At 37.7% G+C, this 128,745-nt stretch overlaps 14 protein-coding genes, 1 long non-coding RNA gene, 2 other non-coding genes and 1 pseudogene across 28 annotated transcripts; 9 read left to right on the plus strand and 9 right to left on the minus strand.

Moving 5' to 3' along the window:
• Positions 1-15,254: 15,254 nt before the first annotated feature.
• LOC121759960 (replication protein A 70 kDa DNA-binding subunit B-like) lies at positions 15,255-18,618 on the plus strand. The gene is made up of 12 exons (XM_042155545.1): positions 15,255-15,510; positions 15,796-15,942; positions 16,036-16,248; positions 16,353-16,530; positions 16,618-16,888; positions 16,975-17,077; positions 17,176-17,300; positions 17,380-17,458; positions 17,547-17,691; positions 17,793-17,953; positions 18,038-18,158; positions 18,255-18,618. The coding sequence occupies exons 1-12, from the start codon at positions 15,383-15,385 to the stop codon at positions 18,450-18,452; spliced, it is 1,869 nt and encodes a 622-aa protein (XP_042011479.1). The 5' UTR covers positions 15,255-15,382; the 3' UTR covers positions 18,453-18,618.
• Positions 18,619-18,829: 211 nt separating this feature from the next.
• LOC121762943 lies at positions 18,830-21,600 on the minus strand (annotated as a pseudogene).
• A 3,114-nt stretch (positions 21,601-24,714) lies between these two features.
• LOC121760991 lies at positions 24,715-26,009 on the minus strand. The gene is made up of 2 exons (XR_006041887.1): positions 25,871-26,009; positions 24,715-25,054 (listed from the first exon to the last, which is right to left on the minus strand). It is a non-coding gene; the product is annotated as an uncharacterized LOC121760991 (long non-coding RNA).
• A 2,269-nt stretch (positions 26,010-28,278) lies between these two features.
• Positions 28,279-30,437, minus strand: LOC121760235 (mitochondrial import inner membrane translocase subunit Tim9-like). The gene is made up of 2 exons (XM_042155880.1): positions 30,250-30,437; positions 28,279-28,700 (listed from the first exon to the last, which is right to left on the minus strand). The coding sequence occupies exons 1-2, from the start codon at positions 30,342-30,344 to the stop codon at positions 28,514-28,516; spliced, it is 282 nt and encodes a 93-aa protein (XP_042011814.1). The 5' UTR covers positions 30,345-30,437; the 3' UTR covers positions 28,279-28,513.
• A 3,969-nt stretch (positions 30,438-34,406) lies between these two features.
• LOC121761366 (transcription factor TCP17-like) lies at positions 34,407-36,087 on the plus strand. 2 transcript variants are annotated; one of them, XM_042157026.1, is made up of 2 exons: positions 34,407-34,662; positions 34,988-36,087. In XM_042157026.1, exon 2 carries the CDS (start codon positions 35,005-35,007, stop codon positions 35,854-35,856), a length of 852 nt encoding a protein of 283 aa, XP_042012960.1. In that variant the 5' UTR covers positions 34,407-34,662; positions 34,988-35,004; the 3' UTR covers positions 35,857-36,087. The 2 variants fall into 2 exon arrangements, with proteins under 2 accessions (XP_042012960.1, XP_042012959.1); XM_042157025.1 differs by having other exon boundaries at positions 34,407-34,658.
• A 2,221-nt stretch (positions 36,088-38,308) lies between these two features.
• Positions 38,309-38,380, minus strand: TRNAT-CGU. The gene has a single exon. It is a non-coding gene; the product is annotated as a tRNA-Thr (tRNA).
• A 312-nt stretch (positions 38,381-38,692) lies between these two features.
• On the minus strand, positions 38,693-42,714 carry LOC121762177 (protein LONGIFOLIA 1-like). The gene is made up of 5 exons (XM_042157979.1): positions 41,999-42,714; positions 41,845-41,906; positions 39,867-41,432; positions 39,704-39,788; positions 38,693-39,574 (listed from the first exon to the last, which is right to left on the minus strand). Exons 1-5 carry the CDS (start codon positions 42,126-42,128, stop codon positions 38,799-38,801), a joined length of 2,619 nt encoding a protein of 872 aa, XP_042013913.1. The 5' UTR covers positions 42,129-42,714; the 3' UTR covers positions 38,693-38,798.
• Positions 42,715-46,223: 3,509 nt separating this feature from the next.
• LOC121762029 (formin-like protein 3) lies at positions 46,224-52,297 on the minus strand. 5 transcript variants are annotated; one of them, XM_042157768.1, is made up of 6 exons: positions 52,109-52,297; positions 50,578-51,457; positions 50,231-50,444; positions 49,183-49,974; positions 46,782-49,104; positions 46,224-46,529 (listed from the first exon to the last, which is right to left on the minus strand). In XM_042157768.1, exon 5 carries the CDS (start codon positions 48,795-48,797, stop codon positions 47,673-47,675), a length of 1,125 nt encoding a protein of 374 aa, XP_042013702.1. In that variant the 5' UTR covers positions 48,798-49,104; positions 49,183-49,974; positions 50,231-50,444; positions 50,578-51,457; positions 52,109-52,297; the 3' UTR covers positions 46,224-46,529; positions 46,782-47,672. The 5 variants fall into 3 exon arrangements, with proteins under 5 accessions (XP_042013702.1, XP_042013705.1, XP_042013703.1 ...); XM_042157766.1 differs by having other exon boundaries at positions 50,578-51,467; XM_042157769.1 differs by having other exon boundaries at positions 46,782-49,060; positions 50,578-51,467.
• A 5,632-nt stretch (positions 52,298-57,929) lies between these two features.
• LOC121762031 (protein SPIRAL1-like 2) lies at positions 57,930-59,620 on the plus strand. 4 transcript variants are annotated; one of them, XM_042157777.1, is made up of 3 exons: positions 57,930-58,131; positions 58,639-58,938; positions 59,163-59,620. In XM_042157777.1, exons 2-3 carry the CDS (start codon positions 58,672-58,674, stop codon positions 59,178-59,180), a joined length of 285 nt encoding a protein of 94 aa, XP_042013711.1. In that variant the 5' UTR covers positions 57,930-58,131; positions 58,639-58,671; the 3' UTR covers positions 59,181-59,620. The 4 variants fall into 4 exon arrangements, with proteins under 4 accessions (XP_042013711.1, XP_042013710.1, XP_042013709.1 ...); XM_042157776.1 differs by having other exon boundaries at positions 59,222-59,620; XM_042157775.1 differs by having other exon boundaries at positions 59,256-59,620.
• Positions 59,621-59,763: 143 nt separating this feature from the next.
• On the minus strand, positions 59,764-62,128 carry LOC121762030 (psbP-like protein 1, chloroplastic). Of its 3 annotated transcripts, none has more exons than XM_042157772.1 (9): positions 61,986-62,126; positions 61,658-61,725; positions 61,478-61,571; positions 60,979-61,059; positions 60,680-60,762; positions 60,460-60,582; positions 60,297-60,368; positions 60,122-60,218; positions 59,764-60,048 (listed from the first exon to the last, which is right to left on the minus strand). In XM_042157772.1, exons 2-9 carry the CDS (start codon positions 61,715-61,717, stop codon positions 59,945-59,947), a joined length of 714 nt encoding a protein of 237 aa, XP_042013706.1. In that variant the 5' UTR covers positions 61,718-61,725; positions 61,986-62,126; the 3' UTR covers positions 59,764-59,944. The 3 variants fall into 3 exon arrangements, with proteins under 3 accessions (XP_042013706.1, XP_042013707.1, XP_042013708.1); XM_042157773.1 differs by having other exon boundaries at positions 61,658-61,719; positions 61,986-62,117; XM_042157774.1 differs by lacking the exon at positions 60,979-61,059 and having other exon boundaries at positions 61,986-62,128.
• Positions 62,129-62,175: 47 nt separating this feature from the next.
• LOC121762028 (pentatricopeptide repeat-containing protein PNM1, mitochondrial-like) lies at positions 62,176-65,348 on the plus strand. The gene is given in 4 exon segments (XM_042157765.1): positions 62,176-62,365; positions 62,368-63,453; positions 63,456-63,965; positions 64,901-65,348. Coding segments are annotated over 3 exon segments (1,593 nt in total). The 5' UTR covers positions 62,176-62,304; the 3' UTR covers positions 63,902-63,965; positions 64,901-65,348.
• A 4,016-nt stretch (positions 65,349-69,364) lies between these two features.
• Positions 69,365-74,554, plus strand: LOC121761003 (truncated transcription factor CAULIFLOWER A-like). The gene is made up of 8 exons (XM_042156587.1): positions 69,365-69,712; positions 71,209-71,284; positions 71,998-72,062; positions 72,401-72,500; positions 72,593-72,634; positions 73,753-73,794; positions 73,922-74,010; positions 74,088-74,554. Exons 1-8 carry the CDS (start codon positions 69,528-69,530, stop codon positions 74,170-74,172), a joined length of 684 nt encoding a protein of 227 aa, XP_042012521.1. The 5' UTR covers positions 69,365-69,527; the 3' UTR covers positions 74,173-74,554.
• Positions 74,555-79,286: 4,732 nt separating this feature from the next.
• On the plus strand, positions 79,287-79,850 carry LOC121762045. Its single transcript, XM_042157797.1, is given in 2 exon segments — positions 79,287-79,458; positions 79,525-79,850. Coding segments are annotated over 2 exon segments (498 nt in total).
• An 844-nt stretch (positions 79,851-80,694) lies between these two features.
• Positions 80,695-84,889, plus strand: LOC121760120 (hexosyltransferase GAUT11-like). The gene is made up of 2 exons (XM_042155734.1): positions 80,695-81,352; positions 83,300-84,889. The coding sequence occupies exons 1-2, from the start codon at positions 81,197-81,199 to the stop codon at positions 84,752-84,754; spliced, it is 1,611 nt and encodes a 536-aa protein (XP_042011668.1). The 5' UTR covers positions 80,695-81,196; the 3' UTR covers positions 84,755-84,889.
• A 786-nt stretch (positions 84,890-85,675) lies between these two features.
• On the minus strand, positions 85,676-96,466 carry LOC121762151 (uncharacterized ATP-dependent helicase YprA-like). Of its 2 annotated transcripts, none has more exons than XM_042157951.1 (27): positions 96,188-96,466; positions 95,172-95,903; positions 94,528-94,603; positions 94,300-94,403; positions 92,920-93,075; positions 92,612-92,680; positions 92,387-92,509; positions 92,148-92,297; positions 91,930-92,061; positions 91,760-91,839; positions 91,515-91,609; positions 91,364-91,431; positions 91,047-91,148; positions 90,878-90,951; positions 89,916-90,023; positions 89,757-89,832; positions 89,303-89,439; positions 89,057-89,216; positions 88,751-88,921; positions 88,493-88,609; positions 87,746-87,901; positions 86,966-87,133; positions 86,713-86,825; positions 86,434-86,557; positions 86,140-86,235; positions 85,987-86,043; positions 85,676-85,914 (listed from the first exon to the last, which is right to left on the minus strand). In XM_042157951.1, exons 1-27 carry the CDS (start codon positions 96,353-96,355, stop codon positions 85,855-85,857), a joined length of 3,672 nt encoding a protein of 1,223 aa, XP_042013885.1. In that variant the 5' UTR covers positions 96,356-96,466; the 3' UTR covers positions 85,676-85,854. The 2 variants fall into 2 exon arrangements, with proteins under 2 accessions (XP_042013885.1, XP_042013884.1); XM_042157950.1 differs by having other exon boundaries at positions 88,751-88,930.
• A 7,791-nt stretch (positions 96,467-104,257) lies between these two features.
• TRNAF-GAA lies at positions 104,258-104,330 on the plus strand. Its single transcript has one exon. It is a non-coding gene; the product is annotated as a tRNA-Phe (tRNA).
• Positions 104,331-107,943: 3,613 nt separating this feature from the next.
• On the minus strand, positions 107,944-109,218 carry LOC121762957 (dof zinc finger protein DOF5.4-like). Its single transcript, XM_042158985.1, has one exon. It carries the CDS (start codon positions 109,008-109,010, stop codon positions 108,138-108,140), a length of 873 nt encoding a protein of 290 aa, XP_042014919.1. The 5' UTR covers positions 109,011-109,218; the 3' UTR covers positions 107,944-108,137.
• A 9,179-nt stretch (positions 109,219-118,397) lies between these two features.
• Positions 118,398-122,947, plus strand: LOC121761280. Its single transcript, XM_042156925.1, has 6 exons — positions 118,398-118,765; positions 119,735-119,835; positions 120,502-120,599; positions 121,577-121,788; positions 122,216-122,267; positions 122,573-122,947. The coding sequence occupies exons 1-5, from the start codon at positions 118,432-118,434 to the stop codon at positions 122,251-122,253; spliced, it is 783 nt and encodes a 260-aa protein (XP_042012859.1). The 5' UTR covers positions 118,398-118,431; the 3' UTR covers positions 122,254-122,267; positions 122,573-122,947.
• Positions 122,948-128,745: the final 5,798 nt, after the last annotated feature.

The following is a 128,745-nucleotide window of genomic DNA, read 5'->3' on the forward strand; positions in this document are numbered from 1 at the left end:
ATACATGATGTGCAAAGGCTAACTGGATGTCTAGCCGCACTGAATAGATTCCTTTCCCAAGCAGCCGAAAAGCAAATGCCGTTCTTCAATGTGTTGAAGAAGGCACCAAAGTTTGAGTGGGGAGTCGAGCAGAAAAAGGCTTTTGACGAGCTCAAAAGTTATTTAGCCGAGCTTCCTATTCTCTCTGCTCCAACAGATGCCGAAGTGATATTCTTATACTTAGCGGCATCAGATCAAACCATTAGCGCGGTGCTTGTACGAGAAGAAGGCCTAAAGCAGCTTCCCATCTACTTTACAAGCCGAGCATTAAGAGGTCCAGAAACAAGGTATCAACCTCTGGAAAAAATTGCTCTGGCATTAGTAAATGCAGCAAGGAGACTGCGGCCATATTTCTATGCTCACAAGGTATGCGTCTTAACCGATCTTCCACTTCGGCAAGTTTTGACTAAGCCTGAAGCATCAGGCAGAATTGCCAAGTGGGCCATAGAGCTGGGAGAACACTCAATAGAATATCTACCTCGGAAAGCCATCAAGGGACAAGCCTTGGCAGATTTTCTTGCAGAGGCAAAGTTCGATCAAGCAATCCCTGTTATTGCCGAACAGAAAAATCCTGCCAATGACGAACTAACACAGCCCCAGGAATCCGAAGTAGAGCCGCCGGACTGCTGGAGTGGATTCGTAGATGGAGCTTCGAATAAGACGGGAAGTGGAGCTGGTATTCTACTTATCGCTCCCGACGGACACGAGGTAACTTATTCACTTCGGTTCTTATTCCCAACTACTAATAACGAAGCCGAATACGAAGCCCTCCTTGCCGGACTTCAATTAGCGCAAAGTCTATTTGTCAAATCTCTCAAAATCCATTGTGATTCACAAGTCATAGTGAATCACATGCTGGGTACAAGTGAAGCCCGAGATGAGAGGATGAAAAAATACTTGGACAAAGCGCAAAGCATAAGCCGAAGTTTCTCTTATTTTCGGATAATCCGCATTCCCAGAGCGGAAAACAGCCGAGCAGATACTTTAAGTAAGTTGGCCTCATATCCGAGCTCAAAGGTGGAGGAATTACTACACCGAAGCATTGATGAAGCTGAGGTACATTCAGTAACCAGCTCGCCGAACTGGATGACGCCGATCTTACAGTATCTAGATCAAGGACAACTGCCCGAGGATAAGAGAGAAGCTCGGAAAATCACATGCCGAGCACTTCGGTATGAACTTCATGAAGGAGTCCTATACAGAAAGTCCTACCTTCAACCGTTATTGCGATGTGTAGGACCAGAAGAGACGGACTACATCCTTAGAGAAGTTCATGAAGGATCTTGCGGTAGCCACATCGGAGCTAGAGCTTTAGCTAAAAAAGTTCTGAGATGGGGATATTATTGGCCAACTTTGGTACAAGAAGCAGTGCAGCTCGTCAAGACATGTACGAAGTGCCAAATCCATGCAAATATCCCAAGGATGCCGCAGACCGATCTATGTGCTATGCAAAGCCCTTGGCCTTTTATGCAATGGGGCATAGACATAGTAGGACCACTACCACAAGCTCCTCGGCAAATGAAATTCCTTATCGTTGCCGTGGATTACTTCACGAAGTGGGTGGAGGCTGAACCATTAGCTACGATAACGAGCTCGAAGGCATTGGATTTTGTCTGGAAGAACATAGTTTGCCGATTTGGCATACCCCATATCCTCATTTCGGATAATGGGACTCAGTTCACCGACAAGACATTCAAGAATTGGTGCCAAGAGCTGAATATTCAACAGCGGTTCACTTCGGTCTCTCACCCACAAGCAAACGGACAAACGGAAGTAACAAACCGTATTCTGGTGAAAGGTTTAAAAGCTCGGTTAGAACAAGCCAAAGGACAATGGGTAGAAAATCTTCCTCAAGTCCTATGGTCTTACCGAACTACACCAAAAACCTCAAACGGTGAAACTCCGTACAGTCTGGTGTACGGCACTGAAGCCGTGATTCCGGTTGAGATCGGCATACCCAGTCCCCGAACTCTTAATTTCTCAGCAGAACTGAATGAGGACGGACTGAGAGCCGAACTAGATCTTGCCGAAGAAAGAAGAGAATTGGCCTGCATAAAAGCAGCCAAGTACAAGGAGCAAGTAGCCCGGTATTATAACCAAAGGGTGAAAAAGCTGCAATTTCAAGTGGGAGATCTCGTCTTGAGAAACAATGAAGTAAGCCGAGCAGAAAAGCTGGGCAAACTCGAACCCACATGGGAAGGTCCATATCGGGTGTCAGAAGTCCTCGGCAAAGGGTCTTATAAATTGACTCACATGTCAGGAGAACAAGTACCCCGAACATGGCACATTTCCAACCTCAAGAAGTTCCATTTGTAAGAGACAGTCCGGTCAGTCAGTCTTGTGTCTAGTTCGGTCCTAGGGGTATGTGCTTTCTTTGTTTTTTACTTGTTTTTCATGCTTGTCGTTTTATAAAAGTTTAAAACCTTTTTCGTCTTTTTTATTTGTCTTTATGTGCGTTGTCTCTCTATGTGCGTGTCGTCTCTTACAAATGTTACTGAGGTATCTTGTTCTTTAAAGGCTGATCCCCTTTTTAGAACATGTATTAAAGACAATTGTGAGTCCAAGCTTCTCAGGAAGATACAAGACTCCACAATTCAGCTTAAGAAACAAGCAGTTCGTCTGAAACGAACTGCAAAAAGGGAAAGTCCGATCCGAGCGATAAAACTCGCCAAATTAGGACAAAGGGAAAGTCCGATCCGAGCGATAAAACTCGCCAAATTAGGACACAAACCAAGTCCGGTCAAAGAAGATTTTACTTCATAAGACCACTTCGGTTAACAAAGGGAAAGTCCGATCCAAGCGATAAAACTCGCCAAATTAGGACACAAACCAAGTCCGGTCAAAGAAGTTTATTTCATAAGACCGAGGACTAAGTCCGGTCAAGGAAGTTTACTTCATAAGACCAAGGACGAGTCCGGTCAAAGAAGTTCACTTCATAAGACCAAAGACGAGTCCGGTCAAAGAAGCTTACTTCATAAGACCGAGGACGAGTCCGGTCAAAGAAGTTTACTTCATAAGACCGAGGACGAGTACAATAAATGAAATAAAAAATCGCTGAACTGTAAGTACGCAGTGATAGAAGCGAAATAAAATCGCTGAACTGTAAGTACGCAGTGATAAAAGCGAAATGAAAAAAATTTCATTTATTAGGTCTTGTTCGGCATACAACTCCGCTGCCCTACGAGAAGGCGTTACGCTATTACAAAGGACTATTCTACTGTCCACGGTTGCTAAAGTTGAGCCACCTATTCAAAAAATCCTCGTGAAGCCGAGTTCGGGCGTTCCGGGCAGCTGAAGAATAAGCAGGTCGACGAGATGCTCTGATCGACCTACCGCCTCTTCCCTGAGTCCGGGAAGTTCTGGCACCTCGGCGGCGAAGAGTCTCTTCACGAAGCATTTGTTGATCTTGCTCACTCATAATCACAGCTCCTCTACGAACTTCAGTCCGTCCTTGTCTTGACGTTTCCGGTTGCTCCTGAGTCCGTTCTCGTCTTGACGTTTCCGGTTGCTCCTGAGTTCGTTGCTGATTTGGAGTAGGATTTTGAGCAAGTGGATCAGAGGTTTGAGCTGGAGTGTGAGCATCTGTTGGCGGGAAATGCCTAAGGAATCTCTCGATTGAAGGACGCCGGGAAAGAATGATGTCGTACCGAGAAGCCCAGCGCCGCAATGATTTCACAACTTGTTGGCAAGCCGAGCTCTCCAGCGCATTGTTCCTCCGGAGTACATGAAGCTCCTCCCACAGTTCATCAACTTGATTCTGAACTTCAGATATGCTCATTCCCCCGCGTCCGCAGATGAAATCCTCATATGCAGTCCTCTCAGCGACGACAATATCCAGCTCGGCCTCCAGATCCTTCTTTATGGACTCTAAGTCCTTATTGTCGGACTCCAGCTCCACTGAACGAGCCAAGAGTTCGTCATACTTCATCTGGTCCTCTATGGCTTTTTTCTCAGCTTCGTTTAAAGCCGAAGAGTATAGCCGCTTCCAGTGAGGTACCTCCAGCTCCTTAGAGTTAAAGAATACAAAGCAGCTAGGTCAGTTCGGCATTTCAGCTTACCGAGCAGGCAGTAAACCACAACAGGAGTAAAAGAGATCAAGAAAAGCCATACGAAGACACGAGTGTAGAAAGAAAATTTTTTCATTCATAAGAAAAAAAATTTTTTACACAAGGAGGGCTTCAAGGCCATTTTACAAGAAGGAAGAAAGAAACTAAACTAAGAGAAGGGAGATGAAATCATACTCCGCCAGTTTCATCTCCGGCTCCCCTCCGGGTTTCAGCTTCTCCCTCCTTGTCCACCTCGGCTTCAGCCTCAGCCTCCCTACTCCCCCCAGCCTGCTCGGCACCCCCATAGCCGATCTGCTGCACCTCCTGCTCGGCCTGCCCGTCGCCGGTCTGCCGATCCGGCTGCTCGGTCTCCTTGCCGGCCTCGTTTTCCTGCTCACCCTCTCCTTGGAAAATTGGAGCGGGTGAAACAGGTCCCAAGGAGGCAAAGATGGCCTCCATGTTCTCGTCCCGGTCAGCTCGGCAATTACGGACTCGGTCAGCAGAAAGCAGGACCGAGGAATACGCGAGCTCGTCAAGGAGCGGCAGACTCTGGAGACGAGCTGCAATTTCTCGGCCATACAGTGGCAGGACGACTTCGGGTCCCTGCTCAGCCTTATCGGTCATCAGTTTCAGCAGATCACCGACAAAGGCCGAAAATTGATTGCTCAAAAAGAGTTTCTCCGCGAAAGCACGGAGAGCCTCCCCTTGGGCAACCACGGCAGCAGCCTCCCTTTGTTTCGACTGCTCTCTCTGGATAATGAGCTCGTTTTTTGCCCGCTGTGCCTCATCCTGAGCCGAGATCCTAGCAGCCCTTGCCTTCTCAAAGTCTGCCCTAGCCTGTTCGGCCTGGTGACGAGCAGCAGTCAACTTCCTCTGCATCTCAGCATAGTCGCTGGACGCTTTAGAGAGTTCAACTGCGACGAGCTTGCTGAGCATATCGTTCCTCTGAAAATGGAAAAAGGAAAAAGTCAACCGAGGGGCCACAAAAAATACACGAAAAAAGCAAGGCCACAAAATCAAGAAGAGAATTCACCTCGGTGAAGCCCGTGGGCCATAAAAAGGGCTCACAGATATGTTCCGAAGGAGGCGCCAAGACCACGTCTTTCTCTGGCGCTCTTGGGGGCTTCTGAAGCTTCGCCTTCCCCTTTGCCGAAGTCGACTCCGGCTTCTTTGGATCCGAAGAGGTCTTTTGCCTCTTCGGATTCTTCTCGGCATCAGACGCCGAGCTGGTGGTTTTCGGCCTCTCCGGTTCCTTAGATTCGGAGGATTTGCGACCGAGCTTGTTTAGCAAGTTCACTGCCAAAAAGCAAGAAAACAAGGTTAGTTTTCGTCGTCAAGGCAGTAATGCATAAAAAAGAAATCCTCACCCTCAGTCTCGTCGTCCGAAGACGAGGAGTCGAACACGAAGTCGCCCTTGACGAGCTCAGACTCCAAGTACTGCTTCCTAATCATGGGAATCTTATTGAGCTCGGCCTCGAGCTCGTCCAACGGTTCTACCCGAGGATGAGGAATAACGGACTTCGGCCCTCTCCAGGAAAAGTCCGAAGCCGAAGTCCTATTATAAAAAAAGAAACGATTTTGCCATTTCGGCCATTTGGTTTTACAAAAGGCTCTAAAGGGCTGTAAAGGGATCAAGTAAAACCAAGATCCCTTCCTCTTAAACTGGAAGAAATTAAGGATTGCCCTCAGAGACAGATCCTTATCTAGCCTACGCAGTTCGGCAGCAAAGGCCGATAAGTGCCTCCAAGAATTCGGAGTCACCTGACCTAAAGGGAGTTGGAAAAAATCAAGAAGCTCTACAAAAGGTGGGGGAAGAGGGAAACGAAGCCCGCATTCTAAGCAGGCTTCGTAAACGGTGGCATAACCCTCCGGCGGCGAGTTAGCCCTATGATCGTCGTCGGGAATCACCACCTTCCCCCCGGGAAGAAGATATTTTCCGTGTAGGGATATCACAGTGTCCTTACTCAAGATGCTGTGAAAGTATTCTACGGTCTTCTCCCCGGACTCTTTCCGGCTAGAAGATCCCTTACCCCCTTTCCTACCGCTACCTGACTCAGAAGAAGAAGAAGAAGACATGATTCTTACTCTTTGAAAGTCTGAAGAAGTTATGAAGAAATTCTTTAAGGAGCGGAAGGAAATTTTGCGCAAAAGAGAGAGAATGCAGAAGAAACAATAGCAAAAGTGTTCCAATGATGGAAAATGGTAATATTTATCAGATTCACAGAGGCATTTCAAATCCGTAGCGCCGTTTCAAATCCCCCTTTTTCTGGATTCAACGGCCGGATTTGCTATCGCATTTAATGCAGACACGCGCATGGCACGTCCCCTGACGTCAGCCTCCCCCTTACACTCATCCAAAATGCCGAAGTGATTCACTTCGCTTTTCGGGGGGGTAGTGATGGGGTACGAACTAAACAACTAAACCCTAATGGCGAGCCCAATAGCAGTGACGGCCCATTAGCCCAAAACCCAAGAAAGAGTATCAGTTCGGCACGACCAAAGAGTTCAGTTCGGTTCGGCACAACCAAAGAGTTCGGTCGCAGCCTACAGCTCGGTAAAAGCCAACCAATCAAGCTCTACTCTCAGATCGGCAAAAGAACCAATCAAGCTCTACTCTCAGATCGGCAAAAGCTGATCGGCAAAGTTCAGCAGTTCGGTCTCAGTATTCGACCGAACAAGGAGATAGTGGACCCATGCAGGACCTCCACGACCTCCACTACACCCACGATCTATCTAGTGGTATGAAGCAGTTGTCAACCTGCAAGCCACGATCTTGGTTCAAATGTATAAATAGAACTTAGATCAGATAGACAAGGGTTAAGCTCTCTAGATATCGAATCTCATATAGCAAGTCAGTATTGTAAGCTGTAATCCAGATCAAGCAATACAAATTTGCCCTCCTTTCTTCCCGTGGACGTAGATTTACCTCAGTAAATCGAACCACGTAACTTTCTGTGTCGTGATCTATATTTATTACCTGCATTTATTACCATCAAAAATTCGCCAATCATCAATCTACATGTAGCAATCGATCATCACCAAAATTTCGTATTGTCATTTGTAATTTTCCCAAACCCTTTTAGATTTGATGTTGATTTGAATGTTACCTTTTAACTTAACCTTGAAGGCTCGAGACAATAACCCTAATTGTGTCACGAAGAACACATGGAATTAGATCGAGATCTGCAGGAAGAGAACTAAAAAAATTATTCTTTCTTCTACACTTAGGGGGGCACCAAAAATTAGGGTGAGGAGGTGGCTCGGGCACAAAAATTCATATTCCCTTGTTTTCTCTTCATCTATATTTATAAAGCATTTTTTGGGTTAGGTTAGGGATCCATGGAAGAATTGGATTGGGCTAGCCCGTTGAATATTTACTAATTAAATAAATTAACTCATGACTTAATATTATATTCAATGGAATATTATTTTGCATAGTATTGATCTCTTCTACATTATTCTCTCTCTTACTTTACTTTCCCTCCACTTTAACTATTTATTAGTATGATTTTTCCAAAACACGTGCGAAAAACGAAAGAGGTCATCTTAACTGGGACGGAGAGAGTAGTATTATAACAAAATGTGAGTGGAAAAAAGTTAATGGAATGTGGGCCTATTACCATTTATGAAATATTTCAACCGGGACTTCTAAAGTGGGACACCCAAATATGATTAACCGGGACTCCTAAAGTGGGACGGAGGGAGTAATATTCATGATATATTCTAACTATTTAATTATTATCACCCAATATATCATGAATTGAGTTATGAAAAACCCGTGCATATTGATAAATCAAAGAGGTGATAATCAAATGAACATATACAATTTTATGTATAAAAACTAGGAAATACTAAACTCTCAAGATCGTATATTTCAGTAGATAGCAATAAAGAATACTCTCTCTAGTCGGATCCGCTCGATACTATACCACACCAATGTTAGCCTTTGCTAGTGAAAACGAGCTTAGCGTACAAACACTGTAACCTTTCCAATAGGTACCAAAGTGTATCTAGGTTGTGAACTATTTTTCTTCTTGCAAGGTCAAGTCCCTACTGTGAACCCATTGGGTTCACTACTTGACTTACAATATAAAAAGTTGTAGACTCATGTATTTAATGCATCAATGTCATTAAATAAACTACTTATATTAATGTATTTATTCTCATAATAAAGGCTCGAAGTAGATGTGGAGTTTTTCGTTTACGTGCATGAGTAACTGTACAAGGACATGTATGCTCGAAGCAACTTTTAGTATATAAGCGCCAACGAAAACACCATCGGCAAAGCACAACATTGAAGAAATTCGTTCACCAATATGCAGAAATCAATGTCCATCGACGAAAAGGGATACACCTCACAAATTTTGATTGATTTATAGTGTCCGTATAACTTACAGATTTTGTCATCTTGAATTATTTTTAAAATTTGAGAAGAATGTCCGAATCGTAAGAAATGCCGTGGCAATTTTGCCTAATGAAACATAACGTAAAATTAAAAATCATAATGAGTTTTCGATGATCCACCAGTTTTAATATGATTGTTGAGTAATTGATTTTGAGGGGTTCATTCGACCTCGACCTCGACCTCGACCTCATTTTCAACAAAACGAAATCAACCCTCACTACAAGTCAGTTACAACGCAAATCTTGTACACAATAAAGAAACATCATCAACTACAAGAGATAATGAAGACCTCACCTAATTATGGCACAACCACATACATCCAAGGACACGCTCTTACAGATGAGAATAGTGACACAAGATCCCAATCCCTAGATCTGACCAGAAAACATCCGACGCTCTAAGACTCTAATTTGGTGAACACTCTTAGAGCGTCCACTATGGTTAGGCGCGGCGGTAGCCGCGCGGCGCGGCGGTGGGGCGGCGGATTATAGTGGAGAAGGTCGATAGCCGCGGGCTGGACGCGGCGAGGGGTGGGAGACGCGGCGGACGCGCGATCGCCGTGTGCGGGGCGATGTCGCGCCGAGGGGTGTATAGCCGCGCCTATAGGCGCGGCGGCTATAGTGGATTGAACCGCCGCGGCGATTTCGCAGGCAACGAGAAATTTGACGTTTTTCCACCATCCCCTCTATAAATACCACACCCCCTCTACTTATTTTTCACCATTTTCACAAAATCCATCCACTCACTATCCACACAACTACTCTCTAAAAAAATGAATCGAGGAAACGACGACTCACCCGACTCTGAGGAATCGGGATATGACACCAATCCATCACAGCCGTCGGGTTTTGCCAGATATGGCGGGACTCCGTCCCAGTATTGGAATTGGAATCAATCTCCCCCACCGTGGGCATCGAGTCCACCCCTTCCTCCATCTCAGCCGTGGAGGTCTTCTCCAACGCCGCCTCCTTTATAGCGGAATCTGAGTCGTTCCGCATTTGGGGATTACAGACCCAACCTAGACGCGCTTCACCAGCCGCGGCCGGGTTCCCCTTTCCAAGCCAGCCAATCTTCGATCACCGAAGCAGATCAAGACGCATTTGATACTATGATGGGTCTGCTCAGTTCTGGCGGCATCCCAGACACGCCGGCCGCGCGGGTGGAAACGCCCGTTCCGACCCGAGGAGGTAGCGGCAGTCGGGGCCCTGGTGGCGGTAGGGGCGGAGGCCCTAGGGGCGGAGGCGGCAGTCGTGGCACCGGCGGCAGTCGTGGACGCTCGGGCAGTTGGGCCGGCATTGCGAGTAGCTCGGGCAGTGACGCCGGCGTTAGCCGTGGCGAGGGGTCCAGCCGCGGCAAGCCATACACCAAAGCCGAGAGCATTGCCGTGGCGAAGGCGTGGGATTCTATCACTTCGGACCCCGTGGTGGGCACCGATCAGGATTCGGGGAGCTTTTGGAGGCGCGTCAGTGGGGCATACGAGGAATTCAAGCCCGACGGCGCTGAGAAGCGCGACCCAGAACAGATCCGAAAAAAGGTCGGTAGGATTCTGCGGGCTACCAAGCTGTTCGCGTCCATCTACGAGAACAACCTTCGCCACGCCGAGAGTGGCTGAAGCGCAGCTGATGTGAAGACCCTGTCGGAGGGCCAATACCGCAAGACGGGCCAGCCGAAGTTCACCTTGTGGGAGGAGTATCTTGTCCTCGCGGATTGTCCGAAATTCAGGTCGATCGTCGCGCAAGAGGTAGGCACAGCTCCTGGCCCGAAGCGCACAAGGCACAACCTTGCCGGGCAATACAGCAGTGGGAGCGGCTCGCACGAGTTCGAGCAGTCCGACGAGCAAGTAGAAGAGCCAGCCGCGACTCACATAAGGCGACGACGGCCCCCGGGACAACAAGCCTCTATCCGCAGCGCCAGAGGGGGTAGAAGTGCCTCCCACATATCGGCGGCCGCGTCCGGATCGCGCTTCCCCCAGTCTGCCCCAATCCCACTGCCCACGGTGCAACCCCACGAGGTATTGGCCAATACCATAGACGTGCAGTTGATGCAACAACTGCAAGACGTATGCAGCAAATACGCAGGGGAAACTGACCCGTACCTCAGGAACGTCTACAAGCGGCTCATCACTCGGATTGAGAGTCGACTGGGGTCTGTTGATAATGCTCCTGGGGAAACCGCGGCCGGCAGCAGCGAGAGAGAAGGAGGAGAAGGAGGAGAAGGAGAAGAAGACGACGACGAGGAAGCCGACTCCGACACCGAGTAGGCGGTGGCGGAATTTTTAGTTGTATTTTATTTTACATATTCGTTGTAACATTTTACCGGTTTGAAATACAACGAATATTCGGCCCTAATAATTACCTAGTTTTCTATTTATTTATAATGCGATTATTTTATTTATAAAATTTTGGGGCTATTGGAGGTGTCCACTATAGTGGCGGAAATAGAATTTTGGGGCTATGGACAACAAAACTGGGACTATAGACAAAAATTGGGGTGGGGCTATTGGGCGTGTCCACCTTACAGTGGACACCCTTAGACACTCACAAAGAAACCACATCTCCAGCTCCTTCTGCTTGTCATACTAGAACTATAGGTTTTGTCGGCCGAAGATCAAAGGGTAAGTACGTAGCCAAGTGTCATGGCCACAAAACTTTGTTATTGATTTAACTAAAATTTATCATAATAATACAATGTGATTCAATTTCAAAAATTGGTTAATTATCCTATTTTTATTCAACTCCGGTATTCATTGGTAAATGGACTTTTAATTTTTATGTGAAATGATTCAAAGATTCGGCATTTCATCTGTAACAAAAATAATAATAGTAATAATTTATCAAGAACAACTTCATCAAACATTCACTTCTACATAGTAAGTAAGAACTTGTATTTTGAATACATATATATGATGTTCCTTGCATCTACTGTGATGGATCGACAACATTTAACTCATCGACGACGGTGGAAGACGACGACCGAGATTTGGCAGCAGAGGCAACAGGTTTGTCGAAGCAATGGTACAATTCTACACACCCACCTTGGCATACGATTGATCCATCACAAATTTTATCGCATTCATTATAACATTCCTCACTAGTTTCGCCATTCATTGAGACAATCACCGTCATCATCATAAATAAAACAAATTCGATTTTCATTTTAGATATTCTTTTTCTGAAAAAAAAAGATGAATATATAGATAAGACGGTTTAGGTTTGTGTGTTGGATTTTCGATACAACACATATTATCTATATATAGTTGAGAAACAAATGTTAACTTTACTAAGTGTATTAATGCAATTAATGCAATGTTTATAACATCTTCGATCTTTAGTGCAGTGTTTATAACGTTTGACTCCTGCGACTTGCGAATACACAACTATTAATGCAGTATTTATAACGTTCTCGACCATTAGTTTCAACCTAATTAAATTGAGACAACCATCGTCATCATCATAAATAAAATGAAGGCGATATTCATTTTATTTTTGAAAAGGTGAATATATAAATAATTTACATGTATGTGTTAGGATTTCAGATATGCAGGTTATGTACGAAGATGTAGATATAGTTGAAAAATGAATATGTTATGTTAGTTTAATTAATTTCAACTGATCATCACCAAAAATTTCATATTATCATTATTGTAATTTTCCTAACCCCTTTTTTAGGTGTTAAATATACAATAGAGAAAATAAATTGTACATGTACATAATATCCTTAAATTTTTAAATTTAAGTGAATTTAATTAAAAATTAGTTTTGTTATTTATTGTATTGTATGTAGTCACAAGAAAGAAGTGATATAGAAATTTTATGTCGAATCATAACATGATTTTGAGCTTGATTTGAATTAATTATACAAGATTAACTAAGAAAATATTTTTTTTCTTAAATATACAAATATTTAAGTAAAAATTTAATTTTTTTTCGAACTGTTGCAAAATGATTAGTATGCAATTTATTTTAAATCAATTAATGTTTATAAACGATTTTAAATGTAAACTGTTAAAAAAAGTTCGGTTATGTACATTTATCACTACCCCATGCAATATTATAGTCCTCTCGTTTTTTTCAAAAGTAGACATGAAATACTATTGCAAATTAAAAAAAGAATATTACCCATTAAATTTAGTTTTGCTCTCTTTTTGGGCTATAAAAATGAATATTAGTACTGCAGAGGTCAAATTGACAATATTTTGGTAAGATTGGAATGTCACATTTATCATTTTATTTATACGTTTGGATGAATTTACTAGTATAATTTAGCAACACGAACAAATACTTTCTCACATAATTTATTTAAACTGGTAACCATTTATTAAAAAATCTAGTTAACATTGGTCAATCCTTAAAATTTGAAAACGAACTATATTAAATGAAGTATTTTTTAATTTTTCTCCGTTGCCGTTTACGTGTGTAAAATAACGTCTCAGTGATGTTCAAATGAACATACTTTCATTAAAATAGTGCAAAATAGTAAACTTAATTTATCAAACGAAGTAATTCATTAAAATTTTGTAATTCAATATTAATTTTAAATGCTACGCGATTAAGTAAATTTAGGAAACTGATATTATCCCTCTAAACTTTAAGATTTGACTGTCCTTTAATCATCACTTTTGCTGAATAGATCAAATTCCTCCACATGTAGCAATTAAATAGGAATGAAGTTTTCGTTAATTTAGGAGCATTTGTTTTTGCATACTAGATTAACAAGATTAATGGATTAAAGTAGCATTGACTACTTAAGTCTATAAACGTGCCGTGTAGATTAGAAGCTATCAAATTACGCCATTAGCAATATAATCCTATATCATATTTCAAATTATATCACAAATCACATTTTTAACGGCCATATCAACATCTCATTCAAAACTCATTTCGTACTCCAAATCAACATCATTTTTTTTTAATTTCACGAATGGTTACCAAACTATGATACTTATATGAAATTGATTACTAAATTTAATTTGTTTCAAAATGATTACTGAACATTATAGTACTTGATATTTACAATTTAATTCAATTTATTTAATTATTGTATTGCGCATAACAAATATACCTCGAATCCGCCCCGCCCATGCATATAATACAAACCTTGCAACTCGAGAAACTATGCACGAAGCATGATCATATGCATCAACATTTAGTTCAAAATAATTTAGCTTTGAAACAAATGACATTTTAGTAATCAATTTGATACAAGTAAGTTAAGTAACTACTAAATATTTTGGTAACGTTGAGTTTTTGACTTATTTATTTGTTCAATTGTTAAAAAGAAGGCCTGATAGTGTGAGGAATATAAATTTGAAAAATATTTAAAATAAATTGGAGTAGATATATACGTTTTCTGTATGAATTATGGGAATGTAAGAATATGTAACATCTGTATATACACTCACCAATGTGATATTAACTTTATATAATAAAATGTTTGTTATAAAATAGATTGGAATAGTTATTCAAGTAAGGTTACCATAATTATTGCTTAATATAAGTATTTTACTAAGATCATAAGCACACAAAACGAGTTGCACGATTTTTGTAAATCTGTTTAGTGTAAGTGTAAGTAGGGGTGGGAATTTGGGTATCCATGGGTATCCGACCCGAAAAAACTGGGTACCCAAACTCAAAAATCATCTAAATGCACATCCGATATGTTTTTCATGTACCAAATACCCGCCACGGGTATCCAAACCTGATGATTAGGTACCCAAATACCCAACTCTTTACATTTATTAATAATTAATAAAAAAACATAATAATAAAAATTTTATTGAATTTTTAAAGCTAAAATTCTCTTTGTTTTTGTTTTGTATGCTAATTATGTCTTTTTATAAACTTAAAAATGTCAACTGTATTGCCGAGGGAGGCATGTGACTTACCAAGAGGTGACCTAGAGAGTATCTGTAGGCGACAACGTAATAGATACAAAGACATGAAAAAGAAAGAGAGGTAATGAGAGTAGAGTAACTTTAATGGAGAGTCGGATGATTGACTTATTTATAATTGCTAGAGAAAAATAATATAATTAATTATAATTAGGTAAATAATTTATCCCATACCCAATAACCCTAAATGGCTAAACCTAATTAAAAACTCAATCCCATTTTATTGGATATCAGATATCCAATACCCGGCGGATATCGGTTTAGAATGGGTAAACCCAATACCCAATATTAATATTCTCACACATAAGTGTACGAGTAAAATTCTCTGACATAAAAATAAAAACTTTTGAGACCGTACAAATTTTAATGCACACTTAATAAAATAAGAGAGATAGAAAAAAATAGAGTATTATCAGTGTAAAATTGAGCTCACCTCATTAAAGGGAATAAAATTACCAAAAATACATTTGAATTATTTTTATGTAACGGACCAAAAAAAATCTTCATTTATATGAGACGGGAGAGTAATAGACTTATATGCAACTCAATATATTGCAATTACAAATAAATTAACATACATAAAGTTGTACCACCAAAACAGTCGAGCAACTTGTATTTGAAAGAGTAATACAGCAGTTTATATTATTGCCATTAATTATTAGTATTAGAAAAATATTTTGGTACCAAATGAAATCAATCAAAATTAATTGGCGCCATTCAGGACAAAACGACGACGCATTCATGCACTACGAAACGCAATGGCGCCAAAATCGAAACAAATTCCAAGAAAATTCAATTCCGGATTCCCGCTTCACTTGGCAAACAAATTGCGCGCCAGTTTTCGAGTTACAAAACCCTCAGTATCAGTGCTTGTTTCCCTTCATTCTCTCACGCCTCAGTCAAATTCTCACCCTTTTTATCCAGCTACAGCACCATCTCCTTTATCTTCTTCATCGCCGCTTATATTCTTTGACTGTAAGGTATAGTGAGAGTGAGGAGAAGATGACTAGAACTGTAACCCCAGATGCAATTTCTGTTATTCTAGCAAACCCATGCCTGGATTCCTCTTCCGATTTGCCGGAAATCGTTGTACAAGTGGTCGATCTCAAGCCCACCGGCAACAAATACATGTATGTATTTAGCTTTTATTTTATCTTTTTATGTGGTACTATGAGTTATGTGAGAAGTGTACAAGTATGGGTAACCCTTGATTTGATCTCATATTTTGTCAAATGTTGTTTATGTCAAGCAGATAACTGGATCTCGCGTGTGTTATTGTGGTGAAGATTTTCGATTTCTAGAAATTACTAGATTTAACCCTTTGATGTTATTGCTTAGATCTTGTTCATCAATTAGGTTAAAATTAGGAATGATTTACTTTTGGATCTGATTCATATGGTGTGGAATTGTTGTAGGTTCATGGCGAGTGATGGCAAAATGATGGTGAGGGCTCTGTTGCAGTCGACTCTAGCGTCTCAAGTGACATCTGGGAACATCCAGAATTTGGGGCTTATTCGCGTGCTTGACTACACTCTCAATGACATCCCAACCAAGAATGAAAAGTAAAATTTCTTTGCTTGTTGCTGTGATTTGCTTAGATTCCGTTCTCTTTGTTGTGTGAAGTTAATGTAAAAATTGCTTGTGCTTTGTTATAGGTTCTTGATTGTGTCCAAGTGTGAGGTTGTGTCATCTGCGCTTGAGGCTGAGTATAAGGCTGATGTTAAGGTTGAGGATAGTGGGAATTCTTTGAAACAGAACCAGGAAATGGATGCTGATGTGAAAACTGAGTCTCCTGGTATAGTGTTCAAGCCAAAACAAGAAGTTGTGACTAAATCTGCTGCTCAAATTGTTCATGACCAGCATGGAAAGTAAGATATGTTTTATTTGTTTTGGTTTTGTTTGTTAATTTACAAGTATATGGAATATCTTTAAGGGGATTTGTATCTTATGAGTAGAATGTGATTAATGGCAGTACGGCACCAGCTGCCCGAATGGCGATGACACGGCGAGTCCATCCACTTGTTTCTTTGAATCCTTATCAAGGAAACTGGACAATTAAAGTCCGGGTCACGAGCAAGGGAAACATGCGGACTTACAGGAATGCTAGAGGAGAAGGCTGTGTATTTAATGTAGAGTTGACAGATGAAGATGTAAGTAAAGAATTAAATTACATTAAAAGGTTAAGATGTTAATTGTGTTGGTGCTGTAGTAACCGGGTCTGATTGTCAAATTTTCAGGGCACTCAAATACAAGCAACCATGTTTAATGATGCTGCGAAGAAATTCTTTGACAAGTTTCAGATGGGGAAGGTTTACTACATATCAAAGGGAACCTTGAAAGTGGCAAACAAGCAATTTAAAACTGTGCAAAATGATTATGAGATGACCTTAAATGAAAATTCAGAAGTGGAAGAAGCCAGCAATGAGGCAACCTTTATTCCCGAAACAAAATTCAGTTTCACTCCAATTGATGAGTTGGGTCCATTTGTCAATGGAAGGGAACTTGTTGGTAAGTGGCCACATTAAATCTACTGACTGCTTGTTGATCTAATTTTAAGCATTGTAATGTATGTTTTCATCTGTTGGCTGTTGCAGATGTTATTGGCGTGGTTCAGAGCGTGTCTCCTACAATGAGCATTAGAAGGAAGAGCAACAATGAAACTATCCCAAAGCGTGATATAGTTATTGCTGATGAGACGTAAGTGCTTACTCCATGATATTGATCGTGTTTATGCAGTTTAATAATGTAATTGTATGTATATTTAAACTAATAGCACCTTTTAATTTTGATTCCAGGAAGAAAACTGTGGTGGTGTCTCTATGGAAAGATCTTGCCACAAGTGTTGGGCAAGAACTTCTTGATATGGCTGATAAATCTCCTGTAGTTGCTATAAAATCTCTCAAAGTTGGTGAATTTCAAGGTATTGGAATTAATGATCACACTCGGTTCATTATTATGTAGATAAGGCAATCTGACAAAGCTTCTCTTTTATTATTCAGGTGTATCACTATCGGCACTGAGTAAAAGTATTGTATTAGTTGACCCTGACACACCAGAAGCCAAAAAGCTGAGATCTTGGTAAGCAAGAGTAATGTATCGATCTGAAAACTTTCTTCTGTATCACAAGTCAGCATATCTAAACATATTGTGATCTTTTGGTGCACAGGTATGATTCTGAAGGCAAAGACACTTCTTTGGCTGCTATTGGTAATGACTCAAGCCTGTCCAACAGAAATGGAGCTCGCTCCATGTACACTGACAGAGTTACCTTATCTCATATCACCAGTAACCTTTCCTTGGGAGAGGACAAGGTATCTATCTAGCGTCTCTGATATTTAAATATGTTGCCTCAATTGATCATATCAATTATTGCTTATCACCCTAACATGGTTTATTTGTTTCTTCTTTATAGCCTGTATACTTCTCCATCAAAGCATATGTTAGCACCATCAAACCTGATCAAGCAATGTGGTATCGTGCTTGCAAGACCTGCTCCAAGAAGGTTACTGAAGCCGTGGGATCTGGCTACTGGTGTGAAGGGTGCCAGAAAAATGAAGACGGCTGCAGTTTGAGGTATGGCTGTTGAATTCATTTCATCATGTTACCAGTCCACCTGCCAAATTTGTTAACACACAATCAATTTGTTGCTTGTTGCAGATACATAATGGCATTGAAGGTCTCTGATGCAAGTGGTGAAGCGTTTGTTTCAGTTTTCAATGAGCAAGCGGAGAAAATGATTGGATGCACAGCTGATGAGCTGAATGAGATAAAACTTCATGTTAGCATCCCACCAATTTAGAAAAACCATTCATATCTGTGCTTGATTGCAGTAATAACGTCTGATAACTTTGTTTGTTGATGCATATGGTTTCAGGATGGAGAGGCTACTTATCAGAAGAAACTGAAGGAGGCAACATGGGTTCCTCACCTTTTCCGTGTCAGCGTCGCTCAAAATGAGTACAACAATGAGAAGAGACAGAGGATAACCGTCAGAGCTGTTGCCCCAATTGATTATGCAGCTGAATCCAAGTATCTGATTGAAGAAATGACAAAGATCAAAGTATCTAACTAGTTGCATAATGAATAATCTGCTTAATTGATGAATTGTCTGCCTCTGTTTATTTTGTTTATTAAGCCTGAGGCTTTGTTTAGGAATCCAACTATCTTGTTAGGAATTATTGTAATATAATGCTAATATTGTTTTTTGAGCAGCAAGATCTGTTTGGGAATGATCTTCACATTTTGTAGAAATTTAATTTAGCTTTAGCAGCTTGCTCATTTTATATCAGTTCATCCTTAAGCTGTTCATGCCAAATTTGGATAAGTTCATGTCAAGTTTGGATTCAATTTAGGGATGTTGAGCTCAAACTTTAATTTATTATTGAGTTTTAATTTTGAATATCATATAGTGAACATCTTTAAGGTCCACAAACTTAAAACAGAAATGGATAGTCCAAAGACCAAAGTGATGAAAATTCATTAGGGCAATGCCAAATCATTACAAATACACATACACATACACATACACATACACATACATACACTGTCTTGTCTCTAGGAGAGCAATTTTTATCTGGCAATGACAAATTCTGCTTCATAAGTTTCTGAAGGAATCAGAGAAGCAGTTGATTCTGTCAAAAACTAGAACAGATAAATCTACGAAGAATGATACACTATGGTCTATGGGAGTCTAAAGCTGGTGATCATAGCTACGATTTTATTGAGCAGGTTGTATGCATCTTCTTCTACTGAGAGGGACTTGTCCACTGCTGGTAGTGATGGAGGCTCTCTGGGAAGTCTGTAAAGAATCCGTCAACCCCAACCTCGTTTATCCAGAATGCATATTCTTTATACGGGTCTTGGCTGAAGTTGAAGTGCAGATCCGGATACTCATTCCGGAAGGTGTATGGATGTACCTGATCAACAGTACAGCAACAAAGTTAAAGCAAATTATGGGGCCAACATCATCTAACTTAAGAGATCACAACTCTTTCTCGGATAAGTGCAAAAAATACAAGGCTACCTGAAGGTTATGAGCATGAGCTCTGGCTACAAGATCGGTTGGAGTTTGCAAGTAATTATTTGCTACAGGAATAATGGTATCCTTCGATGGACCGATTCCCACAACATATTCACTGATATACTCGAGATATTTATCCGAAGTGATCTCCCAGTATGACTGCAATCCAGCAACAATTTTAGTAAACAGTACTGAAAGCCTTGGTATACTGTGAGTACAGACCTGATTTGTGTCTTCAGTTGGATCTGTCGTCTCACCAATAAGAAATATCTTGGGCAGGTCAGTCAGTTTCGATAGATAGGTAAGAGAGGTGGGAGCAAACGACTGAATAAAGGCCGGTTGTTTCATCCACTGCTTGGATAGATAAGTGCCTTTGTATCCATGCTTTATGAGCGTCTCAACAAAAACATCCTCAAACTTCTTACCACCTGGCCATTTCACCTATTGAGCCATTCTCATCAAAAATATTGGGTAAAGAAATATTTTTGAAAATCAGGTATGCAGCAAGAGGAAGGTAGCTCACATGTTGATTGACGAAAACTGGATTCTTTATCTCCGGATATATTCCAACAACCCTGGGTGCATCGAGAGCAATTTGAATATATTCTTCAAATGTGATGATAGAAAACATTCCTGCATTATAAAAGAAAATTGAGGCTTGATCAGATATCACATTTAAAGAAAACAATCCTTCATTAGTATACATTGTGATTGCACAGTTTTTGGCTAATCATGAATGTCAAGCACGAACCGTTGTACTGAGGATCACGGTACTTAAATCTCTGATTCACTCGCAACGTCTTTAACTCTCTTAGAGTGAAATCAACTGTGTTATCATCGATATAGATAGTCAGAAAATTAAAGTGAGGTGATACAAAAACATGTAGACGAATATCATCACTATTTTCATTCACCTGTAAAAAAGCCTTTCATATTGGTCCCTTGAACCTCATAGGTCCTTTTCCGTCTGGCGAACTCTGTGTGCTTAGCTACATCAGTCGTGTTATCGAGCTTCATGTCATGGAAGCATATAAGAGCACCATCTTTGGAGGCTAAGATATCCGCCTCTATGAAATCAGCACCGTCTTCAATAGCTCTCTGCAAAGTTTATCAAGCAATCAACATTCACTACTATTTTAAGAAACACATTATATTCCAACAAGCAATAGGAACTATTGAAATTTTGAAACATATTTGTGGATACTACTGAAAAGCATACGGTGTAGGCGGCAGCGGTTTCTTCAGGAATTACTCCATTGGAGCCACGATGTGCAACGTTATATGCACGAAACGTTTGTAATGGCTGCTTATATCCATCATTTCCCCTGCTCGGGAGCGGGTAAGGAGCTCTAGCAGAGCACCCAACAATCAGTAGTAGAAAAACAAAAGGAACCAGGCCTGCAAAGCATAGGCAAAACTAATATCACATTTAAGCATTAAAAACATGGAGTCCAAAACAATCTTATGTGAATTAGCAAATTAATAACATGTAATGTGATTTTTTCTTGGAAAAACCTCATACCTCATTCACAATTATAAACAGCAATCAGTACCTGGCTTAAACAAAAGCCCAACTCTCTTTTCTAGAAAAAAAATAAGAAAATAGCTAGAAACCGCTCATCCTATATTTAAAGCTCACTAATTCTCTCCATCTCGTTGGTAAAAATCAGAGGGAATTTCCTTCATATATCCTTACATCTATGCTAAGAAAGTAACATGGAATAAATGTTTTCACTTTACAGCCATTTGCTATAAAACAGCAACACATGCACATGAAACATGCCCAAAACAACCACATTACATTATCCACACCATTTCATAACAAAAACAAAAAAATGAAGTAAAAATCTGATCTTTTTAGAAAATTCTAAAAAAACCAAAGAAGCAGCAAATCTATAAAAAACCTCATAGAACACAAATGACAAAGAGGTTGATGAGGAAAACAGAAAAAGAGAATGTTGATGAGATACAACTCACGGGATGAAGCCATTGGAGTGAACAGTTTCATCTTCAAACACCACAGACTTTAACTGAATCATTATAAATCGTGGTTGAAGGCGAGGAATTAAACGTGGCGATTCGAATATTCGATAATCCACCGACGCCATTTGCAATTGCTCATTGGGTTTCAACAGCTCTGATTGACTGTCGAGTTTTTCAGGGACCAATGATTCTGCAGTGTTTGATTTTTATGAGGATTGTGTGGCCACTGCCATATCTATCAACTTATACAATGAATGGCTAAGATTCTACTTTTTCGCTGTCGATGTATAAGAGCATCCACCTCCGTGCTCTTGCCAACGAGCATGGATATGAGCTCGGATCCATTTTTACTCTCTGTCATTAGGCAAGAGCACAACACCCACATCCGTGCTCTTCCGCAAGGACAAGCTTTCCACCATTCTATTATTCAATTTAAATAAAAATATTTCCACAATATTAAAATGCATTAAAATTACCCGGAATACTATTACAATTTTTTTAAAAAAATTACATAATTAAAATTCTAAAAACTAAAAATTACATAATTAAACTCCTAAAAAATAAAAATTACATAATTAAATCCTAAAAAATAAAAATTACATAATTAAAGGCTAAAAATACCCCGTGGAAGACTATTCATCTAGCTCTACCCCCAATGTTCTTTGGAGACCCCGTATCATTGTCACATACGATTGAAGTTGCTCGGGGGTCATAGTTGACCTATCGGCCAAATTGAGTTGGACCAAAACCCCCCACAACGAGTTGGTGGGGGGGTTGAGGTGGCACAAAAGGAGCGGGAGCGGGATCGGGGGCGGATGGAGTCGCGGCGCGACGACGGTTGGCCGTCGACTCCTTCCTTCCTTGCGGCCTGCGTTGGGAACTACTTGGGCTGGCGTCAGGGCTACCAAAGTTAGCTCTGACGAGCTGGGTTGACACCTAATCGGAGCCGGCGTCGGATAGGGATACCGACCTCGACCGTGTTCCGGAGGAGCTAGAGGAGGATGATACGCCTCCCCTATACTTCGGATGCACACGCACCTTCTGCCAAACATTGAGGTACTTGAACGGTTTGTAGTGTTGGGATTGGTAAGGTCGCCAACACGACACTGATGATGTCGACCTCGCTTCTGCCGCTCCCCGCCGACCGCTTTTCCTGGAGGTAATACCCCAGAAACTTTTGGATTTATTCGTTGGCTCTGTATATGGCATTGAGCACCATACTCTCGTTGCGCTCGATTGTTCCAGCCGGTCGATTTTGATTGTACCGGCGACAGATGCGCCACCAAAAATGGTCCCCGGATTGGTTCGTGCCAATCTCCGGATCTTCGGAGATAGACAAAAACGCTTTGAATAATTGATCAATCTTCCCCGGAGTGTACGAGGTGCGGACACCACGAGTAGGAACATGAGGAGTTTGAGAGCCGCCGCTCCCTCCCCCTCTAGGTACGGGTGGTTCAGGTGCCCACCCGTATTGCCCCTCAGGGGGCATATTGGTCGTCCACCGGGTAAGGCTGATAGCCACCCAGAGCTTGCGAACTTTGGGTTTGAGGAGGGGCCGAAAATTCCGTTTCCGGACTAGGAAATGGTTGCGAGCCGAACTATTCGTGGTTCCAACCGTGGGAGTCGGAGGGGTGATCGCCGGAGTCGGACATTTTTTTGTTGTAAGAGTGAAAGAAAGATTGAGAATTGTAAGAATGGAAATGAGAGAATTTAGATGAGAATTGTATAGTGTGGTGTGAAATTTTTTGTGTGGAAGTGGGGGTATTTATAGATGAAAATGTGAATTTTTGGGGAAAGAAAATTGAAAAATAAATCAAAAGTGGGGAGAAAACGGATATAATTTTTGAAAAGTGAGAATATATTTTTTTTATTTTAATCGAATTTTTTAATTAAAATACGATTTTAAAAAAAATAAGAAAATTACCAACAGTATTGCCATTGGCCAATCAGAGAAGGACACGTCAGGTGCTCGCAGGCACGGACGTGCTCGATGCATCGAGCAGCGTCGTGCCAGCGGCGAGAGCGCAGCGGCGGACAACCACTGGCGGAGGCAACATAGAACAGTTGTGCCCCCAGTTATTGTGTATGTAGTATAGTATTGATATTAGGATTACAAAAGCCATTGGTGGTCCGGTGGTTGGCGTGTAGAGACCTGAGTTCGATACCTCCTTAGCTCACCTGTTTTTTCCATTTGTAGTTTATAATTCTATGTTCCTTCTTTTATATACTTATTTACTTTTTCTATTTTCCTCAGCTGTTTTCTATTTATAATTCTATGTTCCCTACTTTTGTATACTTATTTACCTCACTTGTTTTTCCATTTATAGTTTATAATTATATGTTCCCTACTTTTGTATACTTATTTACCTTTTCTATATTGTATACTAATTATGTTAACTTTGAATATTAAGTTTTTTTATGTTCGTTCTTTTTAATATTTTGTGGTATTTCATATATACATGTATATAATTTATTTTACCTTGTTTATATTTTAAAATATTATTTTTTTATATGTGGTATGCTTATTTAACATCTGATTTGTACCCCCAATTTAAAATGTCTGGATCCGCTACTGCGGACAGTGGGTGCCGTGCCACTGGCACGGACGGACGGACGGACGCCGTACTTTTAACCACTGCGGATGCTCTAATAATGCATACTTAATTAATGATTAATTTTTTGTTATAATTCTGCTGTCATAAATTTTGAAATCGACTACTCCTGTTTTGACTTTTGAGCATGCCAGCCACTTCCAACATACTCATACTGCATGCCTTATGTGTATAAAACGCATTTTCAACTTACTTTTTTTTTAAATCATAATTATCATTTATATTACAGTTTTCATTGATTTCTATTTAATTTTATAACTATTGAAATTAGAATATTTCAATATAAAATCATACGTTTTCAATTTTTTAAAATTATCCTGCGATAATTATAATCAAAACTAATGTGACAATAAAATCATTTTGTTTCAGATTAACAAATTTTTTTTAATTAACACTTAAAAACTAAATGACGTCGTTTATCCAAAACAACGTAGTTTTGTTGTAACATCATAGTATTTGATTTTTTTATACATTAATTTAATTTTTGACCATTGTAGGACAATAACAAAAAATTGAAATATTATAATTTTATATTTAGATTTCAAAAATTATGAAATTAACCAAAATAAAAAAAATACTATTACACTAACTAAACGCTTATATGGTTTGTTGTTTTATTGGTGTTTATATTGGCAATATCTACAAACAGATGAAAATTCAAAACTAGAGACTCAATTATAAACACCAACAAAACCAATAAATTTGCCCAAGATAGTTCGTACCAGAATATCAACTCATCTTTAGTCACCAAAGAGTTCATCATAATATGACTTGTTATATAACAAAAAATGCATTGATGTAAATAAAACCCCAATTCTATCACTGCGATCTAAATGTTACAGATGAAGTACTTCGATTCCACGAATTCAGACGATTAATTCAAAGATCGTAAATAGAGGGGCACGTAAGGATCAAGCAAGCAAGCAAGCATCCAACTAATCCATCCTATCAACAAGAAGCTCAAACTCCTTGCAAAATCTCTCAAATGCCCATCATATCACCATACTGGCGCATCAACACAATAGATCCAGCAAAAATGCCTGCGGCTCGAACTAATTTCTGCAATTTGTAATACAAAAGCACAAGGAATGAAACAGCATTGCCCAAATAGAGAAAGACTAACAAGAGCGCAATTCAAACCAGCAAGATGTTCTGCAACCAATGAACTAAGCTACAGAAAGGCCCTTGGACTCGAAGAAGAGCAATATCAACTTGCTAACCACAAAATGCCATAGACATATTCACTTGACCTCCCACATTCGCATATTCACAGGATAATCAAAATACTCTAATCACAGAAAACTATATATTCCCATTACTCTCAGACTCTAAAACTCATACCACAGAAAATGAAACCTTCTCAACATTCTACGAAAACTCACACATAAAACACTGTATCCACAGAAAATTATATCTTCCCATCATTTCCAAACTCTAAAACTACATGATTCATTCATCTAAATAGAGCAAAGACTAAGATGTTTTATTCTAAATCCAGATTGTATTTCTAACTTCAACTCCCCCATAAGCCAGCTAGCTAATGAGATGACATCTCAAATCCAATATCAATTCGGCAAACAAAGAAAATCAAGCCCCATGTCACGACAGAATCGTTGAAATGTCAAATAAAATTTCTCAAACAAGAAAAATGAATCTTGAATCCTGATCGACATATACTACATTCAAAGAATTAAATTCAGCAATTCACTCTATTTCTCTACCTAACGCATATCGGAGGAACAAAATTGAAAAAAATAAAAGAATTAAAAAATGAAATCTAAAGTGAATTAAAGCAAAACACCAACAGAGTTAAAGATTAATAATTTAAAAACAAAACAAAAAAGGAACAATATATGAGAAAACAGATAAAATTACCACATTGTGATCCCATTTATCAGGATTGTGAACCTGGGAGTTCCAAAAGGCCTTGATACTGTCCAGAGAAATCGCTTTGTCCGCCATTAAATCTTCTTCTTCTTAAGCGGAAAGACGAGTGAGTTTAATTAGGGGCTAGGGTTTTTGTATTTTTGTGTATGAGGGGTGTGCTGCTGCGAGTGGCGTAGTTTCGGGAAAATAGTTTTTTTAGTTCAGAACAGATTAATAATTATTTTATATATATATATATATATAGGGATGTATTCATTTCCTTTTCCTATATTTCCTTCTTTTTCCTTCTTAATATCAGCCATTAGATTAGAGAAATGGACGGTCAAGATCAACATTTAGTAATTAATCCCGTGTTGCATTATTTGTCATATTTTGTGCATTATGAGGGTACAATAGTAATCTAATAATGGCTGGAAACCGCTACGAATAATGCACCACATGGTCACGAGTAATGCATATAATTGCCTATATAATGCACAATATGTGAACTGCAATGCATACGAACAAGATGTGCTGTGTTATGATGTTTGACACACGTTTCTTGTTTCCCCTAAGGGTTTAATAAGCTTAGGGGCTAGGGTATAGTACATAGACATGTATGTAATCTTCACATGGTAACGAGTAATGGATATAATTGACTATATAATGCACAATTTGTGAACTGCAATGCATACGAACAAGATGTGCTGTGTTATGATGTTTGACACACGTTTCTTGTTTCCCCTAAGGCTTTAATAAGCTTAGGGGCTAGGGTATAGTACGTACGCATTAATAATAAATTATAAAACGATACGAATAATTCACCAAATTGTCACGAGTAATGGATGTTATTAACTATATAATGCACAATATGTGAACTGCAATGCATACGAATAAGATGTACCATGTTATGATGTTTGACACACGTTTCTTGTTTCCCCTAAGGGTTTAATAAGCTTAGGGGCTAGGGTATAGTACGTAGGCATTACTAAATGCACGTATGTAATCTTCAATCCGTTGATTAACCCATATACACAATACCTCTAATAATGCATAATATACTGAGATAATGACAATTAACAGCTACATAATGCACTACCTAAACCAAATAATGCACATACGTATATTCCAATAACAACAATTTGTTAGTAATGTCTACGTACTATACCCTAGCCCCTAAGCTTATTAAACCCTTAGGGGAAACAAGAAACGTGTGTCAAACATCATAACATGGTACATCTTATTCGTATGCATTGCAGTTCATATATTGTGCATTATATAGTTAATAACATCCATTACTCGTGATAATTTGGTGAATTATTCGTATCGTTTTATAATTTGTTATTAATGCGTACGTACTATACCCTAGCCTCTAAGCTTATTATTCTTTGGGGAAACAAGAAACGTGTGTCAAACATCATAACACAGCACATCTTGTTCGTATGCATTGCAGTTCACAAATTGTGCATTATATAGTCAATTATATCCATTACTCGTTACCATGTGAAGATTACATACGTGTCTACGTACTATACCCTAGCCCCTAAGCTTATTAAACCCTTAGGGGAAACAAAAAACGTGTGTCCAAACATCATAACATGGTACATCTTATTCGTATGCATTGCAGTTCACATATTGTGCATTATATAGTCAATTATATGCATTACTCGTGACCATGTGGTGCATTATTCGCAGATACCAAAATGTGGCAGTTACTTTTCCGTCAAATGTCAATAATAACCCTGTAATGCATACAACCACCTTCTATAATGCAACACGGAACCAGTTTTATAGAATCAATCTGATCCGTTGATGCCTTAGATCTAACGCATAATATTAAGAAGGAAAAAGGATCTAAGATGTGAAAAGGAGAATAACGTTCCCCTATATATATATATATATATATATGAAATTCAACGAGATATAGTAGTAATACAGCTTATTACTACTGCTAATATCAGCAATAATGATTAGTATTTTTACTCAGTTTTCATTTATATAAAGTATACAGTTTATTTTCAAACTAATAATTTTAAAGAGCTCATGTTTTCAAGAGGAAAACTATTTGAAAATGTGATATGTATATGTTTTCGTAAAAACTGATGGATTTTTTTATATAGCAAATAAATTTATACTCTATTTAACTATACGATCATTTGTTATGATTTATTCAAATTAAATGGTGGATAAAAAATTTGCACGAGTACATTGAGTTGGTTTGTTTATTTTCACTCCCGTAAACATGTGAACGAGCAATTAATACCTAAAAAATTAACAACGATGCTTCAATATGTATACTACTACTATGAGAACTAAATACCGAAAAACTGCTCTCCAACTCATGGATTGATAGTTCGAGTTATCAAATAATCGTGAAACTGAGTGGTGTCAATTGTAACTCAAAAAAAATATATATATGATGCCAAAAACCAAAAGATAATTTAGTATAAGAATATTTGACATAACAAAAGTTGAAAAGAATATGCTGCGGGAGTGTGTAACAGCCTCATTAATGTTAACGGAAATGATACCTTATGTTATTGCGTCCAAACAAAGTAGCAACAGTAGCAAGTCCTAACAAAAAACAAATCTTCAAAAACTAAAGTAAGGGAATCCTCTCGACTTCAGAGGAAATGGGCTGCGAGGGCCATCTTAGTCTTGTGTGGCAGCACCTTGGTTCAGCTCTGCGAATCTCATGCCAACGCGCATCGAGTGCTTCAAAAACTTCTCTGCACATCTGCGAACGCAAGTCTCTTCTTGCTTATCAAGAGTTTTGCGCCGGAATGTGTCTACACAATCGGTGAAACATCTCTCCACCAGTGTATTGTACATCCTTAAACTGCATGAGAAATTACAAAGAGTTATTATCGCATATTGATCCACAAATAACCCGATTATTCAGTACAAACATGCTCTTCTAACCAACTAGCAGCTCCAGTTGTGCTAAGAAGAGTTTAAATTGGGTTGCTAAACCAAAATTACAATCTTAAAATAAATTTTCTAGACCATAATAATCTTAGGGGACACCTAACATTTGAAGTTTGTCAAACCCTAGCACATGAAAGTGTTCCAATATATGACTGGACACTGGTTGAGAGATGAGATTTAGGCATAAACCTTTTGTGTGATCTAGTTATGACATCATTTGAGTGAACACCTCAACTAAAAGCTTAAGCTGGTAGGGAGGAGTATCATTGTAACATTCAGTTAGTATCTTTAATAACAGATTAGCACAAATCATCAAGATATACGGACACTGTTCACAGTACATTTAAAGCATTAACATCGACTGATATATCTTACAGCATGCTATCACTCATCAAGAAAATCTGCAAGACCATTATGATTTTCCTAGTCATTTTAGCATGATTCATAAAAAAACTTGCCATTTCTTTCAGAGTTGAATTCTACAAAGAACAAGAGCAACACCCAAACATCTCCTACTTCATGAACTGTTAAAAAACCATAAAAATGTCGAATGTCCAAGTTGAAATAATGACAGAAATCAAATAAAAAGTTATTTTAAACCTAGATCTTTGGAAGAGTATGTGGATCAGTGCTTCCTACAGCTAACTGAATGAAATTAAAAAATTGGATGCCCTGTTCCCTAAAACAGCTTCTCTAAAGAAGTAAGGGCTATATATCTCTATAACGGAAGGGAAAGAAAATGGGCTTCTTATAACATCAAATCCCGGACAAATAAGGGACGCCAGGCATAATACCATGGTGAAATGGGGATTACAAATGGATTTTGCGATACTCGTTGAAATGGTTATGGAGTAATATGTTTGACAGGTCAAATAAGACTTTCACACTTGACAACAACTCTCACCCATCCAACCATATCAACTTATTACCATTTCCATTCCAATTAGAGTCAAAACTTATACAGCTAATACATTAGCACCCATCTAAAGCAAAAATTAGCATTTCTTAGATTAATGCTGCATAAAAAGATGCAATAAATTCGAAGAAACTATAATCAACCCCCCAAATTCATAATCCAGTAGAACAGTTTATTTGCAAATGTCAAGAGTAAATTCACCAAAATTATCCAAGGACAATTTCCATTATTTGCAAAAGTTAACAGCTGAACAAGCCACTTCCTTAGTTTGACTCGTAATTTCCTGAAGCATTAATCAACAAATCAACTAACTAATCATTTCCATATCAACATAAAGCTTGCAACACGCCCAATAAAAAACAATCAACACAAATCCCTTCACACCACGCATTACAAATATCGCATAAACTTCGATCCTGACGAGCTGTTAACAGTTTAGCTAGCGTATGCTGAAAGATCGTATACATCGAATCAAATGCCTCGAAATTCGTCGTCCATTTCCGAAACATTTCATAAAACCGAAAATCGTGCACATATAAATTACCTGTCGCGGATTTGGAGCTGGTCGATCATGGAAGACATTCGCAGCTTGTCTGCCTCAGGAAGAGCGTCCAAATCTCCAAGCATACTTTTGTCCATTGTTGATAAATTTCTTGAACGTACAACCGAAGAGCAACAGGGTACAACTTAGCTTGGGTTTGGAGACTAATGCTTCTAAAGTCTAAACCCTAGAAACACTGTATAAAAACAGAGCTCGTCCCATGCTTATTTTTCTTGCTTCCGAAATGACCAAATTACCCTTCACCAACATTTTCTTACAAATATCCCGAAAAAGTTTATACTAACCGTTATACTAAATAAAAAAAATTATGTATTTAATCCCGATAATCAAGTAATTACAGCGAAAAGAATTAATGAAAAAATATTACTGGGCACCTGCATCAAAATACACTAAGTTTCTATATTAATTAATGTTAAACTTATAACATATGGCCTATGTTCAATTATTGGCACCATAAATGACTTAATTCATGAACAGAGTTCCGTAACCAAAAATAAAATCAAATTCAATAACAGAGTGATGATATTCTTAATTTTTTAGGCCCAAACAGGAACGCATTGAATAGACATGATTGGGCCTTTTCTAGTTTTATTTAATTTGAGGGAAACTGGGCCCATTTGGCCCAAACTGTATTGTCTGTTTTCACATTTTAAGACCTTTTCAATTAGTATAACTTAAACATAGAATATGGAAGTATGAAACACTATTCAGATGATAAGATATTTTTACTCCAACACTCCAACTAATAGATTCGGAGTTTAAGTTACCATGGGAATAGAGAGAGGAAACCATTGTTGATACGTTAACTTCAAAAATCTCAATCAATTTAGAATTACAAAAGTCTAAATCATTTCGTTGATGGAATTGATACCTGTGAAAAATACCAATTTAGATAGAGAATGATAGTATTAATTAGTAAACAAATTTTTGCTATTTCAGGGACTTAGATATCACTAATAAATGGACATGGGATGGGAGGAGTTTGTTGCATTATTTAGCAATTAAATAAGCAGCGAAAAGGACTCCATGAATACTTATACTATTTATTATACTCCAAATAAAATGTTATTTGCATTATTGGAAGCACAAGCATTAACTGTAGCTACTAATTATTTCTGATTCACTTCTGTCTATTTTAAAGAGGTATAAAAAATAGCTGCTGCAGCAGATAATGACTTATCATTCAAATTGCAGAATTTTTATTTCTGCATATGCAATAATTTACTGCAACAACTAGTAGTAGACTAGTAGTAGTGGCATTGTTCTGATTTGTTTTCTTACTCCAAATTTGTCATTGTCATTGTCATTAATTTCTTCCCCTGCAAAGAATATGGAGAGAGAGATGATGGCCACACACATAGTAAAGATGATGAGTGGATGATTGGTGAGGGCCAATTGATGACGAAGTGTGATACAGACAAGTGTATTATTTTTCATATATTAAATACTAGGTAAAAGAAATTAGTAGAGCGCAGTACTTATAGTTATAGTCGACGAAGTTGAAAAAGTCACAAGACTTGCGAAATGGGACAGGGATCGAATCGAACGCAACAATCTGTTTTGATGCATCATGGATTTTGACCATCATAGATTGTTTAAAAGACGATAACACGATTTTAATGTTTTTTAGATTTTATTTTATGATTAGTTATATGGGGTTAGGTATGACTAATTATCTTATGATTATGCATCTAGGATTGAGTTGAGGAACTAAATCTCATGAACCAAACACACTATTAATTTAATCCAGTATACAATCTTACAAACCGAACACCCCTAAGAGACGCAGGTTATGGATGTTATTATATACAGTTAGACGAAGCATCTATTGTTTTCTTCCTCTTTCTTAGACAAAATTCATAAAGTCAGTACTGTACTTGTGGTCCCAAATTTTGTTCACATTAGAATTTCTTCTAAAATCCCAATCAAACACTGTGTGGGGGGTTCTGCATTTTCTTTGTTATTTTAGATCTTTTGTTTGAATGTGATTAAAAGACTTGTCTTTGGTTGATCCAATGGAAAAATTCATTGACATACAGAAAGCAGCAGTTATAGAAATGGGCAAGAATTCTATACTGATTATGATGCTCATGACTGTCAAGAAAGGGTAGAAATGTTTGGCTTTCCAAGTCCAGAAGTCACAAGTTTTGGATGACTAGTTTGGGTTTTTTGATGAAAAGAAAATAAAGTTCTTACTACAATAGTAGAAAAGAATGATGTAAAATGATGACAGAATATGCTTTAGGAGGCATTTCTTACTCTGATCAATAGCAGCATGATGGTTACACATAACATATTATGCACCACTTTAAAAAGAGGTCAATTGGGGTAATCCGGTTTGGTCTCATATAATCAAAGTCTCTTAAATTTTTTGATTTGAAATCTAAATAGTTGAATAAAATCCAGCTTCTTCTTTGTCAATAATCTTTGAAGCTTCAACTTAATCCTTGGTCCCGTAGTAATTAATGCTTATGTCATACTAACATTGTCTTCGTATTTTTAATTCGGCCATTCTGAGTGGTGGCTGAGTGCATTATCAAAATTCAAATTTTCACATGGAATAAAAACTTCATTTAGTTACAGTTTTAGAAAAAAATAAATACAATAATTTAGTATAATGATTTTAGTGATTTGAATTAGTTCTAACATGTTAACCCACTCATGCAAATATTAAAGTAGTCTACTTGCATCCGCTAATTACAAAAATAATTTGAACAATGTGTACTTTTGTTTTTGCAGTTGTAGCCAAATATGAGGTACCCCTCATGCAAAAACTAAAGTAGTCTAAAATGAAATAAGTTTCATATGAATAATGTGACGATAAATAACAGTGTGACTATTTAACAGCAAATAATACTTTGAAAGTACAGAAGGCTTGTACTAAAATCGAATGAAAGCAACGAGATTTTCCATTGTCATCAGCACTCATAACATATACTGATATACGTGCGTTTGTTTTATATTTATTCTTAATTTTTAATTTAATTCTGACAGTCTAATCAATTTGTCGACTACACGTTGTTAATAACATTTTAATATAGAAATAATTTATTAAATAATTTATCTGTAGATAAATTTGCGATAAACAATATTCAATATCTTGGCCCTAATTAATATTATCCTAATTTTGCGATAAACAATATTCAATATATTCTGGTTAACTGATTAACCACGCATGGCTTATGTAGTTATATTATGAGTTTATATTTGCAGAATAATATACGATTATAACGCATGCTTGTACTAAATTCGTAGATCATCCTAAAATCAACGATCCAGATCGTTTTTTAGTTACTAGAAGGAGAAAAATGTAAACATGGTTGCCAAAATATTGGAGTGGTCCTCAGCAATAAGCAGAATAGCTTTAAAGAAGCTGCATACATCATTGGTCCCTCATCTATTTATAACTACTTCAATTATCGCCTAATTCAACCTCCATATACACGTTTTAATTAAATTGCTAATTGCCATATATATATATATATATATATATATATATATATATATATATGGATGTGGATGTATTCATTTCCTTTTTGTATCTTTTGTTCTTTGTTCTTTATAATCTCAGCCCCACGATCTTGTCATCCGACGGTTAGATTGGTGCCACGTGTCATTTAATAATGCAGATTTTCAGTTGAATAATGCACACCGACTAATAATGCACCATTATAGTGTAATAATGCAGATTTTCAGTTAAATAATGCACACCGACTAATAATGCACCATTATAGTGTAATAATGCAGATCATCTGGATCGTTGATGAATGAGATCTAACGGCCCATATTAAGAAGAATAAAGGATCTAAGGGATGAATACGAGAATAACGCTCCCCTATATATATATATATATCATTTTGTAAATCTGATTAATTTTTTCTTGCACTACACTGTTTGCTTATACACTTTTAAGTACTAGGAACCACACAATATACAATAAATTTATTTCTCATTAATTAACATAAACGAAAGCTACCTCTCTCTCTCTCTCTCTCTAGGGTTGAAGCATGTGGCATGCCTTTGAATTGTTGTGCTAATAAAGCTAGCTAGCTATTTGTAGTTGTCAATAAAGGAGTAGTTACCCTTCTTTTATAGCATGCAAGAAGTATTGGTCCCATGCATTGAAGAACATAAAAAAAGTCTCTCAAAATAATCACAATTACATTACCATTTCTGCAGCTAGCTCATTCAATTCTGCCGACTATATGCTTCAACAATTAGTTATATGATATATCAGCCAAATAGATCTCCTCTCTTATTATAATAGTCATACACAACTTTTCATTTCCTCTTCTTTTTCTTACTTTCCTTTCCTTTCTTACATAACATTCATCTTGTCCAGAACCAACATAGCTTTCTGCAGACAAAGATTGTTTATTACTAGTCACAAAGTTGGTATTTTATTCTTTCCCCTTGTGAGCATATATTAGTATACATATTAATTTGTGTTCATTCAAATCACTACAAAGATTCCATTTTTGTTAAAAAACATTTCTTATTTCTTGATCTAGCTAGCCAATTTTGTTTCATATATTCAGGAATTTTAATTTCTCTGACAAATCATGAAGGTGTTAATGTTTTGGACCAGCTGATCACACCTTATCCTAGACCTATCTATATATGGGGTTTTCCCAAATCCCTAAATTGAAATTCCCTTAACTATTTAATTCATGAATCAAATTCAAGAATGAATCAAAGATTGTATTTTTTGTGAATGCAGAAAGTGGTGAAGCAACCATGACAATGAATCCAAGAGAGAGAGATTTGGGAGGAAAGAAAGAAGAGGAGGAAGAATACAGCAAATTCCCCAAAATGACCTCCTCCTCCCCTTCATCAAGGCAGTGGTCATCAACCTTGAAGAACCCTAGAATCGTGAGAGTGGCACCCGGCTTCGGAGGCAAGGACAGGCACAGCAAGGTGTGCACAGTGAAAGGGTTGAGAGACAGGAGGATTAGGCTCTCAGTCCCTACTGCAATACAGCTCTATGATCTTCAAGAACGGCTCGGCCTCAGCCAGCCTAGCAAGGTCATCGATTGGCTGATCGATGCAACTAAATTAGACATTGATAAACTCCCTCCTCTCCCAACCATTCCCACAAACTTCCTCCAATTTCACCAGCCACCATCAATATTGCCTAATCATCTTGATCATCAGCCTTATGCTTCTGAGTTTCTCTCTCCAAATCTGTTCAGGGAGAGAGAGAGGTGGAGTGATGATCAAGAGGGTTTTGGTGGATTTGTGGCACAGAACTTCTTCCCACTAAACAGTACTCTATTTGCAAACCCTAACTACTTCCAATTGGAGCCTCCAGATTTGTCATTGTCTCAATTTGGGGGATTAGGGTTTGGCTTCTCGAACCGTCATCATCATGAAGACAACTCCAACTGCAGCCTCTCGTCTTCGTCTCAAGCTTCGAGCTCTCAGATTTACATGTCTCCATCTGCTGCGCATTTTCAGCCCTACTTCGCAGCGACTTCTTTGGAGAATGATCAGTTTAGGGATTTGCAGTTGCAGAATTCATCAATGAGATCTTTCAGTTTGAATGCATCCCTTCACTCAAGTGAGAATGATAAAGACAACGAGACTTAGTTCATATCATATATAGCTATGTTATAACGTTAATTTCGTTGAAGAAGTGAGGTGCTGATCACATTGGTGCATTGGTAAGTTATTCTACTTATATAGAGTTTGTTTCTATAGTTTTAATTCTTGTGAGAAACATATATATCATACTTAGTAATATTGTTAAACTAGTAATATTGCACTATATATTGCTTCTTTTGTACTGATTTATACTCATAACTTAATTAATTTCCTTGATTTTGCGGAATATAGAATGTGTATAACTGTGGATTGATTGAGAGAACTTTTTGAAAAAGGAGATGTGTATGTAGAGGCATGCATTGTATATAATCTCTTATGTGTAGATAAGGCAATTAATAATCTGCAGGTAAATTTATTACTTTTCATGCAATGATTTATTTTCAGAGCATAACTTGAGATACGTCAATTGACGTATTTATATAATTTTAAGAAATTTAACTTTATTGTGATGTTGTAGATGATAAATTCATGCCTCCTTGGATGGTATTTGAATACTAATATTTCAGTTTTAAGTAATAAAGTTGGAAGATCTTCATATGGGAATTACCAATAAGTTTTTAAGTGATTAGACATTTAAGTTCCTTTTAGGACAGAGATAAATACTACTAGTAGTATATATTTTCAAATGTTTTAAGGGCTTTTTTATTTCAAAATATTGTAAACGTTATATATATATATATATATATTACCATCGTCCTTTGAGGTTTGTGTTAGTCCGCAATTAGTTCTCCGAAATGTAATACAGTATATAATTGTTAGTAATTTATTTTGTTAGTAAAAGAAATCTAGCTAACTAAGACTGCAAAATATGTCTGTGTGTAGGCATGCTCATTTTAAAAGCATCTAATGGAATCACATGCATACGTTATAAAGTGTTGAATTTGAAAATATTTGCAGATGCTTTAAATGCATATAATTTGGACTCTGTTACTATTCCATAATAAGGTGATATAGTAATATTTTAAGAAATATACACTTGGCAAGATTGCACAAAACCCAATGATATGAATAATTCGAAATGACAGTCGGAATATTTGATGACTCAGTGATATGCATAGATATGTTCAAGATTAGGTAGGTATATACTTAGCAAATATATCCATATATTATTTGGTAATTATTTTTACTGCATTACCGCGCGAGTTAATAGAAATGTTTTCTGAAAAATTGACAAGCCGCAAAATAACCAAAAAAGAGATACTACTGTATGTGTTAGCTTGGATATAAGAGGAACAAGAGGAGGCAAATTAAAATAAGTTAGGATATACATAATTTTATGAATGTAAAATTAATTGTGACCCCAATTTGGAAGAACTAAACCAATAAGTAATGTAGATGCATGTGAAACCCTAATCTTGAATGCGAAAACCTAATTTTATGCATATCCATACTTGTTGAATATAGTATATACATGCATACTAGCTAGGTGTATATTAATATTTGATGAAGAAAAGTTTGCACACTAATTACTTCACCTGTCCCATTATTCATGACATATTTTACCAGGACGTCCCATATAAAATATGACATGTTTTCCTTTCGAAACCTATCTTTAAAGAATACTCCGTATATTTCCCACACCACTTTGCAATTCTTCTAAATACATGTGCTCAAAATTAGAAATGTGTCATAAATAAAGCGGCTAAGAGGGTAATATTTTTACTATTATTAATTAATAAATGGTATAGCTGATCTATACCTCCAACCTAATTAATTAGTTGTATTGATATAATTAATCTGTTCCCACATTTTTGCGTACTACAAATTAACCATGAATGTTCCAGTTGATAAACAAAAAGATGATTAATTAATTTAAGGGCTCTTATCTCTCTGGTGACACTAACCCCACATAAAAGCAAGCTAAAAAAACCCTAAAAAGAGCATAACGGCCAAGAAGAAGAATATGATGGAAGAGAGTGAAAAAATTAAAGTGAAGTCGAAAATTCTGTTTGCTGGATATGAATGAGACTGTAACATCACACATCACCACCCACACATAATGGCTAATGCATGAGAGATGAAGCAATAGTACTAAACCAACAAATAAAGCAGAATAAAAAAAGGATTTGAAGTTTTAGTACTAGCTTGGTCCTCTCTTACCAATGTAGTAGGGCTCAAGCAACAAAGGGGACCATCACATGTCAATTCAATTTACTTGTACAAATTTATTATTGCATGTCAAGAACTGAAATTATAAATTATGTCAATCTGAAGTAAACCCTAGTCCGAAGGTTTGGGGCGGAGCTGCCGCACACTGTGAGTGACACTCAAAAGGCCGACTTTAATAGAGTTTTTCGATTCTCATGAGATCGATCAACCCCGACCCATCCGGATCAGCCATTGAAACAAATACTGAAAAAGCCATACAACAATTAAGAAAATTAAAAATAAAATAAAAAGAGAGAAAAGTAAAAGTGTAATAAAAAAATGTAAAATAAGCTCTCAGCGAGAATTGAACTCGCGACCTTTGGCTTACGAAGCGAACGCAATACCACTCTGCTATGGAAGCCTTTGTTGACAACTTTTACCAATTAAAGTTTAAAATGACAAATATTTATCTAATAATCTAAATCTAACATTTTCTAGCAAAACACAGTAAAGAACATAGCAATTCTCTAAACTAGATGTTATATGGGGTGATTTTGTGATGTAGGATTATTTCATTTCATATAATAGCAGAATACTTTGTATGTTTATTTATTTAATTAATATTTTCCAGTATATAGGCAGTTAGTTCAATGATATGAACATGAATTATAGTATTAACAGTGACAGTATAAGCATATATATATGTGCATTTTCGTTATGACTAAAGCTAAACTTGTGAAAAGTCACATTAATGCTATTGTATATATAGATACCTCACTAAAAATTATTTTAAATCAAGTGAAGAAATGACAAATTGGAACAACAAATGCAACTGCAAACTAGTTGGCAATGGGTCTCCTTCTACCTACTGGTTTGATTTTCAAACCAGTAGTAGAAGCACAAGCAGCAGCCTCTCCGATCACAATCTCGTTAACCAAATCCTTAAATATGGAGCGTTCGATGTCAAGAACAGCGCACGATATCTCATCATCGAACCCCATCCAGCCATGATTCATAACATCTCTGCACACCACTCCCTTCCATCTCTCCTCGTCCTCTCCCGAGCCCCTGCTGCTGCATTGCACTTTCCCTCCTTGCAACCTCTCAATCTCTGAGCACAGCTCTCTGAGGAGCTTCTGCGCGTTTGTGGCCGTCCTAGTCAGCTCCAGCCGTCTCAGCCAGGGATCGGCTGGTGCCAGTTTCCTGCCAAGAATCTCATTCACAGTGTCAAACACGAGCTTCCTCTTCTCCGGGGTTGTATGGAGCACGCTGCCTGCCTTTGTCTGCTCCAGGACCAGGAACAGCTCCGGGTTGATGGGATGGCCTGATGGATGGAACTGGAAGTCCGTCAGGTCTCTGAGGAGGAGCCCTGAGGCTAATAGGATCTCGGATATATATCTGTGGTCTGGATCAGTGTTTGCACACAGTGAGGCTATGTAGTCCGTGCCTGCCTCGTCGTGGCTGGAGTTGACGCGCCTCAGCTTCTGAACTAAGTTTTCGATGCTTTGGAGCTTGTTTTGGTTAATCTCTGATGTGAAACCGTATTCCCTCCAACTCGGAATGCTGTTGTCTGCAGAGCTTCCTCGAACGATGTTTGAGTCCTTCTCTTTCTCCACTTTAAAGAAATTGAAATGTGAAGACATTAATTGGAAAAGAATCCCATCAACTTTTGCACATACAATGTGATTGCTATATCATTTTAGATATATGCTTTTATATGATCATGATGAATAAAAGAGTTCACCTTTGTATGTGAGTGAAGAAGGTGAATCTTTTGAGTGAACTCTGTTGTCAAGAACCGATACAGGGCTTGAGTGCTCAGTGTGAATCTGGAGAAAATCATAACACAAGTTAACATATTGATAGATGAAATGAATTGAATATACTATCACATAAGCATTACAGACCTGCTCTACTGAGGAGTCAGTTAGCATAGATTCCGACGCTTCCCTTGATGAACTGCTCGTGCGAGGAACTGAAGCACTCAAACGAACCATATTCTCATTTACTTCACTCAGTTTTGGTCTTCGTCTTCCTCCTGGGGAATTGGACTCGCCTAGCTGCTTGCTCGGTTGTTTTCTGAGCTTGGTTGAATCAGGGGGAGTGGGCGGTCGAGCTCTTTTTTCCAGATCGAGTTTCTTCTGTAGTAATCTAGGACTGATTGACCCTGAGCTCTTCCCCAAGCCATCTTTCACTGAGTGTTGTGATCTTGTTGAAACATGTGTTGCCTTTAGGGTCGTGTCGTTTTTCACTGACGCATCGCGCTGGACGGATTTATAGCTCGGATCTTTAGCAGGTTTCATGATCACTATTGGAGGCTCGGAATGCCTTGGTGCCCTCTTCGTGGAAGCAAGAGGTTCCTCGTGTTTTGGTCTCAACTGTTTTTCCTCATGCTCTTGTTTTGGGGTTTGCAGCAGCTTCTTAGACTGCATTGCTTCCAAAATCTGTTTGAGTGCTCTGAGATCCTTTCCAGACTGTGTGAACTCGAGATCCTTCAATCGCTTCTCTATCTCACTGTAAACAGAGGGGAACGTAGCTTCTGCCTTTGCTGCACCTCTCGTAGCTTTAGGCCGTGGTTTCTGAGAACTCCTCTTCCCCTCCGTGTGTTTCCATGGCGCTGGCTCAAGTGGAAACCGCGACAGAGGCTTCATAGAAGAATCGGGACTCCTCCAACGTGGTGAGCTAGGCTCTCTCCGCACTTTGCTTGCCTCTGCCTCTGCAAATGGCCTTGACTTATCAATCAAGTCTTTATCTTGAGAGCTCTTTGATACACCAGAGTTGGTGTCAACGGAACGAGGCAGTGTCTCGAGGCCCATCAGCTTCGCCACGACACTAGGTGGCCGGGCAGATTGAGTCTTTCCATCACAGTCAACACCACTATCCTGCTGCACAGAGCTCCTCACTGGACCGGCCTTACTAGCATCTAGCGAAAGCCGGGGGAGGTCTTTGATCTTGAGGATGGATTTGGAGGCATCTCTTGAATCCAACGTGAACCGATTTGCTTCCCTTCCGTCATAGGAAAACCGGGGGGCGTCTCTAGCGGTCAGAGACGGATACTCGTCTCTTGAGTGATAGGATAACGACCTCATGAGGCGTCTGCCTTCGCTATGACGCTTAGGTGCTTCTTGAAGTTGAGGTGCAGCAGCTATAACAGATTCTTTCACATCATCATTCACCAGTTCAGAATGCTGCAGCCTTGGCGAGCCTCGGTTCTTGATGGCAGGGTCCCTGTACATGGAGTCCTTCACCAGATCACGAATGTGTCGGCTAAACTGAGGGGACGAAGCAGCAGGGTCCCTTGAAGGGGTCTCAGGGAAGATGATTCTTTCATAGGATGCAGCTTCTGACTGAGTAACTCTGCTGCATTCGAGTGACGAGGAGGAGGATGAACGTGACAATGAGGACAAAGAAGCCCGGGGTGATGCATTCGAGATTCTTTGCCTCTCTTGGACATTCTTGACTGGGATCTTCTCCTAATAATGCCATGAACATAAATGTTAGTATTTCTCTATGGAAAAGAATTGCAAACTAATCTCATCTTTTCTGTTAAATGACTATTGGAGCAGACAAACACCAGCAAGCTAACAGGATAGCAAAGAAAGCACATTTCTATATTGAAGCCTGAATAATACGGAGTAGTAATTATCAACTTATGATTCATTCTTAGATACAATTAGGCATTCTCTGCCAATAAAAAGAGCCCTTCTTGGTATGATGGAATGGAACGAGGATTGAATGAAATGACAATCCCTTTGCATTTCTATTACATTCCCTCTCTCATTCCATCATACCGAGTAAAGGAGTGAAATCAAAGAAGGAATCATCATCCCATTCCCTCCTACATTCCGTCATTCCATCATACCAAAAAGGGCCGAAGAGACTTACGGTTGATGCAGATCTACCGTGCTCGTCCCCTTCCGGAGTAGCAGCATTGTAGTCTGAGATTCCTGCAATGGCACAGGCAAACAAGGAAAGGAACTAAGCCTCTATGACACTTGCAAAAAGAAGAGTTACAACACTTGTAGCTATGAATTAGTACCATGTTTGTGCCTGCCACCAGTGAGGACATGGTGGCGATCAAAGAGCTGAAAAAGGCCATTCATACATCCTATTTGCTTCTGCAACTCAATGTTGTCATCTGTCAAAGAATGTAGCAGTTTTGCAGCCATGTTTACTCCCTTTCCTCCAACACTCCCCCAATCCAAAATATCTCCCCCTTTTATCCAACAAAGCCTACCTACACTACACAGTGCCCTAGTCTATGGAAAATCAGATACTATTTCTCAAGAATCAACACCATATCAATTCATATCTTCAAGAATCATAAAAATCAAGAAAACAAAGGAAGCCCCAATTCCCAAAATCAAATCTTTAAGGGAGGGAAGTGAACAAACTTAAAGGATTGAATGAATGAAGAAACAGATAAGCATTATGCAGGGAATGATTGAAATAGGGAATTGTAAAAAAAAACAAGGAAATGAAGACAGCCCACAATGAGGGATAGTTGTTGGATGGAAGCATGGTCCATACATCCATGTGTAAATCCAGGACTGCAATGCTGGCATAAACATTATCATTATCATAACTAAATTCTTGTTTTCAATAATAGGTTAATTTTGAGATGAGCATGTGGGATGGGGAATATCGGTGGGTCTGAAATTGTCTGCTTCAACATGTGATTTTTGTCAGTGGATTAAGCGGGAGAGAGATGATGAGATCATTTCATTTCAGATGTTTTCCTTTTCAGTTTTTGCTTCACCACACACAACCCCTCTCTTTCTCTCTCTCTCTCTCGATTTTATCTTTATACTACTATTATTATTGTAAAAATACTTTTTTCTTAACAATTTTTAAAATATCTTTATAAAAGTATCACCTAAAAAGTTGTCAGATTCTCTACTAGCTTACAAATTTAGAGGTCGTTAACTAGGTAGAGTTCTCTTTTAATTAAAGCAGCTCTTATTAGAATTGTTATTAATATATAGTACTCCATTTATTAACTAAAATTAAGCAAATGTAAGACATGAGAAAAAACTTAGTTGTGATGTATGGGTAGTACATGTATGCATGATTGTTGCTCGGATTTTTCTTTCCGACCAAGAAAAATAGTTGAAAATTTGAACATTGCATGAGATTGGTTGGATTATCTCCTATTGTGAAACTTGCTTCCTTCTTGCGTGTGTTATTCGATGTGATTTATAGATGCTGCTTTCGGTTGTATCTTAGTTGGGATACCCCTCGCTTAATTTGGTTTCTTTTATTTTTTTTGTGTTACTCACTTGCTCTGCTAATTACTTTATATGACTGGAGGCATTTTTTTATATAAAAAAAGTAGAAATATTTCTGAATCGGATGCATACATATAACGTTTTTACCGATTTAAGCATTGCAAGTCAAGTTAAATGTCTAAGTCAATTATAGTGGAAAAATAAGAATTAATAGTAATGTGTCTATCTATAGTTTCTTCAAGAATAAACCCATTTATAACAAGCATGTAGAATTAGTTGAAAATTACTTTAAGCCTTGAAGGGATTAAACTTAAGTAGCTAATTCAGTGTTGGCTTAATATATAATGACGAATAAACAGTGCATATACGTGCGTGACTCTCTAGTCGTGTGATAATACTACAATGCAAGGAGAATTAATTACGAAATTTAAAAATGAAATATAATAAAATGAAAGATGGAATTTTATTTCATGATAAACAATTTGAATTCGCTTGAGGGAATATTACCAACTCAAGCATGATTGATAATTAAGGACAATGGTGATTAAATAGAAATTAAAGAGAGATCATGCAAGGATACCCATATCTTGGAAAATCTCAACTGCTTCTGTTTGTAATCAATTAAAGTTAATTGTCATGCTTTGAACACATTACCACTAATTGAAGTTAACTGTCGAGATTATTCAGTAATTAGTTTTAAATTTTTTATGGGTTTGTCAATGATTTAATATAATTAACTTTATAAGAAAAATTAAGAGTACTAATCAAGAACAGGTGTAAGCGATCGAGTACTTCAATAGTACTATGATTTTTCGTTACTTGTATATTATATGGTGTCTATACAGATTTTTGTTATTATTTGTTCGGTGTTTAATTAATTATTTTCAATAGAGTGTTTGTTTTTATCAATACGTGTTATGAAATGAAGCAAAATAAATAAGGTAAAAGTATGGTAATTATTTTAACTTGTGCATTTGCAGTGGAAAATTCAACGATAGATTATGATCAAATTAAATGCTACATCATTATATATAATTATGTCAAACAATAGTTCATGTGCAGTCACATGGAACTCAATAATAGTAGTTTTAACTTATGCCATCAATAATATCGCCTAAACTATTCTTAAATGCAAAATTAATCAAGAAATAAGAGAGAGTCAATCAAGCTAGTATACACATGTGCATATATAATAATTTTGTGTCATTTACATTAATCCAGTTTTATTCATACTCTACTCCCTTTTGATTCATCTAATGATTGTTTACTTGAAATATACTAACTAAAAAGATTCCGTGATTTACTATGTATTAATTTACTTCTTGCCAATTTAAATATATTCTTGATATAACAGAATTGGACACGAGAGGTTAAAAGTATAGAACTTGTAGAAAAGAGAATTATTTTCTAAAATCAATTCAGAGAAAATTCAATTCTCGCCAATGAATTACGAGATTTGGGTTTTTTTAGCATAAAATATCCACTAAAAAAAAATTTAATATTTTAAAGCATTTTTCTCATGACTAAAATTCAAGTTGAGTCCTATCAAAATATAGGGTATAGAAGAAAGAAAAACAAAGTATTATCACATGCATAAAGTTGAGATAGAAACCACCATGTGATGTGCTACAACTCTATTAGGGCATTAATCCGTGTTAGTTACTAGTAACAACCAAAAACAATAAGTGCATCAATTAAATTTGTGTTGACATACTAATATCATCGTGTTGACATTTTTAATATATGAGTTAATAAATTAACAATTTTAAAAAAGTTACCATTATAACACACATCTCATGAATTATACTTATAATTATTAGTATGTTCATGCCACACGACAACTTAGTACGTAACACTATCATTTCAGATAGACATATATCCAAAGTCAGTGGTTAAACAATCATTTTCGATTGTACTAAGATAATAATTTTGCTAAAGACTGAAGAGTGAGGTGGACTTTTATAATTTTAGCTAATAGATGGAACCATATAGTATTTAATTTGAAAAGTTCAAATTTCGAATTTCTTGAAGTGTTTCAAGCATTAAAACTTAGTTATGACTGCTTGAACTGTATCTAAGATGTATACTGTCATCTGCAATATCAGATGTATATCTTTATCATTACCAATTTAGTTACCATTTGCCAATAATAAGATCTTGTAAGTAACAAACAATCCAACAATTAATTACACATCCTCTTATTAGACAAGCAGCAAAATATTAAGTTAAATAGTTTGACAATATGAAAATTATACACAGGAAACAAAGGAAAAGTCTTGAAAGGTTCTAGCAGTTGAAAGATAAATTAGTAAATACCTCATACTGTATTCATTAGGTAACAACAGAAAAAAAAAAACTAAGAAAACAACATGAATTCCCGTATACTGCAAAATAGCTCTGATAAAAAGTGTCTGAGGTTTAAATGGGTAGAGCCAAATATGATGTACTAAAACCGAATTTATACCATCAAATTGGATATAACATTCTACCTTCAAACCTAAGAAATTCGATTCAGTAATTGCACCTCAAATCTACAGAGGGACACTCTTCAAACTGTCCACATCATATACCTAGCCTGGAGAAGTGCACATTATCAAAGCTCTACGTTGCTAAAGTATAAAATTAATAGGAATTCAAGATCGAGACATGTTTTATCCAAAATTGCCTCGTAATACCAAACTAGTGGTCTGGCACTCGCCCCTGTAAGTGCCTCAAGCCTCGAGTATAGCAGCAAAGCCTGCAGTTTATACCACACCGGTAGTAAGTAGTCCCTGCAGTGGTCGCGGCGTGCTTCACAGGGGACATGCCTGGATATAAACATATGCCAACAGAGGCAATTTAAGGTTAAGAACCTCCTGCCCTTCACAAGGAACACAATATCTTGGTAGAGAACCAGGTGTGAACACCACTGGTGAATAGAGTAAATAAGAAAATGGATGACAATGGGACGGCTAGAGCAACATGGGAGGGGGCATGCTACAAGTTATAAAATTTTGAAAAGAGACTTTGTATTAGACAATATATATACATTGCACAAGCAAGAAAACTAAACAATAATATATCAAGAAAACTAAACAATAATACAGCATTCTGACATTGGCAGTAGGCTTTACTTGAGAATTGTTGGAGATGTTTGATTTAATTAACCAAAACAAAACAATCCATCTAGCCTACTATTATTCTGAAAGCGACCAGCTCTCCTTTTGGACAATGCAATTAAAAGGCCTACTCCTCTTAATCCTGCAAATCCGAAGCATGATCTAAAAGTCAAGGCAGACAATTCCAATCTTTTATGCAGGCTCCAGTCAGATCTTACGCTTTAACATATCTGTCAACATATCCCTGCAAGGAAATCATAGGAAGAATAGTCAAAGAAAACCAATTGATAAGAAATAGTTAACAATGCACCAAATGGAGCATAATAGAGAAAGTGGAATAACTTCAATGCAAGCACGTAGAGACAAGAATATCATATATGTGTATCATAGAAAGATTCATCCACCACATTTCAGAAAATGCAATAGTTTCATATAATTGAATGCTGCAACATGCAAACATCACTCCAGAAGCCAATTGGTTTCAAAGATGGCATACCATGACAAGCTTTGTTAATTTCCCTCTTGAAGAATCAATATAGTGATTTATTTTTTCCTGGGATTTAGGTACTTGATGACTCTTCATAGCTCCAGATACTTTATCAATGGTTTTCTTGACAATGGTCTTAAATGCCTCCTTGCTCATATTACCCTGCTGCCATGATGGCTTTAGAACATCCTTCACAAAAGCAGCAATCGAAATCTTAAAATGTTTCGTACACTTCTCCTTGCTTTCTTGTTTTTTACTGAAGTCTTAACCTGATCAATCTCAAACACTCCTACATCCATGTCAGGTGCTTCATTAGGATTACTTGGGCTGATATTCAGGACAGGTCCCATGGCCAAGTCAGCTGTCTCCCCACATTCTTCTTTTTCTAAAGAATCATCGGCTGATACAGCTGTTTCCACTTCCTGCTTTATAGCTCCCATATTTTCCAACCTTCTGGATCCATGAAACCTCAGAACATCATCAGAATCACCAGTAATTTCATGTTTTAGATGATCAGCTTCACTAAATGATTTTGAATTTTGTTCAATGCTATCAAATAGTGGATCATACTGATTGCTGGTTGGTCTTGAAACACACTCAGGTGGCAATACCGAACTCAAAGAAATCAAATTTTTTGAGCCAACATTTTGAATTCTATGTGGATCACCTGGGGTGCCATATGTAGTTTCGGTGGCTGCATCATTTTCCCGTCCAAAAGTGCTTGAACTGAGTTTGGAGCTCAGTGGAAGATCAAAAGTTGATGCATAAGGATTGAAATGATTTGAAATTTTTGACCCAACAAAGCCATGCACATAAGAGCGGTTCCTCTCAAGAAAATCTTGAGTGATTCTAGAAGCAGAGAAACTCCTCATCCCAGGCTCAGAGAATTTTGATGGGACATCACCACCAGCAGAATATTGCATGCCATAAGAAACCTGCTGGAGCCTGGAAATAAGGGTGACCATGAGAAGAATTACTGTCAGAAGAAAGACCTGCACCCAGAGAACTTTGGATTCCCTTAAATGGTGACTGCCTCAATGAGGGATCAGTTAGAGCCTGAGTAATTGATTTTGAGGAATTAATTCCTTGTGCTAGATCTCCAGGTAAATGACCTTCACTCATCATGCATGGACCACCCTCCCTACTTATTAAATTGCTCACATGCAAACTATTTGATCCAGAACCATCAGTTCTATGTACCATTTGATCAGGTTCTTGGGAAAAGCGGCATGCCTGGTACTCACCAATCTGAGGTCGATTAGGCATTTCAGTTTGATGGTTTCTAACAGATGGATAAGAGTACAGACCATTCCAAGGAGGCAGTAAAGACTGCTGGGCATGTTTTGAAAGAGTGGTATGTTCTACAGATACTGGTGGTCGTAGTAGCGGTGGGGGTGGAGGTGGAAGAAGCAAGCTTGATACAGGTTTTAATGGACCAGGAAAATGAGAATGTTGGTAATTTACTGGTGCTTCATAAGAGGAGTAATTTTCAGGAGTCAAATGATTCTGTGAAGTAGGTGGATCTGAGTTGTAATTTTGCAATATAGGTGGAACAAATGAAGCACTCACAGGCTGAGATGTTGAAGGCACAGGAATGGATAATTGAGAAGGATGATTGGCAATAGGTGGATTAAAGGACCGGGATGGGACTTCTTGATTGGAATAAAGTTTTGCCAAATGACTTTCAGCATAACACAGTTGACTAGTAGGGTCCTGTCCATCAGCTGGATGATGGGTTGGTGCACCGGCTAATAATTGTGCAAGTGAAGAATCAGAGGGGAAACTATCATCTGTCCTTTTACCTTGTTGATCAACAATTTGAGGGATCTTATCAGAGTACTTTGCAGCAGATTCGGGAATCAGATAATTATGTTTACCTGAGGGTGTGTCATGAGCAGGGTAACCTAAAAGGTTCCCTATTTTATCGGGAGACTGAGTATTAGAAAAAACTGGCAGTCTTTTTGCATCTTTTACTTCCCACAAATCAGGCATATCTAGAGAAAGTTTCCTACCCTTATCATTCATTTGTTTTTCAGACAAAACATTGCTCTCCTCGTGAAAATCAGGACTTGCTATAGTATGTGGAGTATCCCAATTACGATGTTTTCCACAATTGTACCTTGATCTCTCACCCTTGTCTGATTCATGGTGTGAATACCGACAAGCCGCTCCACGGTAACACTTGCCTTGGAGAAAGTCAAAGCACTCTGGAAGTTGGCCCTTCTCGTCTTATTTTATCATACCTTAAAACAGGTGACTGACTCCTATTTCTTCTCCTTGGAGACAAACTGGGAATAGACACCAAGGATACAAAACTTTCATCACGTAAAGTCTGTATATAAACAAAGAATGGCATTAAACAAACATGTCAATAAAGTGTGTAAAAAATTCAAACACTCTTAACACTAACCTGCGAGAGCGGCCACGTCTCTCTGTTCTCCTCCATGGACTTCTCCTCCTCCTCCTCCTCCTATCATGAGGTGACCGACTTCTGCTTTGACTTGGACTCCTTTTTCTGGTTCTTCTTGCATGCCTCCGCGCATGACGTGGTGAGTCACTCATGTCGCTGTCACTAACATCTTCCCTAATTTATCTACCAAATTCATCTACCTTCGGTTTATAAGTTTTCATATTTGCCTTGTGTGCATTGCTCTCCTCAAGACCAACTCTTTCATCATAATTCGTCGAATGATCTTTTGATAGACGTGCAGTATAAGTGCCATCACTGCTTACAGGTTTTTGACCTCTATCAGAAAATTCCGCTTCAACCCCAGTTTGAACATCCAATTTATCAGATTGCGTCGCATTTCTTGGTGATCCAGTCACTGACTCAGAGAGCAAGCGCCCAACACCATGCTGCTTATCAGCATCATATTTTGTAGTTGCATCGCTTGTAGATGGGAAACTGATATCTTCAAGATTTTCCTCCTCATTTGTGGAAGTACTGTTGGAAGAATATAACCCTGTAATATTTTAGAAGGATTTGAGCATTTCACGAGCTGACAAGGAAGTTCCCCGTAACCAGGTTCTGGATGGACAACTGGTCCCCCGGATTGTCCAGAATATTTATCCAAGGAAGGCGACTCGTTTATGCTAGCATCCAAGGAGATCTCATTTTGTCCATAATCTGTCTTGGCTGACTCACCTCTAGGAAATACCTTCATGGTCATGGGGAAGTTACAATTAAATGCGACTTCAGAGCCTGCAGACAAATCTTAGATGAAATGAGTCAAAATAAACAATAATTTAAGATACAGAAAATAAAGGCCAATTAGCAGAATAGATTGCCAGGAATTTCAAGAAATAAGTAGTGCATGACAAGCACCAGCTTTAAAAGATTGATGAAATGACCAAGAAGGCATGTGCAGTTTTTGTGATTGTGCAAAGAAGGAAATTAGGTGACAATGTCACGAAGATTCAGTCATCAGGGCCATTAAGAACAGCAGGATTAGATATACCTCCTTCTTTAGCTTGTGCTACTGAGACTTCAGTCACGTTCACTGGGCGATACATTTCCACATGCTGAAATTGTAGAGAGTCCATGTCCCCCAGTTTGATGCAGAGATTGTAGTTTCGATGTTGTATAATCTTCAAGGGGCATCGAACCAATCTCATCATTTGAATTAACATATCAGCAATTCTTTTTCTCCTCATCAGGGTAAGTGATATCATCTAAAAGGTAATATAGAAAGTAAAAATTACTGCATAGACCATTTCAGTTCATACAAGACTTCTTCACATTACTGCATGAGCAATTTATCGAGCAGCATGGCATATCAAACATCCAGCAGAACATTAAGCTAACCTTCCATGTCCATATTGGAATCGGTGGGGGAATGAGCAGCCTCAGCATCCACTGATCCCACTTTGAGTCCACTTTCAGTCTGTTGAAACTGGACCTGCTCATGTATACGTTGATCACCCATGGGCTTCCCAGGAGGTGAACATTCTAACTTTAAATTTTCCGCATCTGGTAGTCCCTTCCAGCTATGATTTCCTTCTTTCTTTGATATAATATCCGATGATGGTGGAATAGGTGGGACTCTAGGTGGGGAAGGGGGAAGAGGTGGAGGTGGAGGGGGAGTCAGCACTGGTGCAATTGATTGTTGATAGGAATGTTCCCGCATTGGGATCACAGAGGACCCACATGGATCAGACCTCAAAACATTAGAACTAGATGGGTAAGGTGGCGGCGGGGGTAGGAGAGCATGAGAAGAATGTCCTCTTTCAAGAGTATGCTCTTGTGAAGAAGGCAATTGATAGGCACTCTGGCCTTGAAGAGATGGTGGAGGAGGAGGAGGACGTTGATGTATATTTTGATTCCAGGGTGTAGGCTGTTGCTCATTAATTGGATATGAATGAGAAATTTGGCTGCTTATATGAGGAGGTCTTGGATGATGTACGTAAGATTGAGCAGCACTCATTCCACCTGACATAACTGGGGCAGGTCGACCATGGTGTAGAACATTTGTCATGACATGCTGATATGCCACAGCACCAGGCCTTGGATGAAAAGATGGGTGACCGTGTTGAATAAGTTCAGGTTGTGGAGGTGGAGGGAGAGGGAGTGGGCCATATTGGGACGTAGGCGGAGCAGTGGCTACAGGATGTTGCTGAAATGCAGGCGGTCGTCCATAAGGATCTTGCCCAGCCTGAGTATTGTAATTCCCTTGACCATGCATCCCCTGCACCACACTAAACCAGTAATCAAAGAATTTAAGTTCACACCACCATCCACATCATGTTCAGTGTTCGATATGCTTCTCAAGAATAACTCCGAAATACAAACAGGTAAAAAGCTCTCAATTTGAAAAAAAATTCTCAGTTGTCACTAAATTAGTTGAGATAACAAGATTGGAGAAAAACGTGGCAATGATGAGCATAACATGCTTTCTCCAAAAGTATCAAATTTAGCTCAAATACATCATTCCTCAGACTGAGCCTACTTCTGGAAGCATACATTGCTAGCACCGTATTCTTAAAAGAGCAAAGAACAAAAATGAAAACAATCAACTAGAGTGAGTATCCGAAATCAATTATGTCTTCTTAGAGAGAGATAAATAAGCAGAAATCATCCGTGATTACACCAAATGTCAATAAAAAAATCAAAATTGTTGCATTCTCTGCTCCGTTTCAAAGCAATGGGGATAAGCAACAGATTCAGGATTCAATTGAGTACAATCCCACACAACGACAGGCCCAGAAACCAGGGTCTCCAGCAATCACGCAACTAAAATCTTACAAAAAAAAACGGCACGGGTCTGATTCTCATCAATTTCCATCTCAGAAACAAGTAAAAATCGAACAATTCAACCAGGAAAAGCTCAAAGCCTTACGAGTTATTGAGGAGGCAAACTCGCTGAAATTCTAAGAGAAGAAAAGTCGAAATATCAATGGAGAATCCGATTCAATGAAGCAAAAGGGGATAGCAGAAAACCCTAATTGAAGTAGTTTGTCTATCTATTGCGTTTTCAGTTAATTTTGATTCATTTCATTCTCTATTTTACCCCTTTTTTTTGGTTTCTAGATTGTTTTTCGTATGTGCAACAATTTCTCTTTTTGAATACTCCTTATAATTAACGAGCACAATATCTTTTATTTACTAAAAAACATTTAGGGCATCCGCAAGTGGGGCCCTTGTGCAAGAGACGTCTCGTCTCGGCAGACGAGACTGCGTCGAGTCGCTGTTGTGATCGTCCCGGCGGACGAGACCACGGCTCCTTCTGATGAGCTGACGCACCACCAACACATGGCACGTCTTGGAGTAAGCGATCCTGCAAGTGGCAGTTGTTTTTTATCGCTTTTTTTATTTGGAACAATTCGAAAGAACTCACAAAAAATTCCAAATTTTTTCCCACTTTCCAAAATACTACAGTTTTTTCACTTTTTAAATTATTTTTTCATTTATTTTATCCTCTAATTCATCTATTAATACCTCTTCATCGTCCATTTTTTTCAAATAAAAAAGACTATCTCTCGATCATTCTTCTCTCTTTTTCTCTATAAATTTTTTTTTGCATTCTTAATTGATGTAAGTCTAGGAGGGGGGGGGGGCGAGACGAATGAAACCAAACGACCCCCAAACTTCACAACTCTTTTATTGGGAATGTTGTTCGCCGCTGTAATGACCAACACTTTCGGTATGATGCAGTCAGAACGAGCGACACATTAACAAACAATTGCGCTCCCCATGCCTCGTTTGAACATGCCGCCGCCACTACCTCCGGAAGTAGTAACTTTTTATGGTTCGTTATTTTTAGGATTTTAATTATGTAATTTTTAAAATGGCAAATGGCCTGTAAAGTCATAAACTTTCAAAATAGTTTGGTTTTTCCTGTGAATTTTAAATGTTGCATGAAAAGTCATGAACTTTACCACGCTGTGTATATTTCCAACCCGACCTGATAAATTTCCAACACAAACTTATCCTACGTGGCGCGGTGGAGGCCTGACTTGACAAATGACAACTTTATGGTTCAATTCGAATTGTGTAATTAATACTACTTATATGTTCAATTCGATTTGTATGTTTGTGATAAGCGGGGGTCAAAGATTGCAGAGATAAAAGAGAAACATTCAGAATTAGTGGAGTTGCCAAATAACGCCTCCGGCGCGCCATGTAGAATAAGTTTTTGTTGGAAATCTCTCGGGTAGGGTCGGATTAGAAATTTACGCAGTCAGGTAAAGTTCATGACTTTTCATGCAACCTTTAAAGTTCAAGGGAAAAAACAAACTATTTTTAAAGTCCATAACTTTACATGCAATTTGGCCTTTTTAAAATCTAAACTAGGCGGTTTAAAAATTTTCGAATTTAAATCATGTAAGTTAAGGGATGAGGTGGATTATTGTAGATGCTATCTCTTAATTAAGAGACATAATAAAAAATAAGTAGTTAAAAGTGGTGCGAGACTCGTGAATAGTTAAGAGATAAGATGAAATTTGGGTCTTAATGTCCACTATTTTAATCTACTGCCTAATCTACAAGACTTACCTCGTCTCACCTTCCGGCATATTTCTTCCAAAACTCTGTTGCTTTTTGTTGGTTCGCCGATATTCACATAAACTTGAAAGTTCTCCATGATTACCTCCGTGGTATGCAAAGCTCGTATATCATGTGCAGGAATCTCCGTACCTTTAGAAGTTGGATGTTTTCGAGTATGTGGGGAGAAGTCGAGCCTTGGAAGGAAGATAATGAGTGTAATGGTAGGAAAGACATTCCAAGTGAGGATAGATTATTTGAATTGTATCTTTTGTGTCATTGCGAAACTACTCCCTCCGTTCCATAATAGATGACATACTCGGGAAATGACACGAGATTTTTGGAGATGTTATTTTGTACCGTTAAGTGCAGAGAGAAAATAATATATTTATATTAATGTGAAAGATAGTTTTTTTTTCAAAAAAAGAAATGTGACATCTTTTGTGGGGCAAACTAAAAAGAAAAGTGTGACATTTATTATGGAACGAATGGAGTACTATAATTCCACGTATTGCATTTTTAGAAAAAAATTCAAAGAATTTGGAAATAATAGAAGAATCTAGAAGAAAAATGAGAAGTAGTAAATATGATTTCGAGTATGAATGAAGTAAGAGGTTTGTTGGAAGGATTCTCTGTCGTGGTTTAACCACAGCATCCCACGCTGTGCCACAAAACGCAAAAATATCGTATTGAAACGGCAGCAAACATTTAATATTCAATTCATCCGCCCCCCCACCCCCATCCCCCTACCCCAACCCCACGTTTTCTATTAAATCATTTACAAATGTTTGGATGTAGCAAATATTTGATATATACATTTCATCTCCCACAACAAGTTAATAAAAAATTCTTTTATTCTCTACTTAACTTTATTCTTTTAATTCATTTATTTTTTAGGTAACAATTCTATTGAATTCTTTTCATAATTATAATATTTGTAGTTATATGTCTTATTGAATTTATTCACACTAATTTATTTTTTTGTTACATTAAAAATGCCATTGAATTCTTTGCAATCACTTTCTTAATATTTCGTATTTATTAATTATTTTTGTAAATTGACTATACTATGATTGAGTTTCACTAACATGCATTTAATTTAAAAGTAAGTAACTTTATGGCTAGCCATTTTAATTTTCTCATTTTGATAATTAAATTTAAGGTGATTTTTACTAAATAGACAAATAAAAGTATACCATAAAAAAGAATAAAAATATTAAGGAAAAGAAGTAAATTTCTGTTAAACCACAACATACACTTTTTTTTCTTTTAATATTGATATGGAACATCTTTTATATTTTTAATAACAAAATCTGATTTCAATATCAAAAGACATAACTATAAAAAAAACAGATATATACTAGTATAACTGTATAACAAAGAAATGCTAATAAATAATGAAAGAATTTAGTAACACACACAAGTATATATCCAAACAAATTGTAAATGAATAAAAGAAAACGTGGAGTTTGGGAATAGGAGTACTAGAGTATTAAAAGTTTACTGGCGTTTTATTAGAGCATCTGCAGCGGCGGGCGTCCCGGCGGATGTCGGACCGGCGTGCCAGACATCCGCCATTAGGCGTAAACCCAGTGGATGTGGACGTCGCTTGTGGACACCGGAGTTCCGCGGCTTTCCGACGACGTCCGCCATTGCGGTGCCACGACGGACGCCCCAACGAACGTCCCGATTTTTATTTTTTTATAAAAAACTCTATATATACGGCTCATTGAACTTCATTTCATTCGCACCACTTGTTTTAACGAGTTTCTCTCTCTCTACGTTTCTTTTATATCCAAAATGGCTAGTGGTAGTGGTGCGGGTGTTGATGACTTACGCCGGTGAATTAAAGAAGAGGTACGGGCCGTTAAGTCCAAGGAGATAAATCGCTTGATACAAGCGGCCCTGCAGCAGCAGCAGCCGGCGGTACCTCGACCCATCCATCGTCGAGCTATAGTACTCCGGGACCACATTGCTGCACACCGTCGGTTGTATGAGAACTACTTTGCTCCGGAGCCGCGGTTTGGGGAGAACATGTTCCGACGACATTTTTGGATGCGTCGTCCGTTATTTCTGCATATCGTGGGCGCTTTAGAGCGTCGATACGAGTATTTCAGGATGAGGGAGGATGCGGTTGGTAAACACGGCCACACGCCCATACAGAAGTGCACTGCCGCAATCAGGCAGCTGGCATATGGAGGTGCGGCCGACATATTCGATGAGTACCTCTACATCGGCGAGACGACTGCCCGCGAATGTCTGCAGTATTTTTGTGAGGTCGTTAGGGAGATATTCGGGGATAGGTATCTTCGGAAGCCTACCCCCGAAGATTGCCAGGCTTTGATGGATATGCACGGGAGTCAGCACGGGTTTCCGGGAATGTTGGGCAGCATAGATTGTATGCATTGGGAGTGGAAGAACTGCCCCGCCGCCTGGAAAGGGCTGTACACTACCGGTTTCAAGGGCAAGAATCCCACGATGATCCTTGAAGCGGTAGCTGACTACCGGCTGTGGATTTGGCATGCGTATTTTGGAGTAGCCGGGTCGAACAACGACATCAACGTCCTCCAGTCGTTGCCCCTTTTCAACGAGCAGTGCATGGGCGTTGGTCCGGCCGTCAGTTTCGTCGCCAACGGCAACCAGCACAATATGTGCTATTATTTAGCGGATGGGATATACCCTATGTGGCCCGTCTTTGTGAAGACGATCAGATGCGCAACAGAAGAAAAGAAGATATATTTTGCGGGTCGTCAGGAGGCAGCGTGCAAGGATGTGGAGCGGGCATTTGGTGTGCTTCAAGCTCGATGGGCGGTAGTGAAGGGTACATCACGGATGAGGTATATTAACAGCATCGCTGATGTCATGTACGCATGTATTATCATGCACAACTTGATTGTCGAAGATGAAGGTCCAACACTGACTGATTGGGCCAATGATGATGATGATGCTGTCGGTCCAAGCCACAGCGTGGCCACCGCCAATGTACGTATGGGGATACGCCGATCGAGTCAGTGCATTTGTCGACATGCGCCAACGACGAGCTCATATTCGACTCCAGAATGATATAATTGAAGAGTTATGGACGCGGGGGGTCGTCGTTTATATTTATAATGTAATTTGTTTAGTATTTTTTTTATTGAAATGTACTTTTTATTTTTTTTTATTTAATGAAATTATCATTGCACTTTCTTCGTCTGTATTCGTGTCGAAATTTTAATTCCGTAAATTGTTTAATTCTCTAAATTGTTTAATTTGGTGAATTTATGAATTTTTATTATTGTGGATGTCCGTCATTGTGCAGTTGGATGTCCTTATAACATGACAGTGCAGTAGGAGGTTCTTATGACATGACAAGAGGTGTTTTTGGGAAGTCCGTCGGAATGTCTGCCGAGACATCCGTCCAAATGCGGATACTCTTAGAAAATTTCTGCGTATTATGGCACAACATAGCCACATAGGGTGTTGTGGTTTTAACCACATCATATATTTGCTAATGACGTTATTACTCTATTCAGAAAAGAATCAATAATATTACAACTTGAACACGAAAAATAAAAAGAAACAACGAAGGCAAAACAATTTACAATTTCGCCATAAAAATTTGAAATGAAATAGATTAATAACAATTAAATCATTGAGCTTAAGCTCGACTCCATTTGCCGAGAACGTTGTGTTTAGCTCTTGCGTGCCATATTAACATGTCATGTATCCAACGGGGATCGAACTCCTCATTATTGAAGCTACGGGGATCGAACTCCTCATTATTGAAGCTCTTTAATGAGCATGAGTTTTAAGAAAAATAAAGAATAATGGATTGAAAAAGTTAGTGAAATATGAAACTCACATTTTTATATTGGTATTATAATCAAATGTGAGTGAAGAAAGTTAGTGGAATGTTGGACCTACTTACCATTTATTGTAAAAATGAAAAGTGTGGTTTTTATTGTGGAATTGACTAAAATGATAAAGTGTGACTCTTATTATGGGACGCCTAAAATGACAAAATGTGACTCTTATTGTGGGGCGGAGGAGTATATTATTGAATTAAGTTAATCAAGCTCTGTTTTGCATTGTAACTTTGAGTTGTCAATGTCCTTTGCTATCTACTGATGTTCCTATAAACACACAGTACCAGTAATTAACTTTTCAAAAAAAACATCTAATCACTTAACCGATCACGTAAAAAAAAAAAACGATCACGTAAATCACAATGTAGTAGTAGTAATATTTCCATTTTCCAGCTAACAAATTCTCTTTTCAAATTCAGACGTCATTAATTTTGCTTCGAATGTGTGTATACATTACAGTGACGGCAGTAACCTTCACTCCCCCACTTGCTATCTTCTCTCCGCAGATCAGATCTGATCCCTCACAACACAGGTAACCCCCCTCCCCGTCGCTCACATATTTTTGATTTAATGCCGTTGCTTTGAGTAGTAATGCAGAATTGTGATTATTTCCGTTGTTTTTTATTCAGATCCATCGTTTTTGTTGTAGAAATTTATTGTTCATGCTACTGGGAAACTGATGTCGACATCGGTCTATATTTTTCATTTCCATTTCGATCATCTATGCCGTTTTCTAATTGTCTGTCTGTTGCGATCAGTTACTGGATGTTTCTTATGTAATTCTGAATTAATTCTGTTTTTATGATGTGTACCAATTTAATCGGATGCTGGGGAAAATTGTGTAGTTTAGTGGAGAATGGAGTTTGGAGTGTGTGCGTTAAACTTTAAATAGCACTGAAGAAGATAAGCCCCATAGTTTTGCTCATCCAATTATGCTGAATTTATGAAACCACATACTCTTTTGGTGTAATCTAATAAGAAAATATTTTCATCACATTCATCTATCTGGTTTGATCTCTAAGACTAAATCTGGTTGTAGTTGAGGAGTTGAATTCCCATCTTCACAAAGTAAATGGGTCGTGGAGTTAGCAGTAGCGGAGGGCAGAGTTCTCTGGGCTACCTTTTTGGAAGAGGGGAAGCTCCTGCTCCAAAACCTGCCATGAACAATGTGCAGGCACCTGTTGAGAAGCCAGCCCCAGTGACTCGTGTTACACCAGAGAAGCAGCCTTCTGCCGCACCATCTGGTGATGGTATAAAGCAGATTCCTGCTGGTATCCATGGAAACCAGAAGAATAACTATTACCGTGCTGATGGCCAGAACACTGGGAACTTCCTCACGGTATGCATGACCCCGTTTGTCAATATATAAGTAGCTGCTTCTTCATACTATGTTCCTAATAGTGGTATCTTTGAGTATCTGTCCTTGTAGATCAAATCCTTACTATGTGCAGGCTTTACTGAAATGTCTGTGTAATGTTCAAGGTCATAATTGTTTTTAGTTTGTAGAAAACTTTAGTTGCAATATTTCCCCATGCTTAGTCAGTCACCATGCCTCTCGTATAGTTGCTCAATGATCGATGACATTTTGTTACCATCGATAGCATTGGGACTGAATGCTTCAGGATCGACCTTCTACTAAAGTCCATGCTGCCCCAGGTGGTGGGTCTTCCCTGGGATACCTTTTCGGAGGTGGGAGTAACTAGTGGCTTTGGCACATCATATTCAACAATGAGATTGCCGTCTACTCTGTCTAGGCCACATTCAAAATGTGGTCTAACAATATGTTCATCTCTTGAGACACTGTGAATTAGAGTATGGTTTACATTTCTTGTGTCGTAAATTCGTAATGCATTTATTGCTGAAGTCACATACCTTAGATGATGTTTGAGCTGCTGTTGAAGCTATGTCCAATAGTTTGTGATGTCCCTCATATCAATCAGTATCAGATATGGTGATAGATCATTTGTGGTTGTTAATAGCACTCTCATTTTGTTTGGTTTATATCTCGATTTATTCTCAAATTGCTATGACCCTATCATTATTCTGCATATACTTATTGTGGTTATACTTTTCTATTTGGTTCAATCCAGCTTATCAACTTTCGTTTGGGATAATTGATTTCTTAGAAATTAGATTTTTGGAGAGAATAATCAAACAGAATCGATAATATGACAAGATATATATACCATAGTTGATGCATATCTTTGGAGAGATATAACAGAGTGTGCAGAGACTAGTAGTTGTTGAGAGAAAATTGCTCATATCTACAGCGAGTGAATAGCCTCTAGTTTATGTTGTAAATGAGACGCAGCACGCACACACACATACACACGGACATCCAACCTTCAGACATTGAAAATCTGGAATGAATCTACCACAGTTTTCAGTCTCTCTTTCATCTTATCCCATCTCCTCTCGTTCGCTCCCGTTGTCACTGTGTAGAACCTCCCTGCAAAGAATTTATAGCTCAAGCTCCTCAGTTTATGTATGAACCGAACTACGAGCAAGAAGAATGAACATACCATTGCCAATGCAGACTGTAGTCAAAGCATGACGGGTGTAGTTTGGAGCTTGTGCAAGGAACTCGAATGTGTAATATGCTTTCCCCTCCACGTCGTGCTGTTAGACGACCATGAAGAGTTATCCATAACATTTGTATTCATAACTTCCCATAATTGGTAAAAGAGAAAAAATTACCTCTGATGCCTCAATCAGCTTTGTTTTTTGAGTAGGAGAAGCCAAGACCTTCCGAATTAGAGTTTCGCCAACCTAGAAGAACGATGTTCGAATGAAAAATCCACAATCATACAAAGTTGTCCGAAGCTCATACGAAAATTTAGCAGCATGATTATTTGCAAACCTCCTGTGGGGGGCCAAAGTCACGAATGTCTTGTTTGGCTGTGGGGATTATATTTACACTGACGCTTTCAAGAGGCTCGATAACATCTTTGAAGACCTTGTCTTGTCCTTCAACAACAACCTCCTGGTCCAGACAACACGATGAAAAAATAAACTCGAATGGGGCATACATTGGATGATGAAACGTGATGAAGAACAAAAGAGGTTATGGTGTAGCACACCTGCCACCCGAAGGGATACACGAAAGTATATCCGTCTTTCTTATCAGTGACGGGGAGAAATCCCTTCTTTGTTTCTGCAGCAACTGAGCCACATCAACAGTATACTCTCTTAGCACATCAGTCATAAAGCTCAAAGAATGTATACCAGTTACTAAAATGCTTATCATAATAACCCCACTCCGCATACACGAACACCAATGATGATTGATGATGATAAGAACAATGATACAGAGACTATATCGATGTTTAAAACTGGAACTTACTTCTAATAAGTAAGTACACAGTAAGAAATTACATACATGTTGCTGCCTGCTGAGACAGGAATAACCAAGGGGCAACTGTCACCCCCAAGGCCAGGAGTTCCCGTCTTCCAGATCTATCTGTCGTGAGCATTACATTAGTAAATTTCAACTCAGGAAAGTCTAAAAACTGACTCTCTGACTAGAACAACAACTGCAGACTACATGCATTATGCATACACTTGACCAAATAACAAAGTCTGTGTACTGCCAATGTAGTAGTAGTATATATGCATCGTGGATGGGTATGGTCGTATTGATTGATGGACTTTACCGTGAATTTCTTGATTTGAATTATGCAATTAGACACAGATTACCACTGAAGAGAGGAAGATTTCTGGACTGTTGCTTCCTCAAGCCATTCAGAATATTTTTCTATATCTTCTAAGAAGAGATAACAACTGATTTTTTGTTCATTTCAAGCTTGATGGTGGCCATCTAATCTTAACGAACTGAAGGGGACATTCTGCTTAAAAAAGAGAATAGGCGAACAGGGTACCTTCGCATGGAGGAGCTGAAGTCGAAGGCAAATGAGCAGACCTCACAACGAAGGAAATACTCCTTCGAAACGGACCGTGCCTATACAGACCTAGCTGATGCATAAATATACATAAGAATATAAGAACAGAAAAGAAGTTTGCAACAAGCGATGAAATGAAGAGTGATTTAAGACTTGAACCTGAGAGGATGAACTAGGCCACACATGATTGGTTGAAGGCAATGTTAGCAGAGACACCATATCTGCTTCTAAGGAGGGGAAAAACTATCTCAACAAGGCATCAATGAAGATATGGAACTAATGTAAAATAGTTCGGGATATAATAAAATGAAAAACTACTCCAAATTCTACCATTCTCCATATGAAATGCACAAGCTTGAATTGGTTGAACTCTCATTTCTTCAAATAATTTTTTCAGCAGTTGAACAATTTTCTCCCAAAATTTTATTCAAGAATGTGATACTGATATTCCTAAAGGGAACTATGAAGGGTGATAGCACTCAGTTACCGTTCAGCAGAGCTCCGTCGTGGGGCCACCGGAGTTGAGAGTTTTCCGGCGAGGTAGTGGTCTCTGCCACGTGTCAACTGGGAACAAAACCTCTGCTTATCTGAAGGCAATTTCTACATCACCCAAATCTCCATCCTTCTATATCTATATCTTGCTCATATCCACCAGTTTTCAGCTGTGGAAAGACATAAAACACCTTTTCACTCAAAAATGAAATTAATTCCAATGTAAAATGAAATTGATAAAATAAAAATACCCTACCCCCCAAAACCCCAGAAAACCTTGTTCTCTTTCACACGCACCGCTCTAAGTAAAAAAAATGCGGAAGCTCTCGCCTTTACACCTGCGCAAACTGCTCCTCCGCTGCTTCTCCACCTCCCCAATCTCCTCACCCGCCACCCCCTCCCGGCCCCTCGATGTCCGCCTCCGGAATTTGTCCCTTCAAACGCCTTCTCCGCCGGCCGACGCCACTGGTTTTTTCCCATCAGAAATTTCTCCTCACAAACAGGAAACCCATCCGCAACCGCAAATTCTGTCAATCTAAACCCTGAAAAATCCGAAAGCGATGAAGACGCAGTCGCTAAATTGTTTTCCGACGAGCTCCAGAAAAACCCAGATTCAGAACCCCTCCCTCTTCAAAAAAGACTTGATCTTTCATTCTCCCACGTCCGGATTAGCCCTGCAATGCTCCTCTCCACACTCAATTTGTCCCCTGACGCGGGCCGTATGGCGCTAGATTTCCTCAAATGGGCGAAATCAAGGCCAGGATTTGAGCCTAGTGATGAGGTTTACTCTCATTTCGTTGCGTATTTTGGGAGGAGAAAGGATTTCAAAGCTACCCACGAAGTTCTTGTGGATGGCCTTGGAGTCGCTGGGGTTAAGTCTCTTGAAGCCCTAATTGATCGAATGGTTCGTGCAGGTATGCCCTCCCAAACCGTTGCATTGTTTGAGAGGATGGAGAAAGACTATGGGTTTGTGAGGGATATGGATTCATTGAAGCTGATTGTGTCTGGTCTCTGCAACCATGGCTACGCTAGCTATGCCGAAAAATTGGTTAAGGGTTTGGCAAATGAGTTCTTTCCCGATGAGTATATATGCGATGCATTGATCGAAGGCTGGTGCGTGGATGGGAAGCTGGATGAAGCCAAGAGATTGCTCGGTGAGATGCAGAGGGGCGGATTCGAGATAGGTACTTACGCTTACAATGCGATTTTAGAATGTGTTTGCACGCTTTGTAGGAAGAAGGATCCTTTTAGGCTCGATAGCGAGTCAAGAAACGTGCTGGTTGAGATGGAGAGGAACGGTGTTCCTTGCGATGTGGAGACGTTTAATGTTCTTATTACTAATTACTGCAAGATTAGGAAGACCTCAGTTGCATTAGAACTGTTCTCTAGTATGGGGATGCGGGGGTGTTACCCTAATGAGGCTACGTTCCTTGTGTTGATCAAGGGCTTGTATCAGGCTGCCAGATTGGGGAAGGGGATGAGATGATTGATAGGATGAAGTCCGCTGGGTTTGGGGATGCTCTGGATACCAAGGCTTATTACGAGTTCTTGAAGATTCTATGTGGGATCGAGAGGGTTGATCATGCTATGAATGTTTTTGCAATGATGAAGGAGGATGGACGCAAGCCGGGTATTAAGAGTTACGACTTGTTGATGGGGAAGCTGTGTGCTCATGGACGTCTTGATAAGGCTAATGCTCTTTATAAGGAAGCTGAGAGCAGCGGGCTGGCTGTGCAGCCAAAGGCATACAAGGTTGATCCGAGATTTGTGAAGAAGAAGGATACTGCGGTGAAGAAGGAAAAGAAGAGGGAGACACTTCCTGAGAAGATGGCAAGGAAGAGGAGACGGCTTAAACAGATTAGATTGAGTTTTGTGAAGAAGCCAAAGAAGATGAGGCGGCGTGCTTGTTAAGCTCCTACCCTTTTCTTTGTGGAACATCAGAATTTCGGGAGAGATTGGTGTTGAACTCCTACATGCCATTTAATGTTTACTGATCTTGATTATGATCTGTTTTAGAATTTTATTCATGTGTAGTATTATCCTTGAGTTAATTTGTTGCATTAAACTTGAAAACTACCATGAAATAATGAGAAAAACCCTTCCCCAATAATTGCATTGCTTCAATCAAAGGGTCCATTTGTTCATTTTCTCTATAACTTCATATAAATGTATAAAAAGACAAATTGAGCTTTTATTGTTGGTAATTTTGCATTGTAAGATTGATGATGTCAATAACAAGTAGTATTAGAATCAAAGTGGTAGAGAGGTTAATGCAGCACTCAGGTTCGAGTCCTCCATGGTGCGACCTTTAAATTTAAAGTTATTTAACCATCCAAAAAAAGGAATCAAAGTGAATTTATGAAACAAAATAAATAATGTCAACGTGGACTAGACGAGGAACTAGCCCTGTATGGTGCTCACAATATGACGCATGGCATTCTCTCTCCCGATGTTGTGCAGTGAATATGGATAACCCAAACATATATTTTTGCAGATGAATCACCCAAACATGTACATGTATCCATGTCCCACAAAGATGATAACAATACTGAATACTACTCCATTTGTTATGTTTTGTTGACCCCCATCTTTACTTTACTGAGTAGGAGCAGTTTTTAGTTTTTGGACCTCATTGCTCCATTCTTATCGTTGCAGCTAGTAATTTTTCCTCGCTCTGATAGTATCTGAATCTTCTCTTCTTATTTCTTATGGTTTGTATGTTGGCATCACCACCTTTCAATGAATCAATCTGTCCCAGCTGCTTTTAAAAGTCCTTAGTTTATCTTTATTACTAAAACAATGTATTCATTTATAAATCTATTTATATGTATTGCTTTTCTCCTTGGACATTACTACTATCTTTTGACAGGTAGTAGTAGTAGTAATAGTTTGTCTGCATCTATTTCACAGGCTTCATCAAAGATTACATGGGAAACTGCTGTGCGCTATGCCACCAAATTCTTTCAAGAACCTGGTAGCGTTTACTCTATCTATATCAAGGATTGTTTCCCATGTTGCAAATATAGAAACGGTTACTGCTGCACGATGTTGGATCATTCCGGGATTGTTTTCTTTCTTGAATCTTGCGATAGTTGACAGGGATCGTCAATGCTGTATTTTCTGCAGGTTTTCTGCAGTTAAGTTTAGTTGTTACCTTTTTGTTAGTATTTGTGTCGAGGAATCTAGTTCTTTTTTTTGGTGGGTAAATAAATAGGTAGGGAGTATCAAAACAGTGAAAGAAAAAAAAACAAAGTCGTAGAATAGGGAGTACTACTTACTAGTAGCTTTTATTGTGTTAAACTTTTATTACAAAACTCATGAATAGTAGTGTCTATAAAATATCTAGAATGTTTTGGGATTTTGAATGCCCTTACAAAACTTATCCTTTCATTAAACAGCTTGAAATGGTCAAAGAAAGACAGATTTTAAAACTTGTGTAGTGTTTTCACTTATCACTATAGCCAGTTATAACTAAAGAATGAACTGATGTTTAGCCAATAAATTATCGTTTAGCCACAACGCTTAATCTCTTACTAAACAACACTAAAATGTGAAAATTCTCGCACTAAGAAAACAAATTTTAAACAAAATGCAACATGCCACATAAATAAAACCTTCGATGATTTAATATACTAAATCTCATATCTCAGTAGAAAGTAAGATTACAGAAGCGTATTTTCATTAATAAGACGTCCATCTCTGGTCATAAAATTAAAAGTTTGAGTTAAATAAATAAATGAAGAATTATTATTGATCATCTGGTTCAAATTTGAAAAATAATAGAAAGTGAGAGTCCAACCAAGCAATTCAACTTAAACAAAAAAAATAGTTTAAATAACACAAGCATTTTGAGCATCCACAGCTGTTGAAATCCGCCGTCCGTCCGTCCGTCCTTGCCAACGGCTCGGCAACCGCTGCTCGGCGCTGCGCTCTTGCCGCTGGCACGCGCTGCTCGATGTATCGAGCACGTCCGTGCCAGCGAGCAGCCTACGTGTCAGCCTGTGATTGGCCAACGGCAATGCCGTTGGCAATTTGTTTTTTTGTTTTTTTTTAAATCGGATTTTAATTAAAAATCAATTAAAAATAAAAAAATATTTTCCCACTTCCCAAAAAATTATATCCGTTTTCTACCCACTTTTAATTTATTTTTCAATTTTTCCCCAAAAATACACATTTTCATCTATAAATACCCTCACTTCCACACCAAAAAATTCACATCACACTACACAATTCTCATCTAAATTCTCTTATTTATATTCTTACAATTCTCACACAATTCTCATCTAAATTCTCTTATTTCTATTCTTACAATTCTCAATCTTTCTTTCACTCACAACAAAAAAATATCCGGCTCCGGCGATCACCCCTCCGGCTCCCACGGTTGGAACCCCGATTGGTTCGGTTCACAACCATTTCCTAGTCCGGAAACGGAATATTCGGCCCCTCCTCAAACCCAAGGTTCACAAGTTCCGGGTGGCTACCGGACTTACCCGATCGACGACCAAGATGCCCCCGAAGGGCAATACAGGTGGACACCCGAACCACCCGTACCTAGAGTGGGAGGGAGTGACCCCTCTCAAACTCCTCCTCTTCCTACTCGTGGTGTCCGCACCACGTACACTCCGGGGGAGATGGAGCAATTATTCAAAGCGTACTTGTCAATCTCTGAAGATTCGGAGGTTGGCACGAACCAATCCGGTGACCATTATTGGTGGCGCACCTGTCGCCAGTACAATCAAAATTGGCCGAGTGGAACAATCGAGCGCAACGAGAGTATGGTGCGCATTGCCATATACAGAGCCAACGAAGAAATCCAAAAGTTCCAGGGGTATTACCTCCAGGAAGAGCGGTCTGCGTGGTGCTGCCGGAGCGAGCTTGACATCATCAGTTCCGCCTTGGCGACCTACCAATCCATGAACTACAAGCCGTCAAGTACCTCAACATTTGGCAGGAGACGCGGGCGCATCCGAAGTATAGGGGAGGCGTATCATCCTCCTCCAAACGGTTGAGGTCGGTATCCCTATCCAACACCGGCTCCGACGATGTGGCTAGCCAACTTGCCGGAGCTAACTTGGGTAGCCCCGACGCCGGCCTGAGCAGTTCTCAACGCCGGCCGCAAGGAAGGAAGAAGGCGGCGGCCAACCGCCGTCGCGTCGCGACTCCATCCGCCCCCTCCCCCGCCCCCGCTCCCTCTCCCTATGTGCCATCTCAACCCCCCACCAACTCGTTGTGGGGGATTTTGGCTCAACTCAATTTGGCCAATAGGTCAACTATGACCCCCGAGAAACTTTGATCGCATGTGGCAATGATACGGGGTCTCCAAAGAACATTGGGGGTAGAACAGGATAAATAGTCTTCCACGGGGGTATTTTTAGCCTTAATTATGTATTTTTTTTGGAGCTTAATTATGTAAAATTTATTTTTTAGGAGTTTAATTATGTAATTTTTAATTTTTAGGATTTTAATTATGTAATTTCTAGTTTTTATTATTTTAATTATGTAATTTTTATTTTTTTTATAATTTGTAATATTATTTCGGGTAATTTTAATGCATTTTAATTTTGTGGAAATGTTTTTATTTAAATTGAATAATAGAATGGTGGGACTTTTGAGCTTGTCCTTGCGGAAGAGCACGGATGTGAATGTTGTGCTTTTACCTAAGAGCAGGGAGTAAAAGTGGGACCGGACCCACATCCATGCTCGTTAGCAAGAGCACGGATGTGGATGCTCTGAACACCATTATCATTTAGATGACGTCGAAGTGCTGGTAAAACATTTATTTTATTATCCAAAATGTGATGGTACGAGTCACTATAGAAGTAATGAAAATATTTAAAAATAAAATGTGAGATTAATGCGAGTGTGGTACAATATGTTGGAATCTAGGCCCAGTCACATGCTATTTAATTTTTTGAAATTAAATAAAATAGAATTAATATACATTCCGAGCAGACGAGGGTAGTATATTCATTTTCTCTTAGATCAATATTCAACGAGAGAAAAATAATGGATTGAAGTTTATCACAATAATAAAGTTATAAGATTAAATTATAAGTATGTGTGTTAATTAATCTCACATTGGTTTTAGAGCTTTCATTAAACTTCTATTTAAGCAGCAAAATTATTACATGTAACAGTTAATGTGCACAAAAAAGGGTTGTAAAGCCCACATGTGTGCGTCGATCGCCTCCCATTAGTGTTTGGACTTGGGGCTTGAGCTTTCGAGCTAAGCATAATCTTTTTAGACCACTTAAATGTACCAAATTAACTACATTTGGATAATCCAAATATGTCTTGTGAACGAACCTAGGCGTGAGGCGTGTCCAGGTCCAGGTCCAGCTCCAGCTCCAACACGCGTCCATGAGTGGAGTGGCGCTTATAAGAGCATCTCTAGTGGTCGGCGAGCGAGCGGCTCGCCGAACTATTGCAGCCGGCGAGCGCCAAATCGGCGAGGGCACGCCGATTCCCGGGCGCTCGCCGATCGGCTCGCCGCTATTGCAGCCTCCCGATCGGCGAGGAACCGGCGAACCAATTTTTTTTTTAACTTTTCGAAACACTATATATACGCGATTTGCACGACATTTTCATTCGCACCACTTGTTTTAACGAGTACTCTCTCTATCTTAATTTCTGTACAAGATCAACAACGCGAAATGTATCTCAACAACGAGCCAACTTCAGGGTCGAGCGGGTCTCAAACTCCCGCGGTCCCCGTGGGAGGTGGATGGAATCAGATGCCCGGGTACTACAGCAACATGTATCCTTGGCAGCAGATGATGCCCGGGATGGCATCTGGTGGTGGTATGCCGGGATGGCAGGGGATGCCGGGGGGTCAGGGGGGACCGGGGATGCATCCCGGAATATAATATTTTTTAATTAATGTATTTTTAAAAATTTAATATTATTAGAGAATTTTCCCGTATATGTGTCGTAAATTTAATTCCATTTTTTGTATGATTGTTTAATTATTTGTTTTTAGTGCTGATGATGTGGCAAGGCTATGACTGAGCTATTGTTTGTCGAGTTGCTTGTCCAGTTAATGTGACAGGAGGAATTTAGTGCTGCTGATGTGGCATAGCTGGACTATGACTGTGCTATTGCTTGTCCGCCGACCACTGGAGATGCTCTAACATCTATAATCCACTTTAGTTAAAAGTTTGAGTTATCACAGGAATAAATGAAGAGTCATTATTTAAACAAAACTAGCATTGTGAGTGAAGTAGTACAATATGAATATGCATGGTTCACGAGACCTAAAAAAGAAAAGGAAGATAAAGTGAAGAGAAGCAACAGTTGTTTTTTCAGTAAAACAAAGAAAGAAAGGGAAATATTCGTCCTTGTAGTCCCACTATTTACGTCCACCAATCAAACGTAGAAAACTCATCACACACCGGATGCGCCCTGCTTTTTCCATTCCTTCACTTTCTCTCTCTATAAATACACACACACAATGCGTGCCTCCGCCGCGCGTGTATACCCCTGCATCCGTACCAAAAATGGCCACCCCTAGCTAGATCTCATCTCGAGATACACAGAGATGGGGAGGGGGAAAGTGGAGCTCAAGAGAATCGAGAACAAGGTGAACCAGCAGGTCACTTTTTCCAAGAGGCGATCCGGTCTACTGAAGAAAGCTAACGAGATTTCCGTGCTCTGCGACGCCGATGTCGGATTGATGATCTTCTCCTCCAAAGGAAAGCTTTCCGAATACGCTACTGATTCCTGGTAACCTATTGCTATTAACTCACCCTTCACTTTCTCTCTCTTCTTCCTCTCTCTTCTGGTTCGCATTACGTGAGGTTGACTCAACGGATTTTTCTCTCCTTTTACTTTTTTGGATTAAATTAATCCTACTGGCTTTTTTCCCCCAAAACTTTTCTTGTGCGAAAACTGATTTCATTCCAAATTCGGTGAATTTTTGTTTCGCCATTTTTGAAAGTAAATCAAATAGCTATAAATAGCTAATGAAAATTGTCGCTACGGATATACGACCGATTCCTCAGATTTTTGTGGTTTTTTACCACTTAACTTTATTGGATCTGAAACTCATACTGCTTCTCATCATATTCAAAGTATTCATCCCCTTTCCCCACTTTTATGGATATATTATTCAGGAAAAAATAAATATCTCTTCTGTTTATGTACCTTATAGTAAAATAACTCAAAATATCTTCAATTTTGGCAAATGGATATTCAATTACACCATTTAACTCAAACTTGAACTGAAGTTATATTTCCTCATTAGTTATTTTTTAAAATCATATATGTATATTTTATAGTATCAATTACACATTAACCCTACAATACTTTAAACCAATAATATCATAATGAAATTTGATTATTAGTATATTTATGTATTTAATATTATTATTTACTGAAAATATATACACAGCTTTAATAATGAAAATATACTCTTAAACATATCATAACAAAATTAAAATTAATTTAAATTAAAGCTATGGCTGCTTCATACTATTTTTAAAAGTAAATGATTTTCATATGTAAGGACTAAGGACAATGATTATCATTCACTTATTTTTCAAGAAAATGTACATGTACATTTGACTCTATTGTTTGCTTTCAGTACAGTAATTTTGTCCTCATATTTAGTGAAATGCAATGATTTATATATGATCGAGTCAAATAATTAAATCCATTATCCAAACCAATTAATTAATTTAGTGCCCCAAATTTGGGCTAATTAATCAAACCTATTGCTTATATATTACGCACAAGCCCAGGTGAGGTCATGCCCATTTTAATCCAAATAAATATACTCTCATAACTCTTAAACCACACACAAACTCAGGGCCATTCACTTCTTTTCATCTTCCCCATTATATTTAACATGAGAATTGAAAATGACACATAAATACGAATTACACATGCATAAATTTAATAAATTACATGTACAAGAAATTCAAGAATGATTTGCCATAATGAGATTTGAACCTATGTACTTATTGTGAATTTTTTGTACATGATTTTTTTATATCAAACATTTTTAATTTCTGTATAAATATTTTGTTTCCATATCTTCTATCTTTGACACAATCATGCAAACTCATATTCTCAGAAAATCTAGCTTATAGTTTTATAAACGAGTGAGATCATCTTATTGTAAACTTGATTTCACCTTTTATTTTTATTTTTATTTCTAAACATATTGTTTGAAGTATTTGTTTTGATGTTTTGTCTTAAATACGTTGGTTGATTGGCAGCATGGAAAGAATCCTCGACCGTTATAAAAGATGTTCGTCTGCTGATGAGCGGAAGCCACCTGATCTTCAATCTCCTGTACGTATTATCAATAGCAGACTAGTAGTAGTACATATTATTATTACAGCTTTATTGTAAAAAATAATCCAATATTTATCTGACTTTGTCACATATTTGAGTCACATATATATAAAGTCAAACAGTGTTCTTCAATTCCAAAGTAACCTTATTGAGTCTCATATTTGACATATACTGAATATTAGTACTCCATATGCCAAGTAATAGGAGTATTAATTAGACGCAAATATGAGATTATTTGGATCTAGAATCTTTTGATAAAGTACATAAAATATTTAACTATACACATTTAGCTTAATATGAGAAAAATTTGAACTGAATATCCTTTAAATATGAAACTTTGTGTGGTAAATGATAAGAATAAATATTAAATAAGGTTACTAGCCCTAAAATTGCAAACTTTGACCTAATTTGGTATTTCTCATTAACCTAAAATTTAGTTGCAAAAATCATGAACTTAGGTCTTGTAGTAAATTTCCATTGAAGAAAACACTAAATTCGTGAGAAATTCACTACAAATCCTAAGTTGATGATTTTGCGACCAAATTATAAGTTTGTGAGAAATATCAAATTCCGGTCAAAGATTGTTGTTATAAGGACCAATACTATGTAGTATATATTTATAAAGATGGTATTAACCTTGTATTCAGTGTTATTGCAAATATGGATATAAACCCTATTGAGTTTTGACTTAGACAAGTAATATTGAGCAGGGAAGCTGGAATGTAGAACTTGGTAAGCTTAAGACTAGAGTGGAGGTCTTGCAAAAGAATAACAGGTATATATATGATAATCAAGTTAGTGTTTGTTCTTATTTTGCAGTATCTCTCACTATAGATAATTACCACATGCCAATAAATTTGAAAGCTACCAAATTTTGGCTATAGAAATCCACAAAAATGATTAGTACTGTATTATTTGAATGTACTGAAAAATGAAAATTTTCCATTAACAAACAAATACTTCTATGTCTCTTAACATGTGGTGAATCTGGTATCATTCATAAATGTGATAGGAGATATTGCACAATGATGTAATAGATGACTTCAGTCTGGTTTTGATTTGTCTTCAAGTCTTCAACACAAGAATATAATGACATTTAGTGTGATTAAGTAGGAATTTATCAGGAGACAACTTGGAATGTCTGAGTATGAAGGAGTTGCAGAACTTTGAGCATCAACTTGATGCTTCTTTGAAAAAACTTAGGTCTCAAAAGGTAATTAAGCTCTTGTAATCTATGTCCACTCGAATTTCTAATGAACATAATTCTTTTTTATGTATTTATTATTGGGAATTTCTTTCTGGCAGAACCATCTCATGAATGAGTCCATTTCACTGATGCATAAGAAGGTGAGGGCTTAATCAATAATCTTTTGAATATTCTATGCTTTGTGTCTAAAATAATAGATATAGCTTCTTCATATGTAGTACTGTAGCATTTTTATTCATGATATGTATGATCATTATTGGCATTTCCATATTTGATCATTGATAGGTTAGTGAACTACATATTCGTTGGTTATCTGAACTTTTATGGGCATAGAAACTAAAGCATTAGAAAACTAAACATGGAAAATATTACATGAAAAATGTGTGTGTGGAGAGAGAGATAATACTGTGTATTCATGAATGTAATTCCCAAAAATCCAAAAGTAACTTAGAAGTTTATAAGAAATATGTAGAAATGTGTGCACTACTTGGATTCTTGAAAGGTTAGACTTCTGCATAAATTTGCACTTGTATGTACAAAAGTTTGATAGAAGTTTTATAGAAATTGCAAATATAAATGAAAAGGATTTGCTATTGTTATACTTTTTGTGTTGGTGTTGGAGATTTTGAAATTAAAATACTACTCCTTTACTTTGATATATGGTGTTGGTGTTGGTGTTGGTGTTGGTGTTGGTGTTGGAGAATGTATATCATTAGCAATTAATCTAATGGGCAAATTGAAAAAATTACTAAGTTTAGTTAAATTTTGGTCAATCTCTTAACTTCAAATAGATAGTGTCAACTGCAATATATCATAATTTTTTACTTTTTTTCTCAATTGTCCCATTTATATGTGTTTGGAGGAAATTGTGTATATGTAGAAGCCGAAATCGATAATTCTTTTGCAAATTTGTATATCACTCACATAGTCATTGATTTTAGTATAAAAAGTATACTCCGGTAAAATATAAGATTAGTCTTAGACTAAAGTATTTTGGCTTCTAAATATTTTTCCTCCAAATCTGATTAATGGAACAAATGTCAAAATTGTGATATATTGGCAATTTTTTTAGAGTTACGAGATTAACCAAACTTCATAGTACTAGTTTCTATGGCAACTTACCCTAATATAAAGACCTTATATTTATATATAGTATATATCCATATAAATTCAATATGAAAATCAAGACTCAAGAGCTAAAGCAACTGCATATATATCACTTTCGATGATTGCTCACATCCACAAAAAATTGTGTCAGGACAAGGCATTGCAGGAGCAAAACAACTTGCTTTCAGCAAAGGTAATTTTTGCCAAACTTTCTACACCCTAATGCAATAATATTTGTTGAAAATTAACCATTCTTTTTTTTCTCAGCTGAAAACTTGAAAATTATATTGATGCATTTGTTGTATTGATGGTGTAAGCAGATGAAGGAGAAGGCGAAAGAATCAAATCCACCATTTGAAGCTCAAGATCACTACAGGATTACGCTGTGTCTTGACTCTTTAAACACCAGGTTAATTGATTAATTCCTTGTATTTTATTTCTTCATTTTCTTACTATTAATAGTATTTAACTATAATGTGTGTGCAGTGAATTGTACGAGAACGAGGACGACGTTGGTCAAAGTGAACCTTGTCACCACATCCACATGCAAGGGCAAAACGGACAGATCTAACTATATATATACGATGACGGATCTAGATGGGGTCGGGAGCCCATGAGGCCAGAAATCTCCAATAACTTCAGCTTTTGGAGCTTCCGCTGACTCTAGGGTATGACATCTCTGTCCCAACTCTTTGGGGTTGGGGTTCATATCTGTATCGAACCCCACGAGTTTTCTTTCATAGATCCGTCATTATATACACATGTATGTATGCATATATAATATTGACTTGAGTGTATATAGCTAATATATGCATATATTGTGTAGTTAGATATTATAAAGAACATTTGTATTTTGGAGAGGAGAGAGAAGTGAACATAGTTTTGCTGCATGAATAAATTAGTATCACGTGATGAATATTGCTCATATATGGTAATATATGTGTTTTTGGAAACTAATGTGTGTACCTTATTAAGGAATGATAATGGAGTTCTCTCTTTAACCATATATATGGACTATAATATAGATATCTTGTTATTTACATTTTTGTATGTGTTGGTGCAATTGATATAGAGTATCGTGACTATTGTCCGTATTGATATAGAAGAATTTTAAAATTGCTACATAGGATGGTGGTTTTTTTAGTATTACATTCATCAACTTAAAGATGTTATGAGCTTTTCTTCTCTACCGTTTGAACTTTGAAGAATGGAGAGAGAAGTAGTAGCACAATTAGGTTTTACATATTAAATGGAAAGCATTTTCGTCAATATTTCCTGACAAAAGATGTAGGCCATATTTGGTTGCCAGGATTCTGTCTAGGAAAGTAATCTGATTCCTTAAATTTTAAATTCATGTGTTTGTTTCCGTTTTTAATCAAATTGGGAAAGTAATCAAAATTCTGAAACAAGGAAAGTTAGTACAACTTTCCAAGATTCTGAATACTAACTTTTCTTAGTTATTCTTTTTCCCAGTTTTAGGATTCTTACATATTTATTAGGCCATGTTTGGTTGGCGGGAAAGTAAAGTTGACAAAGAAAATGATTCCTGGGAAAATGAATCCCGTGAATATGATTTCTAATAACTTTACTTTCTTGTGTTTGGAAAATAGCAAGATTTTAAAGTTTATATTTGATTTAAACACTAAACTAAAAATATACTTATCATTTTTTATTGGAAAATATCAAGATTTTAAAGTTTATATTTGATTTAAACACTAAACTAAAAATATACTTATCATTGTTTATTTATAAAAAATAATAATACATATTATTTAATAAATTATTAATTACAAATGATAATAATTATATTATTTTATTTATTATTATGATGGATAGTTTAAATATGGATTATACATCATAATATATAATAATATAATAATAAATAAGATTATTATTATTATATTTACTAAATTTTAATTGAATAAATTTTATAATTTAAAATTTTACTACAATTTTATTGTTAATTACTAATTTATAAAGTAATAATTATTATATTATTATATAATTATAATTATATTTAATTATTTAATAAATTATTATTATGATGATAATAAAATTTAAATATAAATATTAATAATATAGTTATAATTATGATAATTTGAATTATAGTTATTTATTATCCTGAAATTAAGTATGGTTTATACTTTTAATTTATTTTTAAAACATTGTAATAAATAATAATAATAATAATAATAATAATAATACTAATAATAATAATAATAATAATAATAATAATAATAATAATAATAATAATAATAATAATGATGATGATGACGACGACGACGATGATGATGATGATGGTGCTAATACTAATAATAATAATAATAATAATAATAATAATAATAATAATAATAATAATAATAATAATAATAATAATAATAAAACTATACTATATTGCATTAAATATGTAAGAATCCTAAAACTGGGAAAAATAATAACTAAGAAAAGTTAGGATTCAGAATCCTGGAAAGTTGTACTAACTTTCCTTGTTTCAGGATTTTGATTACTTTCCCAATTTGATTAAAAACGGAAACAAACACATGAATTTAAAATTTAAGGAATCAGATTACTTTCCTAGACAGAATCCTGACAATATCTTTTTGATAAATTTACACTTTTTATAAAATTTGTAAAATTAGAAAAGATAAGCAAAGGTACATTTTACGGTTTGACATCATTTTTGCATAGTACACTAGTTTGAAATGGGATGAGAGACTATAATTTGGGACAATTAATTTTTTTATAATTAGTGACGGAGGGAGTACTTGCTAAATAAAGATAACATTTACCCTATTTTGGGAATTCGACATAATTTTTGTAATATTTTAAATGTACCGTTTATCACGCAACTTATTGGAGAAAAAGATAAAAAATGTTGACTTTTCTACAAATTAAAATACATTGATATAGTAATTGACTAGTATTAATTTTTAAAACTAAGTACTTGTAATTTATTATCCACTGTACTTCTTCACCTTACTCAATCACTTTGTCTTCTCTCATATTAAAACAATTTTTTCCACTTAACTTCATCTTTTATCTACTTCAGTGTCACATATTATCAACTTCTAATGTCACGTCATTTTAGCTCAACCAAAGTTTGTGTGGGATATTCTAGAATACATGGAAATTTATGTATTTTGAACACTAATTTTATATATTTATAAAAAAAATCAAATTCCACTAATATTTGACAGATTGACAGCCAATTAATTCTTTTAATACATTCAATCCAATTTCCACTCTAGTTTATATTCAAATAAATATTGTGTATTGACTTCGACACACGCGCCATTCCTGAGTTATCCACCGTATATGTCTCAACAAATTACAATACTACGTCTTAGTAATATACAATACATTGTGCAATTTACTCTTAAACCGTATCTTATCTTTATTTTTAATTACTACTCATCCGTCCGCCATTAGGAATTCCGATCTATCATTTTAGTTCGTCAGCAATTAGAAATCCTGATTAACTTTTATTATAAATTATAGATAAATCTCACATTCAACTAATTCATTCTTAGAGCATCTCCAGTGGGCGGATGTCCCACTCGGACATCCACTAGGACATCCCAAAAACACCTACTGCCACGTCACTAGGACATCCCACCCCATTGCCACATCACTAGGATATCCCCTGCATAATCCGCCCTTCCCATCGCCCTTCCCACTAGGACATCCCGCAATAAAAAAAATCATAAATTCACAAATAAAACAATTTACGTTTACGGAAAATAAAATTTGACCGAGAATACGAACGGGAAAAATTAACAACTGCATCGGAAAAAACATACATGATTCGAAAAAAAAAAATTTACATACTAGTAAAAAAAAATGCATACATTATCACGTCAACCCCTCCGAGAGAGAAACTTGTTATTAACACAAGTGGTGCGAATGAAATAAAATTCAACGAGCCGTATATATAGAGTTTAAAAAAAAAAATTTAAAACGGGACGTCCGACCGGACGTCCGACTTGAAGCCACAGTGGCGGACGTCCGCCCGCCCGTCGCCGGGACGTCCGAGGACACCCGACGTCCTCACGGGACGTCCGTATCCGACCTTCAACCTCCCAACGGCGGACGTCCCGGTCGCCCTTCCCGGTGTCCGACCGGACGTCCTACCGGAGGGGCGCCATAAGAGATGCTCTTACTCATATTTTATTATAAAATTAATATATTAAAATGAGTCTCACATTCCATTGTCTTTTTCAATCAACTTTCCTGGAATATTTTTTAAAATTGTGTCGAAATCAAATAGTCCTAATGTTGGACAGATGGAGCAATATTTTTCAGAGCATGCTTCTTGTGTCATAGTCACTACATTAAACTATGGCTAAGACGACTATATATGAGATCATGACATTAGGACATTAGGACATTATCCCTCCGTTGCTCTATAGTAGAGACGTTTCTTTTCGGCACGAAATTTAAGAAATTGCGTTAAAAGTAAGTTAAGTGGAGGAAGAATAAAGTAGGAAATGAAAAAGGTAGAGAGATGGAGAGGAAATAAAGTAAGAGAGAAGAAAAGTTGGTTCTTTTTACCAAAATAAGAAATGACTCAGCTAAAGTGGGACAACCAAAAAAGAAATACGACTCAGCTACAGAGGGACGGAGGGAGTATATAAAACCACGTCGTTTGAATTCCTATAACATGTTGTATTATAATGATCAATTCCCAATTAATCGTCAATCATGGCATAGAAATTTCATAATAGTTGTATTCATTCTTGGTCTTCTAGAAGAATATGTCTGTCAATAACGCAGTTGGCATCCAATGAAAATGGATACCTAGGGATAGATAATAGAGATAAAATTATTAATTAAGATAACTTGTTTTAGTTGATTAATGATAGGTTTTTTATATAATAGTATTAGATTAACATTACTTCCTTAAACTTGTTTTACTAGATTAATGATAGGTTTTTTATAGTATAATAGTACTCCTATTAGATAAACATACTTCCTTCGTCCCATAAAAATATGAGCAATGAGTATGACACGAGAATTAAGACAAAATTAGTAAAATGAGAGAGATGAGGAGAATGGTATGATAAAGTAAGAGAGATGAAGAGAATGAAAGTTAAAGTTTTATTAATGGATAGTACGACATACATTATTAAACTGATATAACTTTTCAAAAATGGAATGCACATATTTTTATGGGACAAACGAAAATGGAAAGTGCATATATTTTATGGGACGGAGGGAGTATATTACTTCCTTCAATAAAGGCATCAAACAAGAAAATGAGGGCCGGGTGATTTTATATGGGGCAATTAGTGTCCATTAGTTGGAAAATAAGTACAAGAAGACCATCTAAAATTAAAATATAGTCGAATTTGACTCGAGTAAATTAAAAATATAATTGGGACTAATAATTATAGTGAGTTTTGTAATGTTATTACACATTCTATCAGTTCATGGTTGCGCGTAGGTTTGAAATACATGGTATGGATTCGGCCAACTCATGGCAGCATACCAAACCTAGTTGCACTCACGCATATTCGATATGAATTAGCCTCATTCAAATATTTGTAACAATAACATTTGAGCATCCACATCCGCTTGCCTTTTCAACACTACGTCTACGACCGAGATGCTAATCTCACAAGACCCGAAGAGGAGTCCGACCACCTCCTATCCCACGAGATCCTCGACTTGAGCATCAACAAGTATATGCCAGAGTTCGAATCCAGCAACAGAGTCATGGTTGTGGTTGATTCTAGCCACGAAACGCAAGGTGCTCTCGAATGGCTGCTTTCACACACGGCTCAAAACCACGGTATGATCATCCTCTTACATGTTGCCAATGCCACCAAAGGTACTTAATAGTTAATTCCCCTGCACTGTCATAGATTGTCACTTTCTAACTATCATAACAATCCATTATAGTTATACTACCACCATTTTTCAGATCATCTACTTCAAGCCACAAAACATATGTGCCAACTAAGAAGACCCGAGGTGCACGTTGATATTATCATTCGACAAGGAAAGGAGAAGGGAGTGGTAATTGTTGAAGCAGCGGAACAATTGAGGGTCTCATTGCTCATTTTGGGACGACGAAACGAGCCATTTTGGCACCTGTGGATTTGGATGAGAAAGGCAACTCAGAGCAATGTAGTAGATTATTGCATCCAAAATGCTAATTGCATGACAGTTGCAGTGAGGAAAAGCAAGAAATGTGGTGGATATCTAATTACCACAAAGCATCACAACAACTTTTGGCTTCTTGCTTAAGTTCTTAACACATTTCTTCATCTCATCAAACCTCTGAGACCTATTGGATAATAAATTATCCAAATTCAGAGAAGTTGAAACTTGTATAATGATCACAAAATGAAGTATGAAATTGTCAAAAGTCTCAACAAGGCTAAGGAGACAATCAATAACCATTATACATTGCCTTGAACATTTTTGTGCATACTATTCTTGAGCCAATCCTATCGAATTGCGAGCCATTTAGTTAGCGATATTCTTTTTGGGATTTTTTTTGGGCTTATAAATTTGCAATTCTAACTCTATTGCATTGCCGGTTACCCGAGTCAACCCATGGATTTCGGTTGAATTCCTTCTCTACACACTCTCTCGACTCTCCGCATGCACTATACTCGATGACCACATTTCCGGCCCCAAGCTTTTCTGAGAGGGCTTGCACCTATGCTATGATCTACATATAGTGATGCAAGATTATAACATAACTAGGTCGGCGTTATCAAAGCATAACCGCCCTTATTGGCTTCAATAATATTTTTGAATCGTCTAATTCCAATTATAATAATTTTGAATCGTAAGATGCAGATGCTCATAATCTTTAACACCATTATTTTCAAATTAATAGTTAAGTTAATTTAATAAAGAAAAGCACTTTTTTCTTTTGGTCCAAATAATAAAAAGTTATTCGGAGAGAGAGATGTACTTTAGTTTAACCTGGCCATGTGATTTCACATTTAATTTTTGCCGACATTTCATTAAAACTTTCCAACAATGACAAAATATGATTGTTAAAGTAAGCTCTCATATTTCAACTTGCAATTACAGAAAATATATTAATATACATTTTCCATGTAAAGAAAATACACTAATAACATCATTTTCAGTTTTATGCAGTATTACCATCTTCTTCAAATATCAAGAAATACAACACGAAAAAATGATGAAATCCAAAGGTGAAGACTTTGTGGGAATTTCTACACTCTGTGCGAATCCCTCCATCTAATCTTCATTTGATTTTCCCAAGATCGATCCCTTTTTTTGGTTGATGAACAAAACTAGAAATGCCAACTCACCTTCTTTGCACACTCACTCACCCTCAGTAAACAAAGCTGGCATTCATGTGTGAGTGAAAAACAATTTTCTCTAATTGGGACCCAAATTTATACAGAATCACCGAGACCCACGAATTGAAATTGCAGAGTACTGCATTTGGGAGGGGCCGCTCGTATTCATTCTGGGTTTTGTTTTGCGTGGAGTCGTTGATTTTGAGGGGAATTGATTGGTGGGATCTTGATTTAGCTGCTTCTTTGATCCGGGCTGATCGATGGGCGGCGTGAGATTGTGAATTGGGCATTGAATTGGGGCGAAAGATGCGCCGTCGGGCGACCGACTTTCGGCGCCCGGTTAGGAGGAGGTTTTCGTGCTGGATCTGGGTGCTGCTTGTCTTGTTCTTGATTGCAGGTTTTGGATTGTTTGTTTTTCAGCATAATCACCGAGATGTGGATCGTGTGGAACAACCTGTTTTGGTAAGTATTTCCTATCAATATTGGTTGTGATTGGTTTTATGTCTTGTCTTTTTATTAGAGTGAATGCTTGGGATTAGATGAGTAATGCTTGCTTATGAACCTCTCTTATTAATCTAATGAAACTATATCTAGCTGTGATTTAGTTTGTTTATGTAAGATGATTGTTCTTCCTGCTTGAATCTCGTTTAACACAATATTTCTTTGTTTGTCTCACCTATATAAGTATAGTGAGTGAATGGGATGGGATTAGGGGATGAATATATGGAATTCGGACAAGCTGATGGAATGATTAACACAATACTTTTTCCTGTTTTGATATGAGCTGGTTGAGTTTGTGGGTTCGAGTGTCTGCAAAAAAAATTGCCTTTAGATTCAGGTTTCACAATGTGCATACTAATATTTATTTCCCTCTATACCAACAAATGTTGTGCATTAGTACACTAGTTCATTATACTATTACTCTACATCGAAACCAGTACTTTTGTATTAGGAACTATCAGTACCTCATAGCTCTGTGGTACTAATATTTTAGGTCTATGCTCCAACCTATGCAGTGAGGTAAGCTAGATCGATCTTTTGGCTAACCTATGCCTGATTTATGACCAAATACCTGGACTGGGCCGCAACTGATTGTTTCTCTGGAAAATAGAAAACTGAAGACTGTTCAGATAATACCACTAAACATTGTTTATTGAAATGAGTGATCTTTGGCGGAAGGTGAAGTCATTTAGTAATACAAGATTACCGTCTCTCTTTTTTGAGCTTCTAGCTTCTAGATCAGAGAGTAATACTATTCAATTAGTTTGTGAGTTGTGCTATTACCTTCGGACGTCCTTCAATATTCTTCGAGTTTCTACTTTAGGGCTTTGGAATTAGATATGAAATAGGTAGGGCATCATTCTGTTTTAAGTTGATGTCAAATTGAAAATTGTTCTAGTACTGAAAATCTTTTGTATAATGCAACCATGCAAGGTCATTGAAATTTACATCTTATTTATGTTTACATTTTGGAAAATCATGTGTCACACTTCTGAGCTGATAGTCCTATAATTAATTTTCCTTGGTATGTTCTATGAGAAAACTAGTCAGTGCTAGATGGGTACTACCATTTAATCGGGGGGGCGTTCATCATGTGGTGTCTGATGCTCAATAGAATTTGATCTGCATTACGCAAATTCTGTGATATTCATAAACTTCATATATTGCAGTTGCAATTAAAGTTTGTTGATATGCTAATGCTGCTTTGGAGGCAGCAAAGCTATGGCCTTTTCAGTTCCAACTGTCCTTATATATTAAGTGAAGTTTCAAGAATAGATTACTAAGCAAATAAGGGTGGATTTTTTTAGTTGATTCAACCATACAGCTCAATGTGTAGCGCCTGAATTTCCTTTATCTTTATCAGAATTGAAAAGGCAATTTTGTAAACTTCGATGATACAGTTCTGTCTTAAAACAGTTTTCCACTAATCTTGCAGTGAGAGAATGTCTGTACCTGACTTTTTATAAGAATATTTATAGCAAGAATGCTTCTATAATTTCCCTCTCAAAAAAAAGAGTGCCTCTATACTTATTCTCCTCTAGGTTTGACATCAACATGGGATTTGTTTAGTTCAGCTATATTGCCTCTAGATCAACTCTCATGATGATAAGTATATTGGCACCTCTATGGTGAATAGGCACGATATATCCATGCTAGGTCTTCTAAATAAAGTAGAATATTATGAAGATTAAAGTTATTGATAAAGAGATCGTGGGACTTTCTTAAGGATGAGAAATCCGAGGGAACTTGTGTGTGTGTGTGTGTGTGTGTGTTTTTCCTCTGCATCCTGAGAGTAATAATTGCATAGGTTTCTAATTTCCAAATGATCCTCATGCATGTATCTCATCAGTTTACTCTTTCACACTTGTTGTATTTTTTGGTTCATTAAGTTATTGCTGCCTTTGCCAGGAGATAAACCCACGAATTGACAGGGCTGTTCATGAGAACAGAAATTTTACAGAAGAAATATTGAGTGCGAGATCATATGCCAGACAATTAGCCGAGCAAATGACCCTTGCCAAAGCTTATGTTATTATTGCAAAGGAACATAATAATCTCCACCTTGCGTGGGAACTCAGTACAAAAATACGAAGTTGCCAGTTGTTGCTCTCCAAGGCTGCAAAGAGAGAGGACCCCATAACTCCAGAAGAAGCTGAACCGATTATTAAAAGTTTGTCGTCTCTTATTTTCAAGGCACAAGATGCCCACTATGATGTTGCAACCACAATAATGACAATGAAATCCCACATTCAAGCACTTGAAGAGCGTGCTAATGCAGCTACTGTTCAGAGCACCGTGTTTGGAGAATTGGCGGCCGAATCAATACCCAAGAACCTTCAGTGCATCGATATCAAACTCACATCCAACTGGCTTCAGGACAAGTCGATAGAGGAGCTTGCAAATGAGAGGAGGAACTCTCCCCGGCTAGTGGACAATAACCTTTACCATTTCTGTATATTCTCCGATAACCTTCTGGCTGTTTCAGTTGTTGTCAATTCCACCATTTCAAATGCTGAACACCCGAAGCAGCTTGTATTCCATATTGTCACGAATGGGGTAAAGTATGGGGCAATGCAGGCTTGGTTCCTTGGTAATGATTTTAAAGGTGCTGCCATAGAAGTCCAAGCTATCGAAGATTTCACTTGGCTGAATGCTTCGTACTCGCCTGTTGTAAAACAACTACTTGATGCAGACCAGCGGAAATACTTCTTTGAGAGTTTGCCAGACGTCAGCGCTGAACACAAGTTCCGTAACCCAAAGTACCTCTCTCTGTTGAACCATCTCCGTTTCTACATCCCAGAGATTTATCCTCAGCTGGAGAAGGTAGTCTTTCTTGACGATGATGTTGTAGTTCAGAAGGATCTGACGCCTCTCTTCTCACTTGACTTGCATGGGAATATGAACGGTGCTGTCGAGACATGCCTGGAAGCCTTCCACCGATACTACAGATATCTCAATTTCTCGAATCCACTTATCAGCGCCAAATTCGATCCTCAGGCCTGTGGATGGGCGTTTGGCATGAACGTTTTCGACTTGGTTGGTTGGAGAAAAGAGAATGTGACAGCAAAATACCATTACTGGCAGGAGAGGAACATCGATAGGTCACTTTGGAAGCTCGGCACTCTCCCTCCTGGGCTGCTGGCTTTATATGGATTGACCGAGCCACTTGACCGGAGATGGCATGTGTTGGGGCTAGGCTACGATATGAATATTGATAACCGGTTAATAGAGACTGCAGCCGTCGTTCACTTTAACGGGAACATGAAGCCCTGGCTGAAGCTGAGTATAGGCAGGTATAAGACTCTGTGGGAACAGTATTTGAATCAGAGCCACCAATATCTGCAGGAGTGTGTCACAAGTTGATAATCATCAAGCTTTGAGTATTGCAGGTATTTAATTTAATTACTTTGAAATGTTCAGAAAATCGATTGCTTTAGTGTAGCCCCACCGAAATAGAAAATTTTGACATTTATGAGGAAACTTTTTTCTTCTTACTCATTTGAAGCTACTATATATGGACATTTTGTCATCATACAATAGAAAGGAAACTGGTAACATTAGTAGTCAGATTTTCACTTTTGGTAGTCCAGCTTCTGCAAACTGTCCACAAATATATTTTCTATTTACCTTTTACTGTACTCTCCCTTCATCCCAAGATAAGCACGGGATTTAAGAAAATGGGGTTTTGTTAGGAAAGTGAAAAGTGAATAAAGTAATAGAGTTAATAAAGTAGAAAGAAAATGTCAAAAAAGGAAATGACTCACTTATCTTGGGACGTCTCAAAAAGGAACGTGAGTCGCTTATCTTGGGACGGAGGGAGTATTTCTTTTCCAACACAGAATTTTATGTTGTTGTGTTTGTTAAGTGGGGAGATAATAAAGTAGAGCGTTTTAGCAGGAGTTATTAATTATATATTGCGCTTGTCATTCTAGAGTTGTAGTAAGGTGTTGTGCATTGGCTTCATGTTACCTAGTCGGCGTCGTTTTTGAAAATTTTAAAGCCAACTCTGTGAGATTTACTTATCATTAAAGCGAAAACATTGTCTCCATTGCAAATCGTTTCTATCCAATAAATCTACCTCTAAAATAATGTTTTGAATCTGCCACTACACATTATGTTCAATTCGTCTCCACAACCTCAACTTGTTGAATAAAATGAAAGAGACATGAAAGAAATGAGGTGTACGTCCGCAGAGTGGGGACATATATGACATTATCACTTTTGTTTCACTACAAGATAATTGAAACTTTTCTTTAGGATTACTCACGCTTTCTAGCAAGGTAGTAAAAGAATAATTATCACTTTTCTTCAATAATTGACGCTTTTTTTAGGACATTGTATAATGGGTTACACTTCCACCTTATGTCAAACAACATTTGATGTAAGGATGATCAATGAAGGAATCATCAAACTAATATAAACAATAAAAAAAATTGGCATTCTTTCCAATGAAAACTTGCAAATCAACAAACGGAAGAATCATCGTTTTTCTGTAAGTTGGATCGCTCAGCATCTAAAACACCCTGTGCAAAAGAAGCAGTTCAGTAACCAGCTGGATAATCAATCTACTTAACAACAAATGGTTTTAAACAAACCTTGATTATCATTATGGCAGCATCCTTGTGTAGAACCTCGTTGTACTCGGTGCAATGCTGGTACACGACAGAAAAGCCAATGTATATTTACGCTGGAACAAAAACGAATACACGATTTTAAAGTAGTTAAGAAAGCTGTGGTCCAATACGGACCTGCACGCAGTTTGGACAGCCGCCATCGGCCGAGCAGTGGCATGACGAAAGCAGTTCTAAAGCAGCAGTCATCATATCCAGAAAATGAGGCTGAAGCTGAAATATGTAAAATGGTCATCAGTTGGCATATTCTGGAATGTTTTCTCTTATAAAATATCCTGGAATCTTTTGTTCGAGAACTTGCATAATTCAAAGATCGAATCACTCAGTTGACATGAAAAGAGAGGCTTTTTCAGCTATTTGATTCCAATCTATAGAGCAGAATGTATAGTATAAATGTCTTCAACGGTGTACCTTCCTTGAAATGCCTGCCCCTCCAGGATGAGGATCATAAAGTAGAATCCTTTCAGGAACATAGCGACTATCGTGAGGATTTGCACACTCTGACGCTATGTCAGATTGGTTACATATGACAAATCTGCCAACAAACTTAATCATGAGCATGACAAACATAACCAATTGCAATCTAAGGGTGGAAAAGAAAACATTTTAAAGTTGATGATCCAGGTTTACTAACTGAGAGTCAAAGAAGCATATTATCACAATTCACATGGTGGAATACAAAGAACTCACAGAGGAACTACATTAATAAGAGCGTTCCCAGCAGCATGTAATCCGCCATCAAATGAGTAATGTAAAGCCTCAACTGCTGTCTTTACTGATTGTGGAACTCGAATCCAAACAGCCTAGTATCGAATAATGTAAGAATTATAAGAATAACAAAGATTTGAAATATGGAGGTAGTAACTATAAAAAACTGACAATGCACACAAACAAGTATTAGGTGATAGATATCTATAAAAAGTAAAGCCTCCAAGCCATGTACCTGCGATTCATAGGTGTAATCCGGAAGGGAGAGTTCCACAGTATCGATAACCTGATTGCTTCTTCGGCATATGCGGCGAAACCCAAACCAAGTAGTTGTTACTGTGCAAATATGTGCCTGGGCAGTTGTTTTGGCGAACTGACCATTAGCCATTCGAGCTGGATAGGCCTATAAAGTGACATATGAACAATTAATTAGGAAACTGCCAGAAGTTGATGTTCAGATAGCACAAGACAAGTGATATAGTGACATGTTTTCAATGACATAAGTCTTAATGACAACTCTTAAATGATAGGAAACAATCACGAAGGATTTCACTAGACTGAACTAGGAAAATCTGCAGACAAAAGTTGTCATCTAACAATGAAGGGATCGGAGTTTTAAAAGTGGTAAGAGGGGAATCTTATGATTACTCTGTGGAGGAGTCTCTTGCAGAATGAAGAAAGATTGAACATTATTTCATCTTTGAGAAAGCTCAAGTGAAGTTCACATAAGATGTCTGCATTATATCTTAAAAGATCAGAGGTGAAAGTTTCCAAATGATGTATCAATATAGCCAACTCCAAGGCTGGCCAATTCTCATTTTCTTTTAACCATGATATTGGAAAAATAGCCAAACTTCTGGAATATTCTAAATCGATTGCTTTAAGTATGTTCTTCTCAACCAACATTATATAGCCCCTATTCATAGAACAAAATAACATGTAAAAATTATTCTAGATCCCACATAGAGAGTCAAAGCAGAAGAGACCAGAAAGAAAAGTATCAGCTTTTACGTACAATGTCACCACCAATCACATGAATATCTGTGTAATCGCGAGTTTTTGTATAGTACTTCACGTCAGCTAGTAGGCACCAAGCAATTTTACTTGATAAATCCAACTGCTTTACAAGATAGGTTTTCCCCTGATTCATATATACAGCACCTTCATAAACCTGTATGAATGCAGACATGAGGGCCCACAAACAATGCAGAAAAAGTGCAGGTATAAACATGTCAAGAATCTAAAGAGCAGGTGTGAATAAAACATAATTCAAAACTTAGAAGTCAAAGCAAAAGAACATATCTCAAATATGTGATCATTATACGTTACATTCACTGGTTTACAAGTGAATTCTTGGGAAGAAACCGCTGAACTTTTGCAATTAATACAATAGATAGACAAGATTTCAGCATAGTTACTTAATAAATAGTATCTTACCAGCTCAAGGACTGATCTACAGGATATAGATTTAACAAACAGTAATCTACATCTAATCTAAACTCCTATCTTGAACATTTTATGTCTTAGTTCCCTTTTTTAAGTTCTAGTGCTTGAATTTTGTCTTCTTCCTCAACAATCCAAAAGGGAAAGTTGCGTACTTTTTGTGGAACCAAATATAGTAATTGTTGTGTACTATCCGTGGATGGAAGGAGTATTAGGTAGTTTTTTCTTTTCAAATATTTACCCAGTCTCTTTAGGAAAAAATGACTAATGGGTATCAAGGTCAGGAAAGTAATACACACAAACGTGATTTCTCCATTACCTGAAAGAATGCTTTGCTTTCTTCAATTTCTTCAAGGACTTTATCATTTAGCTTGTCAATTACTTTATATCTCACAGTCTCTATGGCTCTAATACTTACAGCACTTGATGGAGATCTCTGAACAGGAAAATAAGAGGTAGTTAAGATTATGAGTTGGGTAACGAGTTGGCATTGGATACAGAAATATTAAGCATTTACTGACAGTCAATTCGCTAGAACATATAGAAAAGCATCCCAGCTTAGTCACATATGTATCACCTCTTGCCCAATGTAGGTCCACATTCTAGTAGCATAATCACGCGACATATCAGTGCTCAGGTTGCCATTGCTTTTAAGTTTCATGACAGCATTCTCTAAGCCAGGACCAAAATAATCCACGTCGTGAATAAAACTCAATGGAAGTTCAAGAGCAGCACATGACAAGTGTTGCTGCAGCACCTAAAAGGGAATACAAGTAGGCAGCCATTTAAGCAATAACCTACAAAATTACCACTTCCCATCCTTCATAATTGAGATTCCTATAGCATAATACAAAATGAAGCAAAACTGTGCATGTAAATAAACCTGATCATTATTAGGATCAACACGGCAACATTCAATTGATCCCCTGAAAAGTTTATTTGGAAACTTCATGAAGTACTGATCTAATGCCCCTTCAAATGCAACATATATAGAAAGTGATGGCTTTCCTCTTCTTCCCGATCTTCCAGCTTGTTGCCACATACTAGATACAAAATGATTAAAAAATAACAGGCAACATAAATCAGCTAGATCGAAACCGATATGATCAACCATGGATTAATTATGTACCTTGCTATGCTACCAGGGAATCCAAGATGCAGTGTGACATCAATTTCTCCTACATCGATGCCTAACTCAAGGGCACTTGTGGCAGCAACACCACATATATTGCCATTGAAGAAATCACTTTCAATTCTTCTCCTGTCCTATTCCAATGAGACAGTTAACAGCAGAAGATACTACTAGGGCTTATCACAACAATTGAAAAATTAGTTGGTCAAACTAAAGCAGGCCCCCAAATGCATGTAGTTTTGGAGTATCAATCTTGTATGTTGAGAATGATTGGAACTAAGTTTACCAAAAGAAGCCCCATGAATAATACAGCGCACATAACAATGAGGATCCAAATAAGATAATTCCCATTTAAACATATGGATGCGCATAATTGGGTGTGTAGGAGTACTTGTGATTAGGCACCCCCGATATGTTGAATATACTGAATACTCATGAACAAGAAACTGACCTCAGCGACATAGCCCCCACGGTAGGAATATACTTTATTTACTAGATGAGGTGCGGAGTTCTGAAGAATTTCACGCCTTTATGCAATCAAAATAAATAAAAAGTTATAACCCCCATGAAAATTAACTCCAAGCATCTGAAATGTAGATGTTACACCTACGTGTAGCAGAGAACAAGTTCACAAAGTTTGCGTGTTTTACAGAAGGCAATACAACGTAGACCATGCTGAACCATTTCTGCAAAGAGTTGTGAAACTTCCAAGATAGGGCTGCAAAATAATCAGATTTAATAGACATCAAATTATATAAATTTATTCAAGAAAGTGTATATAAGGTCCTTTATTATCTAGATAGGACTAGATCCACTATATTTTAGGGATTTCTCATCATCATACTGCTTTTTCTTTAGTGATATTTTTTGTTTCTTAACGGAAGAAAATGAAATCTACAGAAGATCCTACATCAAACTATCAGTTATATGGTGGATTATCTTCCAACGCTTCTTTAATATTTATAGTTCTCAGAATCCAGGGTGACAATCCATTCATAACATATCTTGGTCCTTAAAACCTAAACATCCTTAACAGACACAAAGTTAACAACCTATTTTAAGCACCCACCCTAATGCTAGCAGCAATATCAGGAGCCAAAGGCTAATGTCAATAAGTTACTATGCCCACCCCTACTAGGCCATCTAGCAAGTTTCCAACCCCAAATTGAACAAGTGATGATCTTTCATAAATTGGAACTGGTGAAAATTGGATCAAAGACGGGTAGCGAATTGATAACATGCTTATTTTTTCCACCATTATGTCAGATTGAAGTCCTAAGTATAACACATCCACATTTTATGCTTGACGCTTCCAGGGTAATTTCTAGCTTTCAGTGAAATTTATACCCTATCAGCATTTTATCAGTGAGCCTCTACATTAATCCCATCAAGAGACCATTTTCCATATCATCATCAAGCTGATGACAAGATGAGTTTTTGCTATTTTAGAGAATGGTAATAAAACAGAAATTAATAAACAAATCTAAAATTGCAGACCATTATAAGTCAATCCAAAAACATCATCTTACGAACAATCAACATGGTAGAGGCCATTAAGGTACAGCGTCTCACCTTGAGCGTCCATCTACCACAACTTTATTAACGGATTTGTTTGCTCCCAAGCTGGCCTTTGTTCTCTTCCAAACCTAGCAAACAGAAAGTATGCAAGAAGGTTTTTAACTTAATTCAAACCAAAGAAATTCTGAATGGAAGTTGGGTAGACCAAATAAGAAACGCTCACAGTTTTCAGGCATAAAGGAGGATTCCAGAGCATAAAAAGCTTTAAGGCAGAAGGGCTACCATCATCTGCAATCACTTCAACTGCCGGTAGATTAGCTAGTTCCTGGAATAACATTTAGAAGTGAAGCAAGGTACATAACAGCAAATTTGAAATATGAACTCAGGCACATGGAAAATCTTAAGAACCTATATAAACCGATAGGAAGTTCCTAGAACATACAAACAAAGCTTTCAATTGCCTTGCCTCCAAGTACTATTTAAGAATGAGATGAAGCTTGAATGAAGATGAGAATCAAATATTTTGAACTGAAATAGTACCATAGCGTGCTCCTGCGGATTGGCAGAAGTTGCAGTACTGAATATGAAAGAAGGATCGCTGCTATAAACTGGATATGAGGTCAGCTTAAAAGGTATGATGAAAATAAACTCAAACCCATAACCCACTTATATTACAAGAATTTGGGCGTACCGTGAGAACAGATTCGACGAAGCCGTCTGAATATTAGAGCAGCATGACTACCAAATGCCCCCTTATAAGAATGAGCTTCGTCAATAACAACAAACCTGTCCTTGGAAAAAATAAAAGTTAGGAGTACATATAAAATGCTGTAACAGCTGATAAAATGAGATGATGGAAAAAACTTACTGGTACATACAGACAGAACAGAAAGAATGAATTTGCAAAGTTACGTACATAAGCAGCAAATTAACTACCTAAGATTTGACAATATTCGCCTAAATTGCCCATGGAACGGTAAAATTGAGACATGTAACATGTCTGGATTTGTGATTAACTGCATATTATTGAATGAAAGTTTAGTACTAAAAGTGATGGCTATACTAGAGAATCCATCCTATTTAAAGGAGAAATGGTTCAGATGTACCAGACGGGCATTATCCCGAAGCCAAAGTCTATCTTCCATAGAAGTGTCCCCATCGTATATACCAATATTTAGGCTATCGTCAAGTCCTTTGCTAACAGACAACAAAGCTCTCATTTGATCTTGAGCCAAAGCCTGTTTGTAAGTCGAGTCAATTAAAATGAATTAAAAAATAAAAAACTGAAACAGAAAACTGAATTTACAGATATGAGGCAACAAACCTTTGTAGGGAACAGATACAAAGCACAAGCTAATGGATTATGGGACAACATTTCTAAAACTGGAATATTATAACAAAGGGATTTCCCACTAGATGTCATGGTTGCCACAATCACATTTTTACCAGCTAGGGAGGCTTGAATTGACTTGGCCTGCACATTCAATCACAGTTAAGCAGATGCACGGGAACTTACAGTATAAGAAGGGATCCATTTCATTACTAGAAAACATGATTCCTTACTTGGTGGCTATACAACTTAGTAATTCCTACACGCTCCAATGCAAACTTCACATTTTCAGAAAGCTGAGAAGGTATTTCAGCATACTTGGCACTCCGGCCACTAATATTTTCAATGTGAACCACCTGTACCATATAATTACAATGTCAATGTCATCATTTTAAGGAAATATCAGATGCATGCAGCAATATAAAAAAAGGGGGGAGAGGGGGATGCAAGGTGCAAACCTGTCCACGAGAACCTAGATTGCTTTTTAGATGCCCAACCATTTCCTCTGGTTGTAATGAATTTGTCTCCTGTTTGATCATAATAACACCATTGTCAACATTCAAAAGGTTCATTCCGTGATAAAATATGACATCAGTGCTTGACAGGAACAATGTTTCCACAAAGAATTATTTCAAATACTTGGCAACTTTTAAATATTAAGTGAATTCCCTCCAAAACTTATACTACTTATTTAGATAATCCGGTTTTTCATCAGTTTTTCAAGATTAACCACGGATAGTAGATTTCCAGAAGAGATTTTGCTTACATGACAATTTACTTGATATGAACAAGCAGTTGAAGCCGCAGATCTTCTCCTCTCTCGTTTTACTTCACTTTCTGCAGCTTCAAATTTTTTTTCATTCAGAAAGACCATAAGATCGTCCAGTGACAAAGACTCAACCGTCCGTACTCCATTTTTAATCTGCATTTTAATGTTTCAGCATTCAGTCACTGGATAAGCAAACACTATTGTGTCAGGAGAAGTATGGCTTTCACATGTTTCAATGCTATTAATTCCTTCTTCAGAGATACACTTATCTGAACTTCTTCCTAAATTCATATTACTTACTTCAGTGGTTGGAGGATCTCAGTTAGAATGGCTAGGTGATAAAAGTCCTGAAGATGACTCACACCATTAAACATTTCCTAATCAGTTCTTTATTCCTCCAGTCAGATAGTTTGCATCTGTTAACTACAAAGTAAGTTTCTTCATGTGATGGGACATATTAGTTGAAGACAATATTATCAATCTCGTATGGCGGCTTATGGCGGTTCGCCTAAAAACCGCCACAGGGATATGGCGTATTAGTATGGCGGATATGGCGGTCAATAATTAAATAAATAAAATAATACTTATATATTTATATATAATTCAAAAATTAGAAAATAATAAAAATATAACATCTAAAACTATTAAAACAATTAAAAAGCATAAAATACAACTCTAATCTCCATGTTTCTTGCATAATGCCTCATTCCTAAATGCAGTACACACGCAATGTTGTCAAATGGCAGATATGGCGGTGCTATGGCAGCGCCATAGTACTATGGCGTTTCCATCACCGAACGCCATGTCATAGCGCCATGGCACCGCCATATCTGCTATTTGATAACATTGGTTTAAGATAATTAATATTGATTCATTATCTCTCTATTAGTAGAAGGCTACATGCTTTTAGAAGATTTGGTCTCATAGCAAGCTTGACACTAAGTTCTTAATTCTACATGACAAGAAATATGTCAGTAGGATGCATTTGAACCCACCTCTAACTTAAGAAGCTGGATGATAGTAATGATGAGCTAACAACATAGTGATAATTGTTTGTCATACATAGATGACTTATAGTAACTTAAGGCACCAGATTCTAAGAGACTAGGAGAGCACTATCTTTCTCCGCATGGTAATCGGCTGAATTTTCCTTGATGATTCATTTACAGCATTTGCATATATTTAGGATAAAAAGGTCATTTTGCCAAGTATATCTAGCTTCATTTAGAGTAGCAGTTAAATTAATTATTTTAATAGCTCAACAAAGTTGAAAAGAAAAAAAAAGTTCCAATAAGTCCACAATATAACTCAACAGTGAAAGAAAATAGGATTCGAATCAAAATATTACAGCAATAAGGGAGAAGGAAACTGAAGTACCATGAGTAACTTTGCTGGTTCTGTAAGAATAGCTCTGAAAGAAGCTTCTCTTTTCTTCATCGAACTAACAACCTTTGACTTAGACAACCTTTTTCCAGTTTCCACTTCAAAATGTAGAAGATAAATTGAGATTGCTTGTGTTGCATCCAGAGCATACTAAACTTATAGTTTATTGGTCAATTGAGTGAAAAGGTACTACAAGTTGACAGTCAAGCTGACAATTTTTACCTAACGAAGACTTATATATTACAAGGGCATCGCGTATGTTTGCTGCCTCTTCTTCTTTCTCGACAATAAGTATCACCTAAGAGGTATATGAACAAGGAAAACATGGTTATTATGGATTGAAGAGAGTAATGATATACTGCAGTTGCCTCACGAATGACTGGAGAGAAAAGCAACAAATAACGAGAGAAGGAAAGGAAGAAATCTGAGTGTGGTGCTCTGAAAAATTCTTAAAACTGATCAATATCTGGAAAGATTAACCGAGAGGCTTAAATAGTTGAGTGGTTATTTGTCAAGATTCTGAGTGCACAGAAGAAAGCCACATCAAGCTGAGCTGAGAAATTTCCTAAACGAAGAAAACAAAAGAACAGATGAACTGACAACATATAACCCAAAAATAGCATATAAGTACTTGTTGTTGACAGTTCAAAAATAAAATAGCGAAGAGTAATTTCTTGGTTAAGAGCACCATACATCAATTGAAATTCACAAGACTAATATTTGCTACCAAAAAGAAAAGGGCGTTAAAATTACAAGACTTCACCAAGACAGTGACTGACATATTTCAAACCCTATTCTAGTGGAAAAAGGACCTCAATTATCAGTTTGAGCTATGCAAGCGCAGTTAGAGCAATCAGAAGAATCACCTGAGGACATAATCGAGAGAGTTGCTCTAGATCTGCAATGCCATGGTGATATCCAAATTTATGAATTTGCTCCAGTGGTTCCATAACTGCAGCAACAGTGATCTGTTTCTGCGACAGCTGAAGGTATGCCGAGTAAACATTTACTAAAATGAAAGTTTTCATCATGTCCTTCAACCACAGCGGACACAAGCATGAACTACTCTCACAAGAGTCTAACTTGCATCCCACAACTGCGGCAGCTTCTCTCATCACACAAGACCCTGTGGCCAGCTCACTTACACAACTAGAAGAATCTACAAATTTAAGAAATTTTTGAAGAGTATGTTCATCAAGCATGCCATCACCAGATGTTTGCAATATGTTTAAGGCATCACAGGATGGCTTTTGTTTGTCCTTATTGGACACTTTCTTCTGTCTCTTCATAGTCGGTGTTCTCATCTCATAGGCATTCTCATTTTCGGAGTTCTTGGACGTCTCCTTAGGCTCAGCTAGCTTTTCATGGTTAGGCATGTCCTGAAAACAAGAAAGGTCTTGCATCAAGTCAGACCAAACTAACTCAGCTGAGTCTTTCGGCAACCTATCATTGCTGTTTGAGTCTTTGGGGACTGTTTCAGATGCTTCGACTCTTTGCCTATGTTTCCTGTTCTTTTTTACAAACGGCACTGTAACAAAAAAATCCGCAACCCCAATCGAATAGCTACTGATCTCACTCTGCAAATCCAATTTCACACCCTGCAACCAACAAAACAGTTTAAACATGCATCAAATCAGCAGCAGCAACAACAAATATAGAAAACAAAAAACATACTCTACAGTTCAACAATCCAATCAGTAAGCACCATATACAAATTCAATACAAAATCAGAAATTCATAGCTCCATCTCTATCAAGCATCAAAAAAAAACAACTCACTTCCCGCTCCAAACTCTGAATTCAGAAGCAATACTTTATCTAAAATTGCATATTAAAAATCAAGCAACAATGCAAAATCTAAACAAAAAAGTTGAAAATGTTACCTTGTGGAAAAGGTGGAAATCTGGGGCAAAAGCAATCGGGAGGAAACATTGCCTGAGGCGGAGCTTTAGGTCGTGAATGGTGTTTGTTGGTTCAATTGATACTCGAATAGAGTCACCCATCAAACTGCGGACTTCGATTTCCTTCTCAAATCCACTCCGATCATCCATTTCCTCAGAAAATTTCAGTTAATTCTCCAATTTTATCTACGTTTTCACGTTATTGATTTCGAGGGAAATTTTGCATTACTGTGGAAACCTATTTGGCGGGGATATGAGGGTTTCTTGAAAGCCATATTTTCATTTTTTATTTATTTAATTTAGTGTTAATAATTCAATTTGTCTCTATTTATCGATATTTTATTTAATTTAATGTTAATACTTCAATTTGCCTCTATTTATCAATTTTATATCGGTTATTGAATTTATAAATTTTATTAGTATGGTTGAATATTTGGTGGACTCTCATTTGGGCTGGTTTTAGTCTCTGGCCCATGCATTGCTGATTTGGGCCTGGCCCAAGACTCATGACTTCCACTCCAGATGCAACCACGTGTTCTCCCACCCGGATCATGGCTCTCAGCCTTCGGATTGTAGGGTGTGCTTGTTATGTGTGTGAGTCTCCTGATTCTCTATCTCATTCAATACTCTACACTCTCTCTCTTCGGATATATATCTCTCTCTCAGAGTTCTTCGACTCTTCTTCTTCTTCCCTTCTTCTCCGACGGTTCTCTGGTGATTCTGTGTGATCTTGCACGGTTGAAAGTGCTTCAGATCTTGCTACAGTAATAGAGGAAGCAACTATTTCGGTTGCTAGTGTTGGGTGGGAACTAGGGTTTCTGTTTGGAGTGTTTCTGTGCGAGGTTGTTCTCGAACGATGTAGATCTGAGGTGTAGGAGTCTGTTAGGCTTAGAATCTGGAGTGTGAGGTCAATCACCGGCAGATTCAGCTGTGCTCCTTTGGATCTGTGTTCTGGAGAATAGGCTTGTATCATCGGCGGGTGGCTGAGCCGTTGATTGTTGTTTTCTTTGTGATTTCTTTCGGTATTCTGCCTTTATTGTACCAGATCCGTTTGGATCTATTATCTTGTGATACTAACAAGGTTTTGTTGAGTGTGCAGGGTTATTGATGCTTGTCTTGAATTGATTAAGCACAAGGACTTAGTCTGTAATAGCTATTGTGTATCTTGACTGTAATAGCTAGATCTTTTGTACATATCAGTCGCTTGGTTGATGGTTTGACTGAGCCATCTTGTAACAAGACCAAAGAGGTCTCGGTAAATAGTGAATCCGGAATTCGTCTGATCCCTACAGTGGTATCAGAGCCACGGGGGGACGATTCCGGCACGCCGAGTCGCATTAAGGAGGTGGGCAAGTGGAACCCTCCCTCGAGTGGGGGTTTGCTCGGGTAAATTGGCTGTGACTCTCTCTGTTTTCTTGTTTTTTCTGTTTAGAGCCACCCTAGGTTTGGGCTTTTGCTGCTGGTAGTAAACCTTGGCAAGGTTTTAGGCTTATATCCGTTGTTTTCTCTGTGTTTACCTGCTTCCGTGCTTGTTTGTTGTTTTTCTTATCTCTCTGACCCCTTATTACCTGGCCACCAAGCACATATACTGCCTAAGTGACCCCCTGCGCCCTCCAAGAGTGAGTGCTTGCGAACTGGGATAGCCTTAGCCAGTGCTGCTCGTGACAGTCAGGGATTTGGGCTTGACCTGTGTGTATGGTGTGTTCCTTTGTGTTCTTGAGAAATTTTTTTTTTTTTTTTTTTGTTCAGATAGCTGTTACTGCCCTCTGGGTACTTGACTTCGTGTTCTTTTGTGCTCTTTCTGTGAAAATCTGTGTTAGGCCCTTGCCTGCATGTCTCTTTTCCCTATTGTGTGCAGAGTTGTGTGTTCTTACCTTGCTCACTGTGTTTTGGCTGAATTGGTGTCCAAAATGTCTCAGCCCATTGGTTTGGTTCCATTCAATGGAAAAAATGGCTTTATGATTTGGAAACAAAAATTGAAGTGTATTTTGATTCAGCAAAAGGTTTTCAAGTCTGTTGATGGTACTTTGTCTGATGATGTTTCTCCTGAAAAGCAAGATGAAATGAATTTGTTGGCTAGAGCCACTATTATTCTCAATTTATCTGACTCTGTGATTAGGAAAGTTGATCATGTTGAATCTGCCTCTGAAATGTGGAAACTCCTTGATACTCTGTTTACAGAAACTTCTATGTCCTCAAGAATGTATTTACTTGAAAAGCTGTTTAAATTCAAACTTGATTTGTCTAAGGATATAGATGATAATGTGGATAGATTTCAGAAACTTGTGCAAGATATTAAGAGATCAGGTGATAAAACAATTGATGAATATACAAGTATTGCTCTAATGAATGCCATACCTGATTCCTATAGTGATGTAAAGGCTGCCATTAAATATGGCAGAGACTCTGCTCATCTTGATTTAATAATTAGCTCCCTTAAATCTAAGGAACTTGATCTGAGGGAAAGGGGTTCTGACAAATCTACTGCCAATAAAGTGTTTAATGTTAGGGGTAGGTCTAATTCAAGAGGGGGATATGAATCAAATGGTGGTTCTAATAACAGATCCAACTCAAGGAAGAAATTTAGGTCCATATCCAATAGTAGGGACCCTAAATCCTTCAGAAAATGTTACAATTGTGGAGAAACTGGACATTATAAAAAGGAATGTACCAAGCCTAAGAAGCATAAGCCTCCTCACCATAATAATAACAGTTCTCAGATTGAAAACATTGCCAGTATGGTTAAGTATGAAACTGACAATGAATCTGTGTTTATGGTGCATGATTTGTTGAAAATCAATGCCTCCCCTATGTGCCCTTATACTTCAAATGACTGGTTGTGTGATTCTGGATGTACTTTTCATGTGAGCCCCTTCAAGGAAGTGTTTTCTGATATGAAGCCTGTTTCAAATACTTATGTGTCAATGGCTGATGACAAGAAGTGTGAAATCCTTGGCATTGGCACAGTGTGTTTAAAATTTAGTAATGGCTATGTGCTGAATTTGAAGGGTGTTAGATATGTCCCAGATCTGTGTTATAACTTGATGTCATGTAATGCTCTTGAAAGTTCTGGGCTGAGTGGGAAATGGGGGGAAGGCTGTATGAAAATCTGTAAAGGCTCTATGTGTTTATTTAAAGCTCAAAAAAGGTGTGGTCTATATGTCTGCAATGCTGTGCCTCTTACTTGTGATAAAGCATCTGCTAATGTTGTAAAGTCTGACAAAACTTTGCTTTGGCATAATAGGCTAGGACACATGAGTGAGAAGGGTATGAATATCCTGAAAAAACATGACATTCTATCTGATTCAGATGTCTGTGGTGAATTACCTTTTTGTGACACATGTGTGCTTGGCAAACAACATAGAGTGTCATTTTCTACACTTGTCCCTACTAATGTGAGTAAGAATGTGCTTGAATACCTGCATATGGATGTTTGGGGGCCTGCTCCTGTATCTTCCCACTCTGGTTCAGTTTATTTCCTCTCTGTGATTGATGATTTTTCAAGGAAAGTGTGGTGTTTTCTAATGAGACATAAGTCTGATGTGTTTGAAAAATTTACTACTTGGAAAACCTTGATTGAAAACCAAACTGGAAAGAGAATTAAAGGAATTAGAACTGATAATGGTCTTGAATTTTGCAATCAAAAAATGGATGACTTGTGTGCTGAGCATGGTATTAAAAGACACAAAACTGTCCCTTATTCCCCTCAACAAAATGGAGTTGCTGAGAGAATGAATAGGACTTTACTTGAGAAAGTTAGATGCATGCTTTCAAAATCTGGTTTATCAAAGAAGTTTTGGGGTGAAGCTTTATTGACTGCTACTTATCTGATAAATAGATCTCCCTCTGTTCCTTTATTGGGGCAGTGCCCTGAATGTGTTTTTACTGGAAAATCCTTGAATCTTTCCCACCTTAGGGTGTTTGGCTGCTCTGCTTTTGTGCATACTACAACTGATAAGCTTGAACCTAGGTCTAGGAAAGGTGTTTTCTTGAGTTATCCTGAGGGTGTTAAAGGATATAGGATCTGGCTTAGAGATGAGCCTGGTTTTAAGGTCATAATCAGCAGGGATGTGATCTTTAATGAGATTGAATTCCCATGTCTGAGGATGACTGAAAGCTCAGCTCTAGAGAAAGTGGACAGTGACCCTCCTAGTGAGGTTGAGTCCACAGATATACCCACTGTTATGGAATATCCTGTGGATGCTTCAAGTGAGGTGGAGCAACCATTTTGGAACTCTGTGTCAGTTTCTACTCCTAGTGATACACCCCTTGAGGGAAATTTACCTAATAATGATGTTGATAATGTGGCTTTACCTCATGATGACATGCATGCTAGTCCTAATAGGGGGATGCTTCTGTGCCTACTCAGAACTTGAACAGTCCTTCTGGAATTCAAAATGCTATTGATGCCTCTGCTTTGAATAATTATGTGCTAGCTAGGGACAGATCCAGAAGGGTGAATGTGAATAGACCTACTAGGTATGTAGGGCTAATTGCTCTAATAAACTTGGCTTTCAATGTCCATGAATCTGATGGGGATGAGCCTCAAACTTATAAGCAGACTACCAAATCTAAATTCTGGGATAAGTGGCATCATGCAATGATTGAGGAAATGAATTCTTTGAAAGTAAATCTGACCTGGATCCTTGTACCTCTGCCTCTTGGTGCTTTTGTAGTTGACTGTAGGTGGTTGTATAAACTAAAGAATGAGGTGGAGGGGCTGAGGTATAAGGCCAGATTGGTGGCTAAAGGTTTTACTCAACAAGAGGGGGTAGATTACACTGAAATATTTGCTCCTGTTGTTAAATTTACTACTGTGAGGTTAATGCTTGCAATATGTGCTCATTTTGATTGGGAATTAAAACAAATGGATGTTAAAACTGCCTTCTTGCATGGTGATCTTGATAAACCCATATATATGAGACAGCCTGAAGGTTTTGTAGATCCAAACTTCCCTAATCATGTTTGTTTGCTGAAAAAGGCCATATATGGTTTAAAACAGTCTCCTAGACAGTGGAACATTAAGTTTAATACTTGTATGCATAATTTGGGCTTTGTGAGGAGTACTTTTGATGTATGCTTGTATGTGAAGAGCCTTGGTACTGTTCCTGTTTTTCTGTTATTGTATGTTGATGACATGCTAATTATGGGTCCTTGTTTGAAAACCATAAGTGTTGTGCAAGCTGCTTTGAGCAAGAATTTTGACATGAAAGATTTAGGGGATGCCCAGAAAATTCTGGGAATTAATATCTCCAGGGACAGAAAGAATTATACTCTTGTTTTACATCAAGAACCCTATGTGTACAAAATTCTGAAAAAATTTAACATGTATGATGCTAAGCCTGCTACAGTGCCCTTAGCTGCTCATTTTGTGTTAAGTAAAGACCTTTGCCCTCAAACTGATCTTGAAATCAATTCCATGAAGAAAGTTCCCTATGCTAATGCTATTGGATCTGTTATGTACTTAATGGTTAGTACTAGACCTGATATTGCTTATGCTGTTTCATGCTTGAGTAGATATATGTCTAATCCTGGTCCTGTGCATTGGGAAGCTTTGAAATGGTTGTTAAGATACTTGAAGCATACTGCAAAGTATGGTCTGTGCTATTCTAAGTGTGAAGAAGGTGTTAAACTTGCTGGATATGTTGATTCTAACTATGCTAATGACAGGGATAAGAGGAAGTCCACCACTTCCTATGTTTTTACTGTGTGTAGGTCTTGTATTAGTTGAAAATCACAACTGCAGCATATAGTGGCTCTGTCTACTACTGAGTCTGAATACATAGCTATCACTGAAGCCATGAAAGAAGCTGTGTGGCTAAAGGGAGTACTTTCTGAACTGAATTTTGTGAAAACTCCTCCTGTTGTGTTTTCTGATTCTCAATCTGCTATACAACTGTGTAAAAATCCTATTTTCCATGATAGAACTAAGCACATTGATGTAAGATTTCATTACATTAGGGATATTGTAGAAAAATGTGAAGTTTTTCTTTCTAAAGTGCACACAGATAAGAACCCAGCTGACATGGGTACTAAAGGCTTACCTCTTGAAAAGTTAATTTTCTGTATTAAGTTTTTGCATTTTGATTTTGGTTAAATTGCATGTCCCGGGGGAAAAAAAGACCTCAGTTACCTAATCCACTGTGGTAAGGGTGATGGGTGACTTGAGGCAACAAGTCCTCTTAGACTAATGGGTCTTCAACCCTCTGGTGTCTAGAGGCAACTTGGTGGTTCCCAAAAATGCCAGTGAACTTTGTTCTTTGGGGCTGAGGGGGCTACCATGTAGGCTGTGATGAATTTACACCTTAGCCGTGTGGTGCAAGCTGGTTTCCCAGAATGAAGTCCAAGGTGGAGCATGTTGAATATTTGGTGGACTCTCATTTGGGCTGGTTTTAGTCTCTGGCCCATGCATTGCTGATTTGGGCCTGGCCCAAGACTCATGATTTCCACTCCAGATGCAGCCACGTGTTCTCCCACTCGGATCATGGCTCTCAGCCGTCGGATTGTAGGGTGTGCTTGTTATGTGTGTGAGTCTCCTGATTCTCTATCTCATTCAATACTCTACACTCTCTCTCTTCGGATATCTCTCTCTCTCTCTCAGAGTTCTTCGACTCTTCTTCTTCTTCCCTTCTTCTCCGACGGTTCTCTGGTGATTCTGTGTGATCTTGCACGGTTGAAAGTGCTTCAGATCTTGCTACAGTAATAGAGGAAGCAACTATTTCGGTTGCTAGTGTTGGGTGGGAACTAGGGTTTCTGTTTGGAGTGTTTCTGTGCGAGGTTGTTCTCGAACGGTGTAGATCTGAGGTGTGGGAGTCTGTTAGGCTTAGAATCTGGAGTGTGAGGTCAATCACCGGCAGATTCAGCTGTGCTCCTTTGGATCTGTGTTCTGGAGAATAGGCTTGTATCATCGGCGGGTGGCTGAGCCGTTGATTGTTGTTTTCTTTGTGATTTCTTTCGGTATTCTGCCTTTATTGTACCAGATCCGTTTGGATCTATTATCTTGTGATACTAACAAGGTTTTGTTGAGTGTGCAGGGTTATTGATGCTTGTCTTGAATTGATTAAGCACAAGGACTTAGTCTGTAATAGCTATTGTGTATCTTGACTGTAATAGCTAGATCTTTTGTACATATCAGTCGCTTGGTTGATGGTTTGACTGAGTCATCTTGTAACAAGACCAAAGAGGTCTCGGTAAATAGTGAATCCGGAATTCGTCTGATCCCTACAAGTATAATGGAGTATAATCATTGTATTAGTTTGTTCCAATTTTTTCAATGCTATCAACTCTATCAGTATTTTGAAGTTGTATTAATTTTAATTTTTAAATAAATATCCCAAAAACGATTAATAAATACATTTGATGTTGTAATTTTGTCTAGATATGATTTGCAGTTGCAATTTTATGTTACTACGGCTTTTATATGTAACAAAACATATTAAGTCCTCATATCGTCATTATATTATAAAGATTTATAGTAATTTATGATATCAAGTGTGTTTTTCATTACAACTTTACTTAACTTTACTATTATTATTTTAAAGTTTGTAAACTTGCTTAACTTTGTCTCGTACAAGCAAATTGACGTTATATATTGTAAAATAAAATCTACGTTATTTGATACTATATCGAAGGAGTAATACACAAATTTTAAGTGAGGTTTTAAGCTTTTAGTCAAGTATCAAATCTGATGCCGAAATTAATACGAGTATATGCGTAACAAAATTTCACAATTTTGTATAAAAAATTTGTTAGATTTTAATAAATAAATTAAATTTCAGGTCATAAACTAGCCCAGTTTAAAATAATTATTGTTGTATTATAATATTATCTTTCTCATTTCAAATAATAAACATAACATCAAAGTATACAAATAGATAATCAAAGCACTAAAGATTTGTATTTTATTTAAACTACATATAATCCGATTCATTTACATAAACACTAAAACGTCCTCATATTTTAATAGTACTGTAGTATAATTTTCTGTAAACATTCAGACTCCAGCTTTATAAAAATTATATCTAAATATGTTGTGCACTAAACGAATATCAAGCGGGGATAGCTCAGTTGGGAGAGCGTCAGACTGAAGATCTGAAGGTCACGTGTTCGATCCACGTTCACCGCAATTACTTTTTTTATACTCTCATACGATAAATCTATTAAAAATGTCTCTAACAGAATTATGTGTCAATATATTTGAACTTTACACTGGAGAACAAGTGTTATAAAACTCAAAAATCAATGACTACGTCACAATTAAAGTTCCGTTGAATTTAATCTTTAAACTATTAAAGTTCCGTTGAATTTAATCTTTAAACTAATACCACCGTGATCAAATTCAAACTGAATTGAGTAGTAAGAGCATCCACACTAAGAATCGGCTAGCCATAGCCCAGCCACATCAACACTAAGAATCGGCTAGCCATAGCCCAGCCACAACCTCCTCCTGCCACATTATCAGGACAAGCAATAACCCAGTCATAGTCTAGCCACAATAAACAAAATTATAAAAAATAAATAATTAGCAATCACTCAAAATACAAAATTAAATTTACGACACAGATACGGGAAAATTCAATAATAATATTAAAATTTTAAAAAGTACATTAATTAAAAAAACACACTTCATTAAAATTAAAATAACATTACAACATCCTCATTAACATTCACGGATGTCTCTATAAAATAGAAACAACCAAGAATGAGATTCATAAAAAAATATTAAATAAAAAAAATTCCGCTCGCCGATCGCGAGCCTGCAATAGCGGCCAGCCGATCGGCGAGCGCACGTCTCTATAAAAGAGAAACAACCAAGAATGAGTTTCATAAAAAAAACATTAAATAAAAAAAAAATTCCGCTCGCCGATCGGGAGCCTGCAATAGCGGCCAGCCGATCGGCGAGCGCTCGGGAATCGAAGTGCGCTCGCCGTTTTTCTCGCCGATTTGACGCTCCCCAGCTGCAATAGTTCGGCGAGCGGACCGGCGAGCCGATGCGCTCGCCGCTATTGCCGCTATTGGAGATGCTCTAAGGATACTTAGTTTCCAATTGCAAGGGGGTAGGGTAGGGTAGGGTAGGGGCCTGGCTTTATTATTTAATTTTGGATGCCGACATATGCACCCACCATATATTACTCCCACTTATACATGAATCGGTACTATATTGATTGTTGTTTAAGAGTAGTCTTATTTAAACTAAATCAAATTCACCAATAAAAAACCAAAATTTTACTTTAAGATATTAAAAATCCATTTATTTTTAAAAGTGATCAGAATTGTACACCATTTATAAACTAATCGCGTTTAAAGAAGCCATATCTCATGTTAAACTTATGCGTATATGTGTGAGTGTTTAATACATTTTGAAATAGTAGTATGCTTTGAGAGTGGAGTGGAGTGGAGTGGAGTTAAACTTGTACTTTTATATGGAGTACTTATATGTATACAACTTAAAGTGTACAATACTCCATCCGTCCCCGATTAATTGTCACTTTTTGATCAGACACGAGTTTTAAGAAATATAAATAAAATTTGATTGAAAAAATTAAGTGCAGTGTGAGACCCACTTTTTATATTAATTTTATAATAAAATATGAGTAAAGTGAGTCAGTGGAATATGAGACATACTTACCATTTATGGTAAAAATGAAGTATGACAATTATTGAGGGACGGATCGAAATGGAAAAGAGTGACAATTAATCGGGACTGAAGGAGTATTTTATTAAGGGCGTAGGACCAATGAGAAAATGACACGAAGTAGGGAAGAGTTGTGACGTCGACATCAGTGCGCCACGTGGGTGATAAGAAAGGTCAATTTCCGGGGCACCAACCGACCACCTCATTGGCGCCATCCACATGCATACATTATTACATACGTACGGACACTTAATCACATCCACACTCCCTTAATCTCTACCTTAAACCAACATTTCAATCTATATTAATAAAATAAAACAGAATTTCTTATTTATATAGCAATTACTGACAAGTTTGAATGAGTCGTAACTAAAATCATCAAGCATCCAACCATACGCAAATACTCCATATGTATGTGTATCAAAGTTCCTATCTGGAAATGTTAATTTCTTATAGTAGTATAAAAATGAGTTTGGTTGAGCTTATAAGCTCCTTAAAATAGCTTAAAATTGTTTAATATTCTTAAAGTTTTTTGAAAATTGTTTATCGAAACAAACAGGTTATATAAGTTCTGAATATATCATGATCCTTCAACTTATAAACTACCCAAAACATAATTTCAAAATCCTAACTTATCTTTTCAAAATTTTATATGTAAACGACAATCTCTTTACAAAAATGAATTTGCTATAATTTTTCATACACTTTAATTTTATCTATTTTTCATTTACTCTCTCTAATTATGTTTTTATATCTCTAAATTATAAGATTATGTCTCTAAGACTCTAAATACTTTCATAACTTAACCAGCTTTTACTATCTTATAAACTTCATCAAGTCTCTGTAAACTCTGTAAAATAAGATCAGTCAATACCCTAGATAATCTTAGTTTAAGACCTCTTTTGCGTTCTGTGTGAAATTTTCTTTGTTGTTAATGATTTTTTTCATTAGTTAGCGATAACATCCTCTAACTAATCACTTATAATAATATTTAGGATTTACATATACTTAGGGAACAAAAATAGGTGGTGGTTAAATTTTTATTGCAATTATATTCTCAACTCTAAATAAAGAGCTACTCTACATAATTGTAAAATGTGGATATATGTCTACAGAGACATCGCAGTTGATTTCGCAGAGACAGATTTGCAAGAAAATGTCGATATGCCTAGCAAGTTAAAATCATGTAATGTACGTGGGTCGTCACATTTGATTTCAGTTGGAGCATACTATTTCAAGCAATTTAATAAGTACTTTATTCATAAGACATACATATACATATAATAACATATATGTGCAGTGGTGGACAAAAATATACATACAATTTTAGAGAACCACCAAAATCGAAATGACAATAACTTCTTGTTTAAAAAAAATACTAGTTGGATATTTTTAAATGAAGATTCGATGAATTACAATTTACATACTTACGTCGATATCGGCGTAGACACTGAAATCATGAAATCGATTTTTAATTCATAAACTATATTTCCACTTTGTGCTCTAATGAATCAGAATGAGTAACTTCGATAGAGGTTTTTGCTTTAAAAAAAAAATTCTTTTGGAACTTGTTAATGTTTTGTTAGGTTAAATTATTAGTACTAGTATTTAAGTGTTTAAGAAAAACTACGATGAAATTTTCACAAAAATGATTGATAAATTACAGTCATAATTATATCAACTAATATGAAGGAACTTACATGCTTGTACCTTGACAAAAACTTGAAAATAAACATGAAGGATCTATTGATATTTTGCCTAAAAATAGAAGTACAAGAAAGAACTTGAAATGAACAAAAATAACACCATGTGAATTAGATATCAGACTTTACCAAAAAGTAATATTGTGTTCTCTCGCATTTTATTTTCTTTTTTTTCAACTGCCTAAACTAAATACTACAACCACTGGGATCTTTTATTAAACGGTTAGCAACCAGATATCTGTTTAATAAATTTATAATCAATTACTTGCAATCAAGGTAATAAGGTTGTATACTTGTATTTAATGCAAGTAGGGGAGTTGGTATATTTATAATTTTAATGTAAAAATAATGGTATTAGTATAAAATTCGATGGAAAAAAAAAGAAATTCAATCAATCTGCATTTAACCAACCCACCAGCGTAATTTATTTGTAAATAGTTTACAATTGGAGCACCAAAATGACCTTTACAATTTTCTTCGAAAAAAAACAATATTTGATATTAAGAAATATCAGTGTAGTGAAACAAAATAATAATTATATCATATTAATAACAGTAAATAATGGGATGAGAGATTAGTACTGAGGAGTACTCTACTACGGAAGATAATTTAGGGATTGGTCATTGTCAGTCCAGTCGGATTGACTCCAGTAACCCGGATCCACGCCAGCCGTTAGATCAAACAGCCCTTGATCTCCGCCGTCGCCGACGCTCCCCCAATCCAGCGCCTCATTGCCAATATCCTCCATCTTCAACCCCTCCGCCTTTTCCTCCGGCGCCGTCGCGGTCGCGATGTCGAGCCCCATCATCAATTCCTCCGGTGACGTCATCATCCCCGTGAAGCTCTCCACCTCCGCCGCGAAGATCTGATCCGCCGAAGACGGCGTCGGCGGCTGCTGATCGAGGCTAGGGTTTGCGATTGGATTCACTTTGGAGAAGCTCGCGTCGGCGAAATTGTACATCACGGCGGAATCCGGCGTGGTGTGGATCGGTTCCGCCGCGGCGGAAGATGTAGGAGGAGCGGTTGCGGTTGCGACTGCGGCAGCGGAGGTGGTGAGGCTGGAGCTCTCGCTGCTGGAGCTCTGCGCGGTGGATTTTTCCTCTGCGTCTTCGTCGGCGGCGGCGGAGGAGGAGGAGGCATTGGTTTTAGGCTTGGAGCGCTTGGTTTTGCGGGAGCCGCCGCCGACGGGGACGTTGCGGAGGACGCCGCCTTTGGTCCAGTAGCGGCGGCAGCTCTTGCAGAAGTGGCGCGGCTGCGAGAGGTTGTAGTTGTTGTAGTAGCAGAATTTGGTGTTGAGCGAGTCGCAGCGAGGGCACTTGACGACCTGGTGGTTGTGCGGCCGCATCCGCCTATCTCCGGCGCCGATAAACCTCCCTCCGCCGCCGATTTCTTCTCCGATGCCATGCATATCTTGCATTCTCGACGATTTCAGCTGCTCTAGGTTTACAACCGCCCAATTTTCCGGCATTTACCGCAGCGTAGAGAAGCTCAGTGTTGAGATGCGAGTCACTGAACTCCACTCTCTCTCTCTATATCTGTCTCAAACAAATATCCCAGCAAATATTCTATTCTCAATATTTTAGTGACGAGAGCAAATGACGGTTATACCCTTGGATACATAAAAATATTGTGACAGTGACCGGGTCTCATATCATATCATATGATATAATCGGTCGTTGCCAGTCGGTTATTCGACATCATTTCACACACTTGTTACAAGTTTTATATTTAGTCCGTTTATCAATTATCTATGTTCGATGTAACTTGTGGAGTACAAGTTTTATACTAGTCTATTTGTCAATAATTATCATATTTACTTTTTATTCACTTTGTTCAATTAAAAAATAAAATAATTCTTAAAATAAAAATAATAATATTTCTATTTCTACTTTTTTTACTTAATTTATTATTTTTTTATTAACTCACCATATAATACTCCTTTAGTTTCATAATAGATGTTAAATTTTCTTTTTTAATTTGTCTATTTCATATTATGAAAAAACTCTCTTTCACATTAATATAAATATAATATTTTCTCTATTCACCTAACAAATAAAATAACATCTCTTCTTTTAAAATCATATGTCATTCTCCAAGCATACAATCTATTAAGGAACATGGAGTGTACTAGTAATACTACTTACATAATATTCGATCTGAAAACCAAACGATTGATACTTAATGGGTCGAAATGAGTACTATATTTAGTAATAGATCCCACCCACTGACTCATTCTCATTAATTTATAAAATTAATATTTAATTATATAAAAGTAAGATTTATTATCTAACTACATTTTTTAATCCACTTTTTATTACTAGTAATTTTTTAAAATGTGTCAATTTAAAGTGCATTAGGCCACCCGCAATGCGTTACGCGGGTGGCCCGTATTTCGTTCCTCCGTGATGGAACGGTGGCGGGACGCTTTGCAGCGTCTCGTCCCGTCACCTTCTCGCCGGATCGCCCGTCCCTCCGAGACGCGTTGCGAGACGTCTCGCCACGCGCTCCCGCGACGTGGCGAGCTCCCAGGCCATGCGTGACGCCCACTCGCCGGCCTGTGAGTGAAATTCGTCACGCTGACGCAATAAATCATTTTTTTAAATATTCAAATTAAAATATAAAAAAAAAATAAAAATTGGCAAACGGTAATATTACCGTTTTATAGCCGTTTTCCTTTTATTTATTTATTTTTTTTACTCTATAAATACTCCTAATTCATCCTCATTTCACACACAGCTACACGCCTACACATCTATTCTTCCCAAATCATCTCCATTTCCTCTCCAATTTTCATCTCAAATCATCTCTCTTTTATTCTTCCCCCAAATTTAATCGATCTCATGGATCCGTATGAGAAAATGCGTCGAATAATGGAAGAATCACTTAAAGAAGATCGACGCCGAGAGGCGGAGGAAGCCGCCGCCCCAAAGACGCTCCCGGACTTACATCCATCGTAACCGGGAGGAAGTCACCGCAAGGTTAGTCCGCGACTACTTCTGCGATAACCCGGTGTGGGGAGATACCTACTTCCGTCGCCGTTTCCGCATGCGGCGACCGCTATTTGTCCACATCGCAAATACATTGGCGGCCCGGGAAGAGTTTTTCCAAGAAAGATTCGACGCCGTCGGCCGTCCCAGCCACACGACGCTGAATAAATGTATTGCAGCAATCCGTCAGCTTGCGACTGGACAAACGACGGATGTGTTCGACGAATACCTCCACATTGGAGACAGTACTGGGAGAATGTGCTTGCTACAATTCTGCAAAGGCGTCCGGGCAGCCTTCACCGATGAATTTCTCCGGAAGCCAAGCACGACAGATTGCCAGTTTCTGCTCCGCCTTCACGAAGAAGTGCACGGATTCCCCGGGATGCTTGGCAGCGTCGATTGCATGCACTGGCAATGGAAGAATTGCCCGGTGGCGTGGAGGAGGTCGTACACGAGCGGCCACAAAGGCACCCACCCCACCGTTATACTTGAGGCCCTCGCCGACTACCGCCTATGGATCTGGCATGCGTACTTCGGGGTCCCCGGCTCAAACAACGACATAAATGTGCTCCACCAATCCGACCTCTTCGCCGAAGTTTTGGATGGTAAAGCGCTGGTCATCAACTTCACCGCTAACAACCAGCGCTATAAAATGGGGAACTATCTTGCCGACGACATTTACCCGAAGTGACCAACCTTCGTGAAGACGTGCACTAGGCCTGTGAACGCAAAGCAGGCGCTTTTTGCGCAGAAGTAGGAGGCTGCTCGGAAGGATGTGGAGCGGGCGTTCGGGGTTCTCCAAGCGCGCTTCAACATTATCAAAGCACGGGCTTGTACGTGGTTCATGGAGAGCATGGTCGACATCATGTATACGTGCATAATCTTGCACAACATGATTGTCCAAGACGAAGGACCCGAGGCGGAAAATTGGTTCCACCCTGAAGCCCTCGGAAGCTCAATCGCAAGTAGTCCGCCTCGAAGTGGAGTGCATCCGTCTATACAAGAATGGTTGTCTATTCGGGTAAGGACACGTGACTCTACCGCCCACGCCCAACTCCAAGATGATCTAATGGAACACATTTGAGCAAACTTTGGCGGATGAAATTAAATTATGTATTTTTAATTTTTAATTTTTTTTCGGATTTTATGTTGTAATGTTATTTTATTTGTAATGAAGTGTGTTTTTTATTAATTGAATATGTTGGGAAAAAAAATTAAAAAATAAAATTGAATGAATAGTAATTTAAGGGAAGGAGGATTGCAGATTACATCCCTTAGTTAAGAGATGGAGTAAAAAAGTACAGTGGGGCATGCGAATAGTAATTTAAGGGACGATATATTGACTGCGTCGTCGTGGATAGCCTTGTTAATACCGACATAGAAATTTAGTATTGTGAGTTAATAAAAATATAGGAGTATTTCGGTGGGGTGGAGATGACACGTGTGGGCGTGTGGGAGAGTTGATATTGGAGCGAGTGATCAGGTGGTGTCGGCCAATGTCGCGATGGGTGTAATAAATGGTCATTGGTGTCAGACACAACTGATATACAAGTTGCCACGTCGAGCTACTGTTGGCCTATTTACTGGCACAAATCTACTTTCTTTTTTTAATAACCAAATCTTGCCCAAACACATAATATCTTATTCATTTCTGTTTACTTCACAAACGGCTTCTCCAAAATTAAAATAATACTGCAAATATTCAGGGAAAAAATACTCCGCATGTTTTAAGGATTAAACTAATATTTTTACAATTACTAGTACATTCCAAATTCCAATCATTCAATTATCGGCAACATAAGCATGCCATATGTCGATTTGATGTCTGGTAGTAGTATTTTTTTTTTACTTTTTGTTGGGTTGAAATCCAATTCAAATTTCGTACATGATTTTCATAGTGAAAATAATACTCTAACAGGAAGTTTAAAAACTAATAAGTAGTACACAACTACTAATATATTGTTGGGAATTATAAGAAAATTAAGTTAATTAACTATGTCTAATGAATGATACCGAAAATCATATGATGAGCTATAAATGATATCATAAATCGCTTATTAGGAAAATAAATATATTCCTTATGTCTCATATTACTCGCAATTTTCTATTTTGGGTTCATTCTAAATTATTAAACTATTTAAATTTTAAGTGAAAATTAGAATATTTAATTAATATATTAAAATTTATTAAATATTTTCCTATTAAATGATCTTTTATTACACTTAAAATACTAATTTAATTACTAAAAAACTATTCACAAATTTACGACCTAAAACTGCTAATTTGTTGTAACAATTTGTTCACATGGTTGAAAACCATTTCTAACATTTGGCCTTGCCCGGAAAATACTATGTGTTAGGTGTTAGAAGGAGTAGATACAAATAATAGATAATTGTTCATTGTCTCCACTCTCACAATAATAAAGCCAATTAAAAAAAATCAAATTTTGGGAGCCCATGTTCCTCCCTGTCTCCAATGGTACAATTTGCCACATTAACTACCTTAACTACATGCAATCACTATCCATAATTCATCTCTAAAACTTATTAATTTTTAGTAGTTTTTTAAATGGAGTAATTAATTATTTATGAGAAATATAAAATATGATACTCCATATAGCTAACATAGAAACATACATAACAACATACTCCCTTTTATAAAAACAAAAGTAACATTTAAATTACTTAACGTGGCTATTGGAGCATCATTTACATATATTCCTTTATTATCTCAAATTAAGTTACACGTTCAATTGAAAATACACATTTATTAAGGGTCCCAACATTGAACTTTGTAGAAACCGACGATGCATTAATTTTTCATTAATACGATGTACACAGAAATAAGAATCAAGATTCAAAATTGGTATCTAAAGTTCTAAACATGTATGTGTAAGGGTGGTTTTGGGTCATGTTCAAATAATATTTGGTGTATATTTGTTGTTATATTTATGTAATCTGGTTTATCATGTCTGTATCTCCAAAGAGGAATATAAAATTAAAAAAAATTTAATGAGCATAATTTTGGCGATTTGACTTTATATCCGAAATTGCAATGCTTGCAGTTGCACCGTCCACAATAAACTATAGGGTAATAAAACTTGATTTAAAAGCCTATATGATAGACTTTCAATGCCTATATATCGATCCATTTCTTTGCTTTCACATCCACCGCCCAATACCAAAATAATACACTGTAGAAAATATACTCAATGATTTTTTGTAAAATGAACAAAAAATACTAGTACATCATACTAGTATTTTTTGTAATAATCTAATGTTGCATGAGGCTATTGGATTTGTTTGTTTCATACAATTAATAAATCTCAAAATCAAGAAATAAAAATTTATTTTTATTTATAGAAAATTAATAATGTCGCTAGAATCTGAAAATTATATACTACTATTTAAAAATTACCAACGAAACTTCAAATATTTCAATTAGTATAATTTGAAAGTAGTTAGATCTCCCCAGATTTATACACACCAAGATTATTTTTAGAGCTTACACAGATAAATATGGAGTGATATATTTTGCCGACAAATTTAATTACTACTACGTGATGATTAATGCATGGTACAGTTACATATCATGTGTAAGAATATCCTAGTACATACACAGAAGTTATCTCAGTTCATCCATAATCCACTATTTCTTAATTTTAATTAAAATCTTAATTCTAACTATGTCACTTTTGTAATTTGAGTCACCTTCTTTTTTGATTTTTGAGGTGTCCCAACTTCCAAAGTACTCCCTCCGTTTCACCATAGTTGAGGCGAAACTTTTCGGCACAGAGTTTACGAAAGTGATGTTGAGTGTGTTGAATAAAAAGATAAAATCAGTAAGAGAGAGAAAAAGGTGGGGAGAATAAAGTAGAGAGAAAAAAGAGAGTAAAGTAAGAAAGAGAAAATAATTACTATATAAGGAAATGACTCAACTATGAAGAAACTTCCCGAAATAGAAAAATGACTCAACTATGAAGAAACGGATGGAGTAATTGAATCAATCACCATACTTTTTATATAAAAACTTTATTTTCTCTTATACATTACTTTACTCTCTTTTTATATATCTTATTTTATTCATTATCTTGCTTTACTCTCTCTATTTCTAATATTTAACACATCAGTTTCTCAAAATCTTGCGACCAAAAAACATGTTTCAACTACTTTGGGAGGGAGAGAGTTCATAATAAAAAATTCAAAGATTACATATTATTTAAGGTTAAATGTTAAATAATTAACAAATTTTAAAAATATACTAGTACTAAACTAAAAGCCTAGAAAATATCCAAGTTATTCTGGAATTCTATGATGTAGCAAACCAATCGCGTCCTTTATTTTGGTTGTTTCCGGACATAGTAAAAGAAAGATAAAAGAAAAAATAGTTTCCGGACCTAGTAAAAGAAGATAAAGAAAAAATAGTAAACTACACAAATGGTCTATAAACTATGCGTTTCATCACAATTTTGTCCCCAATACATGAAGAACATTTTTGAACTTTCATATTTAGGTATTTGATATGATATTTTCTCTATCTCTCTCTTGAGTATTGGATATGATACTTGTAGCTAAATTTAATTTTGATTATGATTCAACTATTTTTTAATAAAAAAATTAAAATTTTTAGATTAATTAAAAATAAAAAATTTAGGGCTAATTATTTTTTTTAATTTTTAATATTAAAAAAATAATCAATCACAATCAAAATTAAATTTTATTATATATTATATTAATAATTAAATTTATAATTAAAATTTTTATAATTAGTATATTTAAAAAATTCCATAGTATTTTTTATTTTAACTTTTTTACTTTATAATAGTTTAAGAAAAAGAAAGAAAGAGGATTTGATATAAAGTGATTGAAAAAGTGAAGTGAAAAATATCATTTTAGGTATTTAAACTATAAGAAAATATCATATCTAATATTACTAGAGAGAGATAGAGCAAATATCATATTCAGTACCTAGATATGAATGTCCAAAAATGCCATTCATGCATGGGGGGCATTTTTTGTGCAAAATTGTGATTAATAGTGAAAAAGTACCATAAATGTGATTACACCTTAGTTTCAGGGACTACTCATGATATTTTTAAAGTTCATGGACCGTTTTCGTACGAAACGCATAATTCAAGGATCATTTGCATAGTTCACTCGAGAAAAAATTAAAAGAAAGATGATGAATTGGTGATAAAATGTGATGAGAGGAATAAATATTTTTTTATGTAAGAATAGAAGGATACAAAATAAATCATTACTAGTGAAAAGGGATGGGTAATTTAATTTGAACTCGAAAATAAAAATTGAATTAACAGTTGATACACACGAGGATGAGGATGAGGATGAGGATGAGCATGAGCATGAGCATGAGCTAGATCATGTGCATAATATACTGACGTCGACATCAGCTTACCACATAAACTGGACATCAAATAGCCCTCACATAGCTTTCACACTACCTATCCACATCACTAATAACAATTATATAATTTAATTTACACTCGTATCAACATACGGAATTTAATTTACGAGACAAATACGGAAAATTCGAATAATAATATTAAAACTTAAAAAGTACATTAAATTTAAAAAAAATACAATAATTTTAAAAAAAGTACAAAAATTAAAAAGTACATTAATTTAAAAAAGTAAAACAAAATCAATCCTCGCCGCCGTCCTCGTCTCCGTCGTCGCCCAGCGCTTCTTCACCGTCGTCGCCGCCGCCTCCGTCGCCACCTACGCTGCGGCTATTCCCGCCGGTGTCCCTCCTCATCGCCTCCAATTCTTCACGCTGGCTCTGGAGCAATACACGAAGAAAATCCTTCACCTCGGGGTCCACCGCCGCTTGGAAGTCGGCTAAGGTCTTCACCATTTGAGCGCGCGTTTGTTGGCGCGCGAAGAATTTGAGCTCCTCGGTAGACCTGCCGAGGGGGGATGTCGAATGGACCCCCTGGGAACTCGGGGTGCCCCCCTCGCAACCTATTGCGCTCGCCTTTGGCCAACCGGGCGAGGTCGGCGACCGAACGAACGAGGAGTCGGGACCTCCTGGGCCGTCTCGGGGAGGTATGTCGAACCACCGCTGCTGCCGCTATAATCTCCGATATAGTTCAGTTTCTGCCTCTTCGGCCAGCCAGCGTCGACGCCTGCCCGGAATTTCTCCGACTCGTTGAGCACAACGTAGCAGTTCCAGTAGGTGAACTCATAGTACTTCTTCTGCGGATCGGGGTAGGCTCTCTCCGTAATCCTCCTGCAGTCTTCCTCTGTTTGGCCACTGGTCTGCATGCGGAGGGCGTTGGCGTACAAACCCGAAAATCGAGAGACGCCAGACCTGATTCGATCCCAGCACTTCCGGACCTCCTCCCCGGTGCACGGTCTCCCTTCAGGGCAAAATGCCCTGTAGGCTGCGGCTATCTTGGCCCACAAGTTGACGATCCTCTGGTTGTTCGAAACGAGAGGATCGTCGCAGACACTCACCCACGCCTTGGCAACCGCAACGTTCTCCGCGTCGGTCCACTTCCTCCGGCCCCGGATTTCGGCCTCCGGCTGCGACGACTCGCCGACCTTCTTGGCCTTGCCCTTCTTCTTACCCCGCCCTACTCCCTGGCTTTGAATGAGAGTTTCCGGAACCTCGTTCATATCAAAACCCAAGTCCGCTAAGGAGAAGGTCTCCGTATACTGTGCATCCGTTGGGGTCGATGTGTGCGAAGAACCGGTGGAAAAATCAAAAGTCGGCCGATAGGCGTTGCCCCCCCGTGCGTCCCCTGCGCCGGGGGAATCATCTGCTGCGCCGGTGGCTGCATCCCGGGTGCCCACCCCGGCATCATCTGCATAGGGGGCTGCATGCCGGGTGCCCACCCCGGCATCATCTGCTGCCACGGGTACATGTTGTAGTACCCGGTCATCGGAGGCCAACCACCTCCCCCAGGAGCCGGGGAAGTATGGGACCCTACCCCGGGAGTGGGGGGCGTCTGAGACCCTACACCGGGAGGCGGGGGAGTCTGAGACCATCCCCCGGGAGTCACTGGAGTACCTTCGTAGTTGTTCTCCATTGCTCGTTATTGATCTTGAACAGAAAGTAAGGTAGAGAGAGTACTCGTTAAAACAAGTGGTGCGAATGAAAATGACGTTCAAAGCGCGTATATATAGTGTTTTCAAAAGAAAAAAAATAAAAAATAAAATCTGACGCCGGTTTGACGCCGATCCGGGACCCACAATGGCGCTGTGAGGATCGGCGTCGGAACCGGCGTCATCGCGCGAATCGGCATGGCCACGCCGATTTTGACGTCGATTTCGCCGACGCCGGTTCCAATGGTTCGGCGTCAGAACCGGCGTCGACGAAAAATCGGCGTCGCGATTTTGACGCCGGCATTGGAGATGCTCTTATATCGAGGTATTTCATTATTTTGGCGCACAAAATCTAAAAAATTATTATTCTCGACTTTATATTCTACTATTTTTTAATTATATTCTATTAAAAACTAATATGCAAAACATAAAATTCGTGGAGTATAAAATTTATTACTTCTACTAATTTCATAAAATCCAAATCGACCCAAAGTAAATATAATTGGAGACTCATAAAATGAAATGGATCATTCTATACCCTTCGTCCCATTAAATATAAAATATTTATTTTTTGATATTAGATTTAAATATTATTTAATTTTGTGAGTTATTAATAAAGATAGAATAAAATAAGAAAAAAAAAATTAAAAATGATGTGATTTTTTAATTTAAGAAACGTTTAATTTAAATATAACAATTCAAAATGAAAAATATTTTATTTTTAAAAGGATAGATGAATTAATTTTTAATGAAGTTAATTTAGAATAATTTATGAAAAAAAATAAAAGTAAAACTTTGGTAAGTCCACTCTCGTTTTCAGCAATCCGGATCGTCGATGGACATCTGGAACCGAGCTCGCTCCTTCGCGGAGGAAGCGGCCAAGAAATCTCAGGAGCTCAGGCAGACAATCGCCGCCGCCAACCTCTCCGACGTCGTCTCCGAGGCCTCCAAGCGCTCCAAGGAGCTCGCCTCCGAGGCTCTCAAGCGCGCTGATCAGATCACCGCTCAGATCCCCCCCGCCGCCGCCGCCATCACCAATCTCGTCGACTCCGCCTCCTCCAAGCCAGGCATTGACGCCGCCGATCTCGAAAAGTATGGGGTCACTGATGAGCTGAGGGAGTTTGTCAAGGAAATTACCATCAACACCTTCCAGGATTTCCCGCTTGAAGGTGTTGGACTCTAATGTACTACTACTTGTTTTCGATTAAAACTGTTTTGTTTCTGATGAATCAATTATATCACTCTTTAATTTGTTATGCTGCCGCTCGATCCGCCTGCCTCTTTAGTCAGCGGTTTTTTGATGAATTCTTGTGGATTTGTGAATTCAGGCAGTGGAACAACTAATAAGTTATGTAAGTATTAGAGATACGATTAATTGTTTATAGGATCTATGGAGTAAGTTGGGCCTTTTTAGATAGGATCATGACATTCTCTTTGTGATGAATGCTTAAGATTCAAATGTCAGAAACGTATAGCACTCTGAAAAGATTTATGAGGAGTTTAGCTCGTTTGTATGAGAATTTTACTCAGTTGTTGGTCAGTGGTCACGAATCTATTTCTGTCTGGAAATGTAAGACAAGGTGAAACTGAGCTTATCTATCTTAAATAACCACCAGAATATAGGCATTAAATCACTAACTTATGCATGTTCATCACTGTAAACAATCAGGATATTTTCTTCTCATTTCCTGACCTAGAAATTAGAACAATCAAAAAACAAGTGTCATCCTCATATTATGGTTTTCATAGGCCATGAGTCCATGACTATGTATTGTCAACAGATGCCACCACAGTAGGATGGGTAAAATTTGGAACCAAGTGAACAGAATCGGAACTAAGGATAGAAAAATAATAAGGTGCCTTACTCTCCAGCATTAGGATTAGGCAGAATCACATCTATATGCCTTAGCTTGAATATGCTGTTCCAGTTCTTGTGTAAAGTTATTACTAAGATCCTTTTGAAATATATGAGCATGTGGTTTATTCAAGTATTTTGTTTACGTGATACTGTTATTATCAGGACATAGTTACTTTTCAGCTGGTTGGTTCCCAAACATAAATCTCTCTTCAGATTTTGGTATCATGTATTTCATGTTTCGATGCAACAAATTATGTTAACCCGCATTTCTGGTGCACAGATGACTCACAGGTGTCTGATGTTCCTACGGTTTCAAATATCCAACAGGATCTCACGGAGTGGCAAGAAAAGCATGCAAAGCTTGTTCTATTAACTGTGAAGGTTAGAATGTAAATGTGAATAATTTTATACAGTGGTGGTACCAGGGATGTGATAATATTTTTTAACAGTAACATATTCTTTATTGAAAGATATCAAGATTTAGATGGTAATACCAGATTAATGCAAACTGGGGTTAACATTTTAAGATATCAGAGTAGGTTGCTGCTTCTCAGAAGATCACTCACCTCACCATATTTGCCTTTTAAGTTACACCCAGGGCCTAAATATTAGTACCATCTATTTATTGGATTACCCTCAGGTGGTTTGTTAGTTTTTTACCTTTCCAGAGGCCATGACAGGTCTATTGTGCTGGTGTCAGCTAAATCCTACTTATAATGCTGAACACTAACATGGATCATGACATGAAAATATCTATAAGCTACTTAGTTTGTACATTTACTGTGGAAATATTAGATAAATGCTATATCTTTATATATATTGGATAAATGCTGTCTTTCTATCATACTTATTTTTACCAATTTTGAGGTGGCATAATAAGATAAAAAAGATCTCCCATATATACTCATGCAGACAACCCTAGAGTGAGAGGAGATAGAGCTTATAACCCAATATTAACGGCTTCACATTGCACTTTGGGAGTGTTTTCAATATCTTATAAGTCCTCAACAGTAAATAAGAACTTAGTACTTATTTTATCATTTTCAGGAAGTTTCAAAGTTAAGGTATCAGCTGTGCCCACGAGAGATGAAAGAAAGGAAATTCTGGAGAATCTACTTCCTTCTAGTTAACAGCCATGTTGCTCCGTGAGTATTTATCTCTTAGAAATGCTCGCTTGGATTTTGTGTATGTAGTAGTAGTTGTTTATATTAAGGCCTTTGTGTTGATCTCTTGTGTTATCTTCAAACTATTTTTGTTGAATCGATATTTTTATACCATCATTAAGTTTTTGCTTGAATTTTGAGAAATTGGTTCTATTCTGATTTCTTTATCACACTTAACCCATTCAGTATAAACCTATGGTGTTTGAAACCTTTCTCCTTTCAGCGTCTTCTTTTCCTGATGAGCATAATATAGTATGAGTTGATTTTATTTTTTGTCATAGGAATTAGGAAATGTGGTACTCTGCTTTTTTGCAGTATTGTTTATGTTTGAAATAAAGAGTATTTGAAGCTTGCTTAACTCAACTAATGTGGATGATATTTATTTTTTTCCTATAAAAAAGCTCTCTATTTTTAGGTGAATGTTTTAACCTACCAAATCAAGTATGGGTGGATATTCCATTTTTTACTTAAACACTATCTGTTTAGAGGTTAAAGTGATTAGGAATTTTGTTAAAACCAAGTATATATCTAACCATTAAACTGTAGGTAGAGTTCATATTTGAGAGATGAAGTGAGATATTCTTTAGGAGTATGTCTCTTATTGCAGTTTCCCAATGGTTGAGCTGAACTAATAATTCATGAACAAACAAGTCTGGCACATTGAGAAAGTGGTGCATATCCAATGGAAGCAAGCAAGTCTTGATACAGAGCTGAGCTGTGTTATAACTATTCTATAAACACTCATAATAAGTTTGACGGTGCACAGCCATATTGTTTCCTAAAAGTTAAAAAGTTCAAATATCGCTATCTGCCAAAGTGCTAAAACAAAAACAATCTTACGTCTGCCGAGGCACAAAATATGTTCCCCATCTTTTGTGTCTGTGCCTTCACCTAATTGCCCGTGTGGCTTGTTTAGTGGTTTTTGATTTGAGTACTTAAGAGATAAATATTTATGGCAGATACGAACAACGTTACCATGATGATGTAAAGATTAAAACTGCTGAAAAGGTGAAAGATGCTGAAGTGAAGGAAGTTTCATCAGGTGAAACATCATCTAAAACAGCAGATGAGACTGCTAAACCTAAAAGCAATAATTTGGAGAAAAAAGCTTCTGAGCAAGATTTAGATGCATTTCTTCTTGGAGATCTTGAGGATGGTGATGACGGTCCAGGTACATTAATAAATTGCTTTGAAATTGTTTTATATGCGCGTTTTCTTTACTTCTTCATAAAGGACATCGAGTACTTTCCACTATCCTTTAACTCTTCGTTTTAATCCCTCCAATTTTTTTAACTTCCCTTTTGAATTAGTACATTATCCTCAAACTTTGTTTATCCTAATTTGTAAAATAAATGAAAACGCTAGTCTGCTTGGAATGCTTTTTGAATAATTTCACAAGTACAAATTTACGTTTATTTGGTTCTATTATTCTTAATAAGTAATGACATGAAGTCATATGTCTTTATAGTGTAATTGATACCCGATTCGGTTCTAAATTCAGAAATGATATTCTGCTCTTCATATGTCTAAATTGATTTGAACTCATGCTTTTACACTGCTCAATGGTGGCTTGCTAATTACTTGCATGTGCCTATCAGATGATGGAGACAACAATGACTTTGATGATGATTTTTGATGGGATACCGCTTGGTAAGTGAATTATAGCATTACCGTTGTTTGATTCCATATTACATTTTATGTTCTACTGAACACAAAATGTTACTTTACCTCGACGAGCCTTCACGTTGATAAGGAACTGCTATCGTTGCAAATTCTGTAAATTACACATGCTCTTCTATGAGTTGATTCTCTCCAGGTCTGAAATTGTTGGGAATAACTAAATTAACTCATACGTAAGATGGTCATCAGAGCAACTCTATGATCTTTTTGAATGTGTGTCATGTTGCTCACCTTGTTAGAGTCAGTCTGTTGATGATGAGCGACCAATCTCACAGGAAAATGGGAAAGGACAGCCAAAAGACAAGTAGGTGACAAAGACAACGACAACGATGATCGTAGTTTTGAGGTCCAGAAGAAAGCAGTGTTCATGTTATGGGAAAAAAATAGGCATCAGGATGCTGCAATTAGCTACAGAACAATCCAATTAGCAATCGTAAATTCTATTTTCCCTACTTATATTGACATTCTGGGATTTTTTTTACTATTCGAATTTAGTGAAAGGATGTGTGGCGGATGATGGGAATATGTTGGATATAGAACTTTCAATTCTTTGTGTTATCTTTCGTTTTTCTGAACATTAACATTGGCATATATTCGTAAAATTTTGTGTTCGTAATATGAATCTTGAAAAATAATTTTATTTTTGTCAAGCCAAAGTCGTCATCTATCTGTCAATGGAATATTTTTCACCACTTTTTCTATTTTTTTTATCATACTGTATACATTTTTCTCCTTTTATTTAGATAAAGTCGATATGATATGACTTAGTATGTCTTATGAGGAGTATAGAAGATGGAACCCTACTTGAGCACTAAGTATAAGAAATAGTGAGTTGCATTTATTTAACATCAATTACTGAGGTCCACTTAATTGGGGTGGGAGGTATGTTTCCGTCGGCATCAATGGTGTGCAACAAATGAGACAGCCGATATTTGACTTGTCGGAACAGTGGGGTCCATCTTGCCTACCTTGCACGTGGGAGGGGCCACCCGTTTATTGTACGGGATTAAAAATAAATAGGGGCAGCATATTTAAATCGATATAAATTTTTAATACAATTTAAAATTAAATTAGTGATTTTAGAATATATGAAGATATTTGATAAGTAAAATTATTTTGTAAATTAAATTGTAACGGAATAGTGCTATATTATACCACTCCCTCCGTCCTATGATAGATGACACACTTGAGAAATGACACGAAATTTTAGGAGATGTTGTTTTGTGTGTTAGGTGGAGAGAAAATAGTATATTTATATTGATGTGAGGGGAGTTTTTTTTTCAAAAAAAAATGTGACATCTTTTATGGGATAAACTAAAAAGGAAAGTATGACATCTATGGATAGAGTACTATTTTTTATCATAAAATTAAAAATATAATATTACATACGTCCACTATCAATAGTCCTTATGGTGACTAATGACTGATATGAGTTTCTAATGTAAATTTAATAAATGCGAGAGAGATGAGAGAAAAAAGTCAGAGTATCCCCTCTAAGGCGAACGTCCCCAATAGCCCCGCCTCTTTTTTTGTTCACAGCCCAATTTTTTTGTCCGCGCCCAAAGAAAGGTTTCCGCCACTATAGGCGGACACTTCCAATAGCCCCGATTTTTTTTATTTATTTTAATTCAATTACAATAAAAATTATCAGACTATACATAATTATAAAAAAACGGCTATAAGTGAAGAAAATAAAATTAAAGACTACATTTTCGTCGTATTAAAGTACTGGAAAAATTATACAATGAAATATTAATCTATTGAACATCACAATAGTGTTCACACTGCGCCGCCACCTCCCCTACGTGCCTACACTTATTCAATCAAATCGGCCTGGAGTGTGGTATGTGTTGTGCTCCTGCGCATATAACTGAAACGTTGAATCAAATATTCATTGCTCCGTGGTACGCCCATCTGGATCGGCACGGAGGCAACACTGTTACTTGTACTTGCGCCCTCTTCCGGTGCCCAGCGCTCTGCCGCAAATCCTTCATCTTCTATTATCATATTATCCAATATGATACATACTAACATAATATTCGCGACATCATCTTCGTGCCAAACTCGTGCCGGACACCATAGAATGGCCCACCGCGATTGGAGGACACCAAAAGCTCGCTCAACATCCTTCCAAGCACCCTCTTGTTTCTGCGCAAAATATTGTTTCTTCGGTCCAACCGGTTGGCGAATTGTCTTGACGAATACGGGCCACCGAGGATATATCCCATCTGCCAAATAGTATCCCCTAATGTACTGCGTGCCGTTGGCTACGAGGATGATTTCTCGACCCTTCCCCCTGCACTCATCATTGAAGAGCGGCGATGACTGAAGAACATTGATGTCGTTGTTCGAACCTGCAACACCGAAATACGCATGCCAGATCCGCAAACGGTAGTCAGCAACGGCTTCCAGAATCATCGATGGATGTTTGCTTTTGAATCCAGTGGTTAACTGGCCTTTCCACGCCACCGGACAGTTCTTCCACTCCCAATGCATGCAATCGATGCTTCCTAACATTCCTGGGAAACTGTGGATCGAACCGTGCATATCCAGCAGTCTCTGACACTCATCAGGGGTGGGCTTTCGTAGGAACTCCCCACCAAATATTTCCCGAATCCCCTTACAAAACTGCCTAAGCACCGTTAGGCTAGTCGTCTCACCCATCAGTAGGTATTCGTCGAACATATCAGCTGGTTTGGCATACGCAAGCTGTCGGATTGCAGCGGTGCACTTCTGAAGCGTAGACAACCCGATCCGGCCAGCGCAATCACTCCGGAGGGTGAAGCACCGGTAACGCTCCGCCAAATTCGTCGATATATGGTTGAAGAGCCGTTGCGACATTTTGAATCGCCGGCGGAAAATCTCGGTTGGATAACAGGGGTTATCCACAAAGTAGTCCGCCATTAGACGCTGGTGCGCTCCACTATGGTCTCGTTGGATGGTCCGCTGACGATTAATCGCACGAGGGATCGTGTTCTCCGCCACTTCTGCCGCGCGCGCCGCTTCCTCCTCCTCGGCCTCGTACTGCACCTCTTGAATCAGATAATTCCACGCGTCGTTCCACAAATTGTCAATTTCAGTCCACAAATTCTAGTGAGAGAAAGTATGAGTAATGAAGAGGTGGAATGGTGTGAGAATAATTAAAGGAATGTGGTGTATTTATAGGTAAATTAAATTGAATTAAATTTTTTTTTGAAATGAACGTCCGCCCCGGACCGGCGCGCCTGGCACCGCCCCGCTATAGGCCGGCGCGCCTATCGCCCCGCAGGGGAGGCACCGGCGCGTCCTCGCACATCTCTCGCCTGATGACCGTCCGCCCGAAAATTTTGTCCGCCTCGGGGCGGACGTTCTCCCCACTATAGATCGCCCCGCCGTCGCCTCCGCCGGGGCTATAGCCGCGCCGACATTATAGTGGATACCCTTAGAGCATCCACTACGCGGCGCGCCACCGTCACGCGTTCCGTCGCGGAGGGACGAAACACTCACGCGACGCGTTGCGACACGCCGTCCCGTCCCGCGGCCCGTGCCTGCGAGACACGGGACGGGCTGTCACGCCACGCTCCGTGGCGACGTGGCACGCCACTGCGCCATGCGTGATGCCCACTCACCGGCCCGCGAGTGAGCGTCGTCACGCTGACGCAATAAATCAATTTTTTTTAAAAAAATCGAATTTTAAAAAAATACTTTTTATTTATAAAAATTGTTTTTATATTTAAAAATAATTTTTACAAATAAATAAATATAAGAAATTCGTAATAGCCCACATATATTTGATGAGCTTGCGAATTTATGAAACTCATTCTTGGTTGCTTCTCTTTTATAGAGACAACCTTGAATGTTTTATGTTCTACTTTCGATGTGGGACAAAGTCATTCTTGGTTGCTTCTCTTTTATAGAGACAACCTTGAATGTTTTATGTTCCACTTTCGATGTGGGACAAAGTCATTCTTGGTTGCTTCTCTTTTATAGAGACAACCTTGAATGTTTTATGTTCCACTTTTGATGTGGGACAAAGTCATTCATGGTTGCTTTTCTTTTATAGAGACAACCTTGAATGTTTTATGTTTTACGTCCCTTAGTTAAGGGATGGAGGAATAAAGTACAGTGGGGGCCCTCAAATAGTAGTTTAGGGACGATTAAAGGATGGTGGGGGGACAGCGTTGTGGATGCTCTTATTGAAGATAGTAAAGAATGAGACGCACTTGAAAGGAGTACTTATCAAAAAATAAATAATAAGTACCGTAAATTTTTTGAATGATTCAAATTTTTAACAAAAACATTACTATTGAATGTAGACAAAAATGACAACATCCCCCTACCATCATTGCTATAAACAAAGATTAATCTTTGCCTCACCTTGTACTTCCTCTTTTCTCTCTTTGTACTGTAGCATTGCGATAAAAAAAATTGCATCTATAGGTTTCGATCAATAAACTAAAGCTTAGTAAAAGTGGACAAAATTAGTAAAATGCCGAGATGACACCCAAATATGGCTATAAACCGTTGGTTTAGCCTATAATAAATTTGATCATGAGCTAATTTTACCCACCAAACACACACTTGCATGTATAAGATCATCTATTTCTAGTTTCTACCAATCAATGTACACAATACGAGCTGAGATTTCAATTTATACACATATTCAATCATCTATTCATACTTTTATTAATATCTTATTTTAAATTACATGTGATGTATATTATTTTTTATATTTGAATCTAAATCATTATCTATTTTATAAGTTTCTATCATTAAATGATCTAACAACTAGAGTTTATGAATGATCTTTGATACCAGCTTCATAAAAGAAAAAAAAGAGTTACTATTATCGACAAACAACAAAAAACAAACAAAGCATACTACATTGAATTATTTTGCCTAACATAGTAAAATAAGATATTTAAAACATACGATGACTACATTTAGCCACTATTGGACCAACTTTTTCATTATTGAATAAGATATTTAAAACATACGATTACTACATTTAGCCACTATTGGACCAACTCTTTCATTATTGTTATTGGTCATGAATCATAAACACCTTGTCCATATGCATGTTGCATTTTTGTCACTATTATCTATTAGTGGTCCTATTCATTGAAAGAAACAACAACTATACATGTAGAATTGATTATAAGGTGAAAGAAGTTGCGGAAGCTATGCAAACACACATACCGAAGATATGTTGAGAGAGAGAGCTCAAATCGGCATTTTTCATTTGTTCAAATGTCACAAGATACAATGCTTATATTCTTAATTCGAACCATCTAGAACCTTGCACTAATCTGCTTTTTTATGCTAAGTTAAACATGTTTCACTTTCTTAATCAAAACCGACTCTGCAAGTCCTTTCTCTTCTTTATTCCATTGAGCAACACGTCTCTCCAAGTACAATGGTGGTCCTCCACCTTAGCTGGCGCACTCGGCTCATTCACAACTGTAACTCGTGCGAGCTCTCGGATTGGTTCTTTTGGCGCAACGGCCTTTGTCCTTTCTTTTGTCTTATCTATCGCCTTGGCTTGTTATCACGTGCTTCTCGCTTTGCTGCCATACACTGATAACCATGGCTAGCAACCTCAGCATTGTACGCAGCAGCTTGATCAACTCGGTATACTGCGACTTGATCAACAGCTTGATCAACTTGGCATGCAACGGCTTGATAAACTTTGTCAGCAGTAGTTCGATCAACTCGACATGTAGCGGCTTGATCAACTTGGTCAGAAGCAGCTTGATCCAGCCTCGGCATGCAATGTGAGCGTCGCCACACAACGGCTTGATCAACTTTGTTAGCGGCGGCTTGATCATCTCTTCTAATACACCCCCTCAACCCGAGCGAGGCTAACGACACTATACCCAACCTTTCTCTTAGCTTCACGAAGGGTTGACGACTCAATGGCTTAGTGAAAATGTCCGCTACTTGATCTGCCGTAGGAACATGCCTCAACTCAATTTCCTTACTCAGAACTTTGTCTCTAACAAAATGGATGTCCAGCTCAATATGTTTGGTCCTTGCATGAAACACTGGGTTCGATGCTAAAGCTATAGCACTCATGTTATCTACCCAAATTACTGCACTTCCCTTCTTCTTTATCTTCAACTCACCAAACATTGAAGATAGCCAACTCACCTCTGCAGCAGCTTGAGCTAGACTTCTGTCTTCAGCTTCTGTGCTCGATCTAGCCACCACGGTTTGCTTCTTCATACACCATGACACAAGATTCCTTCCATGATAAGCACAAACACCCGTAGTAGACCTCCTATCATTCAATTCTGATGCCCAGTCTGAGTCTGAAAAAGCAGAAATGTCACCAGTCGATTTCCTAATCTGAATTCCATGATCTAAAGTTCCCGAGAGATATCTCAAGATCCTTTAACCGCCCTCCAATGTGTGTCCAATGGTTCTGCCATATACTGACTCACTTTGTTTACAGCAAAGTTGATGTCTG

The sequence above is a fragment of the Salvia splendens genome, chromosome 13 (genome assembly GCF_004379255.2).
Source record: "Salvia splendens isolate huo1 chromosome 13, SspV2, whole genome shotgun sequence".
In the NCBI taxonomy this organism is placed as follows: domain Eukaryota; kingdom Viridiplantae; phylum Streptophyta; class Magnoliopsida; order Lamiales; family Lamiaceae; genus Salvia; species Salvia splendens.

Bases quoted from the DNA above. Each gene is read 5' to 3' on its own strand.
- LOC121759960 (XM_042155545.1), top strand. From the start codon at position 15,383: ATGACTAGAACTGTAACCCCAGATGCAATTTCTGTTATTCTAGCAAAC. The intron at 15,511-15,795 runs GTATGTATTTAG...GAATTGTTGTAG, and splicing joins CCCACCGGCAACAAATACAT to GTTCATGGCGAGTGATGGCA. The intron at 17,954-18,037 runs GTATGGCTGTTG...TGCTTGTTGCAG, and splicing joins GAAGACGGCTGCAGTTTGAG to ATACATAATGGCATTGAAGG.
- LOC121760235 (XM_042155880.1), bottom strand. From the start codon at position 30,344: ATGGACAAAAGTATGCTTGGAGATTTGGACGCTCTTCCTGAGGCAGAC. The intron at 28,701-30,249 runs GTAATTTATATG...TTTCTCATGCAG, and splicing joins CAGCTCCAAATCCGCGACAG to TTTAAGGATGTACAATACAC.
- LOC121761366 (XM_042157026.1), top strand. From the start codon at position 35,005: ATGACAATGAATCCAAGAGAGAGAGATTTGGGAGGAAAGAAAGAAGAG.
- LOC121762177 (XM_042157979.1), bottom strand. From the start codon at position 42,128: ATGGCTGCAAAACTGCTACATTCTTTGACAGATGACAACATTGAGTTG. The intron at 41,433-41,844 runs GTAAGTCTCTTC...TGGCATTATTAG, and splicing joins ACGGTAGATCTGCATCAACC to GAGAAGATCCCAGTCAAGAA. The intron at 39,575-39,703 runs GTGAACTCTTTT...ATTTCTTTAAAG, and splicing joins TTCTTCACTCACATACAAAG to TGGAGAAAGAGAAGGACTCA.
- LOC121762029 (XM_042157768.1), bottom strand. From the start codon at position 48,797: ATGAATGATAAGGGTAGGAAACTTTCTCTAGATATGCCTGATTTGTGG.
- LOC121762031 (XM_042157775.1), top strand. From the start codon at position 58,672: ATGGGTCGTGGAGTTAGCAGTAGCGGAGGGCAGAGTTCTCTGGGCTAC. The intron at 58,939-59,255 runs GTATGCATGACC...ATGCTGCCCCAG, and splicing joins ACACTGGGAACTTCCTCACG to GTGGTGGGTCTTCCCTGGGA.
- LOC121762030 (XM_042157772.1), bottom strand. From the start codon at position 61,717: ATGGTGTCTCTGCTAACATTGCCTTCAACCAATCATGTGTGGCCTAGT. The intron at 61,572-61,657 runs GTTCAAGTCTTA...TTTATGCATCAG, and splicing joins GGCCTAGTTCATCCTCTCAG to CTAGGTCTGTATAGGCACGG. The intron at 60,763-60,978 runs GTATGTAATTTC...GATGTGGCTCAG, and splicing joins GTCTCAGCAGGCAGCAACAT to TTGCTGCAGAAACAAAGAAG.
- LOC121761003 (XM_042156587.1), top strand. From the start codon at position 69,528: ATGGGGAGGGGGAAAGTGGAGCTCAAGAGAATCGAGAACAAGGTGAAC. The intron at 69,713-71,208 runs GTAACCTATTGC...GTTGATTGGCAG, and splicing joins GAATACGCTACTGATTCCTG to CATGGAAAGAATCCTCGACC. The intron at 72,635-73,752 runs GTGAGGGCTTAA...AAATTGTGTCAG, and splicing joins TTTCACTGATGCATAAGAAG to GACAAGGCATTGCAGGAGCA.
- LOC121760120 (XM_042155734.1), top strand. From the start codon at position 81,197: ATGCGCCGTCGGGCGACCGACTTTCGGCGCCCGGTTAGGAGGAGGTTT. The intron at 81,353-83,299 runs GTAAGTATTTCC...TGCCTTTGCCAG, and splicing joins GTGTGGAACAACCTGTTTTG to GAGATAAACCCACGAATTGA.
- LOC121762151 (XM_042157950.1), bottom strand. From the start codon at position 96,355: ATGGATGATCGGAGTGGATTTGAGAAGGAAATCGAAGTCCGCAGTTTG. The intron at 90,024-90,877 runs GTGAGACGCTGT...ATTATTTTGCAG, and splicing joins GTGGTAGATGGACGCTCAAG to CCCTATCTTGGAAGTTTCAC. The intron at 87,902-88,492 runs GTAATGGAGAAA...GCATTCATACAG, and splicing joins AAAGCAAAGCATTCTTTCAG to GTTTATGAAGGTGCTGTATA.
- LOC121762957 (XM_042158985.1), bottom strand. From the start codon at position 109,010: ATGCCGGAAAATTGGGCGGTTGTAAACCTAGAGCAGCTGAAATCGTCG.
- LOC121761280 (XM_042156925.1), top strand. From the start codon at position 118,432: ATGGACATCTGGAACCGAGCTCGCTCCTTCGCGGAGGAAGCGGCCAAG. The intron at 119,836-120,501 runs GTTAGAATGTAA...TATCATTTTCAG, and splicing joins TTGTTCTATTAACTGTGAAG to GAAGTTTCAAAGTTAAGGTA. The intron at 121,789-122,215 runs GTACATTAATAA...TGTGCCTATCAG, and splicing joins GGATGGTGATGACGGTCCAG to ATGATGGAGACAACAATGAC.